At 39.1% G+C, this 144,179-nt stretch overlaps 2 protein-coding genes across 2 annotated transcripts in view; both read right to left on the reverse strand.

Annotated features, from left to right (window-relative positions):
- Window positions 1-15,126: 15,126 nt before the first annotated feature.
- On the reverse strand, window positions 15,127-70,939 carry DPY19L4 (dpy-19 like 4). Its single transcript, XM_068983910.1, has 19 exons — window positions 70,873-70,939; window positions 65,352-65,462; window positions 57,716-57,840; window positions 55,238-55,328; window positions 54,860-54,981; window positions 54,608-54,753; window positions 46,111-46,234; window positions 40,724-40,858; window positions 38,099-38,230; window positions 37,903-38,001; window positions 37,287-37,360; window positions 33,533-33,691; window positions 32,719-32,838; window positions 29,802-29,922; window positions 27,482-27,538; window positions 25,725-25,807; window positions 22,728-22,860; window positions 17,653-17,811; window positions 15,127-15,689 (listed from the first exon to the last, which is right to left on the reverse strand). The coding sequence occupies exons 1-19, from the start codon at window positions 70,886-70,888 to the stop codon at window positions 15,525-15,527; spliced, it is 2,172 nt and encodes a 723-aa protein (XP_068840011.1). The 5' UTR covers window positions 70,889-70,939; the 3' UTR covers window positions 15,127-15,524.
- Window positions 70,940-91,513: 20,574 nt separating this feature from the next.
- Window positions 91,514-144,179, reverse strand: part of ESRP1 (epithelial splicing regulatory protein 1) — a 58,146-nt gene continuing 5,480 nt past the window's right edge. Inside the window, exons 5-16 of the mRNA XM_068983593.1 lie at window positions 130,866-130,964; window positions 130,654-130,708; window positions 129,293-129,403; window positions 129,035-129,167; window positions 128,884-128,926; window positions 126,546-126,847; window positions 123,031-123,249; window positions 120,419-120,605; window positions 117,163-117,331; window positions 104,762-104,912; window positions 101,526-101,635; window positions 91,514-92,151 (exon numbers count right to left, since the gene is read on the reverse strand). Of these exons, the coding sequence (XP_068839694.1) occupies window positions 101,561-101,635; window positions 104,762-104,912; window positions 117,163-117,331; window positions 120,419-120,605; window positions 123,031-123,249; window positions 126,546-126,847; window positions 128,884-128,926; window positions 129,035-129,167; window positions 129,293-129,403; window positions 130,654-130,708; window positions 130,866-130,964 (1,544 nt within the window). The 3' untranslated portion in view covers window positions 91,514-92,151; window positions 101,526-101,560. The remainder of the gene's footprint in view (window positions 92,152-101,525; window positions 101,636-104,761; window positions 104,913-117,162; window positions 117,332-120,418; window positions 120,606-123,030; window positions 123,250-126,545; window positions 126,848-128,883; window positions 128,927-129,034; window positions 129,168-129,292; window positions 129,404-130,653; window positions 130,709-130,865; window positions 130,965-144,179) is intronic.

The raw sequence follows: 144,179 nt of genomic DNA on the forward strand, positions 1-144,179 counted from the left end.
AGAACTGGGAGGAGGTGGTACCTATCTGTGAGGGGGTGGGGTGGGGGGCCACTGGTCCATCACTAAGAAAATAAACTAAGTGCTAAGGGGTGGTTTCGACCTGGGTGCCCTTGCCTTTGGCTTCCAGTTAGATTCAGTCAGTGGGAAGCTGGGCAGGAGAGGAGAGAGAGGGGGGAGAGGTCGAGAACCCCCTTCCTGCCCACACCCACGGAATCTCACTTTGGGCAGTGGCTCCTGTCCAGTGGCCCCTCTTCAAGGGTATAACTCTCCCCTGATTCCAATACATCTCCTGCCCCTTTGGCCTCTTCAGGACTAACAGCAGCAGCCCTGGGTGATGCCCCATCCTTTGTGGACCCCTTGTGGCCACCCACACATCTTGGAGGGTGCTGTTCATCTGTTTATCTATTTCCTGCTGGGCTCTTGACTGCCACACTTATGGTGCCTTTGCTGGAGTGCCTTCTGGAGGAAGGACTCTGTGAACCACACTCTTAAATGGGGAAGCCTGGGTGGAGAGGGCTGCAATCGGGCCTCTGCTGCCGATCTTGTCAGTGGCCTGGCTGCCGGCCACACACCCCAGGCTCCAGGAAGCAGCAGCCAGTCAGTTATGACAATGGCACTGGAGCAGCCAGCCACTTTAAATCACACCTTGCCCCTCAAGAGGAGGCCAGATCCCAGAATAAACTACCCCCATAGACTTAAAAAGGATGGGCTTAGATGTGGAATCATAGCTGTTAATTATAACTTGCCTATTTTTCAGCAGCTCTCAGAGTTTGGTGGTTGGTTTTTTTTTTTGGTTTTTTTTTTTGAGACAAAAACATTTAACACTTAATGTTTAGAGACAGTGCAATAGAAGAGTCTCAGGAATGCAAAATACATATATGTTTATTTTCTGTGGGTTCCTCTCAGTTACATCATGCTGGCTTTTTGTCCCTCCAGCTTTGAGATATAATTGACAAAACTGTACAAATTTAAAATGTATAATATGATGATCTGATCCATATATATTTGTGAAATGATCACCACAGTGACACATCCGTTAGCTCACATAGTTACCTTTTCTGTTTATGGGGTTTTAAGACTTAGTCTCTCAGCAAATTTCAAGAACATATATAATATATAATTTCAAGGAAATATTGTTAGTTGCAGTATGCTATAGTAAGATCCTCAGAGCTTATTTATCTTCTGATGAAAGTTTGGTCAACATTTCCTCGTTTCTCTCACCCACCCCATCCCTGGCAACCACATTTCTATTGTTTCTATGAGTATGACTTTTGAAGATTCCACATATAAGTCAGATCTTGCAGTATTTGTCTGTGTCTGACTTATTTCACTCAGCATAATGCCCTCAAGGTCGATTTATGTTGTCAAAAATGGCAGGATTTCCTTCTTTTTTATGGCTAATATTCAATTGTGTATATATACCACATGATGGACAGTTAGACGGTTTCCATGTCTTGACTATTGTGAATAAGGCTGCAATGGACACAGGGGTGCAGATATCTCTTCCAGATAGGGATTTCTTTCACATTAACTACACTGAACATATGCTGGTCAAAAATTAACAAGAGATTTAATAAAAGAGAGATGAAGTCCATATAGCTCTTGCAGGAAAGAGACCCAGAGGTAATATGTCAGAAGCCCAGGCTCCTTTCGTCTTTGTAGCTCTGCTTATCCTCAGGGTCTGATATTCACCTCCTGGTACAGAATGGTCGCGCCATCTCCAACCACCCTGTTCACATTCCAGCTACCAGAAGCGGGAGGGGGGCGGTAAGTGGGACACAGCAGGGTGCATTCCCCTTCACTTGAGGACATACTAAGAAGTTGCACACACCACTTCTGCTCATAGCCCACTGGCCAGCACTTATTTGGCTGCTGTGCCAGGCTGCAAGGGAGGCTGGAAAATGCAGACATGTTTGTGGGAAACCACGTGCCCGGCTAAAGTACTTGTATCTGGTATCTCTGCTTTTTAATACGCAGTCTAGCCTTGTCCCTGCAATAAATGCTTCCAAGAGCCAGAGTCCCTGACGCCTCCTGCGGCCCGTTTTACTCCATTTGTCTTTGCAGCTCTGCCCCTGATTGCTGGCTACTTGCATCTGCCCCATACAATAAAAAACACGGCGAGCGAACATTAATGCCTCTGGACGGACTCGAGAAAGGGCACGAGCATCACCCATAGGACCCCAGAACCCTCATCCCGAGGCCCCAGGCTCTCTCCCTCTCGGCATCCCCGGCGCCCCGACGTCGAGGTACACCGTCAACCACCTCTACTCCCCGGGCGGCCGCGGCGCAGGGGCCCGTGCGGGGAACGTTGCGCCATCCGCTCCGCCCGCCGGCGGGATTAGTGTCCACCTGGCGGGGGCACCTCCACGCGCACCTTGGCGTCCCCGGGGCCGCCGCGGAGCCGCTGCCGACCAAGCAATTCAAACCCGGCGCACCCGAACAGCGGGGTCCCGGGGGCACCGCGAGCAGCTGGTCGCCAGGCTGAGCTTCCGAGGCCATCAGCACGCCCTCCAAGGGTTCCGTGGAGGCGACGAGGAGGAGTGTGGCCGCAGCCCTGCGAAGCCTTCTAGGAAGCAGCAGCGCCCGGGGCCGGGGCCTGGGGGTGGCAGGCTGGGGAGCCGTGGCTCCCGGGCGCCGGGAGACTCCGTCCCTGACCCTCAGCAGCCAGCCCGCCCTCCTCGGTGGGCGGCGGCGCCCACCCCCTCTCTGTTAGTTCACTTCAGTTCAGTCACTCAGTCGACCCCATGGACTGCCACACGCCAGGCCTCCCTGTCCATCACCAACTCCTGGAGCTTACTCAAACTCATGTCCATTGAGTCGGTGATGCCATCCAACCATCTCATCCTCTGTCGTCCACTTCTCCCGCCTTCAATCTTTCCCAGCATCAGGGTCTTTTCAAATGAGTCAACTCTTCGCATCAGGTGGCCAAAGTACTGGAGTTTCAGCTTCAGCATCAGTCCTTCCAATGAATAGTCAGGGCTGATTTCCTTTAGGATGGACTGGTTGGATCTTTTTGCAGTCCAAGGGACTCTCTAGAGCCTTCTCCAACACCATAGTTCAAAAGCATCAATTCTTCAGCTCTCAGCTTTCTTTGTATTTCAACTCTCACGTCCATACATGACTATAGGAAAAACCATAGCCTTGACTACACAGATGTTTGTTGCCAAAGTAGTATCTCTGCTTTTTAATATGCTATCTAGGTTGATCATAACCAACTAGGTTGGTCATAACTCTGTTAGCTTGGGGCTCAATTGGCCACCAAGCCTCTGCAGGTATTTGTTGTGGGAGGCTAGACTTCCCTTTACTTGGTTGACTTGGTTTCCATTCATTAGTGCCAAGCAGTATTCTCCAAATACTCCTTGGAGTCAGGATGCCTCCCTGCGTGAACCCGACTCCAGGGTCATGGCCTCAACACAGGCCAGCCACTGTGGTGCCCATCCTTGCTACAGTAGCCTGGATTCCCGCCAAGGGTCCTTTCTACACTGTGCACTCAGGGCTCTAGAACCACCATGCCAAACCCTCATGTTAGACTCTATTTCATGCTCTCTTGGCTTCTGTCTCCTTGAAACAAACTAGAATAATCTGGAAATGACATTGACCAGGTTTCTTGGCCCTCCTCAATCAACAGAAATTGACCAGAGGCCAGTCAAGAAATCTGGACAAGGCTCTTTTAGGGCCCCCACTCCAGCAGAGGGGAGCTATTACAAGCAAGTATCCTTACATGGGGTGATGGTAGGAGCGTGTCCACATATAGGGCCTGAGGGGTGGCTCAGGTGTATTGCCCATCCCTTTGGTGGTGGTGTGTGCAGGGGGCATGTGGAGTACACTGTTTTTGCTCCAGGGTCTTTAGAAGTGGCAGTTTGGTGTGTGTGGGTTTTTTTTAAAATTTGCCCCAAATTGCATACACATAGTCATTCTTAGTTGCTTATAATTTCTTTGTGCTTTGTAGCTGAAGTAGATATTTGTCCAGGTACAAGCTTTACAGCACTGCAGCAAAGGGTCCCAGGTCCCAGACTCAGAACCTCTTGGGCCAAGGCTGCTGCCCAGTACTGCCAAGAGGTCTCCATCTCCTAGATTTCCCATTTCCATAAACCTGTGGTAAATGCCAAAAGCCAGCCAAGAGAGCAAATCTAGCCTTAAATTATTTGCTGTATGACCATCTAGGTATGCCTGGTGGTCTAGTCCAAAAACTCAAGCTGGGCCAGATTCCCTCTCTCAGAAACTTGAAATAAGTAATAACAGATGAAGGAAATTTAAAAAAAAATTGAGGCTGAAATGATGTCATGACCCAGATTTAGGAACGGGCCAAACCAAAGTAAATGATAGAAGAGCAAGAAATGAATAAGCAGAGCTAACTAACCGATGTTGTTGGTTTTTAGTCTTTCAGCCATGTCTGACTCTCTGCGATCCCATGGACTGCAGCACGCCAGGCTTCCCTGGCCTTCACCATCTCCCAGAGGCTCAAATACATGTCCATCGAGTCAGTGATGCCACCCAACCATCTTGTCCTCTGTCGTCCCCTTCTCCCCCTGCCTTCAATCTTTCCGAGCATCAGGGTCTTTTCCAATGAGTTAGCTCATTGGTAACTGTTACCATGGCAATATGTTGACATGTTCAGTTCAGTTCAGTTGCTCAGTCATGTTCGACTCTTTGCAACCCCATGGACTGCAGCACGCCAGGCCTCCCTGTCCATCACCAACTCTGAGAGTTCACTCAGACTCACGTCCATCGAGTCAGTGATGCCATCCGGCCATCTCATCCTTGGTCGCCCCCTTCTCCTCCTGCCCCCAATCCCTCTCAGCATCAGAGTCTTTCCCACTGAGTCAACTCTTTGCATGAGGTGGCCAAAGTACTGGAGTTTCAGCTTTAGCATCATTCCTTCCAAAGAAATCCCAGGGCTCATCTCCTTCAGAATGGACTGGTTGGACCTCGCAGTCAAAGGGACTCTCAAGAGTCTTCTCCAACACCACAGTTCAAAAGCATCAATTCTTCAGTGCTCAGCTTTCTTCACAGTCCAACTCTCACATCCATACATGACCACAGGAAAAACCATAGCCTTGACTAGACCTTAGAATTGTGTAAATATATATTGCTAGTTACTCCAATATATTTTAATAAGCTCATACTTTAGGGCTAACTCTTAAAGCATTAATTTCTAATGCAATACTTAATGCTTTTTAAAAGACAATACTGTATATATACAGGCTGTGAAAGTACTTACATTGCTATGTATTAGGAACTGGACAAAAACTTAATGTGAGATAGAAATACCTTAGATTTACAAAACACTAGCTACATATCAGGAACTTAAAATGTTTTACTTAAAATCTAATTTCTCTTTCCCACCAATGACCCAATTATCCTCATTTCCCTGTACTTCGTCACTGTGGTTATGAAACCCACTAAATAGTATTATAACTGAGTATTTACAGCAATTACTTGAGCCTATTTTTTTTTTTGAGCCTACATTTAATTTACCAGACTGACAAATACCCGTTCCCTCATTCAATACGTCCAGCCACAAGTTTACAGGTAAGCAATAATTCTATTAATTCCTTTACCAATGATACTGCCAGGAGAGAAAGTTGATTAGCAACTACTGTAAACGTCCTGTAAATTTTTCTGTGGTCATTGATAGCTTTAAAGTTTACAATATATACTCCCACAGTTGGAATGGCAGTATGAGGCCCCTGAGAAACAAATGTAAGCGGTGACAATTAAAAAAAAAACAGCCACTTAAGTCTATGGAAATTGACCTAAGGGCATATAGCAAATGAAGAAATATTTATTCAAAAAACTTTGCTGAAACTCCATAAAAACCCCCAGAGTCTGTAGCATTTGAACTCAGGTGGCATTGGATTCCTCCCTCTTCCCTCCAGCTCAGAATGATGGAAGCGCCACTTCAGGGGTGAACAGCCCCTCGGTAACCAACCAGGGGCTACAGTACCTTCCTGAGAGGAGCAAACCACCAGAATTTCTCATCTCCCTCAGTCATGTGTTCTGGAGGCTAAATTCCAAGCAAGTGAAGCCAAGAAGTGAGGTGCTCACTATCTTCTTTCACTTAGTCCCCACTTTCAGAAGAGAGACTCTACCTCAAGCATGGCACATGAGAACAGTGGGTCCCTGATCCCCCCAACCCCAGCTAATTCTGTAAGTTCAGTTCAGTTCAGTCACTCAGTCATGTCTGACTCTTTGGGACCCCATGGACTGCAGCACGCCAGGCCTCCCTGTCCATCACCAACTCCCAGAACTTACTCAAACTCACGTCCACCGAGTCGGTCACGCCATTCCACCATCTCTTCCTGTCATCCCCTTCTCTTCCCACCTTCAATCTTTCCCAGCATCAGGGTCTTTTCAAATGAGGTCAGTTCTTCGCATCGGGTGGCCAAAGTATTGGAGTTTCAGGTTCAGCATCAGTCCCTCCAATGAATATTTAGGACTAATTTCCTTTAGGATTGACTGGTTGGATCTCCTTGCAGTCCAAGGGACTCTCAAGAGTCTTCTCCAACACCACAGTTCAAAAGCACCAATTCTTCAGTGCTCAGCTCTCTTGATAGTCCAACTCTCACATCCATGCATGACTACTGGAAAAACCATCATTTGACTACATGGACTTTTGTCAGCAAAGTAATGTCTCTGCTTTTTAATATGCTGTCTAGGTTGGTCATAGCTTTTCTTCCAAGGAGAAAGCATCTTCTAACTTCATGGTTGCAGTCACCATCTGCAGTGACTTTGGAGCCCCCCAAAATAAAGTCTGTCACTGTTTCCATTGCTTCCCCATCTATTTGCCATTAAATGATGGGAGTGGATGCCATGATCTTAGTTTGCTGAATGTTGAGTTTTAAGCCAACTTTTTTCACTCTCCTCTTTCACTTTCATCGAGAGGCAAAACAAGTTTGTAAGACAGTTTCAAATTGGGAAAGGCATGTCAAGAAGCCTCAACTACTGAACCCATGCTCCAGAGCTGATAAGCTTCAACTACTGATACCCTTGTGGCTCAGCTGGGAAAGAATACTCCTGCAATGCGGGAGACCTGGGTTTGATCCCTGGGTTGGGAAGATACCCTGGAGAAGGGAAAGGCTACCCTCCAGTATTCTGGCCTGGAGAATTCCATGTATAGTCTATGGGGTCGCAGAGTCAGACATGACTGAGCGACTTTGACTCACTGAAGCTCACACATCCTAAAGCCTCTGCTCTGCAACGAGAAGCCACCGCAGAGAGAAGCCCACACACGGCAACTAGAGAGTAGCCCCTTCTTGCCACAACTAGAGAAAGCCTGTGTAGAGCATCGAAGACTCCATGCAGCCAAAAATAAAAACAAATAAATAAAAGAATAAGTCCACGTTGTCCTCTAACACTATCCTTCAAAGAGCCAGGATTTAATTGGTTGTGGGATTGTTGAAAACTAAATAGAGCAATCAGCTAATGACGAGGGGAACTTAACAGCTGGATACGGTCAAGGAAAGAGATGGTAAGGAGCCCTACAAAAATCACTGTCATACAAGACTATCTGTGTACATGCTCAAGGCAGTGACATGTGAGACCACTAAAAGACTCCACTATGTGGAGGAAATAGACATCACTAAAACAGTCCAGCTAACACTAAAGAAATAAACAAGCCATTTATAATTAACAAGCTCCAAGGGACAGTGAGTGAAGTGAAAGTCGCTCAGTCGTGTCTGACTCTTTGCGACCCCATGGACTGTGTAGTCCATGGAATTTTCCAGGCCAGAATACTGGAGTGGGTAGCCTTTCCCTTCTCCAAGGGATCTTCCCAACCCAGGGATCAAACTCAGTCCTCCTGCATTGCAGGCGGATTCTTTACCAGCTGAGCCTTTACCAGGGGACAGGGGGATGTCAATTTCCAGAGCTGCTATAAACAAAGCTTATTAAAGAGAAAGAAGTTACCTTTAAAAAGAACCAAATGAAAATTCTGAAATTGAAAAATATAATAACTGAAATGAAAAACACAGCAGAGGGGCTCACAGTAGATTTGAACTGACAGAAGAATTAAACAACAGAGATTATGCATGCAAAGAACAGAGAGAAAAACAAATTGAAGAAAATTGAACAGAACCTCAGAGAAACATAGGTCACCATTAAACACACCAACATATGTATAATGGGAGTATAAGAAGTTCCAACTTAGATTTTTTTTTCTTCTAGCTTTATTGAGAAGTAATTGACAACACTGTGTGAGTTTAAAGTGCATAATGTAGTGATTTTATATAAGTACATGTTGCAAAAATGATTACCACAAAAAGGTTAGTTAACATCTCCACCACCTCACAGAATTTCAATTTTTTTTAGCTTCATCTTAACAACGTTGATTAAAAAAAAAAAACTCAATGTATATAACCAAGAAGCTCGACAAATTGCAAATAAGATACATGCAAGGAGGTCTACTTCAAACACATCAAAGTAAAAATGGTATCGTCAATAACGTGTGAAAATAATGCAATCAAAATGAAAAGCATTTGTGCACTATCAGTGTAGTGAAATGAACCCACTGATTGGAAGGAAATACAATTGGCCCTCCATATCCACAGGCTCCTCATCCCTGGATTCAACCAAGCCACGATTGATTGAGTATGCAGATGCTAGATCCACAGATACACAAGGGTGACTGTTTTATGCTATTTTATACAAGGGACTTACTTGAGCATCTGTGGATTTGGGTATCTGCACGGTTCCTGGAACCAATTCCCCAGTGGATATCAAGGAACAACTATACACTCGACCCTCGGAAACATGAGTTTGAATTATGCAGGTCCATTTATATGCAGATGTTATTTTCAATAAATATATACTATGTTTGTGTTCTGCAGTTACCTGAATCCATAGATGTAGAACCTGAGGATAAGGAAACCTATGGGTCCTGGATCTGTCCACAGATTCAGATACACATGGGTAATGAGGGGAGAGGGTGAGGTCCTGGCACAAAACCCTCATGGATACCAATGGACAACTATATTCCCAAATTACGTATCTGTTAAGAGATTTATAATCTAGAATTATAAACACCTTTACAATTCAATAATAAAAAGACAGCTCAGTCCAGTTCAGTTCAGTCGTTCAGTCGTGTCCGACTCTTTGCGACCCCATGAACCGCAGCACGCCAGGCCTCCCTGTCCATCAACAACTCCCAGAGTTCACCCAAACTCACGTCCATCAAGTCAGTGATGCCATCCAGCCATCTCATCCTCTGTCGTCCCCTTCTCCTCCTGCCCCCAACCCCTCCCAGCATCAGAGTCTTTCCCAATGAGTCAACTCTTCGCATGAGGTGGCCACAGTACTGGAGTTTCAGCTTTAGCATCATTCCTTCCAAAGAAATCCCAGGACTGATTTCCTTCAGAATGGACTGGTTGGATCTCCTTGCAGTCAAAGGGATTCTCAAGAGTCTTCTCCAACACCACAGTTCAAAAGCATCAGTTCTTCAGTGCTCAGCTTTCTTCACAGTCCAACTCTCACATCCATACATGACCACTGGAAAAACCACAGCCTTCGGACCTTTGTTGGCAAAGTAATGTCTCTGCTTTTAAATATGCCATCTACGTTGGTCATAACTTTTCTTCCAAGGAGTAAGCATCTTTTAATTTCATGGCTGCAGTCACCATCTGCAGTGATTTTGGAGCCCCCCCAAAATAAAAAGACAACCCAATTTTAAAAAGGGCAATTTCTAAATAAACATTACTCCCAAGAAGATATTCAAATGACCAGTAAACAAGAAAATATGTTCAAAATCATTAGATATTATGAAAATGCAGATTAAAAATAGAATGATATGCCTCACTTCACACCTTACTACAATGCCTATAATCAAGAAGAAAGATAATAGCAAGTGATGGCGAGGATGTAGAGAAATTGGAAACCTTATACATTGTCAGAACTGTAAAATAATACAGCCACTTTGACAGTAAGTCAGTTACCAATAAGTCCTCAGTTACCACAGTTATCATATGACTAAGAAATTCTAGACATATATCCAAAAAAATGAAAACATATGTCCACCTAAAAACTTGTATATGAATATTCATAGAGCATAATTCATAATAGCTGAAAGAGTGGAAACCACCCAAATGTCCATCAATGGATGGATGCACAAAATGGATAGATGTATACCCATACAGTGGAATATTGTTTGGCAATGAAAAAGGATACACACAACAACATGAATGAACTTTGAAAACACTATGTTAAACGAAAGAAGTCAGTCACAAAAGACCACGTTTATATGATTCCATTTATGTGAAATGTTAAAAGAACATTCTGTCCAGAGACGGAAAGTAAATTAGTAGAAGTTCTCTGATGACGAAGTGGTTGGAGGTGGCAGACAGAAGGTGTGAGGTTTCTTTTTGGGGTGATGAAAATATTATAAAATTGATTGTGATGACAGTTGCACAACTCTGATTATACTAAGAACTGTTCAAAGGTACACTTTAAATGGTGAACTGTATGGTATATAAATTATGTCTCAAAGCTGTAACTAAAAAAGACTCATATATAAATAGAAGACAACTTAAAATTCTAAGAATTTTATTATAGAAATAAAACAAGCAGTATAATTAAACATGAAATAATTTCATTCTTGATTAAAGTATTTAATATTATAAACTAGTTTATAACCCAACTTTCTTAAAGGATTTATGTTTACTGAAATTAACTTTTATTCTGTTTGAAGATGTATCCTTAGTTACAGGAAGAACACAATCTAAATATACATTGTTGTAGACACCATTCAAAAGTCAACATACATAAAATCGATTGTATTAGATGGCTAATAAACACATGAAAAAAATGCTCAACAATGCTAAATTATTAGAGAAATGCAAATCAAAACGACAATGAGATATCACCTCAGACTGGTCAGAATGGCCATCATCAAAAAATCCACAAATACACGCTGAGGAGGATGTGGAGAAAAGGAGAACTCTTGCACTGCTGGCAGGAACGTAAATTGATACAGCCACTATGGAGAACAGTGGCTATACAGAACAGTATGGAGGTTTCTTTAAAAACTAGGAATGACCAGAAATGACTCAGAAATCCCACTACTGGGATCTACCCTGAGAAAACCACAATTCTAAAAGACACATGTATCCTAAGGTTCACTGCAACACTAGATAGATTAGCTGGGACATGGAAGCAACCTAGATGTTCACTGAGAGATGAATGGATAAAGAAGTTGTGAGATATATATACATACATATATATATTTATATAATGGAATATTATTCAGCCATAAAAAGGAAGAAATTTGGGTTCATTCTGGAGAGGTGGATGAACCTAGAGCCTGTTATACAGAGTGAAGTATGAGTGAGAAAAACAAATATAGTAAGTGAATGTATATATAGGGAATCTAGAAAGATGGTACTGATGAACCTATTTGTAGTGTAGCAACAGAGATGCAGACATAGAGGACAGATGTATGGACACAGCACGGGAAGGAGACGATGGAGCAAACTGAGGGAAGCACTGAAACATATCCATCACCACATGTAAAACAGATGAAAAGTGAAAGTGAAAGTTGCTCAGTAATGTCCAACTTTTGGCCACACCATGAACTATACAGTCTGTGGAATTCTCCAGGCCAGAATACTGGAGTGGGTAGCCATTCCCTTCTCCAGGGGATTTTCCCAGCCCAAGTCTCCCGCATTGCAAGTGGATTCTTTACCAGCTGAGCCACCAAAACAGATAGCCAGTGGGAATCTGCTGTATGATGCAGGGAGCTCAACCCAATGCTCTGTGACAACCTAGACGGGTGGGATGGGGTGGAAGGTGGGAGGGGAGTTTAAGAAGGAGGGATATATGTATACCTATGGTTGATTCATGATGCTGTACAGCAGAAACCAACACAGCATTCTAAAGCAATTATCCTCCAATTAAAAGTAAATAAATTTAAAAAAAGAAAAAAATTCAGTTGTATTCACCTTTGTTAAATAGCTGTACAAAGCTATTAATTTAAAATACAAAAGGGTTATTTATAAGATTGTCGTACATTAGAAGTATGGAATGCATGTTTCTTTTTCATACTATTATTCCACTAAATATAGTGGTCAGATGTTCAATGTATCTCTTATAAAACTGCACATAAGATTATATTTGCCAAAATTAGAATGTGCAAATTCTAAGAGACTTACAAAACAGAAATGACTCAGAAAGTCCTTTGTGCTAAATTCAGCAATCTGGTTCTAAAATGTCCTTTTTTTAAAATTATGGTAAACAAATATATTGTTTAGAAATCTTAATGGATAGAAAATAGTTGAATCAAATATATTTCTTTGTAATTTCCACATCTAATTTTATTTAAATTATTAATTTTATACATTCAAAAACTAAATAATGAGCTATTATTTCAATAAGAAATTGTTCAATTTTAATTGCAACTTTTCAGGGCTCTAATTTTAGTATATATTGGGATCTAAAACAATCAGCAAACAGTAATAATAGAGAAAGTATATTTTAAAAACTGGGACAAACGAGAAAATAGATTGAGATGCAGTAGTCATTTTGCTTTAGAACAAGTTCTTAAATGCACAGAATAGTTCATTTAAATGCCCTTTAAATATTCCTGCACTTAATAAAACTGATTTACCTACGACTTTTAAAAACCCAATAATTTTATAAAGAGAGACACTACTTTTACCCCCAAAAGGCATCAAAATATTTTAACAGCTCAAAAATAGAAAAAGGCAAAAAGCAATTGATTTCCCCAAAATGACAAAGTTTAATAAGATGGCTATTCGCTGTTCAATAAATTAATAGCCTATCTTTTAAAGCATATTTTTCAGCCCCAACTTGTAACAGACTTTGACCTCCATTTCTACTTTTCCTTTAGTCAATCTAGACTGTATGGAAGAGTGTTATATTAGGCTTTTAGCAATTTGAGTTAATGTCCCAAAAAAACATGCTGTCTATATACTCAGAAAGTAATGAAGAAAAAAATTTATAAGTGCAATGCACACTCCCTAGGTGGTAAAACTCTACCAGTCTAACACAGATGCCGAAGTCAGAAAACATATAAACCAGCACAGTCAATATCATACATCTTATCAAGTAAGTTTTATCTGTTGGATTGTTTGGCATTTGGGAAGCTAAGTAAATTATTTTAGCAGGCTAGAAATCCCATTACTACCTTTCACAAAGATTTGGTTCCTAATGAATTAAAGTTAATAGTGAAAATAGCATACTGAGGATTCTTTCTCTGTGCTTAATGATGAGGGAAAAGGTACCAAAATTTTCTTATGAAATTGAAATAAACTGATAATTTTTTAATAATAAAATGTAAACTTTGAAATAAGGAGGTTAAGGCACTTATTTCCATGGTGTTGCAACATCAAGGGCGAAGTATGTTTTGTATTTCTTTGAGAAATTCCTTCCACCCCAAGCCCATAAACTTTTCCCCTTTCACAGTAGATCTCTACTGTCAAACCTAACCCAAAAAGAATTACTTGCAGAATTCTTAATCATTTGTTACTCTACAAATAAGTAAGGAAATTAATTAAATGCTCAAGTTTTCTAGCACTACTGTTCTAACTAGAGCTAAAATAGAAGCAAATAAGCTTATCTTCCATACCCAGTATTATTATTTTTATAATAAAGCTCACATTTTTCTTCTCAACTGATGCTAAATGAAGAATTCATTATTTAAAAAATTCAATTAAAAGCTGCTCCAAACCTATTTTAAGAAATAAGTTGATAGAAGCAAAAGCAACTTACTAATATGTCAAAAACAAAAAACACACAACAATCAAAATTCAGCATATTTGATCATAAAATAGATCAGTAAAAATTCAATTAAATATTTCATGCTACATAGAAAGTAGGTTGTTCTATTTCCCTTTCAAAATATGCAAGCCATCTTTTCAATTACATTGTTTTACATGCTGCATCTAATCATAAGTACTACCATAGGTAACTATGGTAATATTTTTATAAGGCTTGAAGCTAAATACTAGTGACTCACTATTAAGATGTACAGAGAAGCTGAAATAGCCTGCCTGTAGCTATCTTAATATAATTGCTAAACATTACATAAAAGCATGACAGGAGAGCCAATAAAGCTAACACACCAGACATATGATACTGCCGTCAAACAATTCTTAAGCTCCAAAAGAACAAAACATCTGAGTTAGTCTAAGAATGCATGAGCTCTTGTACTTTTAAAAGATATATTACAGAACATAAAGATAATGGAAAGATGCTCCTTTCTAATATAGTAATTTTACAGTGATGAAACTGCAATTTTTGCAGTACTCTAACCAGTGGAAAAATTTTAAATCTGTTCACTTAACAGGTGTATAAGGTAAAACTAAACCTGCATCCCACCTTATTAAAGTGATACATCCATCCTGAAACTCTTTATAAGGCCAAATTAATCATTTTATAATTTCTTTTAAATATGATTAAAAATTTGAAAAGGAACACAGACTGTGGAACTGTGCTGTGAATTTCATGATAATTGTCATTTTGTTCTTCATGCTGAAAACCGTATCACCATTTCACAAGGAACAGCAGTTGTGTTTTATCACAAATGCTTCTCTATGCAGAGGCATGTTAAACAGCATCTACACGTATCTCCAGAAACTGCTGCTCACTTTAGTGGACATATTCTCATTCCGATAAAGATTTAAGTTTTTACTTCATACTTCAATAGATAACACGTGAATAGATTATATATTCCATATCCATATTTTTAAAAACCTTGAATGGTCTTTTATTTTTTTCCTTATTTTTTAACTTAAAGCATCATTCTTTTAAATGTCTGTTTTAAAAAAATACATAGGTAACAAGAGTTAATTGTTTATTCATGATTAAGTTGGTATCAAATTTATGGGCATAAGTGAAAAAACTAAGCACTTAATAGTCATAATGTAGTGAAATATAATATCAAGCACAATATATTATTAAGAAAGTGCTCACATATAAGCAGCAGATGACAGCTGTATCATGGAAAATCTGGATATATCAATGTATATCCTTAAAAATCACTTTCCTTTATATAATTTCCATTTTAATTTAAATGCCACAAATTCTCAGTGAACATTTAAATTAGTTTTTTATTTCAGCTCTATTATATATCATGAAATACCTTCAGAAACTGCCTTGAGGGTAAGGATAATTCTTTCCTTCTATTCTGTAATTATATCACATTAAGTATTTGTTAAATGTTATGTTTGAGACATACTCTGACCTTGAACACATTCAAATTCAAGACTAACATTATGATGGAAAGATTTATGAGGAAAATTTTACAACAGTTTGGAAGGTAAAATCATAGCAATAAGGAAAACACCTGGCTGGAATACTGCAGAGTGGCAGATTTGACGTTTTACCGAAGGACAGTAATATTTGATCTTCTTTCCCTCAGAGAACTGTAGATCCAGTTAACAGCAGGAGGGAACATCAGCAGCAACATTTCAATGTCCACACTCTGATTTCCAAGAGACACCACGTAGGTAGAAGAAAATTGTATTTTACTTCAGGTGGTATATAAGTCTTTGATATGAAGGCTCTGCTATTTTTCAAGACTGAAAGGATATCACAGTGTTGATTTTATATACAAAGTAGGATCTGTTCCAGTACACTCTAGTGAAATAATTCATATAGGGAGAATAGTTAATTTTGACCTCATGACAAAATCGTCCATGTTTTGAGTAGGTTAACTTGTCACCTTCTTCACAAACCACCTATCAAATGATATGAAACATAACGTTGAAAAGGTTATAGGAGAAATGCAATCAAGGTACAAGTGACTATATTTATATAAAATAGATATATTTTTGTTAAATATGGAATATTTCACATTGGTTAGCAAATATCTCATATTGTTCAACAAATAAAAGCCTCTTCATAAGAGTTACCATGTTCACTAAATTCTTGAGCTTCCCACTGAGACTGAGAAACCAGCATAAAGTGTTTTCCAATTTTTAAAAGATTTATTCCTAAAATTTAGAAGGCTATGTCTCCATAGTCTATTATCATTCATCTGAAGAATCTTATGGAGCCTACCGAAGCTGAGAAATGGACATATATTCTTAATGTATGTTCATATTCTTCTCCTTGTGCAGGACTGACTCACAACAGTAAGTTTCTGTGACTAATCAGTAAATCCTTTACATTTTCACTTTAATGAGGTTCACTAAGATAGCTTAGCTAGCTCAAAGAGTTTTCTACAATAAAAACACTAACCATTTTTCTAATGCTTTGGAGAGATGTCAGAGAATCAACTTTAAGAATAAAAGAAGAGATCAGCTTTAAGCCTGTGCCTGGAATTACATGAAAGAAGTAACCTGACCTTCAAAATGGAGCAAGAGGGTGTCCAGGAGCAAGAGGGTGTCCAAGAGCAGAATAAAACTCCAGACAGTAGACAGCAATACAGCAGTAATCACTAAATGCGTGTGTGCTGAGTCGCTCAGTAGTGTCTGACTCTTTGCAACCCCACGGACCGTTGCCTGCCAGGCTCCTCTGTCCGTGGGATTTTTCAGGCAAGGATACTGGAGTGGGTTGCCATCTCCTACTGTTATTACCAAATACTTGATGTTTAATAAAATTCCATTTTGTCACCAATTAAGCCAAAGATCACAGACATCAAGTACTAAGAGAGAAAATTCAAAATACATGCAGCAGAAAACAGAATAAGTTCATAAGATGAAGAGGTCATTTCTCCAGACTCTCCTGGCAAGGGCACAGGTTTGGTATGTGGGGAACTAAGATCCCACATGCCTCGCAGCATGGCCAAAAAAACCCCAAAGCAACAAACTAATTTCTCACCTACAAACTGGTCTGGGATGATTATGACAAAGCTATTTAATTAGGAAGAGACAGAGAAGTCTTGGCTGCAGTCTGAATAGAATATGTAATCTAAATAAGAATGATCTACTAAACTTTAAGATCCTCCACCCCCAACTTTCCCAGGAGTACAGGTACCTTTTCTAGTGCCTCATTACCAGATATACAAACTGGGAGATACTGACATACTGTCATATATCATACAGATATACTGACTCCCCTGTCAGTCTTAGTTGCTAGGTATATAGTATATACACTGTAGGCTGAGATTAACACAGCTTGGTAAAATAGCAAAATCAATGAAAACTGAAAATACAGTTAAATCCTAACAACTAAAGTAGTTTTGAATACACTAATTTTGAGGATAACAGGGGCTCAATGTACAAGACTATGTTAATTTAATAAACAATTTTTCTAGATATGAATCAAATTATAAGAAATTTCTCAAATAAGAATATAACAATCAGCTGCTTTTTATATTACAATGTTAAAATCATAATTCATCTTTTGTTCCTAAATGTAGAACATGTACAAGTACAGGCAACTAATGAGTCCAGGTATTGATAAAATTGTTTGTTTTTTTTTTGTAAAATTGTCCAACTTTTCTTTTGTACATTGCAAAAACACTTCAACCTACGTTTCATAAGTTCCCCAACTGTTACATCTCTAGAGAAGGAAATGGCAACCCACTCCAGTATTCTTGCCTGGAAATCCCATGGACAGAGGAGCCTGGCAGGCTGCAGTCCACAGGGTTGCAAAGTCGGGCGTGACTGAGCACATGCACACACTGTTGCTATTATAAGTTTAAATAAAGTCATTTTTTTAAAAAAAGTAAGTAAAATTTTACAAATGGTTACTTACATGGCCATTTGCAATGTCTAATAAATCTTTAACCCGACAGCCTCTCATGGTTCCCACTTCATTGCAGATAGCATCTTCTACTATTAGGTAACTAGCCTTGTACGATGTCAGTATTTTATAAATATCCTCAGCAGATCGCTTTGAATAGATTTGATAGATCTGAAAGAAAATAATTAAAACAACAACTTTAAAAGATGTTTAAAACTTCTATTTATCAAACACTGAGCATCTACTATGTTCTTATTAGTACTATCTGTGCAAAATAAAGATATTCACTAAGACTTGATTCCTGTCCTCAGCAAGCTTATGTTCATCTGCTCTTGGCTACTTGCATATCTTCTTTAGAGAAATATACATTAAACTCCTTTGTCCATTTTCCCCCAATGTTACTGAGATATAATTGACATACAGTATTGTGTATGAGCTTAAGGTATACAACATGTTTATTTGATAAGCTCATATGCTGCAAAATAATTTAGCACCATAGCTTTAGTTAATATTTGCATCATGTTACATAATCACCATTTTTTTGTGTGTGTGGGGAAAACATCTAAGATCTATTCCCAACAACTTTCAAATCTACAATACAGTATTATTAACTCCAATTACCATGCTGTACATTAGATCCCTAGAATTTATTCATCTTATAACTAGAAGTTTGTACTCTTTGACCAATATCTCATTTCTCGAGGTCTCTCAACCCCTGGCAACCACAACTCCTCTCTGTTTCTATGAGGTCAGCTTTTTTAGATTCCATAAATAAGTGATATCATACAGTATTTGTCTTTTTCTATCTGACTTACTTCAGTTACTATAATGCCTCCCTGTCCATCAACAACTCCCAGAGTTTACCTAAACTCATGTCCATCGAGTCGGTGATGTCACCCAGCCATCTCATCCTCTGTTATCCCCTTCTCCTCCTGCCCCCAAGCCCTCCCAGCATTAGGGTCTTTTCCACTGAGTCAACTCTTCGCATGAGGTGGCAAACGTATTGAAGTTTCAGCTTCAGCATCAGTCCTTTCAATGAACACCCAGGACTGATCTCCTTTAGGATGAACTGGTTGGATCTCCTTGCAGCCCAAGGGACGCTCAAGTCTTTTCCAACACCACAGTTCAAAAGCATCAATTCTTCAGTGCTCAGCTTTCTTCACAGTCCAACTCTCACATCCATACATGACCACAGGAAAAACCATAGCCTTGACTAGACAGACCTTTGTTGGCAAAGTAATGTCTCTGCTTTTGAATACACTATCTAAGTTGGCCATAACTTTCAGTCTAAGGAGTAAGTGTCTTTTAATTTCATGGCTGCAGTCACCATCTACAGTGATTTTGGAGCCCCGAAAATAAAGTCTGACAGTTTCCACTGTTTCCCCATCTATTTCCCATGAAGTGATGGGACCAGAGGCCATGATCTTAGTTTTCTGAATGTTGAGCTTTAAGCCAACTTTTTCACTCTCCTCTTTCACTTTCATCAAGAGGCTTTTTAGTTCCTCTTCACTTTCTGCCATAAGGGTGATGTCATCTGCATATCTGAGGTTACTGATATTTCTCCCGGCAATCTTGATTCCAGCTTGTGCTTCTTCCAGCCCAGTGTTTCTCATGATATACTCTGCATAGAAGTTAAATAAGCAGAGTAACAATATACAGCTTTGACGTACTCCTTTTCCTATTTGGAACCAGTCTGTTGTTCCATGTCCAGTTCTAACTGTTGCTTTCTGACCTGCATATAGGTTTCTCAAGAGGCAGGTCAGGTGGTCTGGTAGTCCCATCTCTTTCAGAATTTTCCAGTTGATTGTGATCCACACAGTCAAAGGCTTTGGCATAGTCAATAAAGCAGAAATAGATGTTTTTCTGGAACTCTCTTGCTTTTTCCATGATCCAGCGGATGTTGGCAATTTGATCTCTGGTTCCTCTGCCTTTTCTAAAACCAGCTTGAACATCTGGAAGTTCATGGTTCACGTACTACTGAAGCCTGGCTTGGGAGAATTTTGAGCATTACTTTACTAGCGTGTGAGATGACTGAAAGAATAGGCATGCTTAAGACCCATGCCTTGATTACATGGTGTTTTTCATTATAATTTTGCTGACCTTATTAGATAACAAGCTCTGCATCTTATTACAATAGATAATACATTTTTTTCAGTTTTTCTGAAATGCTAAACTTGGAAAAGCCATAAAAGTTAGGCCAAAAGTATCACAGACTGTCCTGAAAATCCTGAGGTTTGTAATCTAGACTGGACAAGATCCCAGTCTATCTGCAGGATATTCAGCAGCTGCTGACGACATGTTTTGGTTGCTATCTATCCAGCAACTTCAGGTCAATGTCCACTGACATGCTAGATACTCATTCTGTGGGATACAGAATATGACTACATCAAGAGGAAGTTTCTCACTCACTTCACCTGCTAAGTAAGTCCATGTGAATGGTTCTAGCCTATTCAGTTTAATACTTATTTGTGTATTTTATATAATTTTTATTTATTTTCAAGTCTAGGGAAACTGTAACATACTACTGGGGCATGTTAAAAAAAAAAAAAAACGACTTTGATGCAATGGCAATAACATTATTGTTAGACTCAGGTGCGATTTCTCAACTTTGGCGCTATTAACATTTTGGGCCACATAATTCTTTGTTGGGACCAAAAGGAGGCCGTTCTGCACACTGAAGGATGTTTAGGCACTCCCTGGTCTCTACCCTCTAGGTGCCTGTAGAACCCCTCCCTCCAGCTGTAACAACAGAAAATGTCTCCAGACACTGCCAAATGTCCTCTGGGGGCACTGTCATTCCAGGCTTGAGAATCAGTGGCCTAGGAGATTATACAGATTAGTCATGTTATGAATTATAGATTGTGGTGTCTAATTCAAATGATATGATCTCATTTATGGACTTAAATTTGAATTTTAATTTAAAAACAAATTTATTCAGTACTTTGCTATGTACTGGACACCACAGAGAAAGATAAAGATTTTGGGGGAAAAAAACTGGTTCCTATTCATATAAAACTGAAAACTCTAAAATGTTTAAATTTAATTCAAACTAGAATGTTAATTCGCACTCTGACCCAATTACATGTGATTCTGAAATTCTATTTTAGAATTTGAAAAACAATAAAAATTGTTTAAAAAAATTAAAAAACAACAAAGAAAACAAAGACATGTCAGAGTCTGTTGGTTTAAATACACAAAAAATAAAGTTTAGGAAGGAGTTTCCCAGGTGGCACTAGTGGTAAAGCATCTGCCTGCCAATACAGGAGACCTAAGAGACGCAGGTTTGATCCCTGGAGTACGAAATAGCAACCCACTCCAGTATTCTTGCCTGGAAAAATGCCATGGAGGAGCCTGGCAGGCCCCAGTCCATGGGGCTGCAAAGAGTCAGACACAACTTAGCGACGGGACATACACTAAGTTTAGGAATATGCTGCGATATGTCTTCTAAGCGGCACTACCTTTTCAAGCGCAGCAAATATTAATCAGAGGGGCGGTTGTCTCTTAAATGACTCCCAGGTAGACCTCCCATCTCTGACCTCTCCCTTGCTTCAGCTGTTCTATGACCTTAATAACTCCTAAGCATTCCATTCCTAGGTTTATAAAAGGTCTTTGATAACTCCCAAATGCCTTGAGGGTAAGTCTAAATTTTAAGTATGACCTTCCAGGTCCTTCAGAATTTGGCCTCTTATTTTCTAGTTTCATGGCCAAGCAAATTTCATGGCTCTTGTGACTTTTTCAATCTGGAATCATTGTATTCTTTTTCCAAACAAGTTTCTAAGTCATCCTTCAAATCCGCCATCAAAGGAATGCCCTTTATGAAGACTTGGATTTTTGTAGGCAGAACTGACTTGCTTCTGCTTTTGAACTCCTCTCTGTAGTTTCTGTGATTATATGTGAATGTGTGTACACAAAGAATTATAATATTAATAGTACATAATTATCAGAGAAGGCAATGGCAACCCACTCCAGTACTCTTGCCTGGAAAATCCCATGGATGGAGGAGTCTGGTAGGCTGCAGTCCATGGGGTCGCAAAGAGTCAGACACGATTGAGTGACTTCACTTTCACTTTTCACTTTCATGTACTGGAGAAGGAAATGGCAACCCACTCCAGTGTTCTTGCCTGGAGAATCCCAGGGATGGGGAAGCCTCGTGGGCTACCGTCTATGGGGTCACATAGAGTCGGACACGACTGAAGTGACTTAGCAGCAGCAGCAGCAGCAGCAGTACATAATTATAATAGCTAACATTTAAATTTTACTGTTTCAGACAGACTGTCTTATCTTATTTAATTCTCCTAAGTAGAGGGTCAGAACTATTATTTCCAGATTCAAAAACTTGCTCAAGGTCACAAAGCTAGCACATGGCAGAGGTATCATTTGAGTCCAGATACTCTAATTCTAGAGACTGGATTCTTAGAGTCTAACCTCTTTATTAAGTCTAACTTCTATACTGCTATACTTCCTACTTAGCATAGCGTATACTTAAAAACTATGTGAAATTCTCTCCAATTGAAAAACAGAATATTTAGAACTCAGGTTCAACTGGTCACTACCTTCAGATATGAAGTTATATTTACATCCAAACAAAACATTCAAAATTATAAATTCTCTGAAAGAGAAGCAATTAGATACCATACAAATATTATATATACTAAGTTATTAACAACAGCCCATACTGAAAACTAAATCAGTGCTTTATAAGCAATAACAGAATTTTGGCTTAAAAATACAAAGTGTATAAAGACAGTAACTAAAGCCTTCCTTCAATAATTTGATTGAGAACAATGATATTCTGAAAGAGAATGTTTCCCTTTTAAACTATTACACATTAGTCCCTTAGAGCCTTGTGGGAAATGAAATGTCTCTCCTAGAAACATATCAATACTTTTCATAAAAGAACTTCATATTCTAATGTTGGTCCCTCTTGGTTAAATGTACTAAACAGCTTTTTAAAAAATTAAAACTAATTAACTCTTCTAAAATTGTCTGGATTTTCCTAGCTAACCCAAGGAACATATACATCATTGTAAAACCATACTAGAAAGTCATATAAAAAAGATCCCAATGTAGAATATAAAATGCCTTACGTTTTCATTTCTCTTGAGAAGATCATCATCATTGTAAAGAGGCAAGCTTGTCACCATCCATCCGGTGCATAATTTAATCACACCCATTAATTGTGGACTTCCTGCAAACACAGCTGCAACTGGAGCTTGCCTTCTGCAAAGAACCATAAAGATTCACACACTGAAAAGGTAAGTATACTATTTAGTTTGCCGATTTGTATCAATTCTGAAATACCAAGGAACTTAAAATGGGTTGTACACTTAAGTTTTAATGTCAGTTCTAATTTCACTTCATTTTTGGATCCATTAAAAAAAATGAGCAGTTATTATGTGCCAGAAGTTGTTTAGAGTGCTAAAGATAAATATTTTAAAAAGAGAGGTGGGAGGACAAGGTCACTGCTTTCAAGACAGAGAAGGGGAGAGGATAAACACATCCCCTACTGCCATCGAGGTCAGGTGGCGATAATGCAGGGTAATGGGACAGTGACAGTTCAATGGTGATGCTGTGAATTCTCAAATTCATCTTTGGCAAATACTAACCACCAAAACCCAGCTCCTCCCAGAACTACCTATCCTCCTGCTCCTTCCCTGCCTTTACCCATGTGTCTATCTCCAGTTAACACATAAAGAACTTCTCTTCTCTAAATCATAATTCCAAAGTCCCAGAGAGATGCCCCTTACAAGACAGATCCCAAAGGGCTGCTCTAATGTCCTGACTTATTTATTCCCTCCCTGTATTCAATATTCAGCATCAACCTACCGTGTCAAAAGTAAAGAGGACACAGCCACTGTTCTCAAGGAGCACCCAGTAACGGGGAAACAAAAATGAAACAGAAAAATCACATCACACTAACATAAATGCCCAATCATTTGATGTAAAAGGTCCAATGTTTAGGCCTTTGATGTTTTTGAAAATATTGTGGTAAATCATACATGTAAACGTGACTTCCTCTTTTGTTAACAACAGAAGGCTATACAGTCAGTGTTCCACAAAGGTAAATACAATTCACAAAAAAATATTAACAGGCAGTAGTTAAGGATGATCTAAAATAATAATCTTTACACATACAAGAGGTGTCGTCATAATAATGAGACCTTACATAAGACCTATTCTCACTTTCAAACTGTGGTGTTGGAGAAGACCCTTGAGAGTCCTTTGGGCTGCAAGATCAAACTGTCAATCCTAAAGAAAATCAACCCTGAATATTCACTGGAAGGACTGATGCTAAAGCTCCAATACTTTGGCCACGAGCTAAAAGCCTGAAAAGACCCTGATGCTGGGAAGATTGAGGGCAAGAGGAGAAGAGCGTGACAGAGGATGAGATGGTTGGATGGCATCACTGACTCAATGGACACGAGTTTGAGGAAACTCAGGGAGATTAGTGATGGATAGAAAAGCCTGGCGTGCTGCAGTCCATGGGGTTGCAAAGAGTTGGACACGACTTAGCAGCTGAACAACAATAATAATTCTCACTTCTATTCACCTATTCTATGAAATTAATTCTTCATTTCTAGAAACAGTTTTAATCTTTTTCTCCCTTTTATCCTGGTCTTTTCTGATAGTATTTTGTTCCCTTTTCAAGCATTAGTTTCTTTATCTATGTGTTTAAATTTTTTCATATTACTTATCAGTCTCTATTCACGGGGTAGACTGGCTGAAAAAAATGACTGCAATGATTCTTTCCTAGTCATGCTCTTGGAGCAAACTCTAGTTTCTATCATGTGACTTGCTTTGGCCAACAGGACATTAGCAAACACAATGTGAGCAGACTTAAAACATGCTTACATTGAGACTTGTCCTTTCATGCAGCTCTGGGAGCTCTACAACCACCACCTTGTGAATGAGCCCAGTCTCACCTGGGCTGGATGATGAGAAGCAAGTGGCTAAGTCAATTCCATGCCCTCAGCTGACACTACCCAGCCACAGTCATGTGGGAGAGGCCAGGCCAGACTACCGAGTTCCACATGAGCTGGCCCAGACCAGAAGGATCCTACCCATTGCTTCCACTCAGCTGATCACGGAAGCGGTGCAAAATAACAAATGCTTACTGTTTGGAAGTCGCTAAGTTTTGTAAGAGCACACTGTGCAGCAAAACCTGACACAAACAAATTTTATTATCAGAAATTGCTAGAGGTCTAGTTCTGTTGCTTATCATAAATGACAGCAATATGTCTTGCTGTGTCGAACTGTTTTTTCATGTGTTTTGTAACTTTAGAACTTATCTCCATGAAGCTTTGTTTGTGAAATCCTGGGTAGCCTGGGTTGAGGATTATATTAGGCACTCCAGACCACCCCAGAAATACTTTTTATGCTAATTTCTTGATACAGGGGTCCCTGGATTAAAAAAATGTAATTTCAAGCTATAGACATGTGAATTCAGATGGACTGCTACAAATTCAGAGGAAACACTTTATTTTTGACCAAGAGTTGAGGCCAAGGAAGACATGCTTTCTCATCATCTTTTTCTACCACTTGCTGGATATTTTGAGTTCATCCTTTCACTGACAGTATGGCCCTTTGAGGGTCCCTTAGTTCTATATGTATTAATATGTTAGGGGAGGGAACGGGGTGTTTCAATTACAATTCCCCACTTGCATAGATCCAAGAGCACATCTCCTGTCACATTAAAATCTGTGTGAGTATCAAAATTAAAAATCTTGTTAACCTTGGTTATCAAGACTAGAAACCCACTGTTCATTCACCTCCAATTCTGGTTAAAAGAAGCATCTCTTGACTATCTAAATAAAAGGACATTGGTTCCTTTTTATTCCACATTTCTAGATGCTTAATAGCTAGAGTTTCATATTTCAACTTATCAATACTATACTTTTGATGGAAACAAGTTCAATTAGAAAATTAGAATTATATGTCTAATTAAAAAACTGTCCCTAAAAATACAGGGTAAAATTCCTGAGTTTTGGGAAAAGGATTACCTTATTATTCCCCCTGACTCCATTAAATAGCATGCAATGATTAATTAATAGCTTAACAATAGTCTCAGGCAATTCAGTTCTTACTTTATCCAGGTCATAAGTTCCACCGTATCTGGGTCATAAAATTCTTGTAGTTCCATTAGTTCTGTCATTAATCTTGGAAAAAACTAAAATACAAAACAAAATCCCCGAAACCTGTGTGTAAGTATTTAGAAAGTTTAAAGCTGATTCAAAGTACTTCCAAAGACTAACAGGCCTACTTGTGACAAACAATATTATAACACTCTTCTCACAGAAAAAATGGCACAGATCACTTTACTTTCTTTTAGTTTCTTGTTCATTCTTCTCAGTCCAAATAATCTACTGTTTGGTTAATTTACTACCTATAATCAATACATAATTTTAGCATCACCAATTAATCATCAGTTGTATATTTCATGCACATACACACTGAAAAAATAAGTAAACAAATAAATTTCAGGTTAAGTCAAATAATTCACAGGTTTACTGGCAATTAATTTCATGTTACAATATGATAAGGTAAAGAATTTATATTACTTTGTGAATATTTAAATTTTGGGATTGCCAAAATGCTTTTTACTCTTTACTAGTAAATACTATTTATTCAGCTATTTCCTTTGTCAACTGTAATAGTCAGGAAGCAACAGTTAGAACTGGACATGGAACAACAGATTGGTTCCAAATAGGAAAAGGGGTACGTCAAGGCTGTATATTGTCATCCTGCTTATTTAACTTGTATGCAGAGTACATCATGAGAAATGCTGGGCTGGAAGAAGCACAAGCTGGAATCAAGATTGCCAGGAGAAATATCAATAACCTCAGATATGCAGATGACACCACCCTTATGGCACAAAGTGAAGAGGAACTAAAAAGCCTCTTGATGAAAGTGAAAGTGGAGAGTGAAAAAGTTGGCCTAAAGCTCAACATTCAGAAAATGAAGATCTTGGCATCTGGTCCCATTACTTCATGGCAAACAGATGGGGAAACAGTGGAAACAGTGTCAGACTTTATTTTTGGGGGCTCCAAAATCACTGGGGATGGTGACTGCAGTGAAATTAAAAGACGCTTACTCCTTGGAAGAAAAGTTATGGCCAACCTAGATAGCATATTCAAAAGCAGAGACATTAATTTGCCAAATAAGGTCCGTCTAGTCAAGGCTATGGTTTTTCCTGTGGTCATGTATGGATGTGAGAGTTGGACTGTGAAGAAAGCTGAGCACCGAAGAATTGATGCTTTTGAACTGTGGCGTTGGAGAACACTCTTGAGAGTCCCTTGGACTGCAAGGAGATCCAACCAGTCAATTCTGAAGGAGATCAGCCCTGGGATTTCCTTGGAAGGAATGATGCTAAAGCTGAAACTCCAGTACTTTGGCCACCTCATGTGAAGAGTTGACTCACTGGAAAAGACTGATGCTGGGAGGGACTGGGGGCAGGAGGAGAAGGGGACAACAGAGGATGAGATGGCTGGATGGCATCACCGACTCGATGGATGTGAGTTTGGGTGAACTCTGGGAGTTGGTGATGGACGGGGAGGCCTGGCGTGCTGCAATCCCTGGGGTCGCAAAGAGTCGGACATGACTGAGTGACTGAACAATATTAGACTATAGAAAATTCCACTAGACTATAGAAAATGGGACTCTAAAAATGTTTTAGCTCTTCTATCATGGTCCTATTGGTAGAAAATTAAGTATTATTTAGTATATCACATTTTATTTTGTTAAAATACTGTCCCAATATAAGTATCCTACACACACATAAAAATTTATCACTACCTTATAAACAACATATATTTTAACATTATGAAAAATCTAACTTTCTTACCTCTTTCCATAAGCTGAGACCTATTATAGTGGGCACAGCCATGCTCAAAATAAGAGCCTAAAATGTTAAAGCAAAAAGGGTTATGGATAAATATACTTTAGAGGTACTAGACAATGACTCTATGACCAATCAAATGTTCTCACAGTTATAACAATTTCAGAGAAATTGGAGTCAGCATGGAACCTAGTTCACAGAGTAAGATGGTGATGACTAACGGTGGCTCAGACGGGAAAGCCTCTGCCTTCAGTGCAGGAGACCCGGGTTCGATCCCTGGGTAAGGAAGATCCCCTGGAAAAGGGAATGGTAACCCACTCCAGCAATCCTGCCTGAAGAGTTCCATGGACAGAGAAACCTGGGGGGCTATAGTCCATGGTCACAAAGAGTCAGACACAATTGAGTGACTACCAGAAAAACAATGAATTTAAAACATAACAAGCTGGCAGCAAAGTGAGACATACATATCTACTATACAAATTTAAGGCAGAACATAATGCTCATCACAACATTTCAAACAGCAAGTTAGTATCTGAGAATTTTCCCAGGAATCTAACTTAGGAAGAGCTTACAAAAAACACTGAACTGTAAATAAATAAATAGCTATGTGAATAGCTAACAACAGCAAAAAGACAATGAATTAACACAGTAAAGACAGTCAATACATACCAGTATGTGTGCATGCTCAGTTGTGTTCAACTCTGTGTGACCCCATGGACTGTAGCCCACCAGGCTCCTCTGTCCATGGAATTTTCCAGGCAAGAATACTGGAGTGGGTTGCCATTTCCTTCTCCAGGGGATCTTCCTGACCCAGGGATTGAACTTGCATCTTCTGTGTCTCCAGCCTGCACTGGCAGGCAGGTTCTTTAATACCAGTATACTACTGTGCTAAGAATATATAAATTCCTTTGGAAAGAGGTTGGCAAAATACAACAAAACTATTAGTAGAGATAATAATTTACCAGCTTTCTGCCAAAACCGGTTCTTTGTACCGTCCCATGACGATTGGTGACCCCACAATCTAGTCATGCAAACTCCAAACCTAGGAAACATCTATGATTTCTCCCTATTCTACATTTACCCATACTTTATGAGGCACCAAATTTTCTATTTTTTTCACTTCAGTATAGAACAGTATTATTAATTAAATGGGCTCTGGAGCTAAAAGAACTCCAAAGTGGGTGTGAATCATGATCTTATTACACTTGTAAGTTATACGATATTGAGCAAGTTATTTAATCATTTTTTAAGCCTTCGTTTCCTTGTCTATAAAATACAGATAATGAAACTTAGCTAACAGGGTCTTTGTAAAGGAGGTTCAATCCTCCTTCCTGGTTCAAGTCTATCACCCTTAAGCCTATCCTTCATAGAACTTTAAGGGTGGGCTGAGAGAAAAGGTAAGGTTGACTTTCTCTCACCTTTGGACAAACATGTTCCGACTGCCCATGGGATAACACCAAGTTCGGCAGAACACTCAAAGGCCTCAATGACCTAACCCCCCTTGATTCCTCCAGTCTCATTTCTTAACCACACCTACCTCACATTTTATGTGCCAACAAAATTAAATATTTCATGCTTTTTCTTTGCTTCTGAATTTACTCCCTTTGACTATGTCATGTACTTTGCAACCTGTGTTTCTTCCCTCTACTCTCCCTTTTTTACCCTTTATTTGACTAATATCTCATCTTTCAAATCTCAGAATTGAAGTTCTTTTTGAATCCCTAAAAAACTGAATTAAAGCAGGCCTTCTCTGTTCCAACAGCACCCTTCTTATTATCTCTTTTTTATGACCAGAAAATGGTAATCCACTTAAGGAAATTAATCTTTTTTTTTTTTTTAACTATACTGCATACTATGCACACTTGGCTCCCCAACCAGCAATGGAACCCATGCCCCCGGCAGTGAAAGCTTGGGGTCCTAACCACTGAGCCACCAGGAAAGGCCCCGAATCATGTTTTATTTATCTTTTTATTTCAAGCACATTATTCATAGCAGGTACAGTGTAAATGTTCCATTCACACTGAAAACATCCCATAGTTCTAAGTCAAACCAAGAAAAATGTTATACAAATTAATTTTTGATAGCCTCTCAAATTATTGATTCACTTAATATTTTTACTTTCTATTTTTTAAGGATTTTGCATTGAAACATACTACACTTTTATAATCAGAAATTACAAAAAAAATTTTTTCCACAGAATTTCTTTTTCTCTACCTATAAATCATACATAATATGATCTACTCACGCTATTTCAAATGTATTCAACACGATTTCCATTCATATACTTGAAAGAGAAACAAGAACTTAACACAAAATAATGACTCACCAACAATACTGGGTGTACAGTTCGTAATCGAAGCCACTTGAAAAGTGTCATCCAAAGTTCAGGAGAACATACACCAAACGCGGCTAATATGCACACATAAGGAGTCCATAGGTATTTCAAGCTGGAAAAGACAAAAAACAGTCATATATTGGCTATTCTATGAACATCATTATTATATGATTTCTCTGTTCTGAGTTGTTTCCTAACACTCATGAAAACACCACAATGTTAAGGCAGAACGAAAAAGCTTACCCTCTAATTTTCAACAACAGATAGTTACTTCTTAAATAATCAAGAGACATGTAGGTTACTAAAATGAAGATTAGACATTAATACAGATGAGGTGTAGTAAAACTGTACTCTTGGAGAGAATATAAACGGCTTCATTTTCTCAGAAGGCAACGTGGCAGAACCTATAAAAATTTTACGTAGCCCAAGACAATGCCATTTCTAGTAATCTAGTTTATATATATATTAGCATAAAGTTTAAAATATGTTGTTTTAATTGCAAAAATAATAGAAACCTAACTATCCTTTAATAGGTACTGATTAAACAAATCTTTATGAAAAACAAAAAAGTGAACTGCAAAATTTTATGTATACTGTTACCCTAGTTTTATGGTGACTTTTTTCCCCTAATGTACCTATATATAGTATAGTCAAAAGATAACATCTGGAAACACACTGCTGACAGTTGTGGCCTTTGAGGAATGAGATGGAAGGATTTTAATTTTTTAATTCATACATTTCTATATTTGTGTTTGTTACATGGTCTGCAGTGTATTACTTTTGAGCTTAACTTTTTAAAAACAGGATTGAAAAACTGGGGCTCTTAAAAAGATTAAAATCCCAGGTGTACAGAAAAATCAACTTGTGTAAATAAAAGATAGACCATTACTGTAAGTTGTAACTTGTAGTTGTAAGAGGTAATGGTAAAAGCTGAAGACAGAAGAGGAAAAGTTGAGAACAATTTGTGGACACCATTGCTCCATACAGATTATCAAAGAAAAACAACATCTCAAAGGGTAACTTCTGTAGTTAATACTAGGAAATCAAAAAGACCTTTCCAAGCAATATTCTTTGATGACAAACTCTAAAGACTGAAAGAATATGAGGCCAGAGTATAAATGTGAACTATTTTGGTTTTAGAAAATAGAAAAGCTATGAAATGGGGAAAACAAAGTAACATTCATTCATCTAATAAGTTATTGATCATGCAGTTCAGGGTGAACAAAGTACTAGAGAGGAAAAAGACAAGACGTGGCTACAGCTTTCAAGGAGGTCTTTATCAAGATGGAATAAAACTGAACATAGGCATTTCTTGCATGCATGCTCAGTCGTGTCTGACTCTGTGACCCCATGGATTGGAGCCTGCCAGGCTCCTCTGTCCATGGAATTTTCCAAGCAAGAATACTGGAGTAGGTTGCCATTTCCTACTCCAGGAGGCCTTCCTGACCCAGGGATCAAACTCACATGTCTTCCATCTCCTGCACTGGCAGGTGAGTTCTTTACCACTGAGCCACCTAGGAAGCAGCTAATGTGGCACCTGAACACATGGGAAACCATTAGAAAATAAGTATTAAAAAATGTTTTTATAAGGTCTAGGGTTATGTGAAAGCAAAATGATCGATTTGAGACTGTATTGTATTTAAGGTTTAAAAACATGAATACTGAATCAGGCTCTGAGAAAAGTAGTGGATGCATACAGATTACATTTTGTTAACAGAGGAATAGCATTAGCTTCCCCAGTTAACTAATATCTCCTCCTAACAACCCCATTTCAGAATACCAAACCAGTTGTTCCAGTCAGCTGGAATCAACACTAAAGTCTAATTTGTAACTCAGAGAGACATTGATTCACCCTGCATTACATGTATATGACATCCCTTGGAACACAAACTCTACTGGAGACACTGTACCATTATGCCAATCCACTGACTTCTTAGTATCCAATCCTTCCTTACCATTTATTTCACCTAGCCAGCTAATTAACATTTCAACCTTTAAATTCTCTTCCAATTCAAAGAGATGCCAGATGATGAATCCTTTTCAAACATAACCATGAGAAGACATGTTCTGTTTAAAAATCTTTAGTCTCCCAAGAGAAGTACCAAGAGAAATAAATGGAAACTCATCTAAATGGATTTCAAGGCCCTCTAAGATATGGCCATGCCACACCTTTTCAGTTTTCCTCCTGCTACTTCTTGAAGTGACTAGTGTTCCAGCCAGAGTTTGGGACACTCTGGTCAGTTCATCAGAAACAGGTAGTAACCTGGACTTCTAATTGGTGTCTGAAGAGGTAGCAAGGGAGTCTTGCAGGACTGAACCCTACACCTGTGGATTCTGATGGTCCTGGCAGACAAGTGTCAAAACTGAGTTGAACTGTAGGATACCCAGCTGGTGTCCAGAGAATTGTCTGTTGGTATAAAGAAACCTCCTACCTATATTGAAACCAGGTGCTCAGAACCCTTTTATACTCTTATGTCTTATTTCTCACGTAAGTCAAACTTCAAAGAAAAGGGTATCATTTATTGAACCCTCACTCTCAAAACACCATTTACCTCTCCTTCACTTAGGAAAGTTGTAATTTTATTTTTATGTGGTTAGTGTCTGTCACCTTTACTAGGCCATAAATCACATAAGGTTAGAGACTTTTGCTGCACACTTTTGTTCACCAGTATACCCCTAGCAGTGAGCACAATGCTGGATCCTTTGAAGACATTCAATAGTTTTTGAACAAATAAATTCATAAGTAAATACTGGTTCACTATATTATAAATACCTCGCTAAACCCCAGTTATATTAAGGTTTTTTGAGTTTTTGTAGTGTTTTATAAATGTATTCTGGAAAGTACACACTAACTACCATTATAAAGGACAATTCTTTGTTAAAACAAATGGATCAAATATACACTTACCCTTCTATAACCATTGCAAGAGAACCCAGCAAAATAGTGTGAATCACATGATAAATTATTTCTGGCCTTTCTCCAATTCGTCCATCTTCAAGCGTGACAGTTTCTTTCAGGGACTTATCACTACCGAAAGAAATGTGTTTCTCAGTACATCAAAGATATTTAGTATCCTCATAAAAAATACATAGGTAGTTTTTAAAATTTGAAAGTACTTTCTGCTGGTCAAACACCTAACTTATGTATCTCCAAGTCTTTGAAAGAGGCTTTTCGAATGTGGAAGACAACTGACTCAATGAAGATGAACAGTGAAAGTTTAAGAACTGTAATAAAAAAGAGACTTAGATACTTAGGTTCCTTGTCCATTATCACTGAACTAGTGGTTGCTAAATCAATATAGTTAAATCATAATTAGAGTAAGTTCTCAAAATTAAGATACTATATACAACCTCCTTTCAAACATTATAAAAATACTTTTAAATAGTCAAACTTTTTAATTTAAAATCACTTTTACTACTAGTTTCATTTAAATAGAAGAGATTATTCTTACAATAACTAAAAATCCTGAGTAAATCAGTGAATGAGTCTTTAAAAGTTTAACTGATTATTTAATATTATTCCTGCATTAAAAATGGACATTACATATTCAGATATATATGCTTAAATCTGAATTTTATCTGGTCAACTTATAATGATATTTTACATAGTGATAAAAAAAGAATTAAATTAGAAGCTATAAAACAAATACAAAGATATTAAATGTTTTATGTATTTCATAATTTATTAATTAGTAATATGATTGGTTTTCTTAGGTACTTACTTAATTCTCCTAAAAATAACTTGAATCATAGAAAGAAAACAAATAATTAACACTAAAATATAGAAAGGTAGTAAAGAAGACTGTGTCAATCGCAAAAAAAAATCTTGAGACGGTGCCTGAAGGGATTCTTGACATAGGAGCCAATTCATTGTAAAATTCCTACAGAAAACAAAAAGCATGATATTAAAATTACAGATGTTTTAAAATACTGAACATAAAAGTTATTTTTTATCTCAACAAAAACTAAGACAAAACCCATTTCTTTAGTCTACTAACTTAAAATACCAAGGTCATACCCTTTACAAAATGAAAATAATAGCAGTAGTAACCCTCCTCAACAAACTGCCCTAATAAATTTAAACTTGCTACTTTTTTTATGAAACAGCAATGTGACAATAAGGGAAGTGAAGTCACTCAGTCGTGTCTGACTCTTTGAAACCCCGTGGACTGTAGCCTACCAGGCTTCTCCGTCCATGGGACTCTCCAGGCAAGAACACTGGAGTGGGTTACCATTTCCTTTTCCAATGTGACTACATATATATATATATATATATATATATATATATATATATATACAGTCCAATATATATAGGACTCAATATAGTTTTAAGGTAGTTTTACTTTCTATTTTTACCTGGAAGAAAACAAAAAATTCAGCTGTCTAGCCTCAACCAGCACAGTCCAAAATGATAGTCACTAGTTACATGTAGCTATCAGCACATGCAATGTGGCAAGTGCAAGTGGAAATATTCTTTAGGCACAAAATATAAACTGCACTTCAAAGATAAGAACAGCTGAAAAAAGGAATTTAAAAAATACAAAATATATCTCAGTAATTTTATACTGTTTATACATTAATTAACTTGTTTCTTTTTACTTTTTTTTTAATGTGACTACTAGAAAATTAGGTATGTGACTGTTACATTGTTATTGGACACTCTTGTTTTATATTAGATAGCTCTATCAGATAAACTGCTTTTTTTAACCAATGCTAAATATAACCAAGACTCCTAGTTATAGGTAGATTTATAGGCATTCTCACTCCCAAACCATCTTTAACTTCCATTTAATCCTTAAATTCCCAGCCCTGGAGAAGGAGGTAAGTGATAAAAGTGATCTTCAGGAGTGCTCATAGATGGACCAAGAATGCTTCACAAATCACTGGGTTTAAACTAAAAGGTTCAAATTTCTCAATGTGCCAAACATCAATAAAACTGTATCAAAGAGGCTGTCATCGAAATCTTTTGTATCCAGGACAAACACATCTTGTTTTTAAATACGCCTATTAAACCTATTAATTCTTTAAGGTCTAATTCAAATTCCCTATTTAATGATCTTCTTTCCATAATCCCAATCTCAATCTTTCCTTCCCCATATTCCCATGGCAGTTTAATTATCCGTTTATTATAGTGCTTAATGCAATCCACTATGTGCCAGACTGGCTTCCCAGGTGGCACTAGTGATGAAGAATCCGCCTGCCAATGCAGGAGACATAAGAGACACTGTTCGATCCCTGGGTCAGGAAGATCCCCTAGAGAAGGAAACGGCAACCCACTCCAGTATTCTTGCCTGGGGAATCCCATGGACAGAGGAGCCTGGAGGGCTACAGTTCATAGGTCACAAGGAGTCAGACACAACTGAAGCAACTTAGAACGCGTGTGTCAGACTGTAGACATTTTTGTAACCCAAAGAGTACCTGGCCCAGTATCTTGCACATTAAATAAATATTTATTAACACTTCTTTAGTGATTCTTAAAAGTTTCTCTCAACAGAATTTCCTGAAATTCTGATGAACATTACAAACTCTGATATCCAACTGGTATATCTGAATATAAGGCACTTAACAATTTGTATCACCTATATGCCATTAATTGTATAAAAACTACCTAATGAGCTGGCAATATCCTTAAAGACAAGGACTAATTTTTAATATTAAAATACCAAGTATATTACCTTGTGAAGCAAATCTAGTACCTGACATGCAGAACAAAGGAGCACTGTACAAGATCAACTAAGAAACACTGAACAAAAGCAGCCCTTAATGCCAGGTTCATTCTAGAGTCCTCCAAAGTGACAGAGGAAGTCAGTGAAAAGGTCAGTCGATTACAGAGGTCTACAACCAACTTTTACTAGTTGCCTGCTGAGTTTCAGGCCTACAAATACACCTTAAAAAGACATGGTCCCTCACTTTAGGAAGCACACAGCCTCTTAAAGGATTCTTTTATCTTAGTAGATAGGTATGATTCATGCTTCAGAAGACTTCTCTAGTGTTTAAGCCATGTAAAATGCTTGGTTAACTGGAACATCACTACATGAAATTTTATGCATGTTATCTAAAATCCCATGTAATCACAGCAAATGATGATAAGGTTCTAGGGTCTACTTATGAACTAGAGAAGTCTTCCTGATTCAGGGATTGAAAAGATCCCCTGGAGAATATTCACCTATACATTTCACTACATTATGTGGAATTTTAGATACTGTGCATGAAGTTTCATGTTGTGATGTATTAGTTAACCAACTGTTTAACATGGATTAAACACCACAGAAGTCTTCTGAAATGTAAATCATATCTACTAAGACAAAAGAATCCTTTAAGAGGCTGTGTGATTCATAAAACTAGGGACCATATCTTTATAAGGTGTATTTGTAGGTCTGAAATTCAGCAGGCAACTAGTAAAAGTTGGTTGTAGACCTCCATAATCGACTGGCCTTTTCACTGACTTTCTCTGTAACCTTGGAAAACTCTAGAATGAACCTGGCATTAAGGGCTTCCCTGGTAGCTCAGTTGGTAAAGAACCTGCCTGCAGTGCAGGAAACCCAGGTTTGATCCCTGGGTCAGGAAGATTCCTGGAGAAGGAAATGGCAAACCATTCCTGTATCCTTGCCTGGAAAATCCCATGGACAGAAGAGCCTGGTGGGCTGCAGTCCATGGGTTACAAAGAGTTAGGCACGACTGAGCAACTAACACTTTCATAGGTAAATATATGTTTTCTGCTATGCAAATGGATTCTATCGGTATCTAAAATCATTTATTTCATTTTAGATTTTAAAAATGTACTTAACCAACAAACAAAAGTATACTGTTTTTGAATTTAAAAAGTCAGCTTCTGGCCCAATCCACTATTACGACCAAAGGTGAGATTCTTTGCTAAGAAATAAATATCTTACTGACCACCTCATTTTTATGCCCATACCCCATTTTTATTAAAGCACAGATTTGTAATATACCATGAACCTTTTTTTAATTGAATTATAGTTCACTTCATACTCTTTTCTTTGGCTGCACTGGGTCTTTGTTGCTTTGTGTGGGCTTTCTCTAGTTGTCGTGAGCAGGGGCTACTCTGCTGCAGTGTGCAGGCAAATTCCTATCCACTGTGCCACTAAGGAAATCCCCATGTTCTTTTAAATATTAGCATTTTGCTGGTTAGAGGTTAAAATTTCCTTGGTTCTTTATTCATTTTAAATCTTTAATTTATCCTGACCTTAGATTGTATCATCATTCCTCATTAAGGGAGAAAGTAGTTACTGTGATGCTACTGAGGTTTAAGTATATCTAATTTTTAAAGACCTAAATGAGATATTTTTTAAAATAAGAAAAGTATTAATGTCATATTTCTTCTAGATATTATAATATCCCAGATTATTTTCTGAGTGGTATGTAATTAGGTGCATACTACCTCCTTTGATTATTTTTGCTCCTTATCTTCTAAGTGGTATACAGTTAGGTAAACTTACATAATCTAAAACTTACTTAGTCATATTTAGTCCAAATTTTACTTCAAGGAACTTCAGCATATGTCCATTTTCTTTGTGTGGGACAAACATCTGGAGGATAAAAACACTAGTTAGAACTATTAGCTGTAGAACTATCAGTTATGCTTATAGCAATATGCTTTTGTCCAATACTAGAACTAGAAAACACAGCAAGATTATGAAACAAAAAATGTGAAGTAAAAATGCATGGTATAACTATGAAGCAAGGAGATTTATTGGCGTAAGTCAATCACATTACCTTATAGTTAAGCATAGAAGTATAATGGGGTAGTAAGAAAATTTTAACCTTTTTCCACCTAGTATAAACAACTTACCCACTCTTTTGAATGTCTTTTACTCATCTGAATTTATTCTACATATTACTTAATGCTAACTGGGATAATGATGACATTTTAAATTAAATGAAAAATAAAATAGAATTTTTAAAAGTATATCTAGAAAAAACTCAGAATCCTATTGTCCCACCTAATATACTAGGTATGATTACTGTTCCACTAAAAATATTACTGTATAAACTCTATTATTATCCCATTATTCTCATTAAATTATTCCAACTGCTCTACTACATGAATCTCCAACACAGAGTTACTTACCTTTATTATAATATTCAATGTCACTGTCAGAGTACACACCAAGTAAAAATTAATCACTTTCATTATTTTAGCCACAAAAGTTCCTTTCTTCACATTCAACTATGGGGAGGAGGAACCATATGAACAAATAAATGAGATTTTTAAAAAATTAACAATTTAAAAATTCACCCCAAGAATGATAGTCAATTCTACTTACCTGAAGGCACTTAGCAAGCATTAAGGCTACTACTAAACTTAATAAAGGAGACACCAATAAAGCTGAATTCTCAAACTGCAGTAAATATCCCAGAAAGAGAGAAAATATATAGATTTTATAAACTTCATGAATCTGTTGGGACAAAAATGAGAATAAAATGAATTTTACTGTACATTTTTCCATTAGATAAAATTTGACTACAATTATAAAGTAAATGCTCTACTATAATTTTGGACAGTGTTGTACAACCTTTCAATTTGTACTTTTAATGTCATGGAATATAGTTCTTTCTTTTTAGAAAGAACTCTCCAGAAACAAAGTAAAAAGCTTTGAAATCATGGATGTCTAAATCAGACTAGAAGAACCTTCTTTAATCCCAGGCTCTGACTTCATTTCACTTGGTTTGTCTCGTCTACCTGAGCAACATCAAGCTATGCAAGTAAAAAATCATAATCTTTAGCAGTAGTTCCCAAAACCTACCCAAGGAAAATATATTGCCATGAAATACAGCACCAGAGAAAAGTATTTTTGCACTTGGTCCATTTAACAGTGACAATAAGAAAGTTAAATTTAATTTCCTAATAAATTAAATAAATTTCCTAGTTCTTCTAGAAAGTTATTATCTTACTAGTTTTCTAAACTTCAATAGAATAACTTAATCTACCATAAAATAGATGCCTTTTATTGAGTAGAAAGGGGAGAACTAAGACAAAATATAGACATTAGTTGGGGGGAGGGGAAGGAATCAAAAGGCAGAGTGATGTTAAAAACACACACACACACACACACACACACAGAAAAAAACATCCCTAAAAGGCCAGAGCCATTTTTTAAAAAGATACCTCACTGTTGGGAGACTGACACAATCACAAGGAGAGGGCTCTACTGATCTTCTGGGTGCTAATAATATCCTATTTTTTCATTTTGGCTGCAGATTCTCTTAGTCCAAACCTATGCCTCTATCCCAGATTCATAATGCTGGGGCCAATCTTATAATCTGTATTTCTGCTTTTCCATTTGGCTCCCTATTAAGCTCTGCCCATCTGTTTTCCTGAGAGGTAAGGCTGGAGGACAGAGCAGGGATGTATTCCTTCCTGTGGCCTGCAGTTCCTGGATGGATCACCTTAGCGAGGCTTCTTCACTCCAACAGAGTAATTCGTTCCTGTAACAGCAGTTCGATGCAGCTGCAGTTTTCTTAAGCTTTAAGAATCAGCTTTATATGTTCTTACCTCAGAGACCATGGGATCAGCTAGCCAGACTACCATTCTCAGAAATCTGGGTCCCATTTCCAGACAGCCCTTCTTTCCAGTACAGAGATACCAGCAAAGTGGAGTAGTGGCTCTTTATCAGAGGTCTGTTTCAGCTCCATGGGGGTCCTTCCTCCAAACTTCTAAGTTTTAATAATTCCTAGTTCTTCCACAGCTTCTAGGGTGGTAGCTACTTCCTGAAGCTTTACCTCTGTAATACTTTTAGGTACTTATCACCCTTTCACTTAACAAGTTAACCACCTTATACTCGGTTAATGATTATTTAAATAACCTAATCACAAGGATTCTGGACCAAGCAGAAGAAAAAGGATGAGCATGAAGATTCCCAAATTTCTAGATAAGCCAATATATTAAATACTCAATAAATGTTTATAAGTAAGGAAAAGAAAGATAACAAAGCAAAAAAATTAAAAGATAAACAAAGGAACTGAATGTCTATAGGAAACTACTTCTGACAGGAGTATAAATCAATATAACTATTCTGGGGAAAGCCTTGGTATCTCTAGTTAGATTGAATATGCACTTATCCTTTGACTTCTAATTCCACTATGAGGTATATCTTCTAGAAAAATCTTCTGAGCCAGGTGATAATGTATATGAATGCTTACAGCAACACTGGTCATATGAACAATAAACTGGAAAAAAGGTGAAATGTTATTTAGCAGCAGAATACATTAATAAATAAAAATGAATGAAATATAGCTCTGTATATCACCATGGATGAATCTCAAAAGCAAATCAGGCAAAAGTAAATGATACATTATCATTTAACAATGTATTTTTAGGAATACATAGATAGGTGGTAAAAAAAAATAAAGAAAAAGAAGGAAAGGATTAACGAAATTCAGGACAGTTAGCCTCTGTCAGAGAGGGAGTAGGATACAACTGGGGAAAAGGGGTTTCCAGGGTACTGAAATGCTCCAATTCTTGGCCTGGCTGCTCAATTACTCATATTTTTTTCTATATACTATATGTGTGCTCAGTTGCTCAGTCATGTCCAACTCTTTGTGACCCCGTGGCCTGGATACTCAGCCCATGGGATATATACAGCATACACAGACTCTTCTGAACATGTCCTATATTTCACTTTTTTGTGTAAGCAACAAGGAAGATGGAGAAATGGCTAGAAATAGAGAGGAAGCACAGGGGTGACTTTGGATAACAGCCCATGCTTAAGGGAATTTCAAAGGACTAGGGAAGAAGGAGTTTAACAACCTTTTGAGTAGAAGTATAAATCAGAGCCTATTAAAGCATTTCAAAGTAAGTTTAAAAGCTCAATGGTTTTTATACAACCCTATGAACACTAGATTTAAAATTCTGCAGATTTAAAATCATAATTTTGAAATGCCATTAATACCTTGTCACTCTGCTCCAGTGAAAAACTATCTAGCAAGAAGAGAGAGATTGCTTGAAGAAACAAGAGATAGTGGCTGTACTCCCACACCATCATAAAGGTGTAAGTTGAAGCACTCATCAACAAGTAGCAAAACCTCTACGGAAAAAAAAGAAAGAAACTAAGTGTTAACAGCTTTGTTACTATATAAACCCATAAGGTTGTTACCTGAACTTCTGCAGCTGTTACTGGTTCCATTTTAAAGCAACTCTTAAAACTTTGTTTTAAAAATCACATAATTATGATTAAATCCTTACATAAACAATAAGATCTTAAATCAAACATTCTACAAAGAAATCAACCACTTGCCCTTCATGTTCAACATCATAATGAGAATCTCAGGAAGACAAAAAAAAAAAAGAAAATTCAGTAAAATTTTCTTTCATTCTAGGAGATGAAGTAGTAAGTATTTTTAAATGGTAGCTTCTACTAGACTTGACTGCTGGGTGGTCAATACTACTAATTCAGGTGCAAATCTTCTTTCCATTACAACACACACACACAGACGTTTATGTATAGGGTGAATTCAAGGGGAAGCAAACATAACTGAATGACAGTTTATATATATATGTATCTATTTGGTTTCCAAATTTTAGTGAAAATCTCATACAAAATTGGGCTTTCCAGATGGCTCAGTGGGAAAGAATCCACCTGCCAATGTAGAAGATAGTTTCAACCCCTGGGTCAGGAAGTTTCCCTGGAAAAGGAAATGGCAACCCACTCCAGTATTCTTGCCTGGAGAATCCCACAGACAGAGGAGCCTGGCAGGCCAGGCTACAGTCAATAGGGTCACAAAGAATCCCACACAACAAAAGAGCAACAACATACAAAATATTCCAGATAACTGAATTTTAATCTTTATCTTCCTCCTCCTCACCTTGATTAATTACTTATTGCTCTTAACAACTACACAGGTAATTCTTCAAATATTTTTTGGTGAGATATTTCAAATACCTTTTGGAAAAAGGTCCCTCAGACGTTACAGTAATTTTGCTTTTGCTTCTTTCAATTATTACAATACTTCCAAGATTCCCAGCTTTTCTATTCACTTTAATTCTCTCCTGAAGAAACTGCTCAAAATTGGCAGCACCCAAGATTCCATCTTCTGCAGGGTGGGTCTAGTGACGTGAAAGTCGCCCAGTCGTGTCTGACTCTTTGCAACCCCATGGACTATACAGTCCACGGAATTCTCCAGGCCAGAATACTGGAGTGGGTAGCCGTTCCCTTCTCCAGGGGATCTTCCCAACCAACCCAGGGATTGAACCCCGGTCTCCCGCATTGCAGGCAGCTTCTTTACCAACTGAACTATGAGGGAAGCCCTACAGGGTGTGTACAGTTGCGAGTAAACTTTAGGACCTGCTTCTTTCTTTGCTCCCCCATGCCATAAAGTTTTTCACAGGCATCATGATGGCAGAAAGTCCAGTTTTGTTTTCTTAAAAAATTGAGTTTTAAGCTGAAGGGTTAAGAATATACCACAGTAATAACTTGCTCTTTTTTAACCACCATGTTTTTATACAATCCTTAATATTGCTACTGCTTTAATATTTGAATAGATATTTTGCTCTTGCTGTGTACTCTTGAGTACCAGATGTGTGTGTCAGTTGCTTAGCTGTGTCTGACTCTTTGTGACTTTATGGACTGTAGCCCACCAGGTTCCTCTGTCCATGGAATTTCCCAGGCAAGAATACTGGAGTAGTCTGCCATTCCCTTCTCCAGCTGATCTTCCCGACCCAGAGATCAAACTCGGGTCTCCTGCACCGCAGGGTGGACTGTCTATCATCTGAGCCACCTGGGAAGCCCAGTACCAGATGAGTGGTTACAAATAATCAAATAACGCTAAACATAATTTACTTCCTTTACCTTAATATTGAGAGGGAAAAAATGAAAGAGGATGGGAGAGGAGGGAGAAACTCATGGAATACTTTCACAATACAGAAAAATAATTATGTTTAAATAAAAAAGGAGAAAAACATGTAAACAAAAATAGGAGTATAAGCTATTCTTCAGTTCAGTTCAGTCGCTCAGTCATGTCTGACTCTTTGTGACCCCATGAATAGCAGCACGCCAGGCCTCCCTGTCCATCACCATCTCCCGGAGTTCACTCAGACTCACGTCCATCGAATCAGTGATGCCATCCAGCCATCTCATCCTCTGTCGTCCCCTACTCCTCCTACCCCCAATCCCTCCCAGCATCAGTCTTTTCCAATGAGTCAACTCTTCGCATCAGGTGGCCAAAGTACTGGAGTTTCAGCTTTAGCATCATTCCTTCCAAAGAAATCCCGGGGCTGATCTCCATCAGAATGGACTGGTTGGATCTCCTTGCAGTCCAAGGGACTCTCAAGAGTCTTCTCCAACACCACAGTTCAAAAGCATCAATTATTTGGCATTCAGCTTTCTTCATAGTCCAACTCTCACATCCATACATGACCACAGGAAAAACCATAGCCTTGACTAGACAGACCTTAGTTGGCAAAGTAATGCTCTGCTTTTGAATATGCTATCTAGGTTGGTCATAACTTTTCTTCCAAGGAGTAAGCATCTTTTAATTTCATGGCTGCAATTACCATCTGCAGTGATTCTGGAGCCCCAAAAAATAAAGTCTGACACTGTTTCCACTGTTTCCCCATCTATTTCCCATGAAGTGATGGGACCGGATGCCATGATCTTTGTTTTCTGAATGTTGAGCTTTAAGCCAACTTTTTCACTCTCCATTTTCACTTTCATCAAGAGGCTTTTTAGTTCCTCTTCACTTTGTGCCATAAGGGTGGTGTCATCTGCATATATGAGGTTATTGAGATTTCTCCCAGCAGTCTTGATTCCAGCTTGTGTTTCTTCCAGTCCAGCGTTTCCCATGATGTACTCTGCATACAAGTTAAATAAGCAGGATGACAATACACAGCCTTGACGTACTCCTTTTCCTATTTGAAACCAGTCTGTTGTTCCATGTCCAGTTGTAACTGTTACTTCCTGACCTGCATACAGATTTCTCAAAAGGCTATCCTTGGATCCCTTCAAAAAGCAGCATGTCTTTGGTAAACAATAGTGAACTGAAGGGAAATATACTTTTCACTGTGTATCTATCCATTTACACTGATTTTTTTTTTTTTACCATCTGTATAATGTAGATGTATTTATTACTTTTTAAATGTATGTACTTTATTATTATTATATATATGAGTGCATTTCGGCTGCACAGGGGCCCTGCGGCCTTTGCGCAGGCCTCCTCTGTTTGCAGCAAGCCAGGGCTGCTCTTGGGCTGCGGTGCGCAGGCGTCTCTTTGTGGTGATCTCCCTTCTCGCAGCATGCGGGCTCTACAGCACAGGCTCAGTAGCTGTGGCTCACAGGCTTAGTTGCCCCACACTGTGTGGAATCTTCCTGGACCAGGGATTGAACCTGTATCCTCTGCCCTGGCAGGTGGACTCTTAACCACTGGACCACCAGGGAAGTCCTTTTTTAATTAAAACAATTTTTAAAAGTACTAGAAAGAATACATAACATGGCAATAAACAATGATATTCAGAAAAATATAGAATATGGTATAGAAGGGAAAAATAAGTTTACACTTCATTCTACCTCTTCTAAAACACCTTCTAAAATAAATAATAATTTTATTTTTTTTAAGAAACTTTTTTGACATGGGCTATTTCTTAAAATTTTTATTATTAGTAATACACTTCCTGATGATTTTTTTTTTTCATTTTTATTTACTTTTTTTGGCTGCGCTGGGTCTTTGTGGCTGTGTGGGCTTTCTCTGGTTTCAGAGAATGGGGGCTGCTCTTCCTTGGGGAGTCTGGGCGTCTCATCATAGTGGTTTCTCTTGTTGTAGCATTCAGTCTCTCAGTTGCACAGGCCTGGTTGTTCCAAGGCATATGGGATCTTTCTAGACCAAAGATCAAACCCACGTCCCTTGCTTGGCAGGCAGATTCTTAACAACTAGACCACCAGGTAAACCCTGATGTGGACTATTTTAAAAGTCTTTTATTGAATTTGTTACAATATTGCTTGTGTTTTATATTTTCGTTTTTTTGGCAGCAAAGTACATGGGATCTTAGCTCTCAGACCAGGGACGAAACCATGCACCCTGCCTTGGAAAATTAAGTCTAAACCACTGTACCACCAGGGAAGTTCCAGAAGAATGATTTTACTAAAAATCATTTTATCTTTGGTAGGGAATTCCCTGGAAGTCTAGTGGTTAGGACTTCACTACTACCACAGAAGGCACGGGTTTCATCACCATTAGGGAACCTAAGATGCCTCGAAGCACGGCCAAAAAAACCAAAGACATCTTTTTTTGTGGCAACAAAATTTTCACTTTAATTCAAAATAATGGTAAATATAAAGAAGCTTCAGCAGTTCATTTTGCTAAGTTACACTTTTATACAAAAACTGAAGAACTATTCTTCCCTAGAAGGCTGCACAATCTAACAGGAAAACATTCAATTAAAGACTTCCTATTATAGAAAATATTCCTCCTCAGAAAGGTCTTCACACAAACCCAGCAAAAGAAAAATTACAAATCTAAAATGTGTTATTTTAGATAAAAAAGGAAATTCTAGTACTATAGGAAATGAAATAAAGTTTGCTATGCTCAGGACATCTGACATCCTTGAAAGAGTATTTTTCAGAGATTTCACAAAGGAAGCATGAGCGAATCCTATTTCCTAGCCAACCAGGTCCCTGTAGTCAGTCCCTTTTTCAGGCTGAGAATTCTTAACCCAAGACAGGCAGACACACTGTCAAAAGATTACTACACTGAAATCAAGTTCAATATAACTGGTTGCCTTTTATAATCATATTTATTTTATGCATTTAAAATCATTACTCTTGAGATGGAGTCTCTAAGCTTCACCTGATTCCTGAAAGGGTTTATGGCAGTAACAACAACAAAAGTTAAGAATCTAAACTACCCAGGACATTCTCCTGAAGCTTACCTATACCTCAGTCACAGAAAACATCAGGCAAACAAAATGTAAAATGTAAATGTAAACAAAATGTCCACTGCTACCACTGCTGTCACTTGCGGTAACTTTCTAACTTCATTAACATTCTTCAACTCATGATGATTAAAGGCCATGAATGTCCCCAAAGTGAGAGAAACAGCAAAACAATGAAACATTCATTTTCTTAAGAAAATATTCTTCATATTTGTCAAGTAACTGCATGAAAACAAGTTAACATCTCCCTTCTCCTAAATATAATTTACTGTCAACCAGACTACAGAAAAAGTTACAAGATTATATATCATGTAGTAACTAGATTTCACTGAATATAACTTTTCATATGAATAGCTTTAAAATTATATACCACATTTGCAATACATCAGAATTGTGACAAATAAATTTGCATCTTACCTCTCCATAAGAATTTAAGTTGCTTTTTAAATAGCCTGTAAGTGCAGCAACTTGGCATGCAAAATATGGCAGTGCCCAGTTTTCTCTTAAAGGAATGGAGTGTTCAATTCTTGTTGTATCTACCCTAAAATAAACCACAGATGAACAGCAAAAGAGCAAGACATTATATTTGTGTAACACTACACTTTTCAAGGCACTTTCACACATATCTCATTGTTCTCCAGATCCTGTGAGGTAGGCATGGTCAAAGCCACCATTACCTATACAGCATCTTACAACAAATCCCTTGTTTCACTACTACCTGACCTCCCATCCAGGAAGACTCAGTGCTGCTGAGTCTGCTTAATGAATAGATGGGCCTTTGTGAGAATTTGAAAAAGGAATCTCTGCTCTGGGCAAATACAGCCTCATGCTACAAAACACAACTGGTCCAAGCACACTGGAGTTCAACCCCCATCTTCCCTTCCCTTAGAAAAGACATGGTTATCCCTCTCTAGAGGGCTATCTCTAGACATGGTTCTCTCTCTAGAGCACAGTGTGCCCTGTGGAATTAGCAGTTCTTATACTAACTCTTATGTAAAAGGAATAAGAAGCTCAAGGAAGTGGTGATTTAATCAAGTCATTAGCTAGAAGATGACACAATTAGGATTACAATGCGTTATCTTCTAATATCTACTTAACACTCCTTTCAATCAGCAGGTTATCCAAAATTAACATTACAGTAGCCCTGTATATGACAGATACTAGAGAGCTTTGAAAATTTCCAGAATCACAAACACAGAATGTTTTTGGAGGTGCCTCCCAAGTTTCTCCTGTATCAATCTCCATTGAGCGTTGTCTCCTATGCATATCCTCTACCATAGAGGACTCCCTTCCCAACAATTAAATTTGGATCTCCATAAATTCAATGGCTATTTCTCCCCCCACCCACACACAAACACAATGGTGCTATTGCTTTAAAATACTTCATGAGAATTGCTGCATAATTCTCCTAATGGAGACAAACATGCTTGCATTTATTTTGGTTCAATCAAATTGTGGTACAGGGACTTCCCTGGTGGCACAGAGGTTAAGAATCCACCTGCCAATGGAGGGGACAGAGTTCAATCCCTGGTCTGGGAAGATCCCATATGCTGCAGAGCAACTAAACCTGTGCACCTCAACTACTGAGCCGTGAGCCTCAACTACCGAGCCCGAGTGTTCTTGGGGCCCTGAGCAACTACTGAGCCTGTGGGCTGCAAGGATTGAAGCCCAAGCACCTAGAGCCTGTGCTCCGCAACTAGAGAAGCTACCACAACGAGAAGCCTGAGCACCACAACAAAGAGGAGCCCCATCTCCACGAAACTAGAGAAGAGCCACGCAAAGCAATGAAGACCCAGCACGGCCACAAATAAGTAAAATTATTTTTTAAATTGTGGTACAGGGAATTCCCTGGCAGTCCAGTGGGTGGGACTCTGCTGTCTCACTGCCAAGTACGCAGGTTCAGTCCCTTGCTGGGGAACATTTTTTTTCATGTGGCACAGCATTACAATAGGCTACTGCTGCTGCTGCTAAGTCGCTTCAGTCGTGTCTGACTCTGTGTGACCCCAGAGACAGCAGCCCACCAGGCTCCCCTGTCCCTGGGATTCTCCAGGCAAGAACACTGGAGTGGGTTGCCATTTCCTTCTCCAATGCATGAAGGTGAAAAGTGAAAGGGAAGTCACTCAGTCGTGTCCAACTCTTCGCAACCCCATGGACTGCAGCCTTCCTGGCTCCTCCATCCATGGGATTTTCCAGGCAAGAGTACTGGAGTGGGGCGCCATTGCCTTCACTGCTTAGCAATAAAAAGGGATGAACTATTGATACACTCAACATACGTGAATCTCAAAATGACTCTGCTGAGTGGAAGAAAAAAACAAAATTATATGCTGCATGACTCCATTTACATAAAATTCTAGAAACTGCAAACCAATTTACAGTGACAGAAAGCAAATCATCAGTTTCCTGAAGACAGTGGAACAGTGTTAGAGGTGGGATGAGAAGAGGAACAAGGGAGAAATTACCAGATAGCACAACTAAACTCTGGGTAGTGATAACACTATACTGATTTTGTTGATGGTTTCACAAGTGTGTCTAAACATCTAAAATTATTAACTGGTACATTTTAAATATATACAGCTCATTCTAGGTCAATTATACCTCAAAACTGCTAAAAAGTATTAGAAAATAAGCTGTGTTCTACGAATGTATATGTAATTGAAAATATATACATACACACATATTAAAAACATGGAAGATCAAATGAAATACAAGGTGAAAAACACTTAATACAGTTTCTAGAACCTAGTAAACAGTATTAGATCTTTCCTCTTTTATAACTCTGTATGATCTATTTTTACTTAACAATATATTATGAGCATCCTTCTATAATATATATGCCCATAAACTTCAAGAACATTGAATGGTCATGGTACATAACTATACATGTTTATCATAATCTAACCAGTTCCTTCCTATTGTTATATATTACCTTGTTTTTGACTTTACCTACTACAGTTTTTAAAAACAGGAACCAATGTTTTTGTATAGTGATCATTGGTCTCACTGTTTACTTTTAATTCTTTCACCCAATTGGAATTTATTTTATTATGTATGGAATAAGTATTTCTTCTCCAGATGTGATTGCTGCAATACCATTTTGTGAATATCATGTATTCTAAAGACCACCTATTTTCAATACGATATTACTTCTGAAAATCTGTTGTGAAAGTTAGCTTTCTAAAACGCAAAACAAGATATTCACATGTCATTAGTCAGCAAACAGGAACAAAAGGATGTCTATTCTCAAGTCAGGACTTTGCCACCACTCTACCAGCCCAGAACTGGGAAGCTGGAACTGTAATCCTCACTCCAAAGACTCACTCACTACCCCTACCCAATGCACAGATCAGCACAGTGAAACCCACAAAACTGTGCACCAGAAACACTGTCTGGGAAGAGATGAGGGAAACTTCTTAGTCATTGCAGCAAAAACGGAGTAACTCTGTCAGTTCTCTACATGAACAAGCCTCCTCACAGCCCGTCCTGAATGCCCGCGCTACTCAACGTTCTTCCCCACACCACCATCCCTGGTGGGTGTAAGCCCCAGAAGGATAACAATGGGATGTGACAAAATCCAGTGAGACTTACTTTTTCTCCCCAGTGGCAGAGTCGAGCAGAGAGCAGCACAAACCAGCAGTTCAAATAATAACTACTTTCATCAACTGGGCCTATGGATATATTCCCAGAGACAGCCAACTCGGAGTTTTTGTGTTTTCATTTCAAATACATCATAGTGTAAACATAATGGGAATCAACTGGATGACCACTTTGTAACTCATTATTGCCAAAAGATTTCAGGACTCACTTTCATGTCTGTGTTAATAATCCAGTTGGTTACACAGTACTACTTAATCAGAAAAAAAACATGAGATGGTTTTCTTAATACTAAGTGATGTACTGCCAAGTAAAAACAAAATGTACAGATAACTATGGTAAAAAAAAAAATTTCATAATGGATAACATCAACATGAGATCTGAGTCATCTCACAGTACCCAGTCATGTAGGTCTGCCAAACTCAAAAGAACCTAGTGAACTGGTATATGTTATTCAGTAGTGTCTGATTCTTTGTAACCCCATGGACCGTAGACTGCTAGGCTACTCTGTCCATGGGATTTCCCAGGCAAGAACACTGGCGTGAACTGTCATTTCTGTCTCCAGATGATCTTCCTGACTCGCAGACTGAACCCGTGTCTCCTACATTAGCAGGCAGATTCTTCACCATTGAGCCACCAGGGAAGCTCCAGTACTATATACATGCTGAGCAGAAATTTGGCTTTAGCAAAATATCATTTTTCACATTAATGTTTCTAGTTAATATTCTACTAGCTTGTTACTTCATTAGTAAATTGGTTTCAATACTATCATAAATGTTTTCAGCACAAGGAGTTTGAAACATAGTTTTATGTTTTATATTTAAGTAACATCATCATTCAAATTGGGCTTCCAGGTGGTGCTAGTGGTAAAGAACCCAGCTGCCAATGCAGGAGACGCGGGTTCGATCCCTGGGTTGAGAAGATCCGCTAGAGAAGGGCATGGCAACCCACTCCAGTATTCTTGCCTGGAGAATGCTACAGACAGAGCAGCCTGGCAGGCTGCAGCCTGTGGAGTCACAGAGTTGTACACGACTGACGCGACAGCACATATGCACGCATCCTTCAGATTATTTAAGCCAGCAGACGAAACCCATGGTTATAGTTTTAAATACACATATGTGAACCTTGAGAAACACTGACTTTTTATTTGCTTTTGGCTGTGCTGGGTCTTTGTTTGAATGGGCTTTTCTCTAGTCATGGGGGCCACTGTCCAGTTGTGGTTTGTAGACTTTTTACTGCAGGGGCTTCCTGTTCGAAAGCAAAGACTCTAGGATGAACAGGCTTTGGCAGTTGCAGCAGGTGGGCTCACCAGCTGTGGCTCCAGGCTCTGGAGCACAGGCTCAACAGCTGTGGCCCACCGGCTTTGCTGTTCCACAGCAGGTGGGATCTTCCTGGATCAGGGATGGAACCCATGTCTCCTGCACTGGCAGGTGGATTCTTTACCACAGAGCCAACAGGGAAGCTCGCAATCACTGATTTAGATTAGATATGATAAACAGTTTGGCATGTCTATGTACATGTGTGAAAGCTGAAAAATACCTATGCAATATTAGTATCATTTCAAATAGCTATATGTTCTCTTGCATCGACATAGTTTACCTATTAGTTCCCTTATATTTAGGTTGTTTTCTAATCTTTCATTTTATTACAAATAATACTACTGAGGCAGTGAAATCTTCCCTTATTTTTAAAATTAATTTTTTGGATAAAATGAAATTCCTGGGAAAAACTGGAATCTAAAATTGAGAAACCTAATAATTCTACAAGTATCTGGAGTATACCAATAAGATTATTATAGATCCAGCACCACGTGTTACCACTGTTTTCTGTTAATTCCGCAACATGTGCATTCCTTGTATTTTACCTTTTATTAATCACCAATGGGTTTAGTAATCTTTTTTTGGCCAAAGATTAAACTTAGTATAGACTTTTAATCAGATATTTTTTTTTTGCTCTTCAAATACAAAGTTGGATCCACTGAAAGTGGTTTTCTGGTATTTATTTGAGATGAGAAGATCACTGAGGACCAAGAGCAATTTCTGTATTCTTTATACATGAAGACTGGACTCAGATTACCCCATTTTGGTGATAAGACTATTCAGAGGGAATCATCTTACTTCTCCCCACTACTGTACACACAGTGCTACTTCCTGAAATTTTCTTGAATTTTCTAGTATGCCTACATCCTTCAATTTGAACAAACAGGAGCTATTTTGCTATCCTAATTCTAATATTAAGGAACACAAAATGCCATTAAGAATACAACTAATACTCAAAATACAATGGAATAACTCATGTCTTTTTATACTTTTCCAGGCAATCATATTTAAACCAAAGCTGATGAATAAAAAAGATAGCATATTCTTTCTTGGCATTAACATATATTTTGCCATATAAAATATATACCAACGTGGGACTTCCCTGGTGGTCCAGAGGTTAAGACTCTGCTTCCACTGCAGGGGAGGTGGGTTCAATCTCTGGTCAGGGAACTCAGATCCCAAAGCCATGCAACATGTAGCCAAAAAAAAAACAAAAGAAAAATATATACCAAAAAATAAACAATGCAAAACAAACATATAAAGAAAAACTACTTGCTAAGAATTTCTAAATTGCTAAAAGATATATTTTAACAGAGATATATCAGATTAGTTTTTCTACCTAACTCCTGTTCTAGCTACCCAGGATATATTGTGTCATTAAATAAGGCAAATTATAATAAGGCAATTTTGTTATAATTCTAAGATCTTTAAAATATTTTATTTGACAGGGAATCTTATTTATTTTTTAATTGCTGTTATTTTTACATGGAAAAGTTGCCTGGTCTTCTTCTCTTTGAAATTCTGATGAAGAAAGATCTAGGGATTAAATGAAATGAGTATTAAAGCCAGCCTCCAACATGGTTCACAATAGCCCCTGACTCCTAGGTCAGGAAGATCCCCTGGAGAAGGAAATGGCAACCTCCTTCACTATTCTTACCTGAGAAATCCCATGGACAGAGGAGCCTGGCAGGCTACAGTCCATGGTGTCACAAATAGACACAACTTAGTGACTGAACAGCAAACCAGTATTAACAACCCATTAGCCACTTCCCACATTGTGCCATGGTTAATCTATATGACCGGCAGAATGATGTTCTATCATTTCTGAGGTCAGGTTATAAAAGAACCTGGCTTCCACTATGACACATTCACCCCACTCTCTCTGGCATCATTCACCTTAAACCAAGTTGTGAGCAGCCCTCTGCAGAGGTCCACGAGATGAGAAACTAAGGCCTTCCAAGTCAACACCCAGTGAGGAACTGAGGCTTCCTGAAAAAGCCACATGAGTGAAAAGTAAAAATGGTCCAGGCTGGTCAAACCTTCAGATGACTACAGCCCCAACCAATTACTGACTCAATCTCACATGGAACCCTGAGCCAGAACAACCCAGATAAGCTGCTCTGGATTCCTGACCCTCAGAAATGGTAAGAGAGAATGTTGTTTGTTCTTAAGTCTTGGGCTGATCTATTATACATCAGATAGCCTAGAAAGCAATCCTTTTAGAAGGTCTCTATTTTAAATAATTGTTGTTTTGTTGCTAAGTTGTGTCCAACTATCCAATTATTTTGCAATGCCATGGACTATATGGCCCACCAGGCTCCTCTGTCCATGGGATTTCCCAGGCAAGGATACTGTAATGTGTTACCATTTCCTTCTCCAAAGGATCTTCCTGACCCAAAGATCAAACCCCGGACTCTGGCATTAGTAGGTGGGTTCTTACCACTGAGCCACCAGGAAAGCCTCCCATCCCTGTACTTTTAAGAAACATACCTGACTCATAAAAGCTGGCAAGCTATACTTGAAAACTGCTAAGGAAGGTTGTTTTGTTTTTGGCTATGCTGGGTTTTCACTGCCGCGCGGGCTTTCTCTAGCTGTGGTGAGCAGGGGCCGCGCTCTAGTCGTGGTGCACGGGCTTTCCACTGCGGTAGCTTCCTTGTTGTGGAGCATGGGCTCCAGGACACATGGGCTCAGTAGTTCAGCTCCTGGCCCTGAGCACAAACTCGGTAGCTACAGTGCCAGGGCTTAGTTGCTCAGCAGCATGTGGGATCTTCCCAGATCAGGGATCAAACCCATGTCTCCTGTAGAATCTGTGTAGGCAAATTCTTTACCACTGAGCCACCAGGGAAGGCCCTAAGGAAGATTTTTCAAATCCCTTACATCAATTGTTGCCAGCATATGACCCTATACAAAGCCCAGTTAGAAATATAGCCCTATATCTGAATCTCAATAACATGGAAGTATCATATTTTTCATTTGGCAGTTGCCAAAGGAAAACGTATAACGAAAGAAATGTCTCATATTCTAAAATGTAATCACATTAAGTGTTATGGGGAGAAAGTGCTGTGTAGAGAAAGTATGTTTCAAAACCTAAACAAGGATCATTGAAAAAACAAGTTTTTGACACTGACCAATGCCAAGAAAACTTCAGCCCTCTAATTCAAAGAAGCCCCATCCCCCTTCTCTTTGTACCTCACTATTAAAGAAGTGGTACTCCTCTGATCACCAAAAGGAACAGATTTATTAATCTAAAGTACACACTAATCCAAATTAATGGATTTATTAATTCATAAATTAATAAAGGGGTTGGCTTAAAACTGATATAGCTGATGTCTCTTCCTTCTTTTCATAAAGCCGTGTCATCAATTTTAAATAAACAAAGAAAGAGGAGGTGTATCCATGTACGCTAATGTTGCTGTTTGGAAAAAAAAGAGAGGTAGAGGTGAGTGTTTTATTTTTCAGTTGTTGCATGACAATGACCAGAAATGTAGTGGTTTGAAAGAACACAAATTTATTAGCTCACAAACCCAGCAGAGTATGGCTGGATTCTCTGTTCTCCTAAGGCTAAGGCTAAGACTAAGGCTAAGGCTACCGTCTTCTAAGGCTAAAATCAAAGCAGCAACTGGGGCTGCAGTTCTCATCCAGGCCTGGTATTCCTTCTACAAGCTCAGTGTTTGTTGGCAGAATTCATTTCCTCCTCACTTCAATCCAGAAACAAGGCATCAAATTCTTCTCATGTTTCAAGTATCTCTGACTTCCCTTCTGTACCAGCTACAGAAAGCTGCTCACTTTTAAGGGCTCACACGATTAGAACAGGCCCACCAGGTAATCATGCCACCTTAACGTCAACTCTGCCATATAACATAACACAACCACAGGAATGATATCTCACATTCACGGGTAGGAATTAGGGGCATGTAAAGTTTGGAGGGAGGGAGCCATTTTTAGAACTCTGACTACTGCAGTCACAAAAAATTGTAAAGTTTCACTAAAAACACCTTTCTTACCTGTTAATAATGAACCATGCAACTGTTAGCATTCCTGCTAGCCAAGTTCCACTCATAAGCCAACTTGTAACAAATAAAGCAGTAACATATATTCCTTGCAATCCAAAAACAATTCCAATATAGAAATATACTGGCTCAATAATCTCCTAATTGGGGGAAAAAAGAGGAGGAGACAATAGGATGACAGTATATAATTTTGAATATTCATAAATACGTGAGAAAATGAATATTAAAGTCAAAAGAGACACATACACTGCTACCAGTTGCCTGATATAAAACGCTGGCCATAAGTTCTGGATACAGAGACATTTGCTGAACTGCATTTATAGTCTTCAGAGATACAGTTTTGTTATTGTGCGTCAGTTCGTACACACCTAAAGTCAGAAATATTTTTCTCCAGGTTATTTATTCTGCTTTTATGAAAACTGAACATGTTATTCAGAAGTCATTAAATACTTTATTATCAAGAAGGATATCAAAATACAATACTCTGTGCCTTCTTTTTCCAATTTTTAAATTAACTACATAAAAAGCACAATATCTATATTCTGAAACAAACCTCCACATAGAAGAAAAATGCTTTATTTTAGGAAAATACTATTATTAAATACACAGATGTAGTTATCATACCTCTTTCAAATGAAGGTGCCTTTAACATATCTTTATAATAAGAGTAATAAATGGCACTATCACCCTGAAATGTGATTTCCCGTTCAAGCTCCTAAAAGAAAATTAAATGATTATTTAAATACTCAATGACTTAAATTTCAACTGTGATCTTTTTCTCTCCTCATATTTCAGATTAATGTTATTTATTTATCCTTTTATCCAAAGACATATTTGAATTTTCCTTTAATCACTAGTGGCCATATTAATAAGGTTAAACTTTTCCATAATCTGGCAATCACTTTAATGAAACACCTAAGGTTTAAACTGGATTATAACTCATAAGTTATCTGCCTACTATATATAAGAAAAATCTAGAAGGAAAACCCAAAGTATTATCATAGGAGCACAAGAATAGTATGGCAGGTAATAAAAAATGACAGCTTAAGTATCACAAGTCCATAATAAAAATATAAGTTTAAGAAGAAAGTATTATTTTTCTATTACTATTCCATTTCCCTATGTATCCAGAAAAGCAAGCCCATAATTAGGGTTTAGAAGAGCAGCAGATAACTAATCCGTGATTTTCAAATGAACTTCCAGAAAAGTAAATAAATTTTAAAATTCCTAAACTGGGCTATAACAAACCAAGAATATAGGTAGTCAAAAACACTGAAATCTGTGCTTTTCATGATGAATCAAACTTTCACAAATCAATAATCTTTTAAACAAAAGTTATTTTCACAAATAATTATCATAATTTGATAAAATTGTATCATATCATTATACAAATGATATCAGAGCAGTTTCCCCAAAGTTTGATCAAGAGAACTTCTTAAGATTAAGGGGTATTACCTCAAAAGAATTCTGTGGTTAAGTAAGTTGTATAAAGGCTAGATTAAAGAAAGTTAAATGAATTTCTTAATTGCAAGACTCTTCAGAATTTAGGTGGTCATTGTGCACTGTGAATCTCATATAAAGTCTTTTCTAGATCTGTCTGACCAGATCTAGAGCCCTTTTTTCAAGCTCTTTTTTTCTCATTTAGAGTTTACTAGTTTAAATAAATTTCCTGAAAATCATTTTTTATGAATGGATACAGGATTTTCTTTCTACAATTTCAAAGATGTAAACTCTTAATCAGTGCTTCTCAAATTAAATGTGCATATAAATTCCTAAAGATCTTATTCAAACACAGATTCTGATTCTCAAGTATGGCCTGAGAACCTGCAACTCTGAAAAAGCTCCCAAATGATGCCAATACCCCTGACTCATCACAATGCTCTGGAAAACAAAGTTCTTCATGTATGTCTTCTAGATTACCAAACCTTTGTTGTTCTCAATTCTGCCTACGTAACAGAATCATGTGGGAAGACTCTGTGCAATACTGACCCCAGATACTCTCTCTGCTTCATCTAAGAATCTGTGTTAGTTTTTAAATCATCCCAGATGACTCTACTGCACATTCAGTGTTGAAAACTACTATTTTCAAGGAAATAGGCTATACAATAGTCTTGGTCAAATCAATACAGATGAGTAATTATTCAGTTAAATGTTTAGGTGTTGTTAGATAAATCAATGTCTGAAAAACATATAGTCAGCTTGACTACTCGCTCAAAAATAAGAACACCAACAAAAGAGTTTCCCCTAAAACAAAAACAAAAAATCTTTAAAGTCAAGTAGTAACCCTGTGAACTTTGCCAATGGATATTACAGATATATGTGACTGCAAAGATAAGTTGAAAACAAACTTATTCAAAGGCCAAATGAATTATGAATATAACCATAGCAAACGTCTGTGGGTTACACAGGATTTAAAACATGAAACATACTAATATGAGGCAACATTTTAATAAATACCATTATGTCTGCTAATCATTTTCAGCACCTCCAGACATTCTAATCATAGAATCCAAAAATTAAAATATTTTGATGCTGAAATGTCCACAGACTGTTTCATAAATGTCAACTACCAAAACTACTAAAAAGCTGACTAGACTTTATAACATTTCACTGTCATCAAAAAAGTTCCTGATAAATTTGCTGTGTGTGTGACTCAGGGAACAGGGGCTCTGTGACAGGTTGAAGGGTGGGATGGGGAGGGAGATGGGAGGGAGGTTCAGGAGGGAGGGGACATGGGTGTACCTATGGCTGATTCACATTGATGTCTGACAGAAAACAACAAAATTCTGTAAAGCAATTATCCTTCCATTAAAAAAAATTTTTTTAAGTCCCTGATAAGTCAATTGCATGAAGAAAAGCACCCTCATTGTTTCTATTCTGTGACCTTGAAATACAATCTATTATACCTTTCAGGCTGATACCATGACTCAAAATAGCTTCTATACCATTTTGTTCCTAATGGCTTACAGCCACAACATAAGAAAACACTTATCATATTACCATGCATTTTTATGGTAATAAAACCCCCTGGGAAATGCATCTTTAAAACTAATATTAAATACTGAAGCAAATGTTCATATGCTCAACATTCTTTCTTCTTACCTGCCTGTTGGAAAACCAGAATTTCCGTTCATGATATGCTGATAAATAGAGCGCATATATCATACCACTAGTAACTGCTGCAAGACAGCCAATGAATATCTTTGCAAAGCGCTGAAATAATATATCTGAAAAGGCATATTAAAAGTAATCAGTGATGGATGACATTTATATGTATGCAATTCTATTAAAAAGAAAAAGTAATCAAAAGTAGTATGCATCCTTGATGTGGTTTGACAAAAATGGCATTCTAACTCTGTGGTCTTCCTACCCAACACACATAATCCCTGTCTAATCACTAGAAAAACAGCAGTCAAATTCCAACAGAGGGGTATCCTACAATAAACCTGGTCAGTACTCTGCCAAACTGTCAAGGTCATCAAAAATAAGGGAAGTCTGAGAAATTGTCACACCCAAGAAAAGTTTACGGAGACATTATAACTACCTGTAATGTGGTATCCTGAATGTGATCCCTTATTTTTTAACAGAAAAGGACATTAGATGAACACTAAAGAAAGTATGGACTTTAGTTAACATATTGAGGGCTTCCCAGGTGGTGCAGTGATAAAGAATCCACCTGCCAATGCAAGAGAGGTGAGTTCGATCCCTTGGCTGGGAATATCTCCTAGAAGAGGAAATGGCAACCCACTCCAGTATTCTTGCCTGGGAAATCTCATGGACAGAAGAGCCTGGTGGGTTACAGTCCATACAGTTGCAGAGAGTCAGACACAACTGAGCAACTGAGCACACAAGAGTATTCCATCAACCACTTCAAAAAAAAAATGTATCTAAAGCGACTGAAAGCAACTATACTCTAATAAAATTAATAATATATATTATTAATGCTAAAACAAAAATAATATATCAATAAAATGGTTCATTATTTGTACCAAATGAACCATACTAATAATAAACTCTTACAGGGGGTGTGCAAGATAGGAACTCTGTACTATACTATCTACTCAATTCTTCTATAAATTAAAAATAGTTTTTAAAATTCAAGCCTATCAGGGACAGCAGAGCCTGGTGGGCTGCCATCTACGGGGCCGCAGAGAGTTGGACACGACTGATGCAACTTAGCAGCAGCAGCAGCAGCAGGGTAGAATGGATACATGTATATTATACATATTATAGATATACATAATATACAATGGATTCATGTATATTACGGCTGAAATTCTTCAGTATTCACCTGAAAGTATCACAATATTATTTGTTAATTGGCTATACTCCAATACAAAAGAAAAAGTTTTAAAAAAATAAATAAATAAAAGTCTTATCAATTCAAAAAAAGGAGTAAAAGGAATGTACTACCAAATATCTAGGGAAAAAAAATACAGGTTCATTTAGAATTACTATCCCTTTTTTTTTTCCTTATCAAGTAATTTTTTATTGAGGAATACTTTACACACTACAAATTATAGCTCTTTGAATTATACAAGGTAATGACTGTTGATGATTACATATTTAAAACATCATACACAACTGTTACATATATATATGTATGTAAATACTTCTTGTCAAAAGCATAGAACACATTTGAATTTTCTACACACAGGATGATTTAGCCCTTCTACAGCTATTTAGATTCAGTATAATAATAAATACCATATGACTTCACCTATATGTGTTATCTGAAATAAATGAAAAGAACATAACAAAGCAGAAAGAAAGTCAGATACAGAGAACAGGTGGTTGCCAAACAGCAGAGAAGTGGGGGGATGAAGAAATAGGTGAAGGGGATTATGACGTACAAACTTCTAGCTGCAAAATAAATGAAGCACAGATATGAAATGTACAGTGTGGGGACTATAGTCAATAATTATATATCTTTTTTAAAAAAACTTTTAATTTTACTTTGGAGTATAGGCAATTAACAATGCTTTGATGGTTTCAGGTACACAGCAAAGCAACTAAGCTGTACATATACATGTATCTGCTCTCCCTCAAACCCCGCTCCCATTCAGGCTGCCACATAACACTGAGCAGGGTTCCCAGTGATATGCAGTAGGCCTTTGTTGGTTATCCATTTTAAACACAGCAGTGTGTACATATCAATCTCAAACTCGATAACAATTCCTCCCAGCCACTGTCCCCCTGGTAGACAGAATACATCTTTGTATGGTAACAGATGGCAAGGTGACTTACAGTGGTCATCATTTTGAAATCTACAGAACTACTGATTCACTATGTTGTGTAACAGGAACTAACATATTGTTGTAGGTCAATTATACTTCAAAAACAAATTCAGAGAGAAAAAGATCAGACTTGTGGTTACCAGAGGTGAGAGGTGGGGAAGAGGGAACTGAATGAAAGTAGTCAAAATGTACAAACTTCCAGCTGTAAGATAAATAAGTACTAGGGATACAATGTACTATATGGTATATATAATTAATACTGCTATGTTATACATGAAAGCTGTTAAGAAAGTAAAGCTTAAGAGTTCTCAAGGAAAAAAATGTTATATTTCTTTAATTCTGTAATTTCTATTTCTTTAATTCTGTTTCTAATGAACTTTTGTGATAATTATTCCATGATGTATGCAAGTTAAATCATTATGCCTATACAGTGCTGTATGTCAATTATATCTCAATAAAACTATAGGGGGAAAAAAAAGATTCAGTAAATTAAGCCCAGGCCTCAAGGTCCAATGCCCAATGTTATGTTACTGAATGACTGACAGGTTTGTAAAAACAAACCTGCTGACTTACTAATTTAGCTAAACTAAAACTGCAGCTTAATAAATTATTTAATAAATACTGGTATGCACAGCACATTAGAGACATTAAATACCAGCTAGATATCAGTAAACTAGTAAGAATTATATTAAAAATGCTTGAAAGATACTACCCAATAAATCAAATATTAGAATCAGAGAATTTCCTAGCGATTCAGTGGTTAGGACTTTGTTTTCACTGCTAAGGGCGAGGGTTCAATACCTGGTCAGGGAACCAAGATCCCACAAGTCATTTGACTTGGCCAAAGATGAAAATAAATATGTAAATAAATGTTTTTTAAAAAGAATCAGCATGACACAATTATTTTACAATTACTGTTTCCAATAACAAATGGAAAGCATTTGCCCTGGCACAAAGCAAGAGATAAGTAAATAATAGTTATTATTACTGGGCTATAAAAGCATACTTGCAAAAATATATAAGATAGTTAATTAAAGCAGTGTTGACACAACGTAACCTATAAAAATACCACAAGAAAACTTACCTAACATGGTAATTTGGTAAAAGTACTAAACGTATCTTTTCCTGTATCTTTTAAATTAATTCCTAGACAATGAAAATTAATCCTGATAATCAAGGGCTATTACAAAAAATACATTCAAGTAAATCCTACATATAAATGCCTTACCTTAGTACTATTTTGTTTGTGAAGATTCTGTAGAGTCAAAGCTGGAATCAAGCTATCAGTGTTCAGTGTATTAAGTATATACGTTTTAGAAAAAATAAAGAGCTCTGGGTCCTGGAAATTATTTACTTAAAAATTATCATGGGAGTTCCCTGGTGGTCTAGTGATTAGAATTCCGGGCTTTCACTGCCATGGCCCAACCACGGTTCAATACCTGGTTAGGGAACTGAGATCCAGCAAGCTGTGCAGCATGGCCAAAAAAAAGAAAAAATTACCATTTAAAATTGGAAAACTGGAAAGTAAAGGACTGATTTCCAGTTAAGTTACATTAGTCACAAACAGACCTAATCAAAAAACTTCTGTATGTTTCAACCCAAGTTAACTCCCTTATACAGAACTGAGATCCCATAAGCCACATAGCCAAAAAAAAAAAAAAAGAAACATAGTATTCAATTTCACAAAAAGTAAAATAAACAAAAGAAAAAAGTACAAATACACTGAAAAAATATAAGCAGTACAATAGCCATTATCTAGTAGTCCTTGCCTGGAGAATCCCTGGGACGGCGGAGCCTGGTGGGCTGCCGTCTATGGGGTCGCGCAAGAGTCGGACACGGACTGAAGTGACTTAGCAGCAGTAGAATTACACATATATTTTATTTTTATTATACTTTTCTCTATTTTCACATTTTTGATCCTAAAAACACATTTTTGTAGTTGGGGGAAAATACTGTTCTATAGTAGCTATCTCTAAATTGCTTAATAGAACAATTGCTTATACTGTATTTTCCAAAACATATTAAATGATCACTGTATTAGTTGGCTTTGCTGTAGTGAAGAAGTGACCCCCATACTTCCAATGGCTTAGAAAACAAGTATTTGTTTCTCACTCATGTTACTATGGATTTTGGATCAGCAGTCACTCCCCACTCAATTCCAGATTTTAGATTAGCTGTGGCTCCTCTTGTATCTTCAGAGTTCCAGAATGGAATCAGTCCCTATTTGGGACATGCTGTTCTCATTACAGAGGAAAAGATCAGAACAGGCAAAAACATATAATGCCTCTTCCAATTTCTGATTAGAACAAGTACACTGCTACTTTAACTCACAGTCCATTGGCTCTGCAACTCACATATATAAACCTGACAATGGGGTAGGGAAGTACACTCTGTTTCAGAGAGGCACTCCAAATCAACACAATAATCGGAAAGAACATACAACACATTTTCAGGGAAGGGAGAAAATATTTGTGAACAACTGAAGAATCCATCAGGGTTTGCCCCGTTCATCACAAATATGTACTTCCCTTCAAAGGCAAAAATCACTTACTCCTCAGGAAAGATACCCTAAGAGCAGAGCAGCCTATTCGGCCTGCTTCCTGAATGTAGAAAGTTAGGAATTCAAACATCATTTCAAGACATGAATAGCTGGGTTCTTCTTAACCTAGGCTGGCAGCTCTGTTGACAGTATGTATCTCTCTAAGCTTAGCCGTCAATTTGCCTAGGTATTTACCTAAGAGAAATAAAAATTGTTGCTGTTGTTTAGTCGCTACGTCATGTCCAAATCTTTGTGACCTCATGGTCTGTAACCCACCAGGCTACTCTGTCCATGGGATTTCCCAGACAATACTGGAGTAGCTTGACATTTCCTTCTCCAAGAGAAATAAAAACAGATGTCCACAAACAGACTGGTACAAGTTTTCATAGCAGCCTTATTCATAATAGCTAAATCTTGGAAATTACTCAAATATCCAACTAGAAAAGCAGGAATAAACTCTTACAGCAAGATGAACGAATCTCAAAATGATTACATTTTAAGGATAACATATTGAACTAAGTGAAAGAATCCAGACACAAAGGCATATATGTTGTGTGATTCTATTTACATGAAATTCTACAACATGCAAAGTTAATCAATATTGGAAAATATCAGAAGAGTGGTTGTTTTAGGGGGCACAGGGGAACTCTACTGGAAAGGGATACAAAAGAACTTTCTGTGATAAGGGAAATGTTATATATCTTAATTGTATTCAAGTACCAAAATTGACTTAATACCTATGATTCTGTGCATTTTATTGTTAAGTTGTACCTTAATTTTACAAAATTAAATCATTCATTTTTGCAAAGAAAAAAACAACTTTATTGGTTTTTTACCTACTTGATTCCAGTCAGCTCTGTTCTCCAATAACTACCCCAAATTTTTCTTTTAGATATGCCTCTCTTAGAGGTTTAACTACATGTATTTTGAACTAATCAAGCTTTGCTTATTTGTCACAAAAGCCACACCTTTTGTTCTTTTCCCGAGTGCTTTATTCAACTGAAAGGAGTTACTAGGAACTACTTTAAACCTCATACATTTTAACAGACTAAGTGACCAATCATGCCATTGATTTGGTCATTGCCCTAAGAATTCATCTTTATCAGTCTTTGTTACTTAAAGTATTTCTCAATTTTATGATTTACTACTTGAAAAGACAAACAATACTAACTTCAACACTACAAGTCTCAGAAATTTTGGACTCTTATTTTCCTGTACATGTCTGCTGGCAAATGGGCCAGTTCTGTTCTAATGGATCTCTTTCCTGCAATCAAAGCAGTTCATAATCAAGGTACTCTAGTAATAATCTCTTTTGTGATCTTGTTATCTAAAGTAATAAAAACAAAAGTTAGTACTAGAATTGTAACTATTCACAAGAAACAGTTTTATAAAATGATTTATCACACATATGATATATTATTATTTTCCATCTCCCAAAATGTTTATCTTATTTGAACAAATTTATATAAATTGGCTTTGAACTCCCTTTGGGAAGAATCTATTGGTAAAAGCTGTTCAGCTCCTAAGGATGGCATATTCTCCAGAGCCACTTTCAGATATGGTTCAGGAGGATAATGGAAAAGGAAGGACCTTCAGAGGATAAAGCCAAGGACCACAAAGAACAATGAACTGGGCAACTACCCCCAAAGAAAACAGCTAGTGACTAATCAAGAAACATTCCCTTCTCCAGAGGAGGAGATTTTTCTATCTCTTACTCTTCCTCTTTCTGAATGGAAGCATTTATTTTGGTTATCCTGTCTCCAACCAAAAATGTATAATGGAAAAGTGGACATGTACAGAAAAGATTACCATAGCAGGCTTCTAACTGCTTTGCTAAGAAAAGCCTGCTTAAAAAAAAGAAAAGCCTGCTTAAAAGCTAAGCTCTTGGTAGGTCTCTGGGAACCTGGATTTCCAAAGGTTTCACATCATTTGCTAATGAGTGGTCTACTGTGTCTAACGTATTTGTGCAAACAGTATGCTTCACACCTACTGCTTTCTTTCTAGGAGTCTAGAACTTTTGCATGCATTAAGCAGAGGTTACATGATCAGCCACCACTAAAAATCCTGAGCAGAGTTGTTAATAAGCTTCCCAGGCAGACAAAACATAAATTGAGGCTGAAGGAATTATGCGTATCCTATGTGTCCTGGAAGCTTTTGCCCATATGCCTTTTCCCTTTGCTGATTTTGTTTTAGATTGTTCAATCTCTAAACACAGGACTGGGTTTGGGGACCCCTGACACAGAGCAAGTAACTTGTTTTTTCAATTCTTTTGGATCAGAATGAGTCAGAGCTAACTGTGAATAGACCCTATAAGATGACCTTAGGTTCAAGACTGATGCCCTCACTAGGTAAGACTAAGTGTCTTCCTTGGAGTCGGGGAGGTATCAAGTATACTCTGTCTGAGGGAGAGAAATAAATATTTATGACCAAAAGGCCAGAATGTGGTAGACTATTATTATTACTCCCAACTACTTTGTCCTTTCCTGTAAAGATTTTTCATCCCTGCCCATTACCACGTGACTTGTTGTGCATCCTGTAGTCAGAATAAACTTCTCCATCCCATGGCCTGGATTGACTGGATGACTTCTTTGGGCCAATAGAATGCAAGTACAAGTGACAGTGTGCAGTTCAGCAAAACCTTTAAGAGGCGCTGCATGACTCTGCCTGTCTCCTGCTCTTTTTCTCTGCCACAAAAACACATTCCAAATAGAGACTGTTCCTTCAGGACACATGAAGCTTCATCAGCCAACCGACAGCCACAATATGCAAGTTAATCAGAAATAAACGCTTTCTGTAAGCCAGGGACACTTAGGAATTGTTCTACAGCACAACCTAATGAAAGATGATTGATACCACCACATACTTAAGACAATATTAATTTATAATTTAAAATATTACTGTAAAATATACTACCTAACATAACTATTTTTATAATAGCGAAAAACCTCCAAATCTAACTTACATTTTGGAGCTCTTTCAGGAACTGGAGTGTCATTGATTTTCTCTTCTTTGGCAGATTCTTTATTTTCTGAAGACTTTGGCTTTTTTCTTTGGCGCAGTTCTATAGCTGGTCCTTAAAATATTTGAGATGTTATTGCAATGTGTGTAACAAATTATTCTGTCTGTATCTTGAACTGATTTACCTTTATTATACTAAGGCAAAAGTCCCATGAAGAACTATTAGTACCAAAGATAACTCTTTTCATAATTATTTTAGCACTCCCTACAAAACAAACATTCCTACAAACCAAAAGACAATATAAGTTCTGCCTCCAATCCATGCTTTCAGAGTCTTATTGATAAACCGAGCTCTTCTCTTGAGATGATGCTATTTTCAAAACATCCTAAAATAAGTAAACTCTTCCAGAACGACTAGAGAACAAAGTGTTATTTAATAAATTGGCTTATTTTTCAAGTTACCTGAGAGTATCATAGGCATTACTCATGAATTAACAATTTTTTTAAATAAAAATATTATAAAATAAATTGATCATAAAATTATACTTCATTTGCTTAAAATCCTGAAGGTTCTACAGAATTTCACAGTGCTGTGTTATCATTATCATTCTACAGTCTTAGATGTTTAGGTATCAGAAAATAGGCTGAACCTATAAAAATCCCTGTATTTGGGAAGCTCTCAGAAATTTTTCCAGTATTCCATTATCTACTATTTCTACAACTGATTAAAATAAATGTAATGCAGAAAGTACTTTCAAATCAGTAAACTAAATTCCAAATTAAACAAGAATTTACTACATTCTCCCTAATTACTCTTCCTCCCTAGTTAATTATGAGGCAGACTGTGCCATGTAGGTATAGAACACCATCATGGGCTGTCAAGGTTTAAGGTGGTACAAGAATTTATCTCTTTCCTATAGAAGCAGGGTTTGCTGCTGTTAAGTCGCTTCAGTCATGTCTGACTCGGTGCGACCCCATAGACGGCAGCCCACCAGGCTACCCCGTCCCTGGGATTCTCCAGGCAAGAACACTGGAGCGGGTTGCCATTTCCTTCTCCAATGCATGAAAGTGAAAAGTGAAAGTGAAGCCACTCAGTCGTGCCCGACTCTTCGCGATCCCATGGACTGCAGCCTACCAGGCTCCCCCATCCATGGGATTTTCCAGGCAAGAGTACTGGAGTGGGGTGCCATTGCCTTCTCCATAGAAGCAGGGTTTAATGAGTCTAAAAAGAGAAGTCAAAAAAGGAGAAATGAATTAGCTACTATTGCTGATATCAGATGGCTAATTCTAACTTAACTGTGGAAAATGAATAAAATTTGTTTTAAAAAAGTTTCAAAGCAAATTTGTATGTTTGTTAAAATGTCTTTCAACAACAACAAAAAAGTCTTTCAACACTGACATACTGAGGGAAAAAAAATACTATATACTTAGTGGCTTCTGTCTGACTAGTCTAAATTTTAACCATTTTTATATCATTTATTCTTTATTTTATAATCATGTTAAGTAGCAAAGTCAGTGAACAGATTGGAAAATGACATTATTAGAAAAGCCATACCATGGATATTGAGCATTTTTGCATACAAATCTGGGACAACTAATAAATACTACTATATTCTTCATTTATGATTTCCTTTTAATTTTGCTATGGGTTAAAACAAAAGTTAAAAGCAGTCAACAAGAATGAAAATTTATGTAAAGCCAAACAAAGTCTTTTGTTGCAAGCGATCATTTTAAATTTTATTGAAAAAGAACACAGAGCTTCCCTGGTGGTCCAGTGGTTAAGAATCTGCCTGCCAATGCAGGAGACATGGGCTTGGTCCCTGGTCCAGGAAGATTCCACAGGCCATGAGGTAACTAAGGCCGTGCACCACAACTACTGAAGCCTGAGCACCATAGAGCCTACGTCCCACAACAAGAGAAGCCACCACCATGAGAGGCCCTGCACCACAACTGGGGAGTAGGCCTCCACCCCACAACCACAGAAAGCCCAGCAATGAAGAAGCAACACAGTCAAAAATCAAATAAATACATAAACTAATTTTAAAAAGAATGTAACCACAAGTAGACACACATCCATGATTAAACACGTTAAAAAATGTAATTGGGTAATTTCAGAAATCAAGTAAACAAATCTACTGAAAGTTAAAGTGTTAGTCACTCAATTGTATCCAACGCTTTGCAGCATGGTGGACTAGAGCCCGCCAGGTTCCTCTGTCCATGGGATTCTCCAGGCAAGCATACTGGAGTGCTTTGCCATTTCCTTCTCCAGGGGATCTTCCTGACCCAGGGATCAAACTCAGGTCTCCTGCACTGCAGGCTGATTCTTTACTGTCTGAGCAACCAGGCAAGCCAAACAAAATATGTGACCAATGAGTTAGATAGGGCTTTTTTTATTACACAAAGTCTAAAAGTATGCATTTAAGATAACGATAACTTGGAAAGGATGAGGATATTCACAGAAAAGTGTTCTTCACAAAAAGCTATCATTTTTCTTTTTTAAAAAATTTCTCTATAAAATGAATCACTTTACAGAGATTTTAATAGAGTGTGCACACACATGGGTTTTTTTGTTTTGTTTTTTGCATCCATGCTGCACAGGATGCGGGATCTTAGTTCTCTAGGGATCAAACCCATGACCCCTGAAGTGGACACTCAGAATCCTAAGCAATGGACCTCCAGGGAATTTCAGTACTATTTTCTTGACTCTAAAATGTCATATATTTTAAGACACTATTTAATAATAGTTTTTCAAGAGGAAAACAAACAAAACAAAACACTACCATATTAAATACCTGCATTGATTTTAAGACATGCCAATTTCAGTGGCATTAAACTGTGGGAGCGAAAAGTACTATTTAGGAAATACAGTAACCTTTTTAACCAATCTCTTCCATCTTGTTCCTAAACTTTTTGCCTGTGACTATAAAACAAAACTGACTGGATGCAAATTTTACCTCATTTTCTTTATGTTGATCTTTTAACTTCATAATTGACAGACAAAGCCCAGAATCCCTAGGTGGATAAGCAACAAAGACCAAAGCAGTGGCTAAACCAGATTATTCATTCTGATAGGAAAGCTCTGGGTTAGAACTCAAGTTTTCTTTTCGCTATCTTATAATTTTAGCATTGTAAAGAAAAAGTCCAGTAAATAAAAATGATAACACAGCCACAGGAACAACCTACTATTTCAGTCTCTAGCTCTGTGATCTTCACATCATACAGTTAACAAGGCTAAAAATAGGCTTTCAAATGTCCATCTAGACTATATATAGCAGTTTCCAAGAAAAGTGTGAATACTGCTCTATTCAAAGCTGTCACTTTCTTTGCTCTAACATTTCTTCCAGGATATACAAATACAATACCGTGACTCTCTACAGCATCAAGAGAAGATGAGATTCCCAAAGAGTATTTACTTAGAGAAAACATAGGACAAAGAAAAGGGTCCAAGTGAAGTGAATGATAAGCAAAACAGCAATATAGAAAACATGTGTATACAAGTAAAATAGACTATTTAGTCAAATTTTAATACAGTGAATACAAATAACATGCATTTTGAAAAAGTATGGAGTGCCTAATAAACATAAAGTACTCAGAATAATGCCTAGCACATAGACATGTTTATTATAAATAACATTACTAGATTACAATAAATAAGAATTTAATTACTAGTTGTTGCTGTGCTCAGTCATGTCTGACTCTCTGTGACCCTCTGGGCTGTAGCCCTCCAGGCTCCTCTGTCCAAGGGATTTTTCAGGCAAGAATATTGGAGTGGGTTGTTATTTCCTCCTCCAGGGGATCTTCCCAACCCAGAGATCCAACCCATATCTCCTGTGTCTCCTGCATTGCAAGCATATTCTTTACCTGCTGAGCCATTGGGGAAGCACACCTAACACATTAGACAGCCAAATATTTATGGAATTAAAAGTCTGTTGAATGAAACTATAACTTAACAAAACTTCAATGCATTAATTATTCCAAGTAAGAGGTATTTCATTCCTTTGGATTATCTGTCATTCTACAAAGTCATTTTTCACTTTATATCATGGAAGTAAATTTCACAAACTTGTATGGCTTATGAAATCACAACTGGTTCCACATCATATCTGTTTAGTTAGGTCTAACTTTAACCTGTTAAAACAATTCCTCATTAGCATGATATATAATATTAAAGACTTTTAGTACTGCAGTTTTAATTTTTTTATGCTTTAAGTGCTCATGGAAACATATAAGTGAGCTTATCAACCCACCCCAAGATTTGCAGGTAGTTAGAAAAGTAAAAAATATAAAAAAATCTGTCACATATACTGGAACCAAAGATAAAACCAAGGCGACAAACAGAAATACATTCTTCCTTACCAACTACAAAGAATTTAGTTTTGAAGCTGTTTTTAGGTACAGTGTCTTAAATTAGACCAGTTTTAACCCAGAAAACTTAAGGAGGAGGAGGAGGAGGCGGAGGCAAATATGAAGCAAGACTGGGCGCAGGAACAGAGTAGCAAGTCACAGAGCAAACAATTCTTAATTTTTTAAAAACTGTTTTCCATTGAATTCTTCAGACTCCCTTCTTGCATTCCTGGTTTAGCAAGGCTTCAGTCTAAACAGATCACGTTCACAACCCTCCTCAACAAGGTTAAAAAGTCATATTTTCCAGAATGAAAAGTCTAACTGCTCAGTCAGGCGATATCATTATATCTATGCCTGAAAGCACCATGCCTATTATGAACATGTGACACAAATGTTTCCTAGAACATCTCTCGCTGGCGAAGTTCCGCCCAGCTCCCCATTTTTCTCTCATACCTATCAACTTCTGTGAATCAATACTGAGTGAGCTGTCTTGGCAGTGGCCCTGAAGACGTGGAAAGCTTTCTCCAGCCCACCTACTTTCACTCTCAAAGCACTCCGGGCTTCCGGATCCCCCCAAAGGCACCCAGTCCTTCTCCCTGTGCCGTCGCCCCCTAAACCTGTAAATGAAATTGGCTGACCTTCACTGTTCCGTTTCTGCTTCTTCGTCTCCTCCCAATCCACCTCATTACCCCTTTCATCCCAAACCCTTGCCTCTTTCTGTCCCCACCTTGGCGTGCGGCTCCTCTTACCCAGGGGTGACCTGGTCAGCACCCACAGACGTCTCAGGAGCGCACTCAGCCCGAGGGGCACTCGGCAACACGACTTTCACTCCCGAAGGAGACACTCAGCACTCACACCGACATCTTCTCAACCCGAGTCTGTGCCCCGCTCCGCTCGCTCACCAGCAGCTCCCGGCCCTTCCTCTCCGCCACTCCCCCCACGGCGTTCTCTCCCGCGACCCGATTTCCAACTTCAAGCTCCACTTCTGCCTCCCACTCGAGCCGGCACGAGTTCAGGCCGTCCACTCCACTCCCTCTCGATGTCTCCGCACACCTCCCGCCCCCCTCGCCGCGGTCCCGCTCCTTCCCGCCGGACAGCCGCGCCACCAGCCGCCGGGTCTCCCGGCCCTTTTCCCGAGACCTCTGGCGGCCGTACGCGCGCCGGACCCCGGGGCCGGTCACCTTCTTCCTCCGCCATCGTCCCCGCGGAGGCCGCGGGGGACTCCCTCGGGGCTCCAGCACCGCCCGGCGTCTCCCGCCTCCGCGTAGCCGAGCCCCGCGGCTCTCCTCAGGCCCGCTCGCTGGCCGCCGCGCCCCCACTTCCTGACCCGCCCACTCACCCCCCCTCCGGTGTCGCCGCCAACCACGTCCCCCCGCCCCGGGCCGCCTTGGAACCAGAGTGCCGGGAGCGGAGGGCTGGCCGGAGTGTTTGGCGCAAGCGCCTGGGCCTGAGCGGGCAGGAAGGAAGGCGGCTCAGGCGGGGGTGGCTCCGCCCACGGCGGGCGCTCCGGGCCCCTTCCGCCCACACCCCGGGAGACAAATCCCGGGGTTCGCGCTGAGGCCCTTCCCCCCACACACACCGGTAAAGGTGGGTGCCCGAGGGCCCTTCTGGCACTTTTGTGACTCAGGTATTCCCTGGTGGCTCAGACGGTAAAGACTCCGACTGCAGTGCGGGAGACCTGGGTTCGATCCCTGGGTCGGGAAGATCCCCTGGAGGAGGCCATGGAAACGCGTTCCAGGGATCTTGCCTGGAGAATCCCCAGTGCACATAGGAGCCTGGTGGGCTGCAGTCCATGGGGTCGCAAAGAGTCAGACACGACTGAGTGATTAAGCACGGCACAGTCCAGAGAATATCCAGATCCAGCCCCCGTACCTGCCCCATTTTACAGAGAGGAAAAGGAGGTCGAGCGAGTCTTAAGTCACCAAGCTAGTCTGAGCCAGGGCTCCCGAATCCTCAGAGTGCCTTCAGAGCGCGGCAAAACCCCTTTGGGTTGTTGGCACATTGGTTTAGTAGCCCGCTAGACATTTACAAGACGGAGAAGGCAATGGCAACCCACTGCAGTACTCTTGCCTGGAAAATACCATGGACGGAAGAGCCTGGAAGGCTGCGGTCCATGGCGTTGCTGAGGGTCGGACACAACTGAGCAACTTCACTTTCACACATTGGAGAAGGAAATGGCAACCCACTCCAGTGTTCTTGCCTGGAGAATCCCAGGGACGGGGGAGCCTGGTGGGCTGCCGTCCGTGGGGTCGCACAGGGTCGGACACCACTGAAGCGACTTAGCAGCAGCAGCAGCAGACATTTACAAGAAAAAAACTTGTACTTGCAACTTAAGTGTTTTAACCGCCCAAAGTGGTTAAACAAACGTATCTGCATTTCATAACATTATTTTACAAACAGTAATACTACGGCCAGTAATAGAGGGTGCAGTTTAGATATTCCACAGCAATGGAACATAGTTTTAACTTGCATACTGTTTGTCTTCATTTTTATTATATCAGGCATTCTCCAAATATACCTGGATCTTTCCCCGTCAACAGTGTTGTTGTTGTTCAGTCGTTAAGTCTTGTATTTGTGTCCCCATGGACTACAGCATGACAGGCTCTTCTGTCCTTCACTATCTCCCGGAGTTTACTCAGATTCATGACCATTGAGTCAGTGATACTTTCTAACCATCTTACCCTCTGACGTGGCCCTTCTCCTTTCGCCTTCAGTCTTTCCCAGAGTCAGAGTCTTTCCCAGTAAGTCAGCTCTTCACATCGGGTGGCGGAACTATTGGAGCTTCAACTTTAGCAACAGTCTTTCAAATGAATATTTCGGGTTGATTTCCTTTCAGTTCAGTTCAGTTCAGTCGCTCAGTCGTGTCCGACTCTTTGTGACCCCATGAATTGCAGCACGCCAGGCCTCCCTGTCCATCACCATCTCCCGGAGTTCACTCAGACTCACGTCCATTGAGTTCGTGATGCCATCCAGCCATCTCATCCTCGATCGTCCCCTTCTCCTCCTGCCCCCAATCCCTCCCAGCATCAGACTCTTTTCCAATGAGTCAGCTCTTCGCATGAGGTGGCCAAAGTACTGGAGCTTCAGCTTTAGCATCATTCCTTCCAAAGAAATCCCAGGGTTAATCTCCTTCAGAATGGACTGGTTGGATCTCCTTGCAGTCCAAGGGCCTCTCAAGAGTCTTCTCCAACACCGCAGTTCAAAAGCATCAATTCTTTGGCACTCAGCCTTCTTCACAGTCCAACTCTCACATCCATACATGACCACTGGAAAAACCATAGCCGTGACTAGACGGACCTTAGTCGGCAAAGTAATGTCTCTGGCTTTTGAATATACTATCTAGGCTGTTTCTTCCAAGGAGTAAGCGTCTTTTAATTTCATGGCTGCAGTCACCATATGCAGTGATTTTGGAGCCCCAAAAAATAAAGTCTGACACTTTTTCCACTCTTTTCCCCATCTATTTCCCATGAAGTGATGGGACCGGATGCCATGATCTTCGTTTAGCTTTAGGTTTAAGCTCCTTGCTCTCCAAGGGATTCTCAAGAGTCTTCTCTAGCACCACAGTTCAAAACCATCGGTTCTTTGGCGCCCAGCCTTCTTTCCAGTCCACCTGTCACATCTGTACATGACTACTAGAAAAACCATAGCTTTGACTTTGTCACATATTAAAAAGATGCCTCTGCTTTGAATACAATGGCTGGGTTTGTCATAGCTTTCCTTCCAAGGAGCAAGCATCTTTTAGTTGCATGGCTGCAGTCATTCTCTGCAGTGATTTTGGAACCCAAGAAAATAATATCTGTCACTGCTTCCACTTTTTCCCCTTGTATTTGCCATGAACTGATGGGACTGGATGCCATGATCTTAAGTTTTTGAATGTTGCGTTTTAAGTTAAGCTTTTCACCCTCATCAAAGAGGCTCTTTAGTTCCTCTTCACTTTCTGCCATTAGAGTGGTATTATCTGCATATCTAAGATTGTTGAAATTTCTCCCAGCAATCTTGATTTCAGCTTGTGAGTTACCCAGGCTGGCATTTCGCATGAAATACTCTGCATATAAGCCAAATAAGCAGGATGACAATATACAGCATTGTCATACTGCTTTCCGAATTTTGAACCAGTCAATTGTTCCATGTCCGATTCTAACTGTTGCTTCTTGACCTACCTACAGATTTCTCAGCAGACAGGTAGGGTAACCCGGTACTCCCATCTCTTTAAGAATTTTCCACAGTTTATTGTGATCCACACAGTCAAAGACTTTCAGTTCAGTTCAATTCAGTTCAGTCGCTCAGTCGTGTCCGACTCTTTGTGACCCCATGAATCGCAGCACGCCAGGCCTCCCTGTCCATCACCAACTCCCAGAGTTCACTCAGACTCACATCCGTCGAGTCAGTGATGCCATCCAGCCATCTCATCCTCTGTTGTCCCCTTCTCCTCCTGCCCCCAATCCCTCCCAGCATCAGAGTCTTTTCCAATGAGTCAACTCTTCGCATGAGGTGGCCCAAGTACTGGAGTTTCAGCTTCAGCATCATTCCCTCCAAAGAAATCCCAGGGCTGATCTCCTTCAGAATGGACTGGTTGGATCTCCTTGCAGTCCAAGGGCCTCTCAAGAGTCTTCTCCAACATTACAGCTCAAAAGCATCAATTCTTTGGCACTCAGCTTTCTTCACAGTCCAACTCTCACATCCATACATGACTACTGGAAAAACCATAGCCTTGACTAGATGACCTTTGTTGGCAAAGTAATGTCTCTGCTTTTGAATATGCTATCTAGGTTGGTCATAACTTTTCTTCCAAGGAGTAAGCGTCTTTTAATTTCATGGCTGCAGTCACCATCTGCAGTGATTTTGGAGCCCAAAAAATAAAGTCTGACACTATTTCCACTGTTTCCCCATCTATTTGCCATGAAGTGATGAACTGAACTGATGGGACCAGATGCCATGATCTTAGTTTTCTGAATGTTGAGCTTTAAGCCAACTTTTTCACTCTCCACTTTCACTTTCATCCAGAGGCTTTTTAGTTCCTCTTCACTTTCTGCTAAAGGCTTTAGCATAGTCAATAAAACAGATGTTTTTCTGGAACTCCCTTTCTTTATGATCTGACGAATGTAGGCAATTTGATCTCTAGTTCCTCTGCCTCTTGAAAACTCAGTTTGTCCATCTGGAAGTTTTCAGTTCACATACTACTGAAGCCTGTGTGCTGTCCTAAGTCGCTTCAATGGTCTCTGAATTTTTGCGACCTCATGAACTGAGACCCGTTGAGCTCCTCGGTCCATGGGATTTCCCAGGCAAGAATAGTGGAGTGGGTTGTCATTTCCTTCTCCAGGGGATCTTCCCTCACCTAGGAATCAAACTTGCATCTCTTACAACTCCAGCATTGGCAGGCGGTTTCTTTACCACTAGTACCACCTAGCTTGAAGGGTTTTGAGCATCACATTGCTAGCATGTGAAATGAGCGCAATTGTATGGTAATTTGAACATACCTTGGCATTGCCCTTCTTTGGGATTGAAATGAAAGCTGACATTTTCCAATCCTGTGGCCACTGCTGAGTTTTCCAAATTTCCTCTCATATTGAGAACAGCACTTTAACAGCATCATCCTTTAGAATTTTAAATAGTTCAACTGGAATTCCATCGCCTCCACTAGCTTTGTAGTAAGGCTTCCTAAGGCCTTCTTGACTTCACACTCCAGGATGTCTGGTTCTAGGTGAGTGACCACACTATTGTGGCTATGGGGGTCATACCACTTTGCATTCATGCGTTTCAACAGCAGCAAGAAGTACATTTAAGAACTGATAAAATCCCCATTATAGAATGAGAGGAAAAAAGTACAAGAATTCACTGAAGTCATGGGGTAATGATGGTTGTCCCATTTTAGCAGACAGCAAGAGTCTCCTTCCTAATACCACCTATATTAAGTCAGGATATTTGGGGAGAAGCTATCAGCTTTCAGTGCTATGCAAAAACAGTTCCAGGAACTCTTCTTATGCGTTTCAGTTCAGTTCAGTTCAGTTCATTCGCTCAGTCGTGTTCAACTCTTTGCGACCCCATGAATTGCAGCACGCCGGGCCTCCCTGTCCATCACCAACTCCCAGAGTTCACTCAGACTCACATCCATCGTGTCAGTGATGCCATGCAGCCATCTCATCCTCTGTTGTCCCCTTCTCCTCCTGCCCCCAATCCCTCCCAGCATCAGAGTCTTTTCCAATGAGTCAGCTCTTTGCATGAGGTGGCCAAAATACTGGAGTTTCAACTTTAGCATCATTCCTTCCAAAGAAATCCCAGGGCTGATCTCCATCAGAATGGACTGGTTGGATCTCCTTGCAGTCCAAGGGACTCTCAAGAGTCTTCTCCAACACCACAGTTCAAAAGCATCAATTCTTTGGCACTCAGCCTTCTTCACAGTCCAACTCTCACAACCATACATGACCACAGGAAAAACCGTAGCCTTGACTAGACGGACCTTAGTCGGCAAAGTAATGTCTCTGCTTTTGAATATGCTATCTAGGTTGGTCATAACTTTTCTTCCAAGGAGGAAGCATCTTTTAATTTCATGGCTGCAGTCACCATCTGCAGTGATTTTGGAGCCCAAAAAAACAAAGTCTGACACTGTTTCCACTGTTTCCCCATCTATTTCCCATGAAGTGATGGGACCAGAGGCCATGATCTTCATTTTCTGAATGTTGAGCTTTAGGCCAACTTTTTCACTCTCCTCTTTCACTTTCATCAGGAGGCTTTTTAGTTCCTCTTCACTTTCTGCCATAAGGGTGGTGTCATCTGCATATCTGAGGTTATTGATATTTCTCCCAGCAATCTTGATTCCAGCTTGTGTTTCTTTCAGTTCAGCGTTTCTCATGATGCACTCTGCATATAAGTTAAATAAGCAGGGTGACAATATACAGCCTTGACATACTCCTTTTCCTATTTGGAACCAGTCTGTTGTTCCATGTCCAGTTCTAACTGTTGCTTCCTGACCTGCATACAGATTTCTCAAGAGGCATGTCAGGTGGTATGGTATTCCCATCTCTTTCAGAATTTTCCACAGTTTATTGTGATCCACACAGTCAAAGGCTTTGGCATAGCCAATAAAGCAGAAATAGATGTTTTTCTGGAACTTGCTTTCTCCATGATCCAGCGGATGTTGGCAATTTGATCTCTGGTTCCTCTGCCTTTTCTAAAACCAGCTTGAACATCTGGAAGTTCATGGTTCACGTATTGCTGAAGCCTGGCTTGGAGAATTTTGAGCATTCCTTTACTAGCGTGTGAGATGAGTGCAATTGTGCAGTAGTTTGAGCATTCTTTTGCATTGCTTTTCTTTGGGATTGGAATGAAAACTGACCTTTTCCAGTCCTGTGGCCACTGCTGAGTTTTCCAAATTTGCTGGCATATTGAGTGCAGCACTTTCACAGCATCATCTGTCAGGATTTGAAATAGCTCAACTGGAATGCAATCACCTGCACTAGCTTTGTTTGTAGCGGTGCTCTCCAAGGCCCGCTTGACTTCACATTCCAGGATGTCTGGCTCTAGATGAGTGATCACACCATTGTGATTATCTGGGTCGTGAAGATCTTTTTTGTACAGTTCTTCTGTGTATTCTTGCCACCTCTTCTTAATATCTTCTGCTTCTATTTTAGGTCCATACCGTTTCTGTCCTTTATCGAGCCTATCTTTGCATGAAATGTTCCCTTAGTATCTCTAATTTTCTTGAAGAGATCTCTAGTCTTTCGCATTCTGTTCTTTTCCTCTATTTCTTTGCACTGACCGCTGAAAAAGGCTTTCTTATCTCTTCTTGCTATTCTTTGGAATTCTGCATTCAAATCCTTATATCTTTCCTTTTCTCCTTTTTTTTTTTCGCTTCTCTTTTATGCCTTTGGTCACCTGTAAATATTTCTTGCCTGACAAGTAACATTGGACAAGGAGTTAGAAACATGGGTTTCTATGGGAAGACACTCATTGCCCAAAAAAGGCCTGAGTCAAATCTAAGAGAGAACAAGACTGTTGGTCACTGAAAACCACAAGAGCCCATGTACACAAGCAGCAGATTTCAGTGCCCAGCTTATCAGATGAGAAGCAAGCAGAGCTCCACCTCATGAGGGCCATTGTTTTCCATGGCAAGGGTCTTGAGGTGATGGCCATTCCTCAAGTAGTACATGCGCTACACAGAAGTAGAAAAAGAGAAAAAATAGTGATTCTCAAAATCAAATAGGAATATGAAAGGAGAGATATTCAATCTTTAGATATAAATGGTGGAATTGTGATTGTGTTCCCTGATAGGCACATTCTTCCCTTGAACCCTAAACCTTCCCATAAGTCTGAGAATGAATCATTTTATCCCTGAACCAGTGTAATTTCCCTATGAGAAAAATAAGACGTTTTTATTCCAAATATCAACTTCATTCAAAAAGATGTACTCCTGACTGCTCAAGATGTTTCCATTTACCTAGCAGTATAGCTGAGCTTTCGTTACATCACTCCATAACGCGATATGACCAGGTGATTCCAGATGGTAATATACACAACCAGGTGTGCACGTGATCCTAATATGTGTGATAATCAGAATGGTAACTTCGGATCCTGACTTCATTGACCATTTTATGACTGCAAACCATGGGCTGCTAGTTTCCCATCCAGAATTTGAAGGGTCGTTTCATTAACCTTTGCCTCATCTTGACCAATCCTAAACACTTGAAATGTTCTCAAATGGTCTTTTATTTACCGTCTACACTCAAAGAACAGTACGATTTGCTGCCTCCTCTAGAAGTCTGGCTTCCCCAGTGGCTCAATTGGTAAAGAATCTGCCTGCAGTGCAAGAGACCCTGGTTCCATCTCTGGGCTGGGAAGATCCCCTGGAGAAGGAAATGCAACCCACTCCACTATTCTTGCCTGGGAAATCCCATGGACAGAGGAGCCTGGTGGGATACAGTCCCTGGGGTTGCAAGAGTTGGACACGATTTAGAGACTAAACCACCACCTAGAAGTTTAAGGACCCCTTTTGTATGCAATGGGTATCTTTAGGGCTTGATGTGAAATGCTTTGTTTAAGAAGTTAAGTCTTTTAAGAAAATGTAGATTAGAAGGGTATTGTAGTAACTGGGTTAAAAAATAAAGGCTTGAAATAAGGCAATGGAAATAAAAGTGTTCAATGAGAACGGATTCAAAAAATGCTGGAGGTAAAATCTACAGGGCCTAGTAACAGATTGGATGCCATCAATGATGAGTTGAGAATGACTCTTAAGGTTTCTATCTTAAAATTGATCATGTGCCTTCTGTGTGCCAAGTACTGTTTGTTACCAGAATATGAGACAAATACAAAACAAAAGCCCCTGAAAACTTACCTACTTGAAACCAAAAAAATACAAGTAAAGACTATTTTAAAAGATACTCTTATATCTAATTCTCCATCTTAATGTATAGAATAATTAGTGTGAAATCTTTGCATTAGTTCAGCTTTTCTTCTATTAAAGATATGGAACTCTTTCTCACCTTTATTATATCATAAATTTGTAATTATCCATTAAGTAACATATTTGAGTTAGTCTCAATACCATCTCCTTTGTGAAGTTTGAACCAGGTATGATCAATTAGTCCTTGAAAACACATAACACTCTTACCAGCATTATATTCTGACTGGTACTTTGGTCATGTTTTATCCTGTTCTTTCAACTCTTTGAAACATGTTGTAGACTATGTTGGTAATGCCCAAGGTAAGAGAAACCCAAGTAAGATGGTAGGTGTTGCAAGAGGGCATCAGAGGGCAGACACACTGAAACCATACTCACAGAAAACTAGTTAATCTAATCACATTAGGACCACACCCTTGTATAACTCAATGAAACCAAACCATGCCTGCGGGGCAACCCAAGATGGGTGGGTCATGGTGGAAAGGTCTGACAGAATGTGGTCCACTGGAGAAGGGAATGGCAAGCCACTTCAGTATTCTTGCCTTGAGAACCCCATGAATAGTATGAAAAGGCAAAATGTTAGGATACTGAAAGAGGAACTCCCCAGGTCATTAGGTGCCCAATATGCTACTGGAGATCAGTGGAGAAATAACTCCAGAAAGAATGAAGGGATGGAGCCAAAGCAAAAACAATACCCAGATGTGGATGTGACTGGTGATAGAAGCAAGGTCCGATGCTGTAAAGAGCAATATTGCATAGGAACCTGGAATGTCAGGTCCATGAATCAAGGCAAATTGGAAGTAGTCAAACAGGAGATGGCAAGGGTGAACGTCGACATTCTAGGACTCAGCGAACTAAAATGGACTGGCATGGGTGAATTTAACTCAGATGACCATTATATCGACTACTGTGGGCAGGAATCTCTCAGAAGAAATGGAGTAGCCATCATGGTCAACAAGAGAGTCCGAAATGCAGTACTTGGATGCAATCTCAAAAACGACAGAATGATCTCTGTTCGTCTCTAAGGCAAACCATTCAATATCACAGTTATCCAAGTTTATGCCTCAACCAGTAACACTGAAGAAGCTGAAGTTGAACGGTTTTATGAAGACCTACAAGACCTTTTAGAACTAACACCCAAAAAAGATGTCCTTTTCATTATAGGGCACTGGAATACAAAAGTAGGAAGTCAAGAAACACCTGGAGGAACAGGCAAATTTGGCGTTGGAATGCAGAATGAAGCAGGGCAAAGACTAATAGAGTTTTGCCAAGAAAATGCACTGGTCATAGCAAACAACCTCTTCCAACAACACAAGAGAAGACTCTACACATGGACATCACCAGATGGTCAACACCGAAATCAGATTGACTATATTCTTTGCAGCCAAAGATGGAGAAGCTCTATACAGTCAACAAAAACAAGACCAGGAGCTGACTGTGGCTCAGATCATGAACTCCTTATTACTAAATTCAGACTTAAATTGAAGAAAGTAGGGAAAACCACTAGACCATTCAGGTATGACCTAAATCAAATCCCTTATGATTATACAGTGGAAGTGAGAAATAGATTTAAGGGCCTAGATCTGATAGACAGAATGCCTGATGAACTATGGACTGAGGTTCGTGACATTGTACAGGAGACAGGGATCAAGACCATCCCCATGGAAAAGAAATGCAAAAAAGCAAAATGGCTGTCTGGGGAGGCCTTACAAATAGTCGTGAAAAGAAGAGAGGCAAAAAGCAAAGGAGAAAATAAAACATATAAGCATCTGAATGCAGAGTTCCAAAGAATAGCAAGAAGAGATAAGAAAGCCTTCTTCAGTGATCAATGCAAAGAAATAGAGGAAAAGAACAGAATGGGAAAGACTAGAGATCTCTTCAAGAAAATTAGAGATACTAAGGGAACATTTCATGCAAAGATGGGCTTGATAAAGGACAGAAATGGTGTGGACCTAACAGAAGCAGAAGATACTAAGAAGAGGTGGCAAGAATACACAGAACTGTACAAAAAAGATCTTCACGACCCAGATAATCACAATGGTGTGATCACTCATCTACAGCCAGACATCCTGGAATGTGAAGTCAAGTGGGCCTTGGAGAGCACCGCTACAAACAAAGCTAGTGCAGGTGATCGCATTCCAGTTGAGCTGTTTCAAATCCTGCAAGATGATGCTGTGAAAGTGCTGCACTCAATATGCCAGCAAATTTGGAAAACTCAGCAGTGGCCAAGGACTGGAAAAGGTCAGTTTTCATCCCAGTCCCAAAGAAAGGCAATGCAAAAGAATGCTCAAACTACTGCACAATTGCACTCATCTCACATGCTAGTAAAGAAATGCTCAAAATTCTCCAAGCCAGTCTTCAGCAATACGTGAACTGTGAACTTCCTGATGTTCAAGCTGGTTTTAGAAAAGGCAGAGGAACCAGAGATCAAATTGCCAACATCCACTCGATCATGGAAAAAGCAAGAGAGTTCCAGAAAAACATCTATTTCTGCTTTATGGACTATGCCAAAGACTTTGACTGTGTGGATCACAATAAACTGTGGAAAATTCTGAAAGAGATGGGAATACCAGACCACCTGACCTGCCTCTTGAGAAATCTGTATGCAGGTCAGGAAGCAACAGTTAGAACTGGACATGGAACAACAGACTGGTTCCAAATAAGAAAAGGTGTACGTCAAGGCTGTATATTGTCACCCTGCTTATTTAACTTATATGCAGAGTGCATCATGAGAAACGCTGAACTGAAAGAAACACAAGCTGGAATCAAGATTGCTGGGAGAAATATCAATAACCTCAGATATGCAGATGACACCACCCTTATGGCAGAAAGTGAAGAGGAACTAAAAAGCCTCTTGATGAAAGTGAAAGAGGAGAGTGAAAAAGTTGGCCTAAAGCTCAACATTCAGAAAATGAAGATCATGGCCTCTGGTCCCATCACTTCATGGGAAATAGATGGGGAAACAGTGGAAACAGTGTCAGACTTTGTTTTTTTGGGCTCCAAAATCACTGCAGATGGTGACTGCAGCCGTGAAATTAAAAGACACTTACTCCTTGGAAGAAAAGTTATGACCAACCTAGATAGCATATTCAAAAGCAGAGACATTACTTTGCCGACTAAAACCAAGGCTATGGTTTTTCCTGTGGTCATGTATGGTTGTGAGAGTTGGACTGTGAAGAAGGCTGAGTGCCGTAGAATTGATGCTTTTGAACTGTGGTGTTGGAGAAGACTCTTGAGAGTCCCTTAGACTGCAATGAGTTCCAACCAGTCCATTCTGAAGGAGATCAGCCCTGGGATTTCTTTGGAAGGAATGATGCTAAAGCTGAAACTCCAGTACTTTGGCCACCTCATGCGAAGAGTTGACTCATTGGAAAAGACTCTGATGCTGGGAGGGATTGGGGGCAGGAGGAGAGGGGGACAACAGAGGATGACATGGCTGGATGGCATCACCGACTCGATGCACATGAGTTTGAGTGAACTCTGGGAGTTGGTGATGGACAGGGAGGCCTGGCGTGCTGCGATTCAGGGGGTCGCAAAGAGTCTGACATGACTGAGCGAATGAACTGAACTGACTGAACTGATAATAGTATGAGCTGTGGATGTGTTAGATAAGTTGTATGTTTCACACTAACCATGAAAACTATGAGTAGATGCTGATTTGTCTTAGCTTGTTGTTAGTTCTTCTTGTGACTATGGATTAATTTTTTTCTATGCTTTTTCTGTAAAAGAGGAAATAAAGCGCTATATTGTCAGTGGCTCCTGCAGTTGTTTCTCAAGCAGCCCTCACTTTTTCCTCATTGTTTGAAGCTGTGCTTCGGTGCCTCCTGAATATATTTGCTTTGTTATCACTCACAAGGATCGGCTGTCTTCCTCTTCCACTAACTAGAAGAATTACAATCATACAAAGCAATAGTCAAACTGGGAACCTGTATAAGCCTTGCCAGTGGGAAAACATTAAACAATGTGTATTCTATTTAAATATTTTTAAATTGAACATAGGACATTTGAACATAGACAAGTGAACTCTAGGACATTTCTAAAGTAAAGTTTTTTTCCTACAGTTAAAACTCCTCCAGGAAAAGACTTTTTTTTTAACCAGATTAGTTGTAAGAAATCATTAATTCATTAATTAAACACATTCTTTCATTTATTGATTAAAAAAATTAGTGGTACTAAATGGCTTATTATTAAGATTTTCCCAGACAAAGCTTCTATTTTAGTAGACCAAGATTTCATCCTCTCTTCTTGCAGGTAAGTAAGCCCTCAGGTAAGTAAGTAAATAAATATTTGTGAAGTTTAGTTTAATTGAATATTAGAATTGTAGATAATATAGGACACTTTAGTATAATACGCTCCAGGCAATATTTGGGCCAGCTTAAGCTAAAAATTACTTGTTGTTTATTTGAAATTTCCATTTAGTTAAGTATGCTGCTTTTGGTTTGGTTTGGCTTTCGTTCCTTTGTCAACCCTATTTATGGATTGAGATTGCCCCATGAGGAGCTCCCGAGCATTGATTACTCTCCAGCATTCTGGACCCATGTAAATAACAGATTAAAGTCTTTCTCACGATAGAGGGGAGGCATAGCAGGTGGATTTTGAGTACATCAATTACGAATTCAGAAAAGAATCTGCCATTCCTCAAGCACTGATACGGGAAACTGCTGATGCTGTCTTCCCACCCTGAAAATGGTTCCAGCTAGAACTTGGATGGGCCTGGTGCCTCCTAGAGCTACCATTGATCAACTTCTCACCCAGCCAATCACTGCAGATGACTGATCGGGTGTATCTAGACCAGCTGTGTGGAGGACTAGTCGCACTTCCAAAGTACAGATATATTTTAAAACCAAAAGCATACAGTGATTGTGGGGGGAAAAGTTTTTCCAGCAAAATTACGATGTATCACCATAACAATTTAAGTGTAACAGGGTAATTGCCATGGTATTTTTTTCTTAATACAGTAAAAAAGAAAAAAAAAACAAAGACAAAAAATCTGTTCACCAATTATGACATCATTTAAATACAGATAAATTTAAAAAATCTTGTTACAGTTCCACATAAGCACTCTGGTTGAGAATAGGACCCTGAAAAGTCACTGTGAGTCCTGGAGATGGCAGAGGCATCCAAAATCATGTTTGGGTGAATTTCATACCAAACTTTCTCTTTGGATGTGTACATCAATGTGAAAGGTGACTCTGACTTTACATTTTAGTGTAAAAAACATACTGTTAATAACTAGATAATACTAACATTTTAACTGGTGCTAAAGAAAAACAATTTTTTACTTTTAAGATTTAAATTTATAGACAACTTTAAAGGAAAACTGCATAAAGCACATTCCTTTTCACCTGCAGGAATGAACATATACTTATTCATTCAACAGATACTTATTCCCTAGGAAGTGCTGCCTAGTCAGGAAGGATTCAGAGGGGAAGAAGATACAGTTGACCTTGATTGAAGTTACAATCTGGGGAGCAGATTATACGGAAATTTATAGAGTCCAAAGTACTGGAGCTTCAGCTTTAGCATCATTCCTTCCAAAGAAATCCCAGGGTTGATCTCCTTCAGAATGGACTGGTTTGATCTCCTTGCAGTCCACAGGACTCTCAAGAGTCTTCTCCAACACTACAGTTCAAAAGCATCAATTCTTTGGCACTCAGCCTTCTTCATGGCCCAACTCTCACATCCATACATGACCACTGGAAAAACCATAGCTCTGACTATACAGACCTTTGTCGGCAAAGTGATGTTTCTGCTTTTAAATACACTGTCTAAGTTTGTCAAAACTTTTCTTCCAGGGAGCAAGCATCTTTTAATTTCATGGCTGCAGCCACCATCTGCAGTGATTTTGGAGGCCAAAAAAATAAAGTCTGTCACGGTTTCTACTGTTTCCCCATCTCTTTGCCATGAAGTGATGGGATGGGATGTCATGATCTTAGCTTTTTGAATGTTGAGTTTTAAGCCAACTTCTTCACTCTCCTCTTTCACTTTCATCAAGAGGCTCTTCAGTTCCTCTTCACTTTCTGCCATAAGGGTGGTGTCATCTGCATATCTGAGGTTATTGATATTTTTCACGGCAATCTTGATTCCAGCTTGTGCTTCATCCAGTCTGGCATTTCTCATGATGTACTCTGCATACAAGTTAAATAAGCAGGGTAACAATATTCAGCTTTGACACACTCCTTTCCCAAGTCACTCCTTTGAACCAGTCCGTTGTTCCATGTCTGGTTATAACTGTTGCTTCTTGACCTGCATACAGGTTTCTCAGGAGGCAGGTAAGGTACGCTGGTATTCCCATCTCTTTAAGAATTTTCCACAGTTTGTAGTGATCCACATAGTCAAAGGCCTTGGGGCAGTCAATGAAACAGAAACGTGAAAGTGAAGTCACTTAGTCGTGTCCAACTCTTTGCAACCCCATAGACACCAGGCTCCTCCGTCCATGGGATTTTCTAGGCAAGAGTACTGGAGTGGGTTGCCTTTCCTTCTCCATGGAACTTCCCGACCCAGGGATCGAACCCAGGTCTCCCACACTGTAGCAGAAGTAGATGTTTTTCTGGAACTCTCTTGCTTTTTCAATGATCCAACTCACCAAGTTGCATATATTAAGTACAGTCTTTATATCTCAATAATACTTCAATAAAGTGGTTTCAAAACATGTAATCAGAGACTTCCCTGGTGGTCCAGTGGCTAAGATTCCGCACTCCCAATGCCCAGGTTCAATCCCTGGTTAGGGTACTAGATACTACAACTATGAGTTCATATTGCTGAAGCTAAGGATTCAGCATGCTGCAACTAAAGACCAGTGCAGCCAAATAAATAAATAAACATTTTTATTTTAAAATGTAATAATTTGGAATATTATTCTTATAAAAAAAGCATTCTGGCAATAGAGGAAAGCAGAATTTGAAGCACAGGTTCAATAATGAGGCAAAGAACTGGTGAGAAATACTGATGATGAGGATGGTGAGGTAAGGAAGTTACAAATGGCTTTCTTAACATTAATACCTGATACTATGTGGTGCTGGTTCCTGAAGTAGAGAAAAGATAAGCAGCAGGTTTTCAGACCTGCTAACATAGAAAGATATGTTTGTTTTAATATGTTGCATTTGAAATGCCCAGAGAGATATTTAAATGTAAATAAATGTCCATTGAATTGTTGGGTTTAGAAGCTGGTAGCTCCAAAGAAGAATGCAGAAGTAAGTTAGTGAACTTGCCCAGAAAATAGAGGTGGCGGCTAAGGAAGAAACCATGAGAAACACCATCAGGGAAGGAAGGATGAATCTCTTTCTCTGTCTCTGTCACCCACATACACACACATACGCTGAGAACCATCCAGAACAAGATGAAAATTCCACGTTGATTTTTTAAAATATGTTTCTAATGCTTAACGCTACTATCATATTGGTTTCATATGGGTTAAAAAACACTGGCTCAAATTTGAGTGTGTAATCAGCAGCTTTGCTACTCTTTTATCAACATTGCCTTTTAGCACAGCAACAGTACGTAGGTGCTGAATAATTCAGCAGCTGAACTAATGGCACGGTGGTAATAACGTGAAAAGGCAGACCAAAGGAACATTTTGAAGCCCAACTCTATGCCTCCGTAATGATGGACTGTATTTGTGCAATGCTAGGAAAAGAGCCAGAACTGCTAAGCAGCAGCTACGAGAGCACTAATCACATCAACTAGACTCCAAATCTTTATCTTCTAGATCCTTTCCTGTACCTCTGGGCAGCCATGACAGACACTACTTAACCTCCACTTAATTTCCTGGTCAGTAAAAATAATAATAGTGTTGCTATTGTTAATAAATGCTAAGTCGCCTCAATAGAGTCCGGTTCTCTGCCACCCCATGGACTGTCGCCTGCCAGTCTCCTCTGTCAATGGGATTCTTCAGGCGGGAATACTGGGGTGCGTTGCCATGCCCTCCTTCAGGGGATCTTCCTGACGGAGGGATAAAACCTGAGTCTCTTATGTCTCCTGCATCGGCAGGTGGTTCTCTACCACCAGCGCCATCTAATAGGTTATTGTGAAGAATCATTTAATCTACACAGTGCTTTTTATTGTGCTTTTAATATTTGTATAATATAATTTATACATATTCTCAGTGTTTTTTTGATTGTATACTCTTCCAAGGTAATGATTATCAGCTTGGTTTTGGCTTGAAATATCCCTCCACTTTCCACATAAAGTAACTAAGGGGAAGTACACTGAAATATGGACATTTCCCTTTAATTTTTCTAAGTTAGGAGCTAGTCATTTGTTTTTGAACCTTTGATCCCTTAGGATCTTGGCCTCAAAACTCACTTAAAGAAGGCAGCAAAAATGTAGAAAAACAATTTCTCCCTATGGTACTCCTTCAGGGCTCTCATTCCTAAATTCCATCCTGTGGCCTTCCAGTCCTCAGCTTACACCATATCCTGTCTAGTCTGTGTCTCATATTGGCACATGGGATAGAGAATGGATTACAAAGCACAATTGCAGAAATTCAGAAACCGAATTATTTCTACCAGTTCAGTCCTATTTAGCCTTTGCCTCTTCTCACTAAGAAGCTTCCCAGGTAGTGCAGTGGTAAAGAATCTGCCCATCAATGCAGGAGATCCAAGAGATTTGAGTTCTATCCCTGGGGTGGAAATGGCAACCCGCTCCAGGATTCTTGCCTGGAAAATTGCCTGGACAGAGGAGTCTGTGAGCTACCATCCATGGGGTCACAAAGAGTCAGACATGACTGAGCACACACACTTCTCATTAAAACACTTCCTGCCATGGCCCAGTTTTATACTTGGAGTTCCATTTTAATCTTGGCCCAAAGAATTTGCTTCAAAATAATACAACAGTGGGAAAAGTGGAAAAAAATAAGGATAATCTATATAATCTGGAAAAGGTCAGTTTTCATTCCAATTCCAAAGAAAGGCAATGCCAAAGAATATTCAAATTACTGAACATTTGCAATCATTTCACAGGCCAGCAAGATTATGCTCAAATTCCTTCATGATAGGCTTCAGCAGCATGTAAACAGAGAACTTCAGATGTACAAGCTGGATTTAGAAAGGGCAGAGGAACCAAAGATCAAATTGCCAACATACAGTGGGTCATGGAAAAGGAAAGGAATTTCAAAAAATCATCTATTTCTGCTTTATGGACTATGCTAAAGCCTTTAGCTATGCAGATCACAACAAACTGTGGAATATTCTTAATGAGATGGGAATACCAGACCACATTACCTGCTTCCTGAGAAACCTGTATACAGGATGAGAAGCAACAGTTAGAACTGGACATGGTTCTAAACTGGGAAAGGATACTTCAAGGATGTATATTGTCACCTTGCTTATTTAACTTATATGCAGAGAACATAATGAAAAATGCTGGGCTGGATGAATCACAAGCTGGAATCAAGATTGCTAGGAGAAATATCAACAACCTCAGATATGCAGCTGATGCCACTTTAATGGCAGAAGGTGAACAGGAACTAAAAAGCCTCTTGATGACGGTGAAAGAGGAGAGTGAAAAAGCTGGCTTAAAACTCAGCATTCAAAAAACTAAGATCATGGCATCCAATTTCATCACTTCATGGCAAATAGATGGGGAAAATGTGGAAACAGTGTCAGATTTCATTTTGGGCTCCAAAGTCAATGTGGATGGTGACTGCAGCCATGCAATTAAGACACTTGCTCCTTGGAAGAATAGCTATGACAAGCCTAGACAATATTAAAAAGCAGATATCACTTTGCAAACAAAGGTCTGAATAGTCAAAGCTATGGTTTTTTCAATAGTCATGTATGGATGTGAGAGTTGGACCATAAAGAAGGCTGTGTGCCAAAGAACTGATGCTTTCAATCTGTGGTGCTGCTGGAGAAGACTCTTGAGAGTCCCTTGGACAGCAAGATCAAATCAGTCAATCCTAAAGATCAACCCTGAATATTCATTGGGAGGACGGATGCTGAAGCTCCAATACTTTGGCCACCTGATGCAAAGAGCTGACACATTAGAAAAAACCCTGACACTGGGAAAGACTGAGGGAAAGAGAAGGAAGCCACAGAGGATGAGATGGTTGAATGGCCTCACTGACTCAATAGACATGTCTGAGCAAACTTGGGGAGGTAATGAAGGTCAGAGAAACCTGGCACGCTGCAGTTCATGGGATCGCAGTCAGACACGACATAGTGACTGAACAATATAACTACATATAATCCCGTATGTAACAGACTTTACAATTGATGATATAATCCATCTATAGGCAAGATTGGCTTTGAGTTCGTAATTGTTGAAGCTGGATAGAGGCTTGGTGGCCATCATTCTATTTTTGTATATGTTAAAAATATTTTCCCCAAAGAGCTGGGGAAAGCAGAGAGAGGAACAGAAATTATGTAACCAACTATAAACCTAAGAGATGGACTTGAAGATTTTTTTTTTTTAATATATACTCTCTATTCTCAATTCTTTCCCACTGGCCTTTCTTAATCTCATACCATCGCCTATGTTCTTTTTCTGCCTTAAGAGCAACTATATGAGGTACTATTTCAAGGAGGTAAATAGCTATCTCCTTAGCCTAGGCAACCTGTTTTTCTTTAAGGCAAGGAATAGCTGGGCATTAAATGCCTACCAGAGACATAAAGGTACAGGAACCTGGAGCAGAACCTTAGATTACCCAGAGGGCTCTGCTCCCTCTTCACACCCAAAGCTGAAGCACAAACCGGAAAGCAATTGCTTCATTCTTACAAATGATGTGGGCAAGGACTGAGATTGCAAAAGTGTCCCAGGTGAACTAAACTTCACTTGATGAGTACTTAACAAGATCATGTGTGTAAAAATGTACTAGATCTTGAATCGAACTCCATAAAGAGTACATACATCAAATAACGATACGGTCAATATATGTAACTGTAAAATGGTGGAAGTCAGGCAAGTCTTAACCTGGTTTCTAAGAAATGGATAAAATTTGGATGAGAGAATATTGGAGAACCCAGAATTAGCAGAGAAACTGGAATAAAGAAGTATGTGGGATTCAGAAACACTAGAGTTCTAGCTTTTATTATATGGCTTTTAAGAAATGTCTTATGTAGCGCCAATAAGTTTTCAAATTATCAAGCAAACAGAGCTCTAATAATAAGATGCAAGGACTACATATTAATAACTATGACTACAGTTTTAAGAATTTTGGGATCAAAGTCTCAAAGATTTATACTCTAAGGCTGGTTGTTTAATCTGTATCTGGAGTGCATTAATCATTGATAGCTTCCCCTGTGTTTCAGCAATAGAGAATCTGCCTGTAATGCAGGAAGTACGGGATATGCAGGTTCGATTCCCTGGGTCAGGAGGATCCCCTGGAAAAGGAAATGGCAACCCAATCCAGTATTCTTGCCTGGAAAATTCCATGGACAGAGAAGCCTGGCGGGCTACAGTTCATGGGGTCGCAAAGAGTCAGACACAAGACAGCACACCTACAAATACTCACAGTAACTTAAGGAAATATCCTACCACCTCAGGAAAGACAGCTTTACCCACCACACCCTTCACCTACTACCCTTAACTCTTCTAATTACAAAACAGAATGCAAACATGGAGATTCAACAGGCAAGTTTTATTATCAAATGTAACAATTCTACAAAAATTCAGTAGTATTGTAGTATTACTGCCTATCTTAAAGTCTTTCAGAGCTCTGGGGAAACAGCATCTTAAGGCAGCCAAGTATAAAGAACTATTTTTATGATCTTAAGTGCCAGTTATCACCAATCACACAACATGGTTTTTCTTATTTTTCCTACTGCAGTTAAAGGGCCATTACTGGTCAGTGAAGAGGGAATGTTTGGCTTTCCATTTAAGGTATTAATCAAAATAATGCAAAGTAAATAAAAATAGCAGCCACATGAATCTGTATGGCATTGCATTCAAGCTAAGGACATTAAGAGTAACTTAAAGGAACATGTGCACTCGGTTAATCAAATTCTGTTTTTTTCTCTTTGGAGTTACACGAGGCAGCAGTACTATCTAGCTAGTGTCTAATATTGCACTTCTGGAGCATAAACACAGCTAAACACATAGTGCTAAACACTGACAGCATCAGTACCTGTTCTCATCAGTGTTTACCTCTCAGTCTAGCATGCTGACTATAACCCTAGGCTTTTTAAAAGTTTTAATTATTTGACAGTTAAGGCATTAGAGAAAAAGGATTAAGGCTATATTATATACAAGCATTCACTTTAGTTAGTATATTGCTTTCTAGAATACACTGTTCAAATATTCTCATTTGTGATATTAAAAACTATGGAATTTCTTATTAAAGTCCAAACCATCAATAATGGGAAAAGTATAAAATAATACATATGAAGCCACAGTATTCAGTTACAGTTCAAACTAGAAATTAATAACTACACATAGCTGCTTCATTTTGGTTTTATATTTTGGCCCCTAGTTCATTTTTATTTACAACTGATACCCACTGAGAAAAAATTGCAACTTTTAAACTATATATGTTTTGTGATGGGTGTGCCATTTCTTCTCACTTATTCCAAGGTGTTTTAAAAATAGTTTTTTGGTGGCTTTTAACTGTAAGACATTGTGATGGCCAAGAGACTGGGAAAATAATAGCTTTATTTCTTTTTGTAAGTCTGGGACTTACGTACTCCAAGACCTTATTTTTACTTCAGAAGAGCACGTGATTGTGCAGAAGATGGGGAGAAGAGTGGGAACACACATAAATGGAGCTTCCAGAAAAGAGTTCCTGGTCGAGATGGCAGATGTTAGTGGAGTACTTTTCCCCCCCCCAAGACTTAAAACTTAGGAAACACCTATGATGCCATACTAGCTGGTAGTAATGGAGACACCCGATTTCAAATTCACATTTTAAATGCCTGTTTGCACTGAGCAAGGAGCCAAGCATGCTGTTTGCAATGAGAATTTGGCTTCACTGGCTCAAATTTTTCATTCCACCAAAAGATAGGGCCTTTGCCCACCGTCCAGTGATGTTTGCTGAAAATACTGCAGCCTGAGTGTAGACAAACTTCTCCTGAAGTTGCTGGAAGTTGTCTTATGTCTGAAGGTTTCAGGATCTCCATACATCTTTCAAATACTGAAAAAAAAAAAAAAAGAAAGAACAAAAGAAAAAATTATAGACTCTCAATTTTACAATTCTTAGTTGCCATAAAAAAAGATTGTCTAAAAATCTTAAAAGGATTCCAAATTTGTATTTTACACAGACATAATTGGTATTTACACAGCAAATTCTCAGGGAATACACTGCTGACAAGTGAAGTTTATGTGATAACTGGCATTTCCACAATACCCTAGCCATATTATCATGCATGGGATAATGTGTGTTTTTACCTCCTCACTTAAATCCTTTGTGAGGAGACTATTCTCTCCATTCCTTATTCTGGGTCCCCAAGTTATCCAAGCATTTTAGTGATAGTGGAGGTTCCATACCATTTTTTAAATAAATCAAGCCAGTAAGACAAAAATTTAATATTAAATTCTAATATAAGAAATTTCAAAAAAATTCAAACAAGAATATTTGTTATCAGTAAGAAGCACTGAGAGGGGACTTCTCTGGTGGTCCAGTGGTTAAGACTCCATGCTTTCAAAGCAGGGGGCACAAGTGTCATAGCTGGTGGGAGAATTAACCACACATGCCACGTGGTGCGGCCAAAAGGGAAAAAAAAAAGCACTAAATAATGACACTGTAGCAAAAGAGTTCTATATGTCAGTGGCCAATCTATAAAAACCACCTTTATGTGGACTATCTCATCCTTACAACCACCCTATTATATTGCCATGTCACCCCCATTTTACAGATGGGAAACCTGAGGCACAGAGCAATTAAGCCAGTAATTGGAAGATCTAGAATCTGAATGCAAATTGGTTCTTCTGTGCTATTTACTTATATCCCACACACAATCTTTAAAATGAAAACTAACTAGGCATGTGTATACTTTCACATGTAAATGAGAAACAGAAATGAAGATAGAAATATAGTTCTTCAGAGTTTAGTTCTGTTCATATGGCCAATTTGTATTTGTGGTTAATCCTAGATTTGCTTTAGAAGTAGATTCTGGGACTTCCATGGCAGTCCACTGGCTAAGACTCTGTGCTCCCAATGCAGAGGGCCCTGGGTCTGATCCCTGGTCAGGGAACCAGGTCCCACATGCCACAACTAGGAGTTTGCACACTCCAATGAAAATCAAACTAAGAATCAGCCACAACTAAGAATCAGCATATAGCAAAAAATAGAGTTCAAAACTGGAATACAGATTTAGATTCAGGTACTCTTAAGAACAGAGAAACTTTTGTTTCTTTGTTAGAATTCATTTTTAAATGTGGTTTTCAAAGGGACCATAATTTAGCACTTAGCTTTAAAATACTAGGCACTGAAACCAGCTCCAGGACTTCCCTGGTGGATCAGATGGTAAAGCATCTGCCTACAACGCGGGAGACCCAGGTTCGATCCCTGGGTTGGGAAGATCCTCTGGAGAAGGAAATGGCAACCCACTCCAGTACTCTTGCCTGGAAAATCTCATGGACGGAGGAGCGTTGTAGGCTACAGTCCATGGGGTCGCAAAGAGTCGGACACGACTGAGCGACTTCACTTTCACTTTGGATACTAAATTTGGATAGGAAAATCTCTTATTAATGACCCGACATTATTATTGCTGTCCAATATCTATTTTGTCTATCTTTTGGCCATAGCACCTGATTTTCCTTAAATGACTGCCCTGCCCCCAGTCTCAAGGCCATAAAGAGGCAACTTTACCATCAAGCCCAACAAGTGACCCAGATATAGCCCATTAGAGTCCTGTGTGTCCTTGGCCACAATGGTTTCAGAGATGGACTTAAAGTGAGGCCGGTGACACTGAAGCCCTGGCTTCCTCTGGACTTGGCAATGGAAGGGCGGCAAGCCAGGATTTGCTGCGAGTTGGGCTGAGAGTGAGGAATTGGATGCAGCCAAGTTGGTCAACTATGGACCTGTCTGTTATCAGAGTCAATGAATTCTAGCTTCCTCATTGTCAGCCCAGACTACTGGTATTCCAGTAGGAAATCACTGTAGATGTTGAAAGTTATACCTTCATGTTTTGTGAAAATGTGGACAAGTTCTGAAAAAATTAAAAGCTTAACCTTCTCAGACCTGCCTTTTAATCCCCATGGTATCCAATGCAACTTTAGAATTTAGCAATGCATCTGTAGATTCCTAGCTGTCAACAACAACAACAACAAAAAAGAAAATCTCAGACTGATAAGGAGAAAATGTTTCATATTCCCCTATAGCTGCAGAAGAGCAAACACTCTTATGCAAAGACAATTTTTAAGGTACAACCGCAAATTTGTCTTTCGTTTCTAGTAAGATCTGCGTCAAAACATATAATGCTGCATTTTGCACTAAGCTGCCATTAAAAGTTCTATGTATATTTACAAAGAATCCTTTTAAGATATCTGGTTTCACCAACTGGTGTTATGTCCTATGGAATGAACCTACACACCTTAAAAAGAAAAAAATGCCTGCAACTCTGATTACATAAGTCCCCTACATACGAACCTTCAAGTTGCGAACTTTCAAAGATGCAAACGCAAGTTAGAGACCTGATGGCACTGGAAGCTCAGAGAAAGGACAAAGAGAGAAAAGAGGAAGAAGTAAACAGAGAACTGAAGAGATTCACGACACAGGAGATGGCAGGGGATTTTGTTTATTTGAGGAGGCACCGTCAGTCTTTGAGGCACAGCAGGGGAACTTACAACGGCTCAAGGAGTTTGCAGCAGCCATTCAGAATGCGATCCAGTGCTACTGTGTCCTCTATGACGAGAAATCACAGCTACTACCCAGACGTCGCTGGACTGTTTTTTTCAAGAGGGTAGACAGAAGCTAAGCCAGCAAAGAACCAGATCCTGTGCCATCAGCGTCAGGTGTGCGAGGGAAGGTGCAGCTTGCCCTGCGTCTCCTACTGCCGCCGGTCCTTCGGCTGCCCCACCGCCCATCCCTCCTCTGGTCAGTAGCTGCCCTTGCCTGCTCACTCCATGCCAGCCCCTGTGTGCCCGCTGCCCTACTGTACTACTGTACTTTTCAAGGCACTGTGTGTAACATGGAAAATGTTTTATTTCTCATGTTTGTTTTTTATGCATTATTTGTGTGAAAAGCATTATAAGCCTATTATAGTACCGTACTATATAGCTAATTGTGTTAGCTGGGTATCTAGGCTAACTTTGTTGGACTTACTAACAAACTGGACTTTAAAAGTACTCTCGGAACAGAACTTGTTCGTATGTAGGGACTATCTGTAGTTGTAATATTTCATTTCCTCCCAGTAATTTTGACATCTCTTTTCTGAAAAGTATAATTCATAGGTGGGATCTCTGATTAGGACAGAAGAACAGTTTCTTCTTCCTTTAAGATAAAATAAAACCCATAACTCAAATTCTTTAATCAAAGAAAGGCTGTTTGTCAGTTAAGTCAAAAGAATCAATATTTATTTGTCATTCTGGCCCATTTTTATAATCCTAGTTGGAGGAGGAAGAGAGAAGTTTTGTCCAATTTTCAAAGCTGCTCTTTTTTATTCAAAAGATATCTTGAATTTGGGGGGCAGAAACTAAAATATCAGCCACTATGCTGATCGAAAAGAAAACTTTTTTTCAATCCACAAAGTGATCCAAACTATACACTTAAGAGACCAAGAATAAAAAATACCCTTCAGGACTTCCTGGAGGCCCCGTGGTTAAGAATTCACCAGCTAAAGCAGGAGACGCAGGTTCGATCCCTGCTGCAGAAGATCCTACACGCTGCAGGGCTACTAAACCCATGTGCCACAGCTACCGCCTGCCAGCCCCTACTGCTGCATCTGCCACTGCCACTGCTGAAGCCCGAGGACACGGAGCCAGTGCTCAGCACAAGGGAAGCCACCGAAATGCGGAGTCTGGAAAGTAGCCTCTAATCACTGCAACTAGAGAAAGCCCGAGTACAGCAATAAAGACCCAGTGCAGCCAAAAAAAGAGAAAAAAACACACCTATTCAAATGAGAGCTACATCGAGATTTTTGTTGTTGTTTTCCATGAAACTTAGGTGCTATGACAATACCAGGCTTAATGTATTACAAGAGCTTCCAAAAATAACCTTGTAAACAGACAAAACGTTTCACACACACACACACACACACAAAAGGAAACCAGAAGCACTTAATCTTGGACTTTCCAGCTTTCAGAACCCTGTGAGAGAGTAAATGTTTGTCGTTTATAAGCCAGCCAAGTCCACAGAATTGTGTTAAGACAGCCTGAATGGATGAAGCCATTTACCAAGAGATCAAAATTGGTATCATCAGGGAGGTCACCTGGGTACAACACAACAGATAATACATATCATGAAACTTCATGAGAGGGGATCTTCACTTCCATATACTCTTTCTTAACACCTACTAAAAACAAATCCAACTAAAGGACAGCCCACAAGACTTCAAGAACAGTGTAAAGCAGAATTGTCAAGGTCAAGAAAACAACCTAAGACTGAGACACTAACACAGGCCAGAGGACACCAAGGAGACAAACCAACTAAATGTGAAATCTTAGACTGGATCCTGGAATAGAAAAAGGACATTAACGAAAACACTAGTAAAATCGGAATAAGTCTGGAATGTAGAGAGTAGTCTAACCCTGTAATGATTATTGTATTCAGAACAACAAAATAGGTACTTGTATACAGAAAGAACCTTAGTTTGTGTAACTTTATACTCATTAATCCACCTGATTCTTAACACCCAAAAATGTTACATATGTAGAAGTTATATTTTCCCCAATTTTTACAGAGAAAGGAACTGTCCCCTCAAAAGAATTATCATCTCCTTATGTATGCAAAATATAGTTGTAAACACAGTTAGGAAGCACTTGTTGACAAATTTAAATTTATGAGCTGACCCTGCCCTTTGAGATCCTGAGTATGAGGCTTGGAGCTCACAGTGAAAGTTGAGGCGACAAGAACTCTGGCCATGTGAGGAGGCATTTTTCCAGCCAGTCATCACAACCTCCTTCTCTGAAGTGCCCCTTGGGCATCTTTAATAGCCTGTGAGCTGTCCTTAGGGGTTTCTTATGACCAAAAAAGCAAGCATTATCTTTTAGGGGGCAGTCTGGGCTTCCCTGGTGTCTCAGAGGGTAAAGTGTCTGCCTGCAATGCGGGAGACCCGCGTTCGATCCCTGGGTCGGGAAGATCACCTGGAGAAGGAAATGGCAACCCACTCCTGTATTCTTGCATGGAGAATCCCATGGACAGAGGAGCCTGGTAGGCTACAGCTCATGGGGTCGCGAACAGTCGGACACGACTGAGCAACTTCACTTTTACTTTCTGCAAATATAGGCTCCTCTGAGGGGACAAGGCTACAGGAAAAGACAGAGTGTGACTTTACCAGACCTCACCATGGGCTTTGGTTACCTTTATCTGATTCTATAACAAGCAGTGACATTGTTCTTCCAGTGAATTTTTACACAACATATTAGTTTCCTGTGGCTACTGTAACAAATTACTACAAACTGACTTAAAACAAGGGGAAATTTATTCTTAACAATTCTGGAGGCCAGAGGTCAGAAATGAAGGTGTCAGCCAGGCTGCACACCCTCCAGAGGGTAGAGTGCAGGAAAAACATCTCCTTTTGGCCTCTTCCAAGTTTTGGCGGCTACAGGTGTTCCTTGCCTGATTGCAATCTCTGGTAGTTATACCTCCACTTCCTCTCTTATGTGTCTACCTGATCTCTGTCTGTCTCTCTCCTATAATCCCGCTTAGGGTCCACCCAGGTAATCCAAAATAAACTCCTCTCGAGATCCTTAATTTACACCTTTTGGTAGGTAAGGCAAAAGACACGGGTTCCAGGAATCAGGATGTAGACATTCTGGGTCACTATTAGTTCAACGCAAACACTTACCGCTGTGCTCTCATTTGCTCAAAGGAAAGAGCACCAAGAGTGAAGCTGGAAACTATGGGTCTTAGATCAGCTTGGTCACTAGTTATATGACTAGTAAAAATTGTCTAATCCCTCTGGATTTCATCTCCTCTGACAAATGGAGCCAAGGTACATGTCCTGAGGCCTCACAGGGCTGTGTTGAAACTCCAGTGAGACTGCAGATATAAAAGTGCTCTCAGAGCACATGCCACTCTATTGGCGTCAAAGATGACTAATGGTAATGAATTTAATATGCATGTGGATGAGGAGAAAAATATGCAAATATACAGTCACAGCCAAAGGTTACAGGGAAAGAAACAGGTTCAAAATTCCTAGAGGGCATATAAAAAAAGAACTTAAAAAGAATCATTCACTGTAGCTATTTCTAGATGGTGGGATGATTACTGATTTCCTTGTAACTGTCTATATGTTTCAAATTCTTTACAAGGAGAACAAATACTTTTATGATCCTTACATCCCAAGGTTGTTGATATAATTAAATGAGGTAACTTATGCCAAGTATTTCATACAGTACTCCATGTGAGTTTTTAAAAATCCTCAATATAAAGGCAGATTAATCTGATGTTAAATGCAAAAGCCTGGATTTTAACAAAGGACCTGGTTTGTTATCCTACCATGACCCCAAATATACAAACATTAGGATAGAATTAGTGGTACTGAGTAACGGCCATAGTCAATTTAGGATATTTCAAAATGTCGCACTTCTAGTCAGTTTTTTCTGGTCGTGAGGCTTCTGGGATCTAGCTCCCTGATCAGGGATCGAACTCAGGTCCTGGCAGTGAAAGTGCCAAGTCCTAACCATTAGATGACCAGAGAATTCCTCAATTCTAGTCATTTCTTATTCAAAACACGTATTTTGTGCACAGTGTGCTTGTCAAGTTCATAGGCAGCATCAGGGAGATGAGCAAAGAACACCTGAAATGCTCTCATCACCACGTACTGGAAAATGCACAGTGGACTGGTCTGTGGACTGGAAAATTCTCCATGGATGTGGGCCCTTTGATAGCATCTTGAAACCTCACTGAAAATGGCAGAGAATCAACACTTCCAATCCAGAACTGGGGCTTCTACAACTTCAGAATGACAGACTAAGACTCCCAATTGTCATCTTCTCAAACACAACATTGCAATGACAACATTTTTTTCTAATTTAGAATCCATGTGATTGAAGCCTACATAGTCCTTGGCCATGAAAATGGTTACCAAATGACATGCCAAAAAAACAATTTCAGCAACCCAATTAAAAAAAAAAAAGGAAAGAAGCCACATCAATTCCTGACCATGTCCTTCCTTATAACTAGCTCTTTTGAGGAGATTCACACACAATGTTAATATTCTTTAAGGGAAGGTTAATTTAACTTATATGCAGAGTACATCATGAGAAACGCTGGGCTGGAAGAAGCACAAACTGGAATGAAGATTGCTGGGAGAAATATCAATAACCTCAGATATGCAGATGACACCACCCTTATGGCAGAAAGTGAAGGGGAACTAAAAAGCCTCTTGATGAAAGTGAAAGAGGAGAGTGAAAAAGTTGGCTTAAAGCTCAACATTCAGAAAACTAAGATCATGGCATCTGGTCCCATCACTTCATGGCAAACAGATGGGGAAACAGTGTCAGATTTTATTTTGGGGGGCTCCAAAATCACTGCAGATGGTGACTGCAGCCATAAAATTAAGACGCTTATTCCTTGGAAGAAAAGTTATGACCAACCTAGATAGCATATTCAAAAGCAGAGACATTACTTTGCCAACAAAGGTCCATCTAGTCAAGGCTATGGTTTTTCCAGTGATCATGTATGGATGTGAGAGCTGGACTGTGAAGAAAGCTGAGCGCCGAAGAATTGATGCTTTTGAACTGTGGTGTTGAAGAAGACTCTTGAGAGTCCCGTGGACTGCAAGGAGATCCAACCAGTCCATTCTAAAGGAGATCAGTCCTGGGTGTTCATTGAAAGGACTGATGCTGAAGCTGAAACTCCAATACTTTGGCCACCTGATGAGAAGAGTTGACTCACTGGAAAAGACTGATGCTGGGAGGGATTGGGGGCAGGAGGAGAAGGGGACAACAGAGGATGAGATGGCTGGATGGCATCACCGACTCGATGCACATGAGTTTGAGTGAACTCTGGGAGTTGGTGATGGACAGGGAGGCCTGGGGTGCTGTGATTCATGGGGTCACAAAGAGTCGGACATGACTGAGCTGAACTGAATTAGTAAGGAGAAAAAATTATTCAAAAAGCTAACAGAATCCTTTTCCTCTAGGTTTAGTTTTAGAAGAGAAGGAAGACATGCAACAAAAGCCTTACAATCATTTTGGAATAAGGCATATTTAAAAGTATATCCAGATGAACTTTAAAAAACATTATTAGGCTAAGTGAAATAAGTCAGCCACGAAAGAACAAATACTGTGTTTTTCCATTTATAAGGTAACTACAATAGTCAAATGCACAGAAACATAAGAGAATAATGGTTTCCAGGGGGCTAGGGAAAGAGGGATAGGAGATTGTGTTTCATGTTATTTAGAGTTTCAGCACAAGAAGGTAAAATGTTCAGGAGCTAGACTTTGTAAACAATGTGGATGTACTTAATGCCATGAACTGTACACTTAAAAAATGACTAAAATCGAATTATGTTATATATTATTTTATCACAACTTTAGAAAAGAGAAACTAGGAAAAAAAAGGTATAACCAACTTAATAGAGTTATCATATGACTCAGTGTTTCTATTCCTAAATATACACCCAAAATAATTCAAAATATTCAAATATTTGTGCATAATTATTCATATTAGCACTATTTACAATACCCAGAAGGTGGAAACAGCCCATAAGCCCATCAATAGATATATGGGGGAAAAAAAAAATCTCATATAGCCATACAATGGAATATTCATTTCAGTCACTCAGTCGTGTCTGACTTTTTGTGATCTCATGGATTGCAGCACGCCAGGCTTCCCTGTCCATCACCAACTCCTGGAGTTCACTCAAACTCATGTCCATCGAGACAGAATATTAATTCTGACTTGATAAATGGAATATTAATCAGTCACAAAAAAAGGAATAAAGTACTAATACATACTATAACATGGATAAACCTCAAAAACATGTGAAATGAAGTAGATGGGTTGCCTGGGTCTATTGGGAGGGAAAACTGGGAGCTATTGCTTAATGGGTATGGGATTTTCTTTCAGAGCTGATAAAAATGTTTTGGAACTAGACAGAAATAGTGGTCACACAATATTGCAAATACACTAAATATCATCTAACTGTATACTTTAAAATAATTTCCAAATGGAAGTTTTCCCTTACACCAAAATAACATACAACCACTTCCATATATATCGCTTAGATACTAAGATGACAATCTTAATTTCAGTCTCCATTCCTTCCAAGATTTCTGTCATTTCTTATATCACACAAAGGGAAGAGAAGTCCCACCTGACTTAAAAAACATCGAGATTCTTGATCTCCCTTTGTTAGGCCCTTTATATAATTTAACTTCCACAGCATGGAGCCTTACCTTCTTTTCTGAGGATGATCTAACTGCTGGGGCCCTTAAATACAAACCCATTCTTTGGATAGAGTCCTGGCCTGGTCACTTGTGTGTACAAGTCCATCCTCGGTTGCATACTAAAAATGCAAGTTAAAACAAACAGGATCAAAAGACGGACAAACAATCACTACAGATGGTTAGTATTTCAACTGAATAGTTCTACCAACTGAATTATATACAGGACGTTAAAACCATAGGAAACAAGTTAACGCTGATACAAGCCATATAAGTAACTGTGAATCTCAAATTGTCTCTTACTTAACATGTCTAAATACCATAAAAATCTTTTCTAAGCGGGAAGTTAGATGAACATGCAGATAGAAAAAGAACAGTGTACCACAACATTACCAAACAACTCAGATCTTGTTAACAATACAGTATCCATGACACCACAAGCATTAGCTGTATTTGTAGTATCAATCTAGTTCTCTCAGCAGCACAGCAAGTTAAGAGCAGTGAGCCACCCAAAGAGATAATCACTAAAGTCAGTACTTGGAGGAGAAAAGAAAATTAGCACTATTGAAAATGCAAAGCCATTGACAGCAAAGGTTAATGCCAAGAGCAAATGAAAAAGCTAAAGGACTAATATAAGGATACCTAAGAGCCCATTTCAGAATAAGAGGTCCATCAACCAAAATAAAGACAAAGATTTACTTTCACGACCAGAATGACATCCTCATCAGTAAACAGTTTTAGTTTGCCTTCATAAATTCAATTCTCATTCTATTAATTTCATTTATCAAAATGGGCCTCACTCAGGTTAATTTACAAAAATGCAGATTTGATAGCAGAACCTATATCCTGCATCTTGCTTTAGTATCACAATTCTTCTCTTTTTGTAAATCCGCCCTTTCCAGCCCCTTCAACCCCAAATCAAATAAGGAAAAATTAAGTGGGAGTAGTTTTATAGAAAGAATTTTGCTGAGGAAAGGGGAACCATACATCTAAAAATTAAAAGTAACATTTATAAAAATGACATCTGCCATTATTATATATATATATATGTACGTTTTAAAAGACAGAATCGGAAACCATAAAGAGATTTCATTCACTCATTCAAACAATTATTACCAAGGATTTGGTATTATTACCTACATAATTATTACCTACATAAATAAATTATGTAATTATGTAGGATAAATTTTAACCCAGAAATCAAATGAAAACCTCCCAATAAATAAGCAACAGCAATAAAGGCCCCATATATAAAGACAGACATAAAGATTACACTTGAGAACAATTTAAAAAAAAAAGTCATCCACTGATTTTTTTATCTTGTGACAAATCCATATCTGAAAGAATCTAGAGCTTCAGGGTTAGTGGCCATTACTAAAACAACTGAGAACAGTCAAAAAGAAATAAGAAGGCAAGGACTCTTAAAGACAGCAGAAAATAAACTTTTATGTAAGAGTGACACGAAACTAGGTTATATACAAAAGATTTTGAATGTATGCATTTTAACTACCTTAGAACTATTCAAGAATAATTCGATATGCTGAATTAGATAACTGAGGTTCCCATGTAATCCTAATTTATCTATCCAGTTCATAAATTCTAAGCACTTCACAAATGAAGGCAAATGCCTTGAGACAAAATAGTTTTGCAGAATCTTTTTGCTTCTGATTATACTAGGTCTGCTCCAACACTGAAAAATTCCCTAGAGGCTACTAGAAGATAAAATAATGTCAATCTGTAGTAGTTTATCTTAATTTTAAAGCCTGTAAGTCTTTTAGCCATAAATCTAGAAATAACTGCTATTATGTGTTTGTGGTTTGATAAATGTCCATTAGAAGAGCAGTTTTGTTTACTCTCATACAGTTTGTATGTATGACCACTTAACGCTAATCAGTTTGAATGTAATAAAAATTAATTAGTCAAAACAACTGGAAAATCATGTGAGAAAACAAAAAACTCAAATGTATTCTCCATGTGATTTTATCTTTTCAATAGCCATTGGTAAAATTCTCTCTTCGTAATCTAGTGAATCAGATTATGAAGTTTGGGAAGTAACTTTTTACCATTCCAAAGGATTCCAACAGGTAGGGAAGAAGCAAAGTATCTGCTGATCTCTGAAAAACAGCTATGTCTGCAAAGAATGTGCTAAGCCAAGCAGTAACAAAACATAACTTTTGTCCAATTTCATTCAGTCTTTCACTATCAGACATAGATTTTCTTCAATTGTCAAAAAATATCCCATGATGGTAAGTTGGTAGGTTTGGGGCATCCCCACTGACATTGCTTTAGCTGAGCTCCACAATCCTCCCTGATTTATGGATTTGTTGTTGTTGTTCAGTCGCCAAGTCATGTCCAACTCTTTGCGACTCCATGGTTCATGGACACCAACCTTGTAAACCTATTCTAAGAGTGCCAGTGCAACTGCACCTGCAGGCAAAACCCTTATCGTTTTGTATGGTTAATGCTTCAGGACTTGATGATTAGCCCTACAAATGCTTCTCAACTCTAATGACTCAAGCAAGGCTCAGCTCCAAGAGGAAAGACCATTTTTGCTTTTAGTGCAAGTAAAAGACTGCAAGATACTGATTTTTAGACATTGTAGGGAAGAAGGAGTTTGGGTCTAACCATGTGATTTAAGGAAGGAAAAGTATCCTCTCAGGTGAGATGAGAATAAGAACAACTGATGGACACAGGTAGCGTTCGAAAAATGGAAAAGAGTAAAAATCAGTTTCATTAGAGTTATCATAAAAGAAACACTTGCTACGGCTCTTTTCAAGAGTTACCATCTAAAGATTCATTGAGTCACCCTGTTTCTTCCATACCAGGCAGAAAGGACTCAGACTACTTTTTAAATACTCAAAGTCTCTTATTTTTTCGTTAGTCAACAATTTGACTTTGAAGAAAATTCCTTCTTAGCCAATCTTATTCTAGATGGAGAGACCCACACCACTGTGTGCATAAAGAGCTTTCTCAAAGTAGCCCAACCGAAAGAGAGAAAAAGAAAAGCACCTAAGATTAAGTGGAAGTAATTAAAATACCATGGAAGAGCCCTAATCCTTCCAAAGGGATGAGTTTGAAGTAAGCACTCAGATAATGAGTCCCCCCTGACTCTGGTTCTTCATAAAGCAAATCTATTTAAAAGCACTTGTACACACATGAGTTTCAGAGAATATTCCTGGCTGCATTCTTTAGGCACATCAGCTTAAGTATTAAGGGCACTTAGTAGTTTTCTTCTTCAAGGTACTGACCTGGTAACCTTGGAAGAAGTTAAGAATTTCCTTAACTCCAGTATTGTAGGCCAGGCCCTGCATTCTGACCACCGTGCCAGGCTGTGGAGGGACACCGCTAAGATTAGCAGCTGTAGGGAAGTAGCCAAGACTATTGGGCGAACCTGGGGGGCTAAAGGGAGAGAAAGCACAATGAACCAACAGAAACAGACAATGTCTAATATTTACTCTAAAAACAATAGTTACTTAAAGAAACACTTTCTCAAGGTGACCTTTCTTAGAATTCTCAGTTCTCTCTCCCAAGGCAGGTAAGTACACCACAAGCTATTCTGTCCCCCGTTTCTACAAAAGCCCCGAGTTGGAAAGACAGAAGGGTTAATACGGAGTTAGATGCAGGGTGTCCCCAGAGATCCGGTTCTGTCCGAGATTCTTAAGTGAAGGAAGGAGAGAAGGAAACTTCTGCAGCCACTCAACCAGAGCACCACTTCCAAAGCCCAGCTCGTTGATGATTAACTGGCTAGTTACCAGGAATACTAAGGCGAGGAAAGTCAGGAACACAAAAGAGTAACAGAACCATAGCCAGAGACCAGAAGTACACAAAATGATTGCTCCCAAGAACACACTGTTCTCTCCCTGTATACAAGCAAATGCACAACAGTTAAGTACAGAACAATATGAGAGCAAAGTACTATAGCACCCATGAGTCATTCTTCCAACCGAACTGAAAAAGAAAGTGTGTGTTGGGGGAGGGGCCAAGTAAACTAGAAGGGATGCGTAACAAATTACACTGCCCACTATTAATATGAGGGGGAACTGCTGGTGGGTCCTTTTAGTGTATCTGCAACAATTACCTCCAAAAAACACAAGCCACATGAATAACTAATCATTCTTTATGTAGTAACTCAAGTGATTACCATATTATGAAATGAGTTTCACCATGTCCCATACCAATCTGTTTTTCACAATTAGTTGCCTGATACTTATATATGCATAGGGATTTTTTTTTTAAGTTATTAGCTTAAAAGAGCAATAAAGATTCACAGCTTTAGATTATTAGCACAAATGATTCTAAGTAGGTAATTATCCCACTTCAAAGACAAGTAAACATAATGAAAGGTACTAAAAATTTTTGAAATTATCTACCCTACATAATCCTAACTGATGGCTTAACAGAAATGATACCAGATGATGGTGGATCCAATCATAGCCTCCATTTTGTTAGCACAGTGACCTTGAACAAGTCATTTAATTTCTCTGAACTCCAATTTTATCATTTCTTAAACAGGAATGAAAACACTTCCTAGTTTCACAGAACTGTCCTTCAGCATCAATGACTTAACATACCGAAATACTCCACAAACCATAAAACGCAGTAATTTGTTGTTCTTTTATTATTCTCACTCCTGCTATTTCCATCACTGTTCTTCCATTTCATCATATCTAAAATATGGAAGCCTGAAAATATTACTTGACACCAAGAAGCTGCCCATAATCTAAGTCTCTAAAACAGTCATTGTCAACTCATCTGCATATCTGAGTTACTTGGAGAGATTTTTACAACTCTCTGCAAGGAGAGTCTGTTTAGAGACCAAAAGTCAATCTATGTGTAACTGTGAGCAGAGAGGGAATGCTGATCTTTAGGGCTGAGAGGGACTTTAGCCATCATTCAGCCACACCTTCTTGTTTTCACAGAGGTAGAAACGGAAACTACTGAGTTAAATAATTTCCCGAAGGTCACACAACCAGTTAGCTCTTCACAAAACCAAAGAACTACCCAGATTTCTTAACTCCTAGCTCAATGCTTCCCCCCATACAGGCAGCATTCATTCAAAGCAGCAAGGTTACAAATATAAGATCAATGTACAAAATAAATCAATTACATTTCTGTATACTACAATAGGACTTCCCTTGTGGCTCAGCTGGTAAAGAATCCACCTGCAGTATGGGAGACCTAGGTTCAATCCCTGGGTTGCCCTGGAGAAAGGAAAGGCTACCCACTCCAGTATTCTGGCCAGGAGAATTCCGTGGACTACATATACAGTCTATGGGGTCGCAAAGAGTCAGACATGACTGATCGACTTTCACATACATACATACACTACAGTGAACAACCCAAAAATGAAATAAGGAAAGCATTCATAATAGCATCAAAAGAACAAAATATTACAAAAAAAGTGACAGAGGAACAGCAAGACTTACACACTAAAAACTATGAAACACTGTTAAAAAATAGAAGTCATCTAAATAAATGGAAAGACAGTCTATGTTCATAAACAGACAATTTAATTTTGTTAAAATGGCAATACTCTAAGATTGTATAGATTTGATGAAATAGCTATGATATTCTGTCTTTTTTCCCCCCGGACATCAACAAAACTGAAGCTAAAACATATATGGAATTACAAATGACCAAGAACATCCCAACTTTCTTGAAAAAGAGCAAAGTATTTTGAATTTCCTAAAAACTTTACTATAAAACTACAGTAATTTTGGTGTGGTACTTCCATAACGGTAGGCAAAGATCAATGGAATCAAATTTGAGAGGCCAGAAATAAACTTACATTTATGGTCAATTTATTTGCTTGTTTGTTAGCCCATGGGATCCCAGTTCCCAGACCAGGGACTGAACCCAAGGCCCTCAGCAATGAAAGCATGGAGTCAACACTAGGACTCACAGAAGTCCCTGGTCAACTGATTTTTGACAAGAGTTTCAAGATAATTTGATGAGAAAATAACTCTTTTCAGTAAACGGTGCTGAACAGTGCAATGTCCACATACAAAAGGATGAATTGAGACTTCGACCTTACTCTGTATAAAAAACTAATTCAAGATGGATAATACACCTAAGTACAAGAGCTAACACTACAAAACTCTTATAAGAATATGTAGTAATACATTTTCATGACCTTGCATTCTATATGACAAAACTGCATCAAAATTCACAACTTTTGGGGAATTAGTCCCTGGTGGCTCACATGATAAAGAATCTGCCTGCAATGCAGGAGACCTTGGTTCGATCCCTGGGTTGGGAAGATCCCCTGGAGAAGGGAAAGGCTACCTGCTCCAGTATTCTGGCCTGGAGAATTCCATGGACATACCAACAGGTCGCAAAGAGTCAGACATGACTGAGCAACTAACACTTTCTACTTTGACTTTTTTCTTCTGGTGATCCAATGGTTAGGAATCCATGATTTTACTATGTGGTACGGCCAAAAACAAAACCCACCAAAACTTAAAAACTTTTGTGCTTTAAAGGGCATCATCAAGAAAATGAAAAGACAACCCACAGACTGGGAGAAAATATTTGTAAGTCATATAAGATGTCCTACTTAGAATATATACACAAACTTTACAACTAAAAAACAGTTAAGAAAAATTGCTCAATTAAAAAATGTGCAAAGGACTTCAATAAACTTTTCTCCAAAGAAAACAGGTGAATAGCTACAAATAAAGTTGCTCAAAATCAATAGTTAAAGAAATGTAAATCTAAACCATAATGAGATAGCAAATCCACACCCAAGAAAACAGGTAAAAGAGCTGAAAAGGGTGTAAAGAAAGGAAAAATGCCAGAACATTGTTAATGAGGATGTTAAGTTGGTGAAGCCCCTTTGGAAAATAGTTTGGCTGTTTCTGAAAAGTTAAACATAAAGTTACCATATGACCCAGCAATTCTACTCCTATGAACATACCTAACTAAAGAAAGCTGAAAATCTAGGTCCACACAAAAACTTGACTGCAGATGTATACAGCAGTATTGATAGTCAGAGAGAATAGACAAGCCCAAGTGTCTGACAACTGATGATAAACTAAATGTTGTATACTCCTACAATGGAATACTGTTTAACCATAAAAAGGAATGAAAACTGTTGATCCACGTTACAACATGAATGAACCTCAAAAACAAGCTAAATCAAAGAAACTAGTCATGAAAGACCACAAATGGCATTATTCTGTTTATATGAAACATCTGAACAGGCAAATCCATAGAAACAGAAAATAGATTCATAGTTATTTAGGGATGGGTAGAAGTAAAGTGGGTAGAAGGGAAGCGAACTGGAGTTGCTACTAATGGACACCATAGTTCTTCTAGTGGTTACTCTAAAATTAAATTGTTAGAAGCACTTTACTAGTGGTTCAGTGGTTAAGACTGTTCCCATTGCAGCAGGGTATGGGATCAATCCCTTGGTTGGGAAACTTAAGATCCCAACATTCTGCGAAAAAAAAAAAAAAAAGTCTCAGATGGACATAGTACCAATAATGAAGTGAAGTGAAGTCGCTCAGTCGTGTCTGACTCTTTGCGACCCCATGGACTGTAGCCTACCAGGCTCCTCCGTCCATGGGATTTTCCAGGTAAGAGTACTAGAGTGAGTTGCCATTTTCTTCTCCAGGAGATCTTCCCAATCCAGGGATCGAACCCAGGTCTCCCGCATTGCAGGCAGATGCTTTACCATCTGAGCCACCAGAGATAATGTAACCGGTACTCAAAAGCTGCAAAGATTCAAAAACTGATAGAACCACAAAGGAACCCAAGGGTTAGGGTCCAAATGAATGAGTCAACCCAACACTGAACATGGAATTCCTACAGGGCATGGACAGACTGTATGAACTAACAAAGAGACTGCCCTTGAACTGCTAAGAAACCCTGTTGGGGCTGCCTGAACCAGCAAAGACCTGAGGGGAGGTGAGAATAAATGAAGAGAAAAAGAAAACAGCATGGTGGGGGGGGGGTCCTCCCCAAAGGTTTATTTTCAAAAGACTGCTAGAGCATCACAGTTATGCAGACACTGCTGCTGAGACTCAGTCAGCAGGTGACTCTGAGATCATGTTAAGAAACTTCTGGAGCGAGGCTCAGAGGGAGGGGATATATGTATACCTGTGGCTGGAGTCAAACACATGAGTTATAAAGTGGAAGATCTCCCCCATGTTCTCTCTATGGATTTGAGTAATAAAACTCAGACTCAATGAGGAGAAAAACTGGATTTCCCTGAGAAATTTATGACTTCTTTTCCTTTGAAATTATGAGTGTGCAATTCAAGTTTCCTCCTGCCCAAAGCCCATGATTGTTATCCCAATATTAATTTAACTGCCAGACTATCAAACATTTCCTATATTTTTATCAAGTCTTAATTTATATCACATTAAAAAAAAATACTCTGTATCCTAATACATCACTACAAATTCTTTTTCAGAACAGGGGAAAATATATGAAAACACTGAAGCCCAAGGTGTCTAACAACCAAGAAAACTAAATATATACTCTTTCAAAAACAGTTCTCATAATAATTACAAATTACCTGGGTGGCTCAGATGGTAAAGCATCTGCCTGCAATATGGGAGACCCAGGTTCAATCCCTGGGTTGGGAAGATCTCCTGGGGAAGGAAAGGGCAACCCACTCCAGTATTCCTGCCTGGAGAATCCCAGGGACGGAGGAGCCTGGTAGGCTACAGTCCATGGGGTTGCAAAGAGTTGGACACGACTGAGTGACTTCCCTTCACTTCAAACATTGGCAACACGGATAGCATTCCAAAGTAGAAGCAGTTATAGCATGACACAACAATGAAATGACTTGTCATATTTCTCTAGAGGACAGAGATCAAAAGCATTATCTACCTTATTAGAGAAAGAGGTTAAGGGAAAAGAAAATTAGAGGAGAGAATATACTCTCCTCTGAATGAGTCACAATACATCAAAAACACATTAATACAGAAAACATCCTAAGAAGTCTTACAAAAAGAAATCTGGTTTCTACTTCCTTGCAAAATTACTGCACCGAGTCTTTGTTTAACAGTTATTAATACCCCTAGTGACATAAAGACCCTATATTTAGAAAGTGACTGGAGAAACAATGTTTTAATCCTAGCAAGTGTAAAGGCTGGAATCAATTTTCATTTGGAAATTTCTGAACTAACTTGTTCATCTGAAGTGAACAGTCTCAAGAAGGCTGACTTTGTAACATTCTTTTGAGCTTAATACTCATGTAGATGGACTGGGCAGTACACGCGGATCCTCCATTTCTGTTAGCTCTTTTTAAAGGCTACAAGTCTCTCTTTCCAAGTGCATCTCCCTCCTGGAGAAAGTTGAAGTAACCAACAAATATAAAAACACTTTGGAAGGAATAAAGAAATATTTCTAGAATCTTTCACTAAAATAGTAAGCAAATTTAGGCACTGTCAAAATTGTTTGGTAGCTAAACTTAAATTTACTCCAATTATGTTAAAGATTACAAAAATTTAACCCCCCTACTACATTTATCATAATATGTTCCAAATACATAGTAAAGTTACAGACTGCTTACTCAAAACAAGAATTGTCCCCACAAAGCTTTTCACATTTGAAAACTATATCCAACACCAGAAATTATTTTTAAAGTAATCTTTTTGCTTGATTTAAAGCACAAAATGGTAACTGATCTTACATATTTTGAGAACCACAACAGTTTAAAAAGTAGTATTTTGATAAAAGTTGTAGATGAAGAAGCAAGCAAAACACACTGTGATCCATGCTACGTTACAACAATTTCCAGAGAGGCACATTTTATTGGGGTTTTGTTTTTTAAATGCACTTTTGTCTTATTTTTGAATAGGAACTGAGGACAACATTGAAAGGTACAAGCAAAAGGCAAGCAGGAAGACTCCATCACATTCTTTCCTCCCAAATCACACCCTGTCTGGAAGCAATCCCATTCTAGTTTTGTGGTTATTATGGTTTATTTTGAATTTAAATAATAAAATAAAAAGCATTACTCCATTATTAAATAAATTCATAGACAAGTGTCAGTTTTTCCTTTAAACCTACTTCAGTGCAATAAATATATACCAAGGAAATGCTTACATAGGGCAGTGGAGGCAAAGAGGCTTATTCTGTTTATCAAGATAGGCATATGTGTTCTAGTTAAGTTTATCTGCTTTAACTAAAGTTATCAATACTTCAGGGCTTCCCAGGTGGCAGAGTAATAAAGAATCTGCCTGCCAATGCAGGAGACCCAGGAGAGATGGGTTCGATCCCTGGGTCAGGAAGATCCCCTGGAGTAGGAAATCCAACCCACTCCAGGATTCTTGCCTGGAGAATCTCATGGACAGAGGAGCCTGACGGGCTGTAGTCCACGGGGTTGAGAAGAATTGAGTGCAACAGCAGCATTAACGCTTAAGAATAAGGCGCTTAGAGATACACTGGGCACATAAATAGCAACACATGAAAGAAATGATGTCTAGGTTTCTGTGCTTTAAAATGTCCTCAATATGATGACACCAGATTGGCAAAATACTGAGTAATAGATATATTCCCAAATGACTTGTTTGAAAATTTCTGTAATAGGTTTTTAAAAAGCTATGCTTGAAAATAACATTTTTAAGAAAAAGAATGGGGGGGGGGCGGGAAACTCTATATATTGAAGTCAATTAAGTGCTTTGAGTAATTAAAGCTTTTTCCTTGAAGTTAAGAATTTTAAGTATATTTTAAATTCCCTGAGTTACTCATTACATAAGGTCTTTAGTAAACAACTACTTCTTCCATGAAACTACACTGAATTCTCAGGCACTGATAGTATAGTCTATGGTCCACAGCAGTTCTTGCTTATGTCATTTAGAAATGACATTCAAATTGACATTCAAATTGGGAAAGAAAAAAAAAGTTGTTTCCACCAACAGAAATTATCTGGTGCGTCTTCATTATTGCATTGTCTCAAATTGCACTAATATCACATTTTACAACATTCTGGTGTCATTTTTGTCAAGGCTATGGTTTTTCCAGTGGTCATGTATGGATGTGAGAGTTGGACTGTGACGAAGGCTAAGCGCCGAAGAATTGATGCTTTTGAACTGTGGTGTTGGAAAAGACTCTTGAGAGTCCCTTGGACTGCAAGGAGATCCAACCAGTCCATTCTGAAGGAGATCAGCCTGGGATTTCTTTGGAAGGAACGATGCTAAAGCTGAAACTCCAGTACTTTGGGCCACCTCATGCGAAGAGTTGATTCACTGGAAAAGACTCTGATGCTGGGAGGGATTGGGGGCAGGAGGAGAAGGGGACGACCGAGGATGAGATGGCTGGATGGCATCACGGACTCGATAGACGTGAGTCTAAGTGAACTCCTGGCGTGCTGTGATTCATGGGGTCGCAGAGAGTCGGACACGACTGAGCGACTGAACTGAACTGAGTGTCATTTTATTGCATGCTTAGTTCCAGCTTGCATTTGTGACACTAAGTATTTGTTATAAAATAAAAAGAAAATTTTAAAACAAGAATTCTTTCTTTTTCTTGGTCCTATCAGAAAGCTTTCAGCAAGTAAATGTGGCTTCCCCAGGGGCTCAGCAGAGAAGAATCTTCCTGCCAAGCAGGAGACATGGCTCAGTCCCTGGGTCAGCAAGATGCCCTGGATAAGGAAACAGCAACCCATTCCAGTGTTCTTTCCTGAGAAATCCCATGGACAGAGGAGCCTGGTGGGCTACAGTCCATGGGGTCACAAAGAGTTGGACACGACTTAGTGACTAAATGAGTTCAAGTGTATATGGAATGCCTCTGTACTGTTTGTTATATAGCGTGTGAACCTATATTTATCTCAATAAAACAAAGGCAACTGGAACAAGAAAGCCAAGTGCAAATGTAGGCATCTCTCAGAGGGTTGGAATTCTTTCGGTTCAAGTACAAAGAATTTCAAAAGAGAATAAAAAAACGACGTGACAAACCAAGCACTGCAGAATGTTTCACTATTTCTAAATATATGTATTTAATGCTTGGATAGAAAGCATTTCACATAACGAGTTATCCCAAGAAATAAAAGGATCCCCCATGCAACCCCCACCCTTTCTTGTGGGCATGCAAATAAAGCATCCGTCATTAAAAATGTCAAGCACCCCCTTGCCCTCTACTTTGGTTCAAGGTGAATATGTTATTAGTTATGTGTCCTACAAAAGGCAAGGCAATGGATATACACAAGACATTTATGTTAATCCACCTTTCTTTAAATTATGACATTTAGCTGAAGATCTAGCACGTTTCTTACCTGTGCTTATAGCTCTGATGCAAAAGAGAATATTCTTTTCTAAGAAAAATGAGAGGTCAGAACAAAAGGTAGGACTTTATGTAATAGGAGAGAAAAGGTATAATGGGAGAGAAGTTTTGAGTGATAAGCAGGGTGGGCATCAACACTTCTTTTGTATCCTAGGCTAATCTCTGGCATACGGGTACCTGAAACCTTCTTTCAAGTGGAGAAAGAAAAAACCAATGTTCTTAAGCAGCAAACAGAACCACTTGTTTTAATTTCACTAGCTCTTCAAGATGCTGTTGTCACAGCCACACATTTAGACTGCTAGAAACTCATCTAGTAATAAACAAAAAGCAATTAACTGGTTCATTGCTTTTTTCCTTACATGTTCCTTAAGTAATCCAAATCCTTATGGTGAGAGATGCCATCAGTATATTCTCAGAGCAATACCCACTGGAAGATATACCAAGTAGGAGGAAATAAAATAAGAACAGATGCCCTCTAGCAGAAGGAGCCCTTTGAAGTCACTGACTTTGCACAGGGATGAATTCTGTCAGCTACCCTATGGCAGAGAGTTCATATTTTATTAATCCTAACATTCCAAATGTGTTACACACAGAGGTACTGAATAACAGATAAATTAATTAAAAACAGGTAAAAATCAGTATCATTTTCTGAGGGGCCTGCTTTTAAAAGTTTGCAAAATATGTTAGCATCTTTAAAGTAATGAACATATGGCATTAATTTGAAGTCAGACATACAGCTTTCATTTAAAAAGGGGAGGGACAACATCCTATGATAAACCATAATGGAAAAGAACAAGAAAAAGAAAATGTGTATAATTAATCACTTTGTTGTATAAGCAGAGATAAACAACACTGTAAATCAACTATACTTCAATAAAGTATTTTTTTAAAGTGGAGGGAATTTAAATTTATTTCTAATTAGAAAAGAGAAACTCCAGAGCTTCCGATTTAATATCCTGTTTTAGCCTGAAGTATGCTATCTCCCATTTTCCTACACATCAGTAAATAAGCCAAAATATACTTTTAACATTTACATTACAGAGTCATGTGAGGTTAGAAATTAGTGGTGTTCTCCCAAAACTATGAAATATTTGATGGCTTTTGGAATATTATTTTTTAGATTATATCAGACTTTAGGTCTGGTTAACAGAACATTCCAATGTTTGAACACTTTGTTCGTGTGTATAATTTCCTAGAATGAGGGAAATGAAAATTCAAATAATGAAACATACTAGGAGTTATTTGGAAATATTAATTTAAATACAACACACAAGCATGATTTAAAAATCCCACTTTTGTGGAATTGTTCCATAGAAGTATTTAACAATCAGTATGAGGTTTAATAGAGAAAGATAGTTAGATGTCTATAAACATACAGGAATTTAAAAATTATGACATGTTTTCATTCTTAGAAAGTTACACGAATGGGAAGTAACTTGTTAGTTATCATGGGAAGTTATAAGAGTGAGGTAAATTTGCAGATATTCCTTAGGCAAGAAGTCAGTGACATACTGGCAAGTTGAAAAGACAAACCAAGCATATGTTATGTCACATTATTTACAAGCACACAGATGTGTATGTTCTCAAGTTGATAACTGAGGTTACTTTTGGACTTAGAGTTATGTAAAATCTGAATCTACTTTTACTCCCTACTTCTATCCTCTTAGACTTAATAAGGAGGACACTACAAACTTTAAAACTACTGGTAGAAAAAAATTACAGGAACTATTAAGCCATAAATCAGTTTATCTTGCCTTTGGGGCTTCAGTTCCAGACTTAAGCTCCCAACTCACTATGATGGGAAACTATTTCTAAAAGATTCCTTCTTTTAACAGTGTCTAGAGAGCAAGGCAATGATGGAACTGGATGCTCTCCAAGGGTATTACAGGCACAAGAAAGTGCCCCTGACACCAGGGGCACAGAGCATCCCACTCCTGGCATTCTGATGGCGCAAGAAAGGCCAAGATCTTTCTTATAACCAGAGCCGCTACCAGCAAGTGACTGTCACAGGCTCCAGAGAAGCTGACAGATTGGGACTGGAGTGGGTGCCTGACACAGTACTCAACCCAGAATAATTACTCATGCTTCTGGACTTTTTCAAATTTTCAAAAGATGGTCAGCTGATGATTATCATGCTTTCTCACTGTTCTTCCCCAATAAAGGAAATTTTCAATATTTTCCATTTAAAAACAAGAATGAAAGTTTTTTAAATTCCTAAAAAAATAAATTTATTGGCTGCAAGCTTCACTGCCACCAAGATCTCAGTGTTCTTGCTCCCTGTGAGGAAGCTGTAGATGGAGAGGGCACGGAAATACAGTGGGATCGGGAATTCCCTGGTGGCCCAGTTGTTAGGATGCCACACCCCACTGCAGGAGACTCAGGTTTGATCCCCAGTCGAGAAACTAAGATCCCGAAAGCCATGCCGCAAGGCCAACGAAACTCCCCAGCCAAACAAACAAACAAACAAACAACAAAAATAAAAAGCCACGGTGCGGCATAACTCTAGAGATCAGACAGTTAAGTTCCAGGTCAAAACCTCACAGGTACCTTGGTGGATGTATTCAACACATCTATTTTAAATAGGTTGAGAAGGCAAAAACAAGGCCCTTGTGTACCTTAAAAAAGAATTTTGAGCAATATTGCTTGTGCCAAAGTAAAATTTTTATTTTAATAAAGTGAACTGGTTAGTAACTAAACAAAGATTTAAAATTTTTTTTGAAAAGAAGATTGAGAATGAGAAGTTATTATATATCCAAGTTAGAATCACAGGCAATCAGACCTGGGAGGGACTCAGGGACTCCAGAAACATGGCTGATCCCATCACTGTTTAAGAACCAGAAAGGTTAAGTGGACTGCTGCGGGTAGAAGAGATGAGACTGATGAATTTCTCTCCATTATATCCTGTTGCCTCCAAGAAATTGAGAACAACTAAAAACAATCAGATTTAAAATATGTTGAGTCTAAGAAAGTACTGAAAAATCTCATTCTGGACTTGTTAGTAAAGACTTAGAGGGGAATGAATACAAGCCCTATAAAATTTAGAACACTTTTTATCTACTTTGGGCTGACATGAATCCTTAAAAATTAACTGCCTTCACCACAGATTTTCTTGTTTTGTAATTCATTCACATGATACTGTCACTCTATAATGATTACTGGGCTAACTCACGAACAACCCTAAAACAGAAGGAAAAAGGGAAAGTTGTATACACAAGTAATTGAAAAGACTATGTATCAATAAGAGATGGATAAAAAAAATAAACATTCTGGTTGTCTTGAAACAACCTTCTTGGACAGAGATATATATGACCAGAAACTGCAGCCTGCCATGCTAACCTTCCACGTGGCGGGTGACATTCTTTTGTGGACTCAGGTAGCGGCTATCAAAGGAGTCCTTTGTTCCTGTGAGCCTTACCTGGGGTAGTACGCTGTGTAGTTCATGAAGAGCTGGGTGCCCGCGGGGTAGTACGCCGTGGAGGGCTGCAGCGCTCGTGGGTTCAGGAGCACTGAGGGCTGGTAAATGGCAGCTTCAGTAGGAATAACTGCTGCGGGAGCTGGAAATGTGTAGGAGGGAGGGGACAGGCCTAAACAAACAGAGAGAGAGACCTTGAGATATATTAGTGATATTGACACATGCAAGCACTGAGGCCATGAGGTCGCCCTTCTATACACACATTTGAAAGAAAGAGACCAGTTCTGCATACCGTCCCAGGCAACTGCCTTTTGATTACATAGATAATACCTAGGAGCAATCTCAAATCTCACAGACTCCATCTACCTAAAGAATGGTTCTTAGTTTGAAATTTGGGAAAAAAAAAAAAAGGTTCTAAGTGGACTTTCAAGTCTTCTCAAAATTTCGTGACACAATTTTTTCTTTTCTTTTTTTAACCCTGCTCCTAAGTGCAAGAAACCACAACTCACTCTTTGAGGAAAGAAACATGGGACAGACTGACATCTTGTGAAACTTCAAACTAAAAGCTTTCTTTTTTTTCCCTTTTGAGAGCTATACTGCCAGTCCATCTTTTTATCGACTCTACAACACAGCACAGTTAGGGTAAAATACTATTCGCCAGGACCATGTGCTATGCCGAAGCATAGACCGTGACAGAGCAGAGTAACTGAAAAGTAGATTATCTCTGTATTGTGCACGCTTCAAGGCAACCCAGAAGATGGGTGTTCAAAATGAATGGACATCTTCAGACCAGTGCAAAAAAAAGGAAAAAAGTCAGATTCCTTGAGAAAGAATCCTGAAGAAATAATATGTGTAAGTCTTCCTGAGAGTCAGCTGATGAAAAATGGATTCAGATTACATTAGAAAGGACGGGATTTTTTGTCTTCTGGCTATGCAAAGTCTTTGAAGACGGCAACTCACTTAAGTCAGACCACTTGCTGGTCCCTAGCTTTAATGTGTGGGATGAGCACAACTCTTCAGGACATCTGCACCCAACAAGAGAGATAATTGAGTGGTAGCCTGAATGTGGGGTCCCTGTCTTCAATTTTCAAACCTAGGATCACCTAATATATTTTGCAAACAGCTGAGGCCCAATGGATAACTTTTCACATGAAAACCTCTACTGTCTGTGGGTCTTCTTAGAGGTTTCTGTGTGTCTTTGGAGATGAGTAAGTTAGCTGAATAAGGGTACACAAACCCAAGACCCGAGAGTGCCCTGGTTGCCTAATGGTTAGTGTTCTGGGCTTTCACTGCTGTGGCCTAGGTCAGTCCCTGGTTGGGGAACTGAGATCCTGCAAGCCAAGCAGTGCAGCCAAAAACAAACAAAACCAAAAAACCCCAACCCCTCCAAACAAACCAGAAACCCAAGACTAACATATTGATCTCATATTCAATTTTGGGGTGCCTCCTTCATATCCATCAAAAACTGTTACATGTTAGATACCTAGTGTGTAGACAATTTTAGAATTATGATCCCTGGCCTGAAAAAGTCCAGAAAAAGGGCAAACACAACTGAGGCACCTAAGTCATAAAGAGAGGGTCACCCAAAGTGAGTTGGCAGAAAAAAACAAGTGCAGCAGAACAAGCATCCCTGGAGAGAGAAATGGCAACCCACCCCAGGATTCTTGCCTGGAGAATCTCCACGGACACAGGAGCCCAGCAGGCTACAGTCCAAGGCGTGGCAAGAGTCGGACACGACTAAACGACTAAACTACCAGAACAAGCACGATAGCGTGCACAAACTGGTTCTAATTTTTTTAAATTAGCAAACTCTTCCATTAAAATGACAAATGAATTTTAATTAAAATCTTCAGAAGGAAATAAATATATGGAAGTAAGTTTTTATGTAAAAATGCATTTAAATTTTGAAAAATTAGTATTTTAGGGTTTGTGAAGGGGGAAAGAGAAATACAAGTCTTATGAAGCCTGTAATGACCCTTTTTTTCACTAGGAAGAGAGAAGTAAAAATGTATCACAGTAAAAGAATTGGGGTTATACATGATGGAGAAATTCCCTTATCTTACAATGCTTGATAGATTATCAATAAAGGAAATTGTAAAAGTTACTGATATTATCAGTGGTTTATGGACAGGAAACACACAACAGATTGTATTAAGATATCCACTTCAGCCCAATAAGAATGTTTTAAACTTTATAGTCATTAGTGATCAATTCTTAGATATTCACCAACAGCAAGCAGCAGATAAATGGAATATTAGCGTTTAGGAATTCCAAGGGCAATAAAGGATTAAGCCCTACCAAATGTTCTATGAATAACAGTTTATCAAATAGGTTTATTGGTACGGATTCCTCTTTACTAGAAAGTGATGTCTTAACACTCCACATTTTACTGGAATCAAGCACACCATCCAGTTCACTTTCTTAGTTATCTTTAGACTATACTTTGAGTGCTACATTCTTTAAACATACCCAACATACTTCCTAAGAAAAAGTCTTATTCAAAACTGAAAACTTTCTCAGGAATTCAAGTTTTGAACATCAGATCTCCAGATGCTCCTTAGTTATGAACCAGAACTTGGTCTCCATGCTAAAGGGCTTATTCCTCTCAAACAGGATTCCAGATGGCTTGCACCCAGGTGCCAATGAGCAACAGCACGGCTTGATTTAAGCACTGATCCTGTGATCCAATGGTAACTTTGGCTAATTTATTTACGCATTTTAGTCTTTACTAAACTGCTCATTCCAGATATCCTGGACAGCAAGAGATGCTCTTCAGGTTATCCTTCCCCCAAAATACTTAATGCTCAAAAAATTAAAAATGCAAAATGGGCATCAAATTACCCTTTGCTTGGAAGAAAAAAAAAACAACCCATAATATGTTGCAGGAAAAAAACAAAAAGGATCTGTTATATTTAACCTTTAAATGCGTATTAAAATATCTACATAGCCAGGTTGCCTCCCAGAGTCAGTGCTTATCTTGAGCACACTAAGCTTCAGAAATCAAGTGCTTATCATTGGAAAAGCAAGAATATAATTTGAAAGGAGGTATATGTAGCATCTCTAATTATGGGTGTCCACAACCAAGGTCTTAAATGATTACCAGATACTACAGATTTCAGATGGGAAAGCCTTATGTAACCACCTCACCTGCCTTAGAAAGAACCAGGGGCACAGAAAGTTATGAAAGCAGCTTAAGCACCTACCAGCATATAGCGTAGAATAGCGCCAAGACCCAAGAAAAACTTACATGGTAACTTACATGGCGGTGGGGATAAGCCATTTCGATTTAAAGTGCCCCCCATTAACACAAAGTTCATCTCCTCAGCTGAACACTGAAAGACTTCAACATATCTGTCCTTCATGGTTTTTTTATGACACTTCTGTGCAGCCATAAATGCTCTGTCCGCAGACTTCATCTGGATAAAGGCATCTCCTGACGGGCGGCCCTGAGCGCGTAAGGAAGAATAAAAACAAAAGGAGACTGTCTCCTTCAACAAGGAAGTGGTTGCTTACAAAACATGCACAGTGACAATCACCCATGGTACAGACATTTTAGCCACAACATCTGGGTGACAGTAAGATCTATTGAAACCTGACTTATGTTTCATCACCTAATCAACAGAATTGCCCACAAAACCTTGAAGAAATAAGTTTTGAGAGCTCATAGCTGAAAGTGATCCCTTTTGGGTTTTTATCAACTAGAATTAGATTTATGGGTTTTTGAAAGGGTCTCCCTGTGATTGCGGTTTCAAACTACAGGATTGTACACTGGGTTTTTCCCTTTCTGAAAAATCTGATTAAATCTCACTCAACTGAGAAAAGCTAGTAACAGAACCAGTATTAGAGCTTTACCCATCTCCTACATGAAAATGAACAAACCAGTGTTCTCTATGGGCTCTCCAGTCTGTCCCTCACTGATGAGTAACATGCCTTTTCCTCCTTCCTGAAGCCTGCCTAGCTTGGGATGTGGCCTGTAGGCAGGGAAGGAGGAGAGGAGCTGGGACTGCAGAGCGCGGTGAAGGGTGGCTGGAGCCGGAGCACCAGCACTGAGAGGGAGCCCTTCTTGCACCTCTTTCTTTGCATCTCCATTTTAAACCTTGGGCAACAGGTATTATAGACATTTCCTCGGTTACTAACAGCTTGCTAAAAATCCTATTTAAAACAAAGCTGGTGGATCTCTGCTACACAGGACCAGAATGCCTTAGTCCTATTTAGCATAGACATTTTATGGGAGAGAAAGAAAGATACAACTGGCTTATAAGACTCCTTTTTTTTTATTTTATGGGTTTCTTTCAAGTCTCTAAGGGACTAGTTATGGCAAATGATTACCATGCAAGTTACCATCAGAGTTACCATACCAGGGAAATTAAGGACACCAGGGAAACCCAGTCCAAGATGGAAAACTAACATCTTTGAGGCAGCTAAGAGCTTGTCCGTCATCAAAGAAGCACTTCTCCCAGGTGCAATCACAGTAGGTCACAAGGGTCAATGAGAGGCAAATCTGGCCACAGTTGTTAATCAAAGAGTAATAATGGCCCCTAGATTACTAGAAATGGTGACTCAGAACCCAAACAATTCTCTGGTGATGCTGAATTGTGGGGAATTTGATTCAAAAGGACTCCCATCAGTGAAACATGCCGAGAGGAGTCCTAGTTGGATAAAAAGTTACATAGCTCAAAAGTGACCTAAGAGTGAGCACGTGTTAGTGTGGAGCATCAACCAGGGACTCAGTATCTTCTGGTTCCCTATACCCAGTGGCATGCACTTTCCAGTGAGACAGGATTATGGTTATGAATGTGACCCATCTTCACAAGAGAACAGAAAGTGGGAAACTAGCAGTTTAGAGAAAGTGGGCATTTCTAATACAAACCTATATTCAGACTGTAATGCACAGAAAACATCTTTTCAAAAATTAATACAACCTGGCTTTTTAATAAACAGTTCCAAAACTTTCATTAGAATTACATGCTATATGGGTATTTAGAGTTCTGTTCTGCTTACGATAACACAACATACTGGCAAATTGCCCAGCAACTATATATAATTAATTTTATTTAAAGAGCAAGAGATACCAAGCCGAGACCTATTTTTAATATGCTTAGAATATATATCGCATACTATAAGAATCTGTTAGATTTTTCAGAGGATTCTCAACAACTGTGGCGCTAATGGTGAAGACCCGCCTGCCAAAGCAGGAAACGTAAGAGACGCGGGTTTGAACCCTGGCTCAGGAAGATTCCCTGGAGGAGGGCATGGCAACTCGCTCCAGTATTCTTGCCTAGAGAATCCCATGGACATAGGAGCTTGATGGGCTGAAGTTGGGTGGGTCACAAAGAATTGGACACGACTGAAATGACTTAGCATGCACGCAAATACACGAATACATTTGAATGTCTCTTATGATCACATACTGTTCCAAGTGGTATAGATACAAATTCTTTCTGAGTTTGCACTCTACTACATGTGATTTGATAGCTACATGAAATAACCCATTTCTAAATCATCTATGGATACAAAATACTTGGGAGCACAGACATGTTTATTGCTTTTAAATGTTGTCTATGATTGCGTTCTCACTCCAGCAGAATTCGGTACTTGCAGTAGTAAAATGCTGATAACGTCTTTTTCTCTGACCTGATGCTATTGATGACTTGGTGGATGTATGTGATAATGGAATCAAAGCTGAATCTGAATTACTATACCAACTCCAGCATTCTTTCTGGAGCTCATCTTAAAAGATCTCTTGCATTTATAGTTAAATTTTTCCTGCAAAACATACTATACAAACAGATGAACAATTGTTACTTGTTTACTGAAGAGGGTCTTTAATAAGAAGCAGCAAATCAGCTTTCCAGTAAGTGATTTTCTTACCTGGTGGTTCAATACCATGTGGACCCCATGAGTTCGGATATCAGTGGAAAACTCCCCCAGGAAGTCGAGGATATCCTCAATTGTGGCCGCATAGGGAAGACCTCGAAGGCGTATACAGTCTCTAATGTTTGTAGGGGGAACAAACTGCTGAGGTAGGACTGGAATAATGGGAGGGGTTGGAAGTGGAATGAGAGGAGCCGAGGAGAATCGATTCAGCACCTGTGCTCGGAGCAAAACAGAAGTCAGTTAGAGCTTCGCTATTGCAATGCTGCCTGCAGGCCAGGGCTGGCGTCCCTAAGGAATGGCTAGAACTGCGTCCTCTCAGCTCCACCCCAACTCAGTCCGTATGGGTCTGCAGTTTAACAAGATCCCCGGGTGATCAACCAGCATAATAGTCTGAGAAGCATTCATAGAGAAAGTCGTTCACGCTTTTCAGCTTGGGAGATCGTGAGCCCACTTTTGTTAGAGGCATTCTGAAGTATATGCCACACACAACACAATGAACTGAGATGAAGGACTTTTTTTTTACCTCCCTCCCCATACCAACCCTCTGGGTCATCCCAGTGCACCAGTGCTGAGCACCCTGTATCATGGATCGAACCTGGACTGGCAATTCGTTTCACATAGGATAATATACCATTTCAATGCCATTCTCCCAAATCATCCCACCCTCACCCTCTCCCACAGACAAATGCATCAGTATCTGCTTTGAGAAAGTACTCTGCAAGTCTGCTGCTTTTCAGGACATATTGTTAAAATGTGGACTTATGGACAACCTATTAGATTTCATTTCATTAAATTGTGCTCTCAATATTATCGTGAATTTCACCTCCAAACCCAAGAATATAAAGAAAACGACCCAGTAAAGGAACCACAGGTCAAATAGTGACTCAATTACATTAAAATATGTCACATTTATAACGATATGTAAAGCAGAATGCCTGGATAACATAAACCTAAAAAAAAAATCCATTAGTGAAAATAAAAAATCAATTTCCATGTGAATTTGAGAGAGTGGCAAAAGAGAGGATCCTGTCTTTTAAATTCATGGAATTCAGCTCTCTTGAGAATGGATGAGAGGTCAGGAACATTTTGGAGTGGAGAAAGAATTGCTCCCAGGCAAAACTGGTGTTACAAAGTTGTTGTCTACTTTTGTTGTTGTTTAGAGTACGCCTATTAGCTAATAATACGAGGAGGTCCTTGTGCAAATGCCATGTGTGGAATCCCCAAGATTTCTGAACCATTTACCACTGTAGCCTTTATCATCTCATGTGGTGGTGGTCTATTCGCTAAGTCGTGTCTGACTCTTGGGACCCCATGGACTGTAGCCCACCAGGCTCCTCTGCCCATGGGATTCTCCAGGCAAGAATACTGGAGTGAGTTGCCGTTTCCTTCTCCAGGGGATCTTCCCTACCCAAGAATCAGACCCAGGTCTCCTGCATTGCAGGCAGATTCTTTACCGACTGAGCTAGGAGGGAAGCCCAACTAGTTACCAGCTCATAACTAAAAATAGAAGACAATCCATGAACTCCCCCCAAACTGCCCTAACTTCCTCACTCACAGCCTGTCCAACTGCTAGGTGAATAAGAGGTGACAATAATAAAAAGTAAACACAACACAGCCAAAGAGAAAGCAAGACTTTAAGAAAATATACAAACAATCCAGACACTGTACAAACATTAGGGGGAAGAACATGAATAGAAAACAAATGTGGTTATAAACAAACTTGGGACAGGAAATGGTCTAGCACCTACAGTACCTGCCAAATAGAAGGTGAGTAAAAAGATTCTGAGTTAAGTGATTATTAGTAACAAAGACAGCGGAAAGTCTAAGACTACTTCAGTACGTATTAAAATAAATTATTAGAGATGGGAGGCAGGAAAGAGAAAACTGCCCCCTACACTCAAAACCACCTATGGCAGAGTCATAGAGACAGCATACTCTACATCCAAGTCAATAAACAAACAGCTGGAGAAGGCAACGGCAACCCACTCCAGTACTCTTGCCTGGAAAATCCCATGGACGGAGGAGCCTGGTAGGCTGCAGTCCACGGGGTTGCTGAGGGTCGAACACAACTGAGTGACTTCACTTAGACTTTTCACTTTCATGCATTGGAGAAGGAAATGGCAACCCCTTCCAGTGTTTTTTGCCTGGAGAATCCCAGGGACGGGGGAGCCTGGTGGGCTGCCGTCTATGGGGTCACACAGAGTCGCACACGACTGAAGTGACTTATCAGCAGTAGCAGCAGCTGCCGCCAAGGCTCTGGGGTAATACATTCTAGGGCATGATTTCCATGAAACAGTTCTTTTGAAATAAAGATCTAAAATAAAAATTTCAGCCCCCGCCCTCTAGTTTGGGCAGGATGTTTTAAGCCTTGAGCAGGCTCAGCATATTTTAGAGATTCAGAATTTATGATACTCACTTTCAACAAGTACAATTGATTATACTACAAGTATGCTCATAGTTTAAGATTCAAGAGCACCAGTACAATAGAACACAGAATAAATGTAGCATTTCGCTTACATTTATTTCAGCATAAAATCAGTCTGATATTCTAGCAGAGGATGGTTCTATTTAACTTTGGAGAACTATTTTAAATCATTACAATGGGCTTTGCAGAAGCTAGACAAAATCATATTAGGAACTCACTGAAGTAACAGTAGAGTCAGTGTCTGAACTGCTTGCAAAAAAGACCAAAGAAAATCACTGAAATGACTATATCCTACTATCGAATCAAGTAGAATAAGTTGAAGAGCCATGTGAAAACAGTCAACATGATCTCAGGTGCAAAGCTAACTGACCCCTGAAGTGAAATGATCAGCTTGTAAGTCAAGAACAGCTGAAAGGCTTGAGACCCTAGAGATGGTTTTATGCTTAGATCTTGGCATGTTTTCGGGAATTGACTGCTCTGTCCGTGTCTCAAAAAGAGTGCTCAATTCTGAAAGGGATGACCAGCAGCAGGACAAAAGGACACTTTGCACTCTCCCAGCAGTATGAAACTGATCAAGCCTTTTGGGAAATAAATTTGGCAAGACATTAAAACCTTATTTCCCTATATCCAGTTCTAAAGAAATCAACCAGAAACTGACCATTTTATTACCATGTTTACCTAGCAATTTCTAATGATAGGAAATAAAACAAAACAAAACTCGGCAAATAGACTTTCTAAATGAATTATATGCTGCTGTTAGACACAGAATTAAAGATTGAATTTTTTTTTTGTATATTAATAGTGGCTCTCATTTAGTTACAGAATAAGATTTTTTTATGTGCTTATACTTTCTGTAATTTCCAAGTTTTATTTTAGCACACCGAATAATGTGGGATCTGAAATAATGAATAGAAACTATATTCAATCTTATAATACCTTATAATGGAAAAAATCTGAAAAAGAATATATATATATAAAAAACTGAATTGCTTTGCTATATACCTAAAACATTGGAAACGAACTATATTTCAGTTAAAAAATAAATTAAGCAAAAAGAGGATAGAAATAAGGCAAAGCCACCAACCTGCTGAACTTCAGCTGCTGTGCTCCTGAAGAGTTCGATATATCTTTTACCCAACAAGTCTTTATGCTTCCTCAGTGCGTTCTGTGCGTATTCCTCGCAAGCAAAGAGGACAAAAGCATCCCCTGTGGGCCTACCATCTGGGTAGGTAACAAAGAGGATGCCTTCCTTCCCCCCGGTGATGGGGCAATGCTGTCCAAAGAAGGCCACCACTTCATCAGCCGTGGCCGTGAACGGGAGCCCCCGCATGCGGACAATGACTTGGTTTTCCTTGGAGAGAAACTGGGCCACCTCATTGGATGTACCTGGGCAGACAAACAGCAGGAAGCACAGGGAGAAACGGTTAAGACATCAACTTCACCAAAGTTAAAATGGTGACATCTTTGGCAATGTCCTGAATTTATAATTAAGACCTGCACTACCCAAAGAATTCATAGTAACATTCCAGGAATCAGAACTCACTTCCAATTAACTTGAAACTTTCCCCTCTACCATTTTCATAAAATACCTCTCTTAATTTAAGAAAGTAGCCATACAGTTAAATCATGGACCAACAATCATATTCTTGAAGAAGTAACTAGTCATGGTAGTTAAGGGCACAGGCCCTGAAGCTAGAATGCCTGGGTGCAACTGTGGCTTTATCATTTTCCAGGCTGTGACCTCAGTCAAGTTTAATCTCTGTACCTCAGTGTGCTCATCTGTAAAATGGGAGTAAAATTACCTACCTCATAAATTATGAGACTAAGTGATTACATACAAAGCACTTAGTGATTTTTGTTACTGTTTTCCTAATTACTTCTTATTAGGAAAGGTCCAAACATACTCAAGTAGAGAGGATAATGAACACATTTGGCAGCTAGTTTCAACATTTATCAATACTCTGCTGAACATGAAGCATTTTGTAAGATGCTGCCTTGTAGCAAATACTCAAATAAACATTCAGTCAACTTTGCCACCTGCGATGTACAATGTTATCTACCATGGAACCTCAGGACCATAGCATTTCCAAATATACTTTATCCCCAATGAATATCAAACATTGGAAACCCTATTAACTTGAAGTTTTTAATTTGGAAGCCTTGGTTTATTTCAAGAAATAAGTGCAAGAAATATATCAGCAAATTTTATTAACAGAATGTTGTTACTACAAGTTTTACAGTTGTAAAAATTTTTATCAAGGATAAATAACAAAATGATAATGAAGGGGTATAAAAGTTTTCTGTATTTAAGTGAAAGCTACTTTAGCATATTTTGGCAATATGTGTCCAAAACCCCTTAAGATGTCCATATTCTTTGATCTAGTTCTCCCGTTTTTAGGAATTTATCTTAATGAGTGGCACATACAGAGATAAATAAATATTCACTGCAACATATGTATCGAGTGAAAAGTTGGGCAATTGGAGCTTATTTCCAATATGATTGTTTTCATAAAAAATTATGGTAAATATAATTGCATATGTGTGCTAAGTCATGTCCAACTTTTTGTGACTCCATGGACTGTAGCCCACCAGGCTCCTCTGTCCATGAGATTTTCTGGGCAAGAATTCTGGAGCCAGTTGCCATTTCCTTCTCCAGGGGATCTTCCCAATCCAGGGATCAACCCTTCATCTTGTGCCTCTGCTTATTGGCAGGTGGATTCTTTACCACTAGCACCACCTGGGAAGCCTGGCAATGAGCACTGAGGAACATTGAGATATTTAAGAAGATATTAATAATATACTAAAAGGAGAAAGGAAATTAAAGCAATATGAGCAAAGAAAAACATCTGCTGGACAAACCACAGTTGACATTTTTTATCTATTATTTTTAGGTTTTACAGTTACAAATCACTCCAGAATTAGATAAAGACTTCCTATTCCTACTTCTTTTTGACCATGTTACTTCAAACATCACGTATTCTAAAATACTAGAAGCCAGAAAGCTACCATGTTCCTGGCCACTGATGAGTTATGAAGTTGAGAGAAAAATTAGAAGCAGATATGCAACGATTCCAGGTACTCGGGTACAGCTGTTACGGCTGTTTGAAAGTTTTCAGACTATTTAATTTCTTTCATGAACGACTCTTTCCCTTTGTACATGACTTTACATGTACCCTTTGGCCTTTGTATAGAAGTATGTTTAATTGCTATTTAACTACAGTTGGTTGACTTAAGCTTTAGGACAAGTGTTACACTACCTGATACCACTGGATATTTCTTCCTCCTGTCAAAAGAATAAAAGTCAACTCCTATATTTCATTGGGAGTAAAAAAAACATTCATGATTGTGTTTATCTGCCTTTGGTATATAAGTAAAATTTTAGATCCTTCTCAATATAGTCACATTGTATGAAAGGTACTCACCGCCAGCAATTTTAAGAAAATCTTCACCTGTTGCTTTGTAGACCTAAGGAAAGACAAAGGGAAATGAAATGCAGTTTCTGAGCCTTCTGACGCGCACACTTGTTCAAGACGCCAGGCCTGTCAGACGTCACCTGTCAGGCTGAGGACGTACCTCGATGTACCGGCTCCCCATGTGATGCTTGTGTCTCTGCAGAGCTAGGTCTCTGTGCTCCTCGCTCACAAACCTAACCAGGGCTTCTCCGTTCCTCCGACCCTGGGCATTCAGACAAAGAGCTGCACCGCCCCTTTGAAAAATAACCGAACAGAAAACAATGGGGGGAAAAAAAACAACAGTGAGGAGGAAAATGACACAGTATCTATTTATCCCCTTGGGGCTGTTAAGTCAAATAGAGATTAAGGAAAAACCAACTTGGCAATATTGAGTCCTTTGAAGAATCTTGCAATATCTTGATCCGAAGACTGCCATGGTAAACCTCGTGCCCTGACTACTGTGTTGTCATCAATAAGTTCCATCTTGCTGCTGTGGATCAAGCAAAACTTCAGCTTACGTGATTAATGCTAGGCAGTCTGACGTACTACCCCCTCCTAAGACACCTGGCCTATTTGCACTTGAGCTATTCTTCATTTGGAGTTCAGACAAACTTGTCATACTGCCCACTATACTTCGTAACTTGAAAAATTCTCTGGGTATATAGTTCAAAGTACTCTTTAGGTGGGTAACTACAAAAAGGCAATGCCCTATGCAAGTTCAGCACAGCTTAATCACCCAGCAAACTGCCTACCAGCTAAGTTGCTGCTTCCTTGTTCTCACAAGAACCTGAGATCAATTCATAGGAAGAAAAATCCTCCCAATACCCTGATGGCCTCTAAGTTCCTAGAGCTGAGAAGCATAGGTTTAAACTCATTCTCTGATCTGGCCAGTACACCAGTGGGGTTTAGATCCAGCTTGACCACAAAAACTTAAGATTCCCATAAAGCTGGTAATTAACCCACATCAGTAATGCGTGTGTGTGGTCAGAAGTCTGCCATTAAAATATCTCCCCTATCAAACAGGGAGGCATCATAGAGTGTTTATGAAAATGCTTGGGAGTTCCCATACCTTAATGAGTCATTTGTAAATCACCTATTCTATATTTTGACATCTTTTGATGTTCTATTCCTCCCACATTTTTATTTTCAGTACTTTGAGGACATTTTCTTAATGAGTCACTTTTCCCACAACTAAATAGGCCTCAGTGTCTCTCTAATGGGCAAAGATGTCAGAAGTTTCTGTTCACTTCAGGCACCAAGTAAACTCATGCAAGCCAGTGCACTGATGTACAAATAGGTCTACCTGTGATCACGAACGGAGATACCAGCATTTCATACTTCTCCCCAGTTATTTCCTGGGTTTTAAAGTAGGAGCTGATAGAACATGATTAAAATTATCTCAGCAAAAACCTTGTGAACTCTTTCAAGCCCTAGGATTTTCCCCCTTGGAAATTTTCCAGTGAGGATGGACAGTTCAGAGAGGCTAAACTCAAAATCACAGATAGGAACACAAGATGTCCCTAAGGTCTTAGTGACTAAGGATACAAATATTTCATTAAATGTTAATCCCCACATCCAAGCTCAGTTTAAGTCACAACCTCCATTAATGAATGACATAATAGTAGAAAATGGATAGCCAAAAGGGTCAGTAAAGTCACTAAGATATAAGGGGAGTTAAATACCACAATATGAATACAAACACATTGAAAGACTCCAATGGCGTAGTATGTAAGTACTTACCAAGTGCCACTTTCAAATTTGTAATTTACTCTCTCTGGATCTGAAAACCTGTGATCTAAAATGAGAACATACAAGTCATCCTTTTAGCTGGAGAAAAAGCTGTGAGTGTGTGTGTGTGTGGGGGTGGGGCAGAATGGGACTCAGAAGCATAGGTGACAGAAAGTGGATGGGATCAGATTCTAGGTCCCCATTGTTATAACACCAGTACTTACTATAAGGGTCTGAAATCATTGCTAAGATTATATTTCCCATATCTTCAACTTGAGATGCTCCATACCGGGAGGGTGAACTATTCTTCTCAAAATTTAAACCTGGGAAATTAAGTTAAGGAAATATTTTGGGGAGGTAAAATGAGCTTGCTTTTAACCCCAAATTAAACTGTCACGGAGCCAGGAAGTCAAGTAAAATGCATCTAGATTGAAAATTCTTTGAAATCTCAGAATAGTTGTTTCCCATCAGCCTGGACTTCACCCACAGTTTCTGAAGTACCCAATTGCCCCTTTGGACTAAGATGGCCAAACAATTCTTTCCTGAGAAATAATACCAGGAATAAAATGTTTATTGAGGGGTAGAGAATGCATGAATAATGAGCACTTTACTGTCAAACCATGAAGTATACAGTGAAATTAACAGAATCCCTCCCTTACCTTTATAGCACACACAGGCAACCACCATGCTGACCTAAAGATATAGTTACATCTACCAAAATCACAAGGTATTAAATGGCTTTAAGCCTAATGTTCAAAAACTTTTCAGATTACTGACAACATTGTATCTCTGATACTATTTTTATCCTGAACTCCTTTCTACAAGATTTTTGGAGTCCCATAACACAGCTATCTTGGACGGCAACAAATGCTTGTCTTTTCAGAGTAGATGTGTAGAAACAACTCCAGTACTCAGGGCCAATTGTGACCAATGTAACTTTCGATCACGTGAGTACACTGTCTGGATAAGCCAGGAAACATGACTTTTAAGAAATGCATGGCTCAAGTTGTGTTGAAGATGCAACCAAAAGAGGTTTCTGCCAGGTTTTATGAATTTGCAGTCTAAAGCATGTGACTTTGTCAAAACAGTTACCTTAGAAAGCCAACAGTCATTAAAATGGTTCATTTCTTTTATTTTCAAGTTTCAGTGCTACCGTCACTTTGTCATGAATTCACTTTGTTGTCAGTTTTATAGTGTAGTACAATGCACGTAACAAATAACACTACAGGACTATCTTTTCTCAAGTTTAAAATGAAAACAGCCATCTGTGTGGTGGTTGTTAACATGTTTTATAAAAATGTTTTCTGACTGGTATTTTGTAATATGGGTAAAAAATGAAGACAAATATTAATAAAAAGTAGGTACCATTTAACTGTGAACAAAGAGTATACAACGTAAAAACAACTCAGAGATCTCTTTCCCACCAAGAATTATGGTCAGTCTTCTGAATGAGTAATATTCTTTTCTGTTCTCAATTCAAAATCCTTTTCTGTTTCATCCGCATCAGCTTCCTCTTTCCCTTCTCCAATGAAGACATCGCATTGCTTTTCCCCACACTGGGCAAAATCATTTTTCTGTTGTCTCTCAACCAGTTACATTTCTCTGTAGTTAAATATACTGCATGTAGAAAGGCAGCTATATGTTCCTTGGCAAATTACTTAACCCCACTAAACTTCATGCTATCTGTAAAGCCAAAGCTGTGATCACCTTTACCTTCCTGGACTTTTGTGAAGATTAAATGAGATAAAACAAGCTGAGGACACAAAGCAGGCATTTAATACTTGAAGCTCCTCGATTTTAGGTGACTGACTTTCATAACCCACGATAAGGACACTTTAAGAGGGTCACTTTATGACTAAAAAAACATCTGAGCTCACCAGATGCCTATTTGCATACTCATAGGATAATCAAGCTAAAATGGTGGATAGTTTCTGCATTCCGTCTTTACATTAATCACCGAGTGATGAAATAAATGTGCTGCCCACTGAGGGATTAGAAAACCAATCCCAGGAGATGTTCAAGCAACCGAGTAATGACCGCTGACCGGGGTCATTAAAATGACTGTCCTTGGTCAATCTGTGACAAAGGAGGCGAGACGACACGATGTTGGAAATGGTCTCTTCAACAGATGGTGCTGGGAAAACTGGGCAACTGCTTGTAAAAAAATGAAATTAGATTATTCTTTAACACCATACACACAAAGAAGCCCCAAATGGATTAACGACCTAAATATAAGACCAGACACAATAAAACTCTTAAGAGGAAAACGCTGGCAGAACACTTCCTGACAGAAACTGCAGCAGCATCTTTTTTCGACCCATCTACCAGAATAAGGGAAATAAAAACACAAGTAAAGAGATGGGGACCTACTTCAACTCAAAAGCTTCTGCACAGCAAAGGAAACAACAGAACAAAAAGGCAACCCACAGACTGGGAGAGAATATTTGCAAATGATATGACTGTCAACAGACCAGTTTCCAAAATTTACAAACACCTCATGATGCCTAACAACATCAAAATAAACAAGTCAATCAACAAATGGGGAGAAGACCTAAATAAGACATTTCGCCAAAGGAGACATACAGATGGCCAAGAGACACATGAAAAGATGTTCAACATCACTAATGATTACAGAAATGGGAATCAAAACTACAAAACTACAATGAGATATCACCTCACACCAGCCAGAATGGGTATCATCAAAAAAAAATCCAGAAACAATAAATGCTGGAGAGGGTGTGGAGAGAAGAACCCTCCTACACTGTTGGTGGGAATGTAAATTGATACAGCCACTACAGAGAACAGTAGGTAGATTCCTTAAAAAAGCTAAAACAGTGCTACCACAGGACCCTGCAATCCCACTCCTGGGCATATGTCCGTGCTTGTGCGTACTCAGTCGCTTCAGCTGCGTCGGACTCTGTGTGACCCTGTGGACTGCAGCCCACCAGGCTCCTCTGTCTCCAGGCGAGAATACTGGAGTGTGTTGCCATGCCTTTCTCCAGGGGATCTCCCTGACCCAGGGATCAAACCCGAGTCTGTCTCCTGCATTGGCAGGCGGGTTCTTTACCACTAGCGCCACCTGGGAAGCCCCAAAACAGAACGTGCTTGGGTGTGAGCACTGAGCACGTACATTTGAAGAAAAACATGATCTGAAAGGATACATGCACCCAAACGTTCCCTGGAGCACCGCTGACAACAGCAACTTGATAGCCTGGAAGCAGCCTGAACCCTCCTTAACAGAGGAATGGACAAAGAGGATGTGGCACGTGTATACAGTGGACTATCACTCAACCACTAAAAGAATGAACTGATGCCACCTGCAGCAACATGGATGGGCCTAGAGACTGTCATACTGAATGAAGTAAGAGAAGGAGAAATACTGTATGACATCCCTCATATAGAGAATCTAAAAAGAAACGATACAAATGAACTTATGAAACAGAAAGACTCACACACTTAGAGGATGAACTTACAGTTGCCTGGACACACTGCCATATTTAAAATGGAGAACCAACAAGGACCTACTGTATAGCATAGGGAACTCTGCTCCATGTTACGTGGAAGCCTGGATGGGAGGGCAGTGTGGGGGAGAATGGATCCATGTATGTGTGTGGCCGAGTCCCTTCCCTGCTACCTGGGACTATCACAACATTGTCTATGCCCCAGTGCAAAATAAGCTTTAAAAAAAAATGATCATCATTGGCAGACTGTAGTGTATTTATTAATTCAGGGCCATTTTCAAAGAATGTAATGACAGGACAGAAAAACTGGAGCCAAAGGATGAAGATACTTTAGGAAGACAACTGCACTAAGTTTTCTGGGGAGATGGGAGGGCCTTTAAGGGCCTTTACAGAACTAAGAAATAAGAGCTGTGACTAGCCATCAAGTATCATGTAAACTATGCCACCAATCGTCCGAAACCCTGCAATTCTTATAACACTTTTCCTCTTGTAAGGGCCTACAATGAAGTAGAGAGAAGGATATTCAAGAAACAGAGACCAATGCCATCCATCATAAAGGCAGGGTTTCTCAACTTCAGCATCAGTGGCATGAAGGGCAGATAAATCTTTGTTGGGAGTGGGGATGGTGTCTTGTGTACTACAGGATTTTTTAGTACCATGTTAACCTCTACCTACTCCCAGTTTTAACAATTAAAAATGTCTCCTCCCCCCACCAAAAAAATCTCCAGATTTTTGCCAAGTGTCCCCAGGTGAGCAAAATCTAGCCCCGGTTGAAAACCAGCATTAAAAACTAACAGCTCCAAAGAGTGGCAACTTAACCCCTTACTACTGATTCAGAGAAAAGTTTTATATGTAGGAGATCATTACTGGACAGAAAGTTTAAAGATATCTGACCAAGGAAACACTGCATAAGGCAATTTGATGCTGTGGCAAAACCCCAATCAGCAGAGACACATACCCTATACCTTAAGGAACATGGATGAAAACACAGCAAAAGGCAGCCCTTGACCCTCATTCAATTTCTGGCCAGCCCAGAGAAAAGTATGGCTTTCCTGTTTTTAAAAGGATTGTAAAGAAAGAATGAGAAGAGATTGTATGTGGCCTCCAAAATCTAAAACATGGCCTCTCTAGCCCTTTAGTGAATAGGATTGCTAACTTCTGATTTGGAGGAATAAAACTGCCAAAAATAGAGAGTGCTGTAGAAATATTTGCCACATTGTAACGTTCTATCCCAAAGCAGAATCTTGGGGGAAACTAAACTTCAAAGGAATTGGATGGGGAGAGTATGCTCCACTCAAACCAGTTTTTTCTCTTCTGTAAGTGACAAGAGGCATAAGCCTTGTCACCTTTGCTCAGGTAACTCCCCTATAAAATCCTCTTATCTTCATAATCCCTTAACCAAATTAGACCATGGGTCACTCCCACTCAGCACCAAAGCCTCCTTCAACTGCTGGAGGTCACAACCATCAATCTGAGTTGATTAGATACTATTTCTATACAATATTACTATGACTCTCCTCAAGTCTACTTTGCATTTCCTGAGCACAGGTTCCCTTTCCTCTGATCTCTTTCCATCTACCACAGCACCTATTAACTTCTAAAATTCTACTGACATAAACAGTGATATTTATTATACACCATTTTGTGCCAAACACTACTTCCTCCTATACTTTTGCAGTAGCCCTGCCAGGTGGATGACAGTGAAGCCAGACAGATGATGAAACTAGATGGGAGAGAAGTTCTGTAACTCACTCAAGTTTCCCAGCTGGTAGGTAATGGAGCTGGAATTATCATATAGTTCTGATCTGACTATGTGTATGCAATTCGCCGCCCCGAGATAAACAGCTCTGTTTAATTTGTTTTGAGCAACAGTCTGTGAGGAGCTTTCTAAACGCATATATGACATGTATATGTATGGCTGAGTCCCTTCACTGTTAACCCAAAACTACCACAACACTGTTGACTGGCTATGCTCTGATATGAAATTAAAAGTTTAAAGTTTGAAAACCAACAAACAGAAAAGAGGACTAAGTGACTAAATTCTCTAGCAGGGGTCATGATCCCGTCTGAACTACAGTCTGAACCTGAGAATACTCGGATTACATCTAAGCAGACATCCTCTCAGTAGTACTAAAGCTGAGAAAGCGTTTTATTTAAAGTCTAAAACCAACCTATGGAAACTACTTTCGGAATAATACATGTAATAAAATAATAATTAACAAATAAATATATGAAAGCCAAGTGAAAAAGAACAGAAGTAACAACGTGAAGTACCCTGTTTGTGTAGAATAGATCTGCACCTGAAGAATTATTTTACTGAACTCGACTTTTTGAATTAAGAATGTGTTGTAGACATTTGGCTAACCTGGTTCCACATAACAGGTCCCAACATGTTTCCCTTCAAGTCATCACACACCAGGAAGATCAGCAGCTCTGAGCTCCTAGCAACTTTTAAAAGTCACCCAACCTCCTGCATGCCCAAACCACCCACTCAGCCACACCACTGTCTCTGGAAGATTCATTCAGTTTTGAGTAATTCTTACCAGAACTTAACATGAACACCACATACAGGAGAGTGAGAAAAACACGTTCAGTACCGATTCTTTCTGCTATCAATTCGTAAGTGTACACTGAATGACCTGCTGTGCATCTAATCTTGAGGGAAGGAAAGATGAGTCTGTGCCTCCTGATTTATGGTTCGTCATGCAGCTTACTCATTCTGCCCTCGAGGCGGCCGCAACAGCACCAACAGGCTTGGCCAGCTCTACAAATGAGACACGCCGTGAGCAAACGCGGAAGGGTAAAGCCAGACATGTGGGAACAGAATGAGCGTTTCAGGCTACACCTGAGCTAGGGTTGCACTGACACAGATCTCGGAGACCTTCGGAGACCTCGCTGGTAGCTGAACAGAGGGTGCCCGGTCAATGAAACAGATCTCAGGGCTTAACCCATGCTTATACTATCTGAAGGCAGAGTTCAGAGAGAAATTTTACAGAGCACCTCAGTATCAGCTGATCCACTCAAAAGAAGTTCCCTTTTCTGACGGCCTGAAAGGCGACACATGTCGTTTCAGAACACTCAACTTTCCCTGATAAATAGCATCTTTTTAAAACTAATTTAAAACAAGTTTTTAGTTTCGAGGAGAAAGCACACATATAAAACAAAGGCATTGTGGACCAACTAAATGTAAACCATGTTAAAATTGCATCACAATTCAAAATTCTAACTCAAAGCCATTTTTCATTGCCATTAAACGGGAGCCCCCCACCTCCCGCCAAAGACAAAATTTGCTTCTTCCCCTTCTACTGTTTACGGTTTTATAGTCTAACACAGCTGCCTATATTGCCAGACAGACATTTTTCAATAAAATTCCTGTGCTAAAGGAACAAAGGAATAGACCACAAAAAAAGCTGAAACAGTGCTCCAAATACGAGCTGAACTTCCTACAATCATGTGAAGGAACGAAGGGAAAGTGATAAAACTACCCTTATATGAGTTGCATGATTTAAAAAAAATGGGTTCTAGGGAATTCCCTGGCAGTCCAGTGGACAGGACTCTGTGCTTCCACTGCAGGGGGCACAGTTCAATCCCTGGTCAGGGAACTAAGGTTCCTCAAGCCACACTGAGTGGCCAAAATAAAATAAAATAATGGAACAGGTTGTATAAATAATCTGCTATATTTTAAAGTAAGCTTTAAACGAAGCAAATGAGAATGCCACTATAAAAGAATGTAACTAAGATTAAAAGCAACAAAAACTTTTTGTAGAATAAATGGTGGGGAACATATATCTGTAGTTTTAACTCTTCCGCAGAAGCCTACACTTTCTAAGAGGGAGAGAAAAATGAGATTCGTCCTAACAACTATTACTTCAGGAGGTATTATTGTTAACAAAAGCACAGAACTGACAAGTCAGTTATACCTCTGAAGAAATAAGCTGGAAGTAGGGGCCAAGGCAAAATAAAAGAAAAACTTCTACCTTAGAAAAAGACATTTATATGGGATAAACAAATTAGGAGAGACTCCATGATAATGTTTTCAAAAGCCTTCTTCAACAAAACAACTATCTTAGAATTCCCAAACGCACATTTTAAAAGTAGACTATTTTATAATCAAAATAAACCACATAAAATTAACAAAACAACTCTGAGTGCTGGCCAAGAATATACAGTATTTCTAGTCACTTTAACTTATTACACACCACAAACCAGACTACTGGCCGATTTGGCTCACCTCATGGCCGTGTGGTGCCAAAGATAATTTCTTCCCCACTTCAGCTAACAAGGTCAACTAGCAACCCAGCTTAACTAGGTGATATTTTAAACCCCTTTCATATGCAAAAAGATACCAGCGAGGATTCAGCATTTGCCTCTATTTTTTTTAAGAAGGGCAACGAAGGTGTGTGCGACCACAAAGATCCAGTTCAACGAATCATAACAAACAAGTGGACTTCCCTGGTAGCCCAGTGGTTAAGAATCTGCCTGCTTATGCAGGGGACACAGGTTCTGCTCTGGAAGATGCCACATGCCTCAGAGTAACTAAGCCCCCAAGCCTCTACCAAGCCTGTGCTCCAGAGGCCATGCTCTGTAACAAGAGAAGCGACCACAATGACAAGTCCAGACACCGCAACTAGAGAAAGACTTCTTGCAGCAACGAAGACCCAGCGAAACCAAAACAACATTTTCTTAAATGAAAAACCAAATAAGCCACCATATTACCCAGCAATACCACTTCTAGGGCATATACTCTGAAGAAACCAAAACTGAAAAAGACACGTGTATTTCAATGTTCATTGCAGCACTATTTACAATAACTAGAACATGGAACGTCCTAGTCGTCCATCGCCAGATGAATGGATAAGGCTGTGGTGGGAAAGGGAATATTACTCAGCCAAAAAAAGGAATGCACTTGAGTCAGTTCTAGTGAGGTGGATGAACCTAGAACCTATTATACAGAGTGAAGTCAAAAAATCAAATATCATATATTAATGCATATATATGGAATCTGAAAGGATGGCGCTGACAAACCTGTTCAAAGAGCAGCAATGGAGATGCAGACAGAGAACAGACTTATGGACAAAGGGAGGGGGAGGAGGGAGAGAAATGGAGAGAGGAGCGTGGTTGCACATACATTAACATAAGTAAATAAAAAGCCAATGGGAATGTGCTGTATGACTCAGGGGACTCAGACTGGGGCTCTGCGGTAACCTGGAGGGTGGGAATGGGTGGGAGACAGACTCAAGAGGGAGACAACATAAGTACATCTATGGCTATTCATGTTGATGTATGACAGAAATCAAAATTGTAAAACTATCAATTAAAAATAAATCTTATAAAAACAAGCACATAAGCGCAGACTGAACCATATTCACAGACACTATTTTACAATGGAGAAGCTAAAGTAACCCTTAAGTTTACCTGTACTAACATGTAGCTGACATGTTAAAAGGCCTATACCCAGTCTCACACAAGGTTAGAAAACAATATTTAGGTGTAAAATAGTTTAGATAAGGTCCTAAATCAATAAAGAAGTCCTTTCAGTCATCAGAAGCTGGCTTTCTTTTTCTATGACACTCAACAACCCAGTCTACACTGGAGAGTGCATGGTAGGGCAGGCAGTGGCTGAGTGGCTGCATGAACCACAGCATTATTCCTACAATAGTTACACCCATTTCAAGATGGGGAAACTGAGGCTGCAGGTCCACTAAATTCACCCCCAGGAAATCTGACCCCAGAGCTCGTGTTCTTACCACTCTGCCGGTAAGGCTATTATGTCCATCTTTACTATATGGGAAAAATAGGCCACTGTTACTGCGTTAGTCGGAGAAGGCAATGGCACCCCACTCTAGTACTCTTGCCTGGAAAATCCCATGGACGGAGGAGCCCGGAAGGCTGCAGTGCATGGGGTCACTGAGGGTCGGACACGACTGAGAGACTTCACTTTTACTTTTCGCTTTGATGCATTGGAGAAGGAAATGGCAACCCACTCCAGTGTTCTTGCCTGGAGAATCCCAGGGACGGCGTAGCCTGGTGGGCTGCCGTCTATGGGGTCGCACAGAGTCGGACACGACTAAGTGACTTAGCAGCAGCAAGAACCATTAGTAGCACGCCCACACAAACATGTATGGTTTATTCCTATCACGAAGTGGTGAAACACACACACACACAAAGACACACTCCTGCTAACACTTGGATGGGCAGACAGGAGTGGTTTAGTGATTTTTTTTTTACCGTGATATTGTAAAGCTGCACTAGTGAAATGGCATTTGCTAATAATGTCAAACAGCATATATGGATGTAATACGCTTCAACTGGATTGAAATTTTACAAAATTAACTTCCCTTTCCCGCTGAATATTATAGTCTCAGGAAACAATATAAATTTATAAGGGAGATAATCTATTTAAATAGGCAACCCAATAGTCAAATAATCTTTACAAATTCTAGAATTTTATCCCCTAGTTAACAAGCAGGATGTTTGCAATCAGACTCAGGTTCAAATGCTGCCATTTCTAACTTAAGGCAAAACCTCAAAGCATCAGTTTCCCTAGCTATAAAAAGGGCGCAATACTTCCCTCCACTGGGCTCTTGGGAGGCTATTACTGGGATAAACAATAAACTCCAATCGACAGTTCTCCACTTTCACCTGCTCTCTGGATAAGGCCATACTTCATTTAAAATGAGTTCTCAGTAAAATGAAATAAACAGTGGTAAAGGTCTCAATTAACGAGAATAAATCAGCTCATGAATAACAAAACTAACAAACAAATAGGTTAAGAAACCAGGAGGAAGTAATTCCACTCAAGATAGTGGGGGAAATAGGTTTGTTCTTAAAAAACAAACAAACAAACAGGCAAGTCATACAAACAGCCTCATAATCAAAATGGACTTTCAGCAGGGGACAAGTAGAATTAATTTCTCCCAAGGGATCCATGATAAATTTCTTCCTTTAAAAAAAAAAATTACATGGGCCCCAATTCCTATCATCACACCCTTACCACTTCACCTGATTACAAAATGCCAGCCATAGTTCACTTGCTAAGTGAGTTCTCCTCTCTACTTAGGACTGCATAACTCAAAAAAGCAGGTAGCAAAACTGCAGCTGGAATAACTCAGAGAGGCTCTAACATTAACTCCAGCAGTGGTTTTAGAACCAACACAAAGACAAAAGAGGAAAATAAGTGCTAATATGAGAACCGGAATCTCATACAAGCAATGCCTAAACCTTTTATCAAAGCGGTCATACTGCTTCATTCACATCCAGGGTTCACAAAGCTTTCACTGGGAAATGCCATAAATAAAAGTGAGGCCTGAGGGACTTTCCCTGGTGGCCCAGGGGCTAAGACCCCACACTCCCAGGTTTGATCCGTGGTCGAGGAACTAGAGAAGGACTTCCCAGGTAGCTCAGTGCAAAATAATCCACCTGCCAATGCAGGAGACTGAGGTTTGATCCACAGGTCAGGGAGATCCCCTGGAGTAGGAAATGGTCACCTGCTCCAGGATGTCTGCCTGGAAAATTCCATGGACAGAGGAGCCTGTTAGGCCACAGTCTACGGGATAGCGAGAGTCTGACACAAATGAGCACACACACGTGCCTGAAATGGGGCCTAACTCAGCTTTATTCATAATTCACCTGTTTATTGTAGTCAAATATTTCCGATTTTCAGTTCTATGGTATTTGGGGCGGGAGGGAACCAAAATTGCCAACAAATAATTATGGAGCTAGAATGAAAAGAAATGACAGAAAAAAAACAGTCAGCATAGCATATTACCCATTCACCTAAAGGTCAGATAATGCAAAAATTATACAAAGGTATATAGAAATTTTAAAGAGTATGGAGCATAAATCTGTAGGTAATATAGCATGAAGTGAAAAGTAAAAGTGTTAGTTGCTCAGTTGTGTCTGACGCTTTGCAACCCATGAATTGTAGCTCACCAGGCTCCTCTGTCCATGGAACTCTCCAGGTAAGAATACTGGAGTGGGTAGCCATTCCCTTCTCCAGGGGATCTTCCCAATCCAAGGATCGACCCCAGGTTTTCTGCATTGCAAGCAGATTCTTTACCATCTGAGCCACTAGGGAAGCCCAGATAATACAGCATAGAGCAAGTAAAAAGCCCAGGTTACCATACTGAAGATGTTTATTGATACCCTTATATATGTTAAGCTCTTAAGAAACCAAGGAGAAAAAATGGGTAAGCTTTTAACAAGTTATCTCTCAACTGAAAGTACACTGAAAAAAACCAGAATACCTAAATGTAAGAACCTCTTGTTTGTAGCTATGCAAATTTTTACTAATATCTGACTTATCATTACTAGAGAAAGATTTTCTTTGCTAAAAGAGAAAACTGGGTGATCAGGGATAAACCTGAATACTGCCTTTCCTATTCAAATTATTTTTCTATTAGACTTTCCCTCCACTATCCATTAATACTTTGCATAAGTTTTTGATTATTTTGTACCAGCACATTGTTTAGCACTTGCTATCAATGGAATTGTGTCCCTCCCCAAACTTCACTTGTTGAAACCCTAACTGCTAAATGTGACTATCTGTGGAATAGATTATTTAGGAGATAATTAAGGTTAAATGAGGGCACAAGGAAAGGGCCCTGTTAGGCCTGTGGCCTTATAAAGAGGAAAGAACCACCTCATTCTTGGCTGTGCCAGGCCCCCACCCTATTGTGAGATGCAAGGAGGAGACAGCTATCTGAAAGCCAGAAAGAGCCCTCACCAGAGATGAACCATGATGGTACCCTAATCTGGGACTTTCCGTGCTCCAGAACTATGAGAAAATAAATTTCTGTTGCTAATAAGCCACCAGTCTAGGGTATTTGTTATGGCAGCCTGAGCTAACTAATACAGCATTCTAACCAACAAAACACGTAACATATGTTTTCCTACTGTCCCAACCTTCTAATGAAAACTCTTGTGAAGAATTCCTTCAAATGAGCATATTCTACCCTTCTCCCAACTGCTGGGAGCTAAACCAGTAACTTAGTGAAAATCGCTCAGTTGTGTCTGACTGTTTGTGACCCCATGGACTGTAGCCCACCAGGCTCCTCTGTCCATAGAATTCTCCAGGCCACGAATACTGGAGTGGGTAGCCGTTCCCTTCTCCAGATCATCTTCCCAACCCAGGGATGGAACCCAGGTCTCCTGCATGGCAGGCAGATTCTTTATCGTCTGAGCAGCTAAATCAGTTACACCAAAATTCTAGCTATCTACTTCCAAGAAAGCAAATAATGAGTTTGATCTGCTTATAAATGGTTAGGAAAAATATCCAAACTATCTTTTTCATCAAGAAATTTTGAAATAAAAATCAGGCTTTAGCTCCTGAAAAAGAATGAAGTTTAAGAATAAGCATCCGTAACTTAGAAGTTCCTGAAAATAACCTGAATCTGACTTCATGATGATTCTCATAGTGGCTTTGGGTGGGTCCCCAACACCTCTATTACTCAGTGTTACATATGATAGTTGGCACATAATTGCTTATTAGTTAGCACTTTAAAGACTTACTGTATGAAAGATGATGGGTCATTCATGACAAGATTTGTGATTATAAAATTTACTTTTACAGTACATGATGTATCGGATATATTAGCTTGGTAATGAAATAATTTGGGGTAAAAATCTCAACCTCATTTTATCATCTCAAAAGATAAGTTATAGTAATCACCACAATCTACATGTATTTGAAAAACAGAGAAGATTAAACGGGGTGCCAATGATGAACAGCTGTTTGTAAAGAGTATACATCCACAATTAAAAAACCCAAACACTCTTATCCATTCAAAAGAAGCAGAAATAAACACCAAAACCAAGATAATCAAGAATAAGTGGCCTTAGAATTGGCAAAAAAAACTTCTGGTCTTCGCATTCAACAATTCATCAATTGAAAAAACAAAATAAACAAAACCAAGCCACTCCCATAATTCAAAATTGAATTCTATTCTATGTGTTCATCTCACAAAAATCAACATCTAACGCCAGGGAGAACACCATTCAAATTCAGTCAATTATAACTACTTTGATTGTACTGTTTTCCCCTAGCACTAGAGACAAATTTTGGACAAGTGAATTTTC

This window comes from Capricornis sumatraensis, chromosome 11 (genome assembly GCF_032405125.1).
Source record: "Capricornis sumatraensis isolate serow.1 chromosome 11, serow.2, whole genome shotgun sequence".
In the NCBI taxonomy this organism is placed as follows: Eukaryota; Metazoa; Chordata; class Mammalia; order Artiodactyla; family Bovidae; genus Capricornis; species Capricornis sumatraensis.

Bases quoted from the DNA above. Each gene is read 5' to 3' on its own strand.
- DPY19L4 (XM_068983910.1), bottom strand. The intron at 55,329-57,715 runs GTAAGAAGAAAG...ATTTTCTTTTAG, and splicing joins TCTGGTTTTCCAACAGGCAG to GAGCTTGAACGGGAAATCAC. The intron at 33,692-37,286 runs GTAAGTTTTAGA...TGTTTTCTGTAG, and splicing joins TTTGGACTAAATATGACTAA to GAATTTTACAATGAATTGGC.